The following is a 144,179-nucleotide window of genomic DNA, read 5'->3' as shown; positions in this document are numbered from 1 at the left end:
CGGAGATTTGTTTGAGCTTTGTTTCCTTTAGTCTAAAATTTAATGTCATAGAAAACTATTTCTAAAAAAACTATTTCTAAAATGTTTTCTTACTCCAGTGTCTACAGTGTCTATTTTCAAGTATTTCTTCTAAAGTCAATCTTACCCTTTCTGACAGTACCCAAACACCAGATTTCTAAAAGAGAATTAACAGTAATGAATGAACAATGAATTCCTCTCTTCTTCTCCAGCAAGTAGATGTAGTTGATTTGTTATGTTTTTTTTTTTTCTGGGGAGGTGGGGGGGTGGATGTTTTAGGGAGGGGTATTCAGCATGCCTGTGAAGGAATTACTGAGGAAAAGTGAAATCACATAAATAAAACACTAGCATTTAATTCTAAAGTGATGATCTCTAATAACGTTTCTCCCTCTTGTGGGAAGTGAATCCTATAGTCTAGGTCCAATTCCATGAAAGTCACTTTAACATAAAAATATTCCCCTTCTGGGAAATGTCCAGACCGAGTCCTCTAAAACAACTCAATTTTTTTATTGCAGAGCAGAGCACAGATGTGAGGTGTTTTTTGCGGTCTCTGTTTCTAAGCTGAAATATGCCATTGGTATTTCATACTGATGGAACCTTTTTTCAGGGTTTGTAACTTACTTTCTGCATGAAACAAGTTGCAATAATCAGATCTGGATGTCTTGAATGCATAGTATAGTTAGGTCTGAGTCAAATAGCAAGAGATGTTTTCTTTCACTCCACCATTAATGGAAATGGGATTTGACTTGTCCTACCTGAGTAGGTCACCCAAACCCTAGAATGACAGAGGAGAAAAGGTGACAAACATCACTACCATTAGTATTTTGTTTAGTAAAGTAGTTGAGCACTCTCTATTTCTCTATTCAAATTTCAAATTTTTGAAGGGCTGTCTCCTAAGCTTTGTCCATCTCTAGGTCAAAAATATTTCAGGTGATATTTTCACTCTGGACAATGCAGTTGATCAGAAAGAATGAATGCAACGGGATTTTCTGCAGCGAGCAATCCCTACAAATAAGCATTTCACTTTCTAGATTGGAAACTTTTCAAAGTGTCTTCAAAGTCAAAAATGTATTAAGTCATTATAAATAAATGTAAACTCCATTTCAAATAAGTTATTTCTGAGATGTATGGGACAGATTTCTGTTTTTTTTAAGCAAAGACATTTTTCCTCTCCTGTTACTACAAAAAATGATCATTTATGTCAAGTTTTGCCTGGAGGAATTTTTTTTGGCCAAGTAATAAAACAGTGGAAATGTGCACTTGTGCTGAAAATGCTGACATAGTTAGCTACTAGCAACCAATTCCAGAAGCAGCACTGAATTTCTTTTAAGAATAAAAATATGTTGGAAGCTTTATGCATATGCATTTACATGCATATTGCAGCATTTATAAAAGGCTAAATCTTTATTTAAATTGTTTGCTGAAAGTAAATTTCTGGCTCATAGCCAAGAATGGCTTAAGCATGATACAAAATTAATTTGAACTGTATCATTCATCAAGGTTCTAGCCTGCTGTAGAGTGATACTGTGGCAATAAATGACTTAATAGATGTTAACTTAAGTGTGTCTTAACCATCTACTAGATAGCTTTTATAGTGTTTGGAAAACTAAGATTTGTGCCGTATTATATATATACACATACATATATATGTATGTATGTATGTATGTGGAAAAGTATATCTGTATAAAATGTTGTTGATGAAATGAAATGTTGCCCTTTTCCAGCTTTGTAGAGACTCCAAAAAGTATAGTGTTCCCTGTAGAATTTTGTGCATCTAGAGTTGGCAAGAATAAGCTTTCCCCTCTCTTGGTTTGGTACAAACAAAATATTCAAGGCAACTTTTCTGTTTTTAGATGGGTTGATTGAGTTTCATCACATGGCTGAAGTTGCATAAGGTTTCCTGATTGACAGAGTCTGCTCATTGTCTCTTTCAAGTTTACATTGGCAGTTCTCTTCTCTTATTATAGGATGTAATTGGGCACTAAGGTGTGGAACCAAATATGATCCTTTCTGGGTGCTCTTAAGTTTGTATAATATTGCAAATCAGGAGTAACTTAGATTTACACCAGCATAATTTAAAGCTGGCCCTCTCTCCTTTTAACATTTGAAAAAAAAAAAAATCCTAATATTCCTTCTCTTCTCCTTCCCTTTCTGCTTGAAATTTTGCTGGTATTACATAGCACACAAAAATGTGTCTTTATGCACTTTTGTAAAATCTGATACAAAACATATTTGGCACATGACGTATCATTTCACATGTATGAAGTCACCTGTAATGGAACTAGAGATTATTTCAAGCTAAATTTTGCCAAAAAATAAAAATAAAAAGTTACTTTCACATGCCCCTAGACAATAATTTGGTGAAGAACTAAAGAAGTGACTGGGGCAGAGCTACTGAACAGTGATTTTCCCCCTAGAAAAATAAGAATGGAAAATGTAAGTATGCACAGCTGTGTTTATTTCAATGATTAGACATTCTATTTCTATATGACCTCTCTGCATTGAGATGGCAAAACACCTGGGTATACTTAAGAGTATCTTGATCATACATTTACATTTTCTTATCCTCTAGGACTTTTTCTTTTCTTTTCTTACAAAAAACACAGAAAGGCAATGGAATCCAATGAAATCCTTCCTCTCCTTCCTACATTAACAAAATAGTAAGGTCAAGAATGTAAGCACACACATTTAAAAATTAAAACATTTGCAGCCATCTTAACTTAGATGCTTCATATATTGAGCAAACATGCCATGTAATCATATAAATTCCTTTTAAAAAAATTTATACTACAGGACAGATGTTCCAAATAAGACTCGGGACCCATGACACTGTGTTGTGCCTACAAATAGTAAAAAAAAAAAATACCCCTGATACACACAGTTTATAATCTAACCCTTTAGTTCTCAATCAGTAGGCCATGGAAATGTCAAAAGGTAGGTTATATGAGGTGGGAAATCAACAAGTTATCCTCCCCTCCTCCCTCTCCATCCCTACCTAAATGTTCCTCCTGCTAGGTCTGAGCATAATGCTGCTTTATTCAGGAGGTAATGTGTCTGTTGCATCATGAGCAAGTAGGTTATGAGGGAGGTAGGCTATAAGACTGTGCATTGGTTTGTGGGGCAGGAAGGCCACAGAGCTGGGCATGGGGCAGAGAGGTAGGTATTCTGTGGCATGGCAGGTATAGATGGAAAAAGGTGGACAGGAGAAAGAGGTCTGTTGGCATGAGTCACCAGATAATTCTAGGGAAATGTCATGGAATATAGATTGTAGATCAAATTGTGCTTTTGGTAACATCAGTTTAAATTCTGAATAAATTCCTCTGATTTCCTTTGAGATCCTCCATAGTTCCATTGCAAAGATTCTGGGCCAGTATACATAGTAGTAGGGTAAACTGAATGGTGATGTGAAGCATCCATACATATGGCACTCATTTTCATTTCCTGCCAAGCTATCTCAACATGTTGTAGCTAATCTATATATAATGTAATACATTCAATAAAATGTTCCATATCTCCTCTGTTTGGTGAAATTACCTTTCTTTTTCTGCTGTGGTTTTTATGCTTTAAAACCACACAGTCCTTTTCTATCATGCTGTAACTGAGACTCGAAGATGATTTTTCCAATTATTCCCAGTTTGGTAGTCAGTACTGGTAGACTATTCACAAGGATTTATTTGGTTTTGATGAGGGAACATTTTTATAAGAATTATTTGGTAAAGGGGTAGGAGGGAATGTCTATGGAATAAGTATTTCTACTTTACTTCTGAGCAGAATTTTTGTCCTACCACAAAATCATCCTTTCTCTCTATAGTCTTAATACTGGAAAGTGCTAAGACTCTTCCTGTAGAAGTCAGCACAGTTGTTCACACTCAGCACCTCACAGAAATACATAGCTCTTTGCAGAAACAAGCTACATATGACCAGCAAACATTTTAAAATACAATATGAAATAAGGAATATTGTGCAAGGGAAAGAAGGAAAGATTCCTACTGAATCCCCACAGTACAGCAAGATCTAAAGTTATACCTACACATCTTGGACACAACAAACCAAAACAAGAGGCACAGTTTCTTAAAGTGGCGATGCGTAGGTGCACAGGGGTGCACATGCCCCCCCTGAGAGCACTGGTGCACCCCCTGTCAGGCCGTGCTCCCTGTTTAGGCGGGAGTGCCAGTGCCCACCCCCTGCAAGCGCAGGCCAGGGAGTGGGGCCACCAGCAAAAGTGGCCACACCGCTTCCGGAAGTGGCCGCAGGACTTCTGGAAGCGGTGCGGCCACTTTTTGGTGAGTGAGATCAGCCGCCAGAGGACCCCCTGCCCCAGTCAATGAAATCGGCTGCGTGTGCCCCCCTCCCCCCCCCCCCCAAGAGGCACCAGTCACCCATGGTTTCTTACAAGGCCCCTTTGAGATTACCTGTTGACACTAGAAAGGATAAAAAGCACATAGCACAAGAGTGGTTCAAGTATGCCAGTTTTGATAATCAACAACACACAAGGAAATACTGTGTCCAGCATCATGCCAAGCTTCATTGGGCTCCCCAGTCTGGATGGCCAGTTCCCATTTACAGAGGGACTCACACATGCCTTTGCAGCTGTAGCAAGCTGCCTTAACTGTTCTGCAACCACACCTTTGCTTGACTTGTAAGGAAATACGAACCATGAGACAATGTGACTACGTGTAGATTGATTTCCCCTGCCTCTTGAGAGTGAGCTAATTTATGTAACCTGGGTGTCCCCAAGTGAGTGCTCCCCTCTCACCAATAAAATGGGAAAGCCAGCAGGGCACCCATGCTGGGGGTGGAAACTGCAGTCTACTCGCAGTTCCCTCCCACCTTTCATGTCTCAGTAGAGGAGGAACAGAAAACAATGTCTTAACCAGGTACAAATTTAATATATATGAACTAAGCTGAGTTTTTACAGGTTACAAATATATATAACTAGAACTATATACATACCCACATGCAACCAGGTAAGCATAATGGTTCAACCCAATATGAACAGGTAAGTACAATAATAAATGATATTCTAAAATACAAGGTGTACAGTTAATAGTTAATAAACACTCCAAAGATACGCGATGCATCTCAAATAATCAATAAACCCTCCAAAATATGAGGTGCAAGAGTTCTCTCAGGGTCCCCCTCCTTTAGAGGGTCCCTTCCTCCTGCCTCTCTAATGAAGCTACCTCTCCACTGAGTGTCACTCCCTGGTGTGAGACCCCGTTGCCCCACTGACTCACGTGCCCCAAAGAGCCGGGTAGGGGGATCTCCATAAGCAGCCCTGACCTGGCTAATGTTTCTCCGGGGGAGGCTCAGTTCCAGGCCTCAGGGGAGTGGCATGACTTGCTCATGAGTCCCAATGGCTCCATCCTTCTCAGAGGGAGTTGTGGGCGTGGGCCATCTCATGCATGCCCAGGGCTGTGCCGCTCCGAATACTGCTCCCTGTGCTTGAGATCTGCTCTGCTCCCAGGGGCCTTGTGGACCCACCACAGGGGATAGGTCCCAGACCACCCAGCCTCTCCTTCCCCAGGGCCTTATGCCCTTCAATGACTCACCCTGCAGTAGCGTTGACTCCCGTGCCTGGCCTTATGCCGGGGTTGGAGACCTGAGCCACCTCACTGCAGCTCCCAGGGTCCCAGTCACTTGTGGACCCTCTGTGCAGTGATGCCTGCACTGAAGCCTGGTCTTGTGCTGGGGTGGAGACCTGAGCCGCCTCACTGTGGCTCCTAGGGTCCCAGTCCCTCGCGGACCCTTCACACAGCAATGCCTGCTACACTCACCACTTCCATCCAGTGGAGGAATCTTTCAGGCTCATCTGGGCAGCCAGATATGCCCGCTGGGCAGCTCTCCCAGCTCTTCTTAGCCCCAGGTCCTCTTCCTTCTTCGTCCCTCGCCGACCGCGCTGTGTGCTCGGCATGCAGCTGCTTATATCCCCTTCCGGTGCTATGCCCCCAAATTAAAAAAGAATCCATCAGGGGGCTGAACCTGCAGTTCACAATAAGGTCCACTTCTGCCCCACCTCCTTTGGAGTTCAGGTGGAGCAGACTCTCCTCCTGGCTCCTCTCTTGTCTGTCTCTAATTGGTGGGTTTTGCCCCACCAATCGCATTCGCAGCTTCCTAAGCCTGGAGAGCCAGGCAGGGCCCAGCAAGCTTGCTACATTTATAAAAATGAATATATAAAACAATAAAGGGACTTAAAAACAAGAACTAAATACATGTAGCTGAATTAAGGGAAACAGTATAATAAAATACAACAACCTGACTCTTGCACATACCAAGGTTGAGAGTTAGTTATAAGGGACATAATTGAATATAAGTCATAAAAAAGAAAATTTAGTTTGAATAAGATCATTAAAAGTATCCTGAGAGAGAAATAGATGAAACTGGAATTTTCTCTCAAGAGAAGGGTAAGAAGCCATTTCATCTGAGACACTTAAAGTTAAATTAGACAAAGCACTAGCAAATAAAGTGGTAGAAAAAAATCTCATGTTGGTATGAAATAGAGTAATGACTTCGTAGGCATTTCCAAACTTTACTATCTGCTTCCTCTGCAAGCTCCAAAATATCTAAGAAAGGGGTTTCAAACTCATTGTGAGAGCTGGATCTGCAGGGAGCACAGTGTAGCTGGCACTGGTGGTCACAGCAGTGTCAGTGGGGCAAGTTGTGGCGGGCCGGGCAGCTGCAGAATGAAAGGTAGGAGCAGCCCTTGTTCATGCTTCTGCAGTCAATGTCCATGTTCACCAGGGCCCTCAAGCCCCAGATGCTGCAGCAGGCCTCACCCCTACCTTAGCCATGCCCACAACTTCCAGAGCCTGCCAGTAGCCCGGTAGGCTGATAGAGCAGCTCTGTGGTCTGGATGCAGCCCATGTATATTTGACACCCTTGATCTAAGGCATTTAAGCACCAAGCTCCCATCAAAAGTCAATGGGAATTAGGAACATAAGCCTGTGTCATAACAGACACTGTGCTACAGGCAGAGAGAAAAAGAGGCAAGGACACTATTAATTCATTGCAGCAATAGGAAATTAACTGGGTTAAAACATACTCAAAAGTTCCTAGAAAAAAGACCCATGCCCTGTACTACAGAACAATGGGAGGCCAGAGTGTGTGTTTATGCTCATGTCATGATACAGGGTCAATGCACTCTGGAAAGGGTATGGAGGGCTGCTGTCACCTTTCCAGCTCTAACTCTAGAGTAGCAGGTTTGGAGGGAAGTGGGTGGGAACTGCACTGCAATCCTATGCCCTGGCCCCAGGCGGAAGGGTGGTGAATTTTACCTATTCACTCCTCCCACCTTTCACCCACATAAAGCCTGATTATTCACGCTTTAGGTCAGTAAAGTGGATTTCATGCTGTATATTGCTCACAGATCTGTTACCCTAGTGCTGATCCACCCCATCCCAAGGGCGATTGTGCCTCATATAATGATCTCTTAGTATACCAGTTTGTTTCATGCATAACTAGCCAGATGTACTGACTGATAGTGCAGAGCTGGGATGTAGGTCTTACTTTGGGGTGGTTTGTGTCCTATGCCAGAGTCATCAGGAGGCACTGGTGTAAATTAGGTTTATTTATACAAGGCCCAGGGATAATTTGGATTTCTACTCTTCACTAATTCCAGGTTGTTTTGGAGAGAATTTAGGTGTGTGGAATAATGGTTGCTAGGACCTTGTTTTTTCTGCAACTCATGATTGTATCAAGCACTTCTCAGTGCTTGATGTTTTCCTTAACACCTCAGATGCTGGGTTTGGGGATTGTATGATTAACACAGCTTTCATCCAAAAAAAAAAATATCTATCCTTCATGCTTGGACAGCAAAATCAGAAAACTTCCAAGTGGGAGAGTGTTTCCAAACCAGAAAACAAATGAGAGAATCCAAAATGTGTATGATAATCCAAAATATATTGTTTTCCAAAAACCTCATATTTTTTGCCTTCATTGGGCATGTAGCCTGAGTGAGGAATTCAGGACTGGCTCTCAATGCTTTTCCTCAATAAATTTGTTGGCCTGTGTTTATAAATAAGTACTTGATAATTATTTTAGGATTAAGTTATTAAAAGCACAATCAAAGCACACACTTCAAAAACAGAAAGTTGGAATGCTTCATCTGTGGATTAAAGTAACTATAATCAGATTTAACAGAGACATTAATCAATGCTTTGATAAATAAATGAGATGCATATTTAGATAATAATGAATCCCTCAGACCCACGTGCGAGGCCTTTGGTATGCTGGGCAAGAATTTGAGGATGGGGAGTCACAGTAAATAGTTTCATATGTAAACACTTTGTTGCCCCCGTATATTTGCTGCTTGTGTGGTTTGTGTGATAAACCCTACTGTAGACTGGCACTAAAAGACAGAAAAGGAGAAATCCAGAGGAAAGTGAGACTTGTATGAGAAAGGTGCTGTAGGAAGAAATCAGAGAGATGAAACAGTTCTGGCTATTAGTCAGAAACGATGACTCTTGCTTGACTGTTGGTCACTGTCTATCACATTGACCAGTAAATGCTCCTTGTTTCCTTGCACCCACTTCCCTACCCCCTCCCTTCCCTTCCCACCCCATCTGTTGTCTTCTCTCTCATGCTACAGGTGTAAGTGGATCTCTTTGGTACCTGAACAGCATCTAACACAACAGGGTCCTGTTCGACGACTGTGAATCCTAGAAGGTACCGCCATACAAATCATTCAGAAGAATCTGGTGACTCCAGCTGGCTCTACTGCCTCAGCCAGAACCAGCGCTGACATCAGGAAGAGCTGGAGAGAAACCACATTACCTGGCCTCCTTTTTTGTCTGGGAAATGCCTTTTCATCTAGGAAAATTAAGGACAAACTGAAAACAAGAGGGAGAGAGGTGAAGAGGGTCATTGATTATTTTTTCCTTTTCAAATGCTTATCGATTGTATCAGGGGGTTTACCTTCAGGGCTAGTGCCTCACTTGAGTTCCCAGCCAAAGCTTTTCTGCTGGACCCCTACTGGGACTTCAGCCACTCTCTAGTCCATCCCTCAGGCACTTTCCAAAGTCCTGCTTACAAATTTTTAGTCAAGTGCTGAGCACTCCTGCAAAATATTAAGGTGGAGATTGGGTGCCTTTTTTAGCGACTGCTTATCCATGCTATTTTAAGTCGGATTTTAACACCATTCAGTTTTGTGAGGCTTTGGACAAGCACACGAAGCTCAGAACATGCACACCTACAAAAGACATACGCACACGTACACAAATCTGTTTTTGGGCATTCAACTGCATAGTGTCATTATCTGATTTGTAGATGGAAGAAAAACTGTGTGGCATTTCTGTGTGTTTAACAGATCCAGTTTGCACTGAAAATGTGGCCCTGCTAGAGAAAAAGGTGACTGCAGGGATGTGTATGTGTACACATCATATTCCAGTATGGGATTTGCCCATAATCATCTGGGGAATGTGAGCTAATGAGACTTATACTGGCAATGCGAGACATACAGAAGACTTCCATGGGGTGTGAAATCACAGTGGATAATTCATTAGCTAAACTTCTTTACAGGTGACAGGCATGAGTACATTCCAGCCAGTTTTCATCCCACTCCCAAATCAGACGTAAATTAGCTCTGGCAGCACCCCGGCTAACAGAACAGGATTGCGGGAGTGTCACAAATTAAAATGCTGGGATTTAAGTTTTTCCCCCTTACAAATCATAAATAATACTCAGAGAACTGTGTTTCAAGCACAAGCAGAAGCTGTAAAGGATATTATGGCCCATTTTTTCTTTTTTTTTTCCTTTGGACACTAGTTCATTATTAATAGAAAATGCTCATTGTTTTCCCATCAGGCATTTCTTTGATTACTTAAAAAGAAATCCCAGAGGCTTATTTTCACAAAATAGTGATTGCATAATTGGTGTGATTATGATGTATTTCACTGTGTCACTGCAGTTCGACTGATTACTTTGAGAAGCCTTGGGTAGGCTAATGTTGCTTTTATGCATTGCATTCCATTACTCAGATTCCCATACTGCAAAGAGCATCTCACTCACTCAGCATGCACTCATGGAGTAAGGCACTTCAGCATGAGTGAAGATAGTGACACCCAGTAATATCAGTAGTGCAAAAGAAATGCAACGTGTCAGGGACTAGATGAGGGAACCTTTACTAACAGTAGTGAATCATTCTATAAAAGTCCTTGGGATTGCATGGGTGGGTATGCAAGTAAGAAGTCCCTTGTGTAGCCTCAGGTATATTCATGGAATATGGATGAAACAAATACATGGGCATTAGTTTTGTGTGCCTATGTGCGCAGGCAGGCATGCTCGCTTGTGTGCATACACATGCATGTGTGCATGCATGCACTGAATATACCATTTTACAAAGTGCAAGAGAAGTAATTAATTGTAATCTGTGAGGGAATGTAGGAAGCTGAAGTTCTGAAAAGGCTATTTAAGAATTCATGAGGCAGGCTTTCAATAAAGGTGCATTTTTTCCTTTTTTTATCTTAACTTGTTAGTTTTCTTGGCTTAAGGCTAGAGACCATAATAATAATTTATTTCTCTTGTTGGCATTTTTTTTATTCAGGCTGTGTTCTCCTTTCCTTTATTTTTAATGCAGAGATGAAACATTAGCCTTAGTAAATCTTCTCAGATTGATTGCTAGACTTCTGAGCCTTTTGTTTTTCTCAACATGTGTGCAATTTTCACTATTTTTGTCCAGCAGTGACCTTTGGAATTCCAGAATAATTTTCCCTCCCCTTCCTGGTGCCCTCACGTGACCCAGGAACACAAACATCTGAGAGACCTCTGGGCATCTTCACATCTGCTAGCATATAAGATGAAGGCCATTGTGTGATGTATTTTTAACAGCAGGTGTTGGGCTTGGAGAAGGGTGTGCTGGTTTCTGAGGGGATGGGCAGAATCTGCACTTAATTCTTAGTTCCCAGGCTATTTAGGAGCAGCTTAAAAACATGCTTAATCTGTTTGTACAAATTTAACATTGTAAAAGCCTCAGAAAGGAATGGGTAATCAAGGACCAGCCTGGATTTAGTTTCACATTTCTAGATTGTGCATCATTATTTCTTTAAAAAAAAACAACCCAAAATGAAACAAAACAAAAAGAAAACACTTTAATTCTTAGTCCAGAATTCCGTCTTCTAACTTATTTTCATAAAATACTATTGATTGATTAATTAAAGCCTGCTAATTATTATTTAGTCACGGTTTTCAACACAAACCCCTTACAGCACCAAAATAAGCAGAGTACATGTTTTATCTTTTGCCAACTTACACAGTTGGAACATGACTTAAAAATAGGTTGTTAGCACAGGGTCTGAATCACTACTGCATTACTCCGGTTTTATGTCATTGTAATTCTTATTGTAAACTTATTTCAGTGGCATTTCTGGTGCATTAGTGTAAAATCAAAATAACATATAGGAGTTAACTGAGCCCTCCCCTTCATGTGTAAAGGAGTGAATGGCTTGTAAAAGCCCAGCACATGGCTCTTTCGTTTATAATCCATTAGCAGTAAAACAGTACAAGCAAAGCATTTTACCCCAAAACCATCACTGAACTCCCAAATTATGAGAATCTTTCTATTACATTTCTGTTGAGATTTTTGTCACAAAAAATATAAAATGACACTTCGTATTCAGTTATTTAGAGTGTATAAATAGATGATGGTTTTAAATACATCATCTCTGAGAGGAGGATTATGGGACTTTGCAAAAACATCAAGTGAGACTATTTGCAGTGACCCACTTTAAATAAGTTGACATAAAGGTTGTTAGCAAGGCCCTGCCTTATTAGTCAAATAATTGTCAGTGTCTGAACCATGTGTGAGTGGTAAGTCTTTTTTGTTATAGCTAAAGGAAAGAATTGTCCACTATGTTGTGGCAATACTCTTTTCATTCTTAGTATCTACTATTATAATTATTGTAACATTCAGAGTAATATGAGTGCCCCATAAACTGAATCCTTCTCAGGAAGAATGCCAGAGTAGATGCTCCTGTAATCCAAATGAACTAAGTGTAGACAAGCACATAAAATCTGTGTACAGCTCCAGGAGCACAAATCATAGTTGAAATACTAGCTCAGGACAATGCCAGCAAAAATTTACTATACCCCTCATACATGCACAGTGGTGCTTTTCCCGCTTCTCACCTTGTTTACCCACATCCTATGCACCTTTGAAAAATGGAGAGTAGGAAGTCCTCAGGGCCTGCTTGTCCCCTCTTGAATCTTTTGCTTGGGGCCTAAGCAAGGTCACAATGGGACATCTTCCTACCACTTGGCCCTTTCCAGGCTCATACAGCCAAAGTTTCCAAAGGATGAAATGACTTTACCTGGTGGAATTTTCATGGTAAGCTGCTTTTCATGACTTCTTTTCCTTTTTTAAAAAAAAGTATCTTTATTGTACAGATAGGGAAACTGAGGCACAGAGTCTATTACTGTCCCAGTATCTTACCATAGGAATTAAGGCCCTGATCCTCGTTAGTAATGTCAGTGGGAGTTTTGCAATCGACTTCAGTGAGCTTATTTGGTAAAGGGACAGATGGCAACGTTCCATATTAGGATGCTTAGAATCAGGTATAATCATAATCAGAGCCATCCCCAGGGGTGTGCAGGGCCCAGGGCATATCAGCCTGTGTGGGGCCTGGGTGGTGGGTATGGCGAGCAGCTGGAGCCAGCAGCACTTGGCAGCAATGACGTGTGGTGGCTGTATTGAGGCATATACAACACTGACCATGGGGGGCCTGGGAAGATCACCCTGATTTGCCTCCCCTACCCCCCGGGATGGCCCTGATCATAATTGTAGTCCAGAGCACCATGGCTTTTCCCCTGCTCTCTCACTTAACCACTAAGTTGTTCTTGTCCACACTGGATATAATCAGAGGTGTCACAGTGTGTATGTTCTCCATTCATATCAGTGTCATGCTGCAAAAATGCCTTAGCTTATCAGGGGAGGGAATAACTTTCCTAATTATTCCACCCTATGAAATAGGTTGTATTTACTAGGTGTGATAAAGCCTGTAGTGTTCTGCAAATGCATTGCCTAGTAAAACTTCCATGATAACTGATCAAAGCTGATGTGAAGAAATGATGAAGAAATATTAATCCAACCATTTACCTGCCATGTGGATTTCAGTAGGTCTACTCATGTAAGGTGAATAGGATTGACCTTGCCATATGTTAATGCACAACAAATAAATGTTCTAAAGGCTCCACTGACACTGTACCAAGCTATTCTGACTTGATATAATATTGAAGGTTTTATGCCAATGTGGAGTTCCACTCTTGAATGATGCAGACTTGGCTGTGTTCTAACTAAAGACAGTGGTCCTTGGTCTTGGTTTCAATGGAAGAAGAATCAAAGGCTAGATCTTCAAAAAGACTTTGGTGTTGCAAACTCTAATGTTTCAGTGTCTTTGAGCTTAGTGGATTCCACAGTCCAGAGTTCAAGTGCTCAGATTCCCATAAACAATGCAAAAGGAGATTTAGCAAGCTAAGAATGGGTCCCACAAAGCGTACATACTGATTTGGCCAATGTGATGATGAGGAACAGGAAGGGACATAAGTCTAATCTCTCAAAGAGGAGCTTAAGTGCATGTCTAGGTGTTAAGCTTACTTTTCCCAGAAGTGGCACTGCTCTGACTCCTAAACCATAAACAATGTAGCTGTTTCCACACAGGACATAAGGTGGGCTAATTAGCAGGGGAGTTTACTTGTGCTACCACTTGGGAGTGCTAATTAGCCCAGAGGAAGCAGCAGTCTGTGGTAGTGCTTTTTCCAGTGTAGGAGGCCATCATATGGAACAGTGTAGTGTTCTGTGGGGGCACATAATACTGATACTTCTTGATCTGTACTGGTTTGTGGATAACTTTGGATAAAGCTATTTTGCTATACAGAACACTAAATGCCCTGACACCTTCCTACTTGCAGATTGCTGCAGCCTCAGGGGAGTCAGCAGCAGCACTTGAGCTGTAGCGCATGAGGCTGAGCTGTAGTCTGGTTTTCTCCTTCAGATTCCTTCAGTCTTCAGTCCAAAGCAGGAAACATCATTTCTAGGTTCTGTGTGACCAAAGTCTCACAGATCCTGTGTCTACATGCTACAGTAAGATCAGGATCAGGATCCAAGATTGATTACCTTTGTTCATTGGTAAATACTGGTGTGTATTTGTACTTTCTCCAAAGTTAGCCAAACACATTTTTCTTCCATTATTTGTTATATGATGTACCCACTTTGATCTGAAGAATGTTGATACACACACACACACACACACACACACACACACACACACACCCTATAGAAAATCTTTCTGCTTGACACAGTTTGTTTGCACAGAGCCAAAGTAGTGTTCTGGAACAACACAGAGTCTCTTCACAATACACTGATCACTTTTCCCTTATCTGGCAAAATAGGCGCTATTGTTGTTGCTTCTTTCCCAACAAACTGCAGAAGAGAAGATATAAAATAGATTTTTCAAATAAATTCCAAACAGAACAAAATAAGAAACAAGGCTCTTAGAAGTTTGTGTCATTGCATATAGCTGTTGACACCTTGAATACCATGATAGTTGTTACGTTAATTAGGGTTGCATGATGCCACAAACAGGTATTGTGAAAAGACTGTACCTAGCAGATGCTGCTAATTGTTTGATATCTGCATTTTTGCCATTCTTTATTATTATAATGAGAGTGTTAATGTGCAGAACAGAAATCATGTATGTCCTTAATAAAGAATGGAGGAGTGTGGGTGTTATCATCTTGAGTATCATATTCATTTAAAATCAAGTAGGAAACTCAAAGGTTAAGAGGTTTAATGTTCCTGAACTGTACAGTTGAAGCATGATAGTCCACTTTATTGTTAGCAATTATTCAAAGAGCTCAGGGGTTTTATTAGAAACTTCATTTTCTAGAAGAAATTCTCACATACCTTCAGCCTGCTATGCAATATGTGTTTTACATCCAATTCTACATGCAGCATGTTGTGCTGCTGTCGGGGCAAAACTTGCTTCCAGCTTTTTTCACACTATTAAATAACCAGTCTTAAGCAATGTTCAGTTTTCTCTTAAGTTTGCATGCTACAAATCTTTCCTATGGGATTTAGAAAGCTCAAGAACTTTTATATATTTACAGATTAATATGATATGCCTCCAGTGTGTTGCAGCTTCTTTCCTCTTTGAAATTATCTTGTTGCAATTCCGCAAGTACAATACAAAAGTATTGTATGCCAGATACTTTAATGGCAGCAGGCTATATCAGATCCCATTTAGCTGGGTTTCTTTCAAAGCTATAATATATGCCAAACTGAGGGCTGTATCATTCCTACTTAGTCTATCAACATACCACACAATATGGAGGAAATAAAACTCACAAAGCACAAGCCAAATGTTAGTGGTAAACACAGCACTGAGCTGTTCAGACATAACTTCCGTTCCCTCAACTCTACACATGTCACTCTAACTTTATTTTATTAGTTCAGATTTTTCAAGAGTGTTTCTCCTGTGCCCATGAGCACATACATTTATATTAAAAATAATAATTTAATAGTAATGTCCAGCAGGCTGAGTCCTCTCAGATCCTTTCAAATCCATCCAAAATAAATTCTTCCATCGCCAACATCCATTTGACATGTTGTACTCCTTAAAGAGAGCTTGGGAGAATAAACAGGCATTATGGAAAAGTCAACAAATTCAGGCTTTGCAGGACTGAAGCAGAAAGTTCATTCTATGTTATAGGGATTCATTGAAAATGCCCTGCCACCAGCTCACTCATGAGGTCTGATACATAATTCAAGCACTTCAGTTGACTGAACTGCGGCTGTATCACACTGGGAGAGTGATGCAGTCGGAGGCAACACACAAACAACCTGTTAAAAGTGAACAAAAAAAGTGCAGAAAAAGAATATTGTCTTAAAAAATTCAGAAGCATCTCCTGCAAAGTGATGTTTCATGTTCAGGTGCTCAGACACCCAACTGGTGAGACCAGATGAGAATTTAGATACAGGTTAAAACCCCTGTGCCTTAAAGTAAGGCTCAAATAAAATATTCTTCCTGGGAGAAATATCAAACAGATTTGCTCCTTAGCAAACAGGTTGCTCTATTATGCCCCAGCTGAAACTTGAATGGTTTTAAAGTGTTTAGCCTCAACTGTGTCATACTGCTGTAATCCAGTCCCAAGGTAAGGAGGAATGAATTGCTATGGCAAGGTCTACAATCCCATAAGAAATGTCACAGTCCTCTCAAACTGTAAACTTGCAAAATGAAGGCTAGAAGAGTCTCTGAGTGGGAGGAGTAGATCTCTCTCTCTCCCCTTTTCTAGGGGATGGCTTCTCATCTTGTGGCTTAATCCCCTTCTTGCCTGGATTGACTCACAACCAGGTCAGCTTCATCCAAACCACAGCTGCGTCAAGACACTGTGAGAGCCAATCAACTGCACCAGCCTGGTCTGTGTTTCATGAGAGTTTAATCACAGAATGTCTCTGTGTTGAAAAATTTCCTCACAGAGTTTGGTACCGAAGCATTATACTAGTGTAAAAGAAACTGGAAAATGAAAATGATTGTTGGCCTCTTCCAAAACAGCTGAGGCCAATAAAAAAACCCTCTCATTTTCTTTGTAGCAGGCCCTGTACCTTTGGTAGTCATTTGCAGAAATAGTGCAAAGTGACATCAAAACCAAGTGGCTGTATTTTGCCAGAAGTTTAACTAGGAAGTTTTGTGCCTTGGCTGGTGGTTGCTGGGCCAGTGGCAGCGGCAGTGGGTTTGGAAGTGCCAACAGATGCCATTCTGCATCCCACCCAACCCACAAAAACTGATGCCCAAGGCTGCTGCCATGTTCACCCACCCTTTGTAAAACTACTTCATTTTGCTTGCACTTGGTACTGGCTGAGGAATTATTGATCTCAACTGACATGTCCCACTGTCCAGGCTGACTGATGCATCGAAAGGGGGACAAATAGCTGGGCTGATGGTAAATAAAGGTTTGGGCCTGACTCATGCAGGTGACAGTCAAGAGTAAGTCTCAAAGTAAGTGAAGTAAAGTGGTGTCAAACTACTGTGAATCACAGTGGAATCAGGCCAGTAGTTTGCATCTTGTAAGTGCATTCTTGTAGTTCTGAATATTTTTGAGCATTTTATGCTTTACCACTTTTTTGATGGTGTGACTCAGATTGCTGCATTGAGATTCACTGTAAAAGATAAATGCAAAGATGCTATAATCAGGTGCTAAGCACTCCTTAAGCAGGTTCTGAGAGCTTTCAGAGTTCATTGGAACAAGCATCCTGTGAAGGACACTTATCTTATTTGATAACAATATGTAATCAAACAGATATTTAATATGTATGAAATAATACTCGGTACACAACGAACATAGATAGCACTGTAAGGAAACATCATTTTTTAACAGTGTTATAAAAATTGTAGTCTGCTACTCACACCAAAGTTATTTTAGCAGCTACATTGGTAGCACTTGAATTAAGCCACATTTTCATAGTTAAATGATAGCTTACGGCCATTTTTAAGGTTTTGCCCACCCAGTACAAAGCCCACTAAGTGCTTCTTTCAAATGGATAAATAGAACTCACATTTCTCAGGCACTCTTTTTATTATTAGCAGTATGACTATTCAAAAGGTAATTTTTAAAATTGTGGAAATACACTAGGCCAGTTTCTATGAGTAATCATACAATGTGTCACACTGAAAAGCTTGTGATTTGTGGCTTTCACTCTCAGTCTCTAAAATACCATACAATGGAATTAACGTTTGTTATTTGACTTTTCCCTTAATCAGATACTTCTGACTATAGTTTTACAGAAAGTTTTTTCCACTTAAAAATAGCAATCAAAATTTCATCTTCTTGTGCTTAGGTCTACTGAATAAGCATGTAATATTAGGGATTATGTAACTGGCATGGAGGCTTTAAGGAGATGACAGCAAAAATGTCAACACTTGTGTCTTAGAAGCAAGGCAGTAAAAGTCAAATGATTTATTTGTTATCTTAGAGTCTTGTGGTCTGAAATCAAACATCAAGATACCGGTGTCAGTTTTCAAGCCAAGAAATTTTGTTTGAAGATCATCTAGGCTAGGGACAGACATTTAAAAAGCTGGACCCTGAATTGATTCAACCTTTGCAGGTTGCAGGGGGGCGAGGTGGCCAGTAAGGACTGAACTGGCTGGGGAGGAGTTTAATTTCCCCCTGTCTGCCCCACCAACAGGGACCCAAGTTGGGTCTGCTAGTTGCTCCCCAGTCCTGCTGCAGCACTGGGCATCAGGGCCCTTGAGGCAGAGGGGACAGGGAGCGGGGTTAGTCCTCCCTCTACCCCTACTGGCAGCTGGGTCTGCCTTCCCCCCATCACTGCTGTGCTCGATCCTTGCGGCAGAATAGGCCCCAGCTGTCCCCTCCATGGGACAATGGAAGGAAGGGGAATAACACCATCCCTGCCCCCAACCAAGGGGCCCTATGGGCTGGCTGTGCCCCCGCTGGGTCACTGCAGCAGAAGGGGGTAGGGCCCTTGGTGGGGACAGCAACCTGTCATAATGTCCAGAAGCGTGAACCCCTTCCCAGCGGGGGATCCTGCTGCCGGGTGGGCAGAGCTGCAATGGGCTGCATGTGGCAGCACCGGGGCCAAGAGGGGGCCAGAGCCCCTACCAGCACCACCACTGCAGCCACTTTCCTTGCCCCGCAGCACACCCGCTCCCACTGGGAAGGGGCTCCTGCTCCATCAAGGTTGCTCCCCGCTCACTGCTCCAGTGGCTGGCCAGCTGGGAGCACAACCAGACACCGTGGGCTGGACGGATTTGGCCTGAGGAAGGGCATTATCTGGCCCCCGGCAGGTCCCTCATTCCCACTGGGCCGAGGCACCACTCCCTGGGCACACAGTGGGCTGGGGCTGCTCCATGGCGGGACTGCCTTTCTCAGCAGGATGATGCAACTGCTGCTGGCCCCCGTCCCATGATACAGGTGATACAGTGTGCACAGCTCTGACCCCATGCGCCCTGCACTGGCTCCAGGTTCACCCATCCAGGCTGAGCAGCGGCAGCAGGGGAGAAACAGCTGCTCAGCACACAGGGAAAAGCCCCTCCATGTCCCGCTGCCTGTGCTTCCAGGTGCAGCCACCCAGAGCTGGCCCAGTGCCAGCTCTGGGCAGCTGCATCTGAAAGCACTGGCAGTGCCACGGGGGGGGCTTTTCCCCCTCATGCTGAACAGCTGTTTCTCCTGTGGTACCGCTGCTCAGCCTGGACGGGCAAACCTGGAGCTGGCATGGGGTGTGTGGGGTCAGGGTTGCGCATGCTGGTACCTACCTGTATTGCGGGGTTGGGGCCAGTGGCAGCAGCAAAGGAGCTGCTGCAGCTGGGCTGCCAAGAAAGGCAGTCCCGTCACAGAGCAGCCCCAGCCCCATCCCCGCTGCGTGCCCATGGAGTGGCGCCTTGGCCTGGTGGGACTGCTCTGTGCAACCATGACATGACAGGAGCCCCTTCCCAGTGGGGGGGTGGGCATGCTGCAGGGCGAGGAAAGCAGCCATGGTGGCAGTGCTGGGTGGGGCTCTGACCCCCTCCAAGCCCCGATGCTTCCATGAGCAGCCCGTTGCAGCTCTGCCCACCCTGCAGCAGGGCTCCTGTCTGGGAAGGGGCTCGCGCTGCTGGACATTATGATGGGCTGCTGCCCCCACCAAAGGCCCTGCCCCCTTGTGCTGCAGTGGCCCAGTGGGGGCACAGCCAGCCTGTACGGCTCCTTGGTGGGGGCAGGGATGGAGTTATTCCCCTTTCCTCCATCATCTTGCAGAGAGGCAGCAGGAGCCACCACAGGGAGTTAGCATGGCAACAGTGGAGTGAGGGAAGACCCAGCTGCTAGTAGGGGTAGAGGGGTGACTAACCCCCCCCCCATCCCCTCTGCCTCAGGGACCATGGTGCCTGGTGCTGCAGCAGGAGAGTGGAGCAACTGGGAGACCTGGCTGGGTTTCTACCAGTGGGACAGGGAGGGGGGAACTAAACTCCTCCCTGGCCAGACCCCTGCCTCTGCCTGTCCCTGCTCCAGCAGAGAGCCCAGCCCAGAGACCATGCCGGGATACTGGGGGAGTCTGGTTTATCTTAAACCAGCAAGGGGTCTGGGACAGACAATGCATAAACTAGTTTGAGCCAGATCAGTTAAGTCTGATAATACATTCAACCAGGTTTATCTTAAACCGGTTTCAGCCATTTTGAAACTGGTTTATGTGCACTGAATGTCTGTTCTGTTACAGGTTTAAACCAGTTTCTGATCACTTAAATCAGTGTATGTGTAATGTCTGTCTCTAGCCCTAAAGCAGGGATGGGCAAAATACGGCCCGTGGGCCAAACCCGGCCCGTGAGGCCATTCTAAAATTTAGAAAATTAATATTTATTTGGCCTTTGTTCCTGTCAAAAATGGCAGGAACAAGGGGCAGTAGGACCCAGGGGAAGCCTGGTAGGCTCCCACAACAGCGGGGCCCCCTGGCCCCAACCCCGCAGCCGGAAGCCCCAGCAGGAGCTTCTGGCCTGGGACCATGTGACTGCACTGGCACCGGAAGCTGAGGTAAGGTGGGGGAAGGGCAGGGGAGGACCCCAGGCAGGGAAGGAGCCTGGGGAAGAGTGGCCCAGGGAAAAGCTGAGTGTAGGGAAAAGCAGCCCCTTTCCTGCCCCATGGCTGGAGCCCTGCACTGCAGACACTCGCAGCCTACCTGGGGCTGCCTGTGCCTGCTCAGGACAGCCCCGCACAGGCTGCGAGTGGCTGCAGCAGGGAGTGCCAGCCACGGGGTGGGGGAGGGGCTGCTTTTCCCCAGACTCCTTCCCTGCCCCTTCCCAGCCCAGAGGAAAGCAGCCCTTCCCCTGCCCAGGGTCCCCTGCCCCACTGCCAGCCTGGGCCCTGCACCAGCTCCAGGCTCACCCATTGGGGCTGCTCATAGCAACAGCAGCTGTGGCCCCCCTACTTGCCATGCTGGGCAGTGTTTGCCATTGCCACCTGTGGCTGCCGAGCGCGCGAGCTCCAGGCAGGCAGCAGCAGCAGCAAACACTGCCCAGCACGGCAAGCGGGGGTGCCGCAGCTGCTGCCACTGCGCACAGCCCAGACAGGCAAGCCTGGAGCTGGCGCAGGGCCCAGGCTGGCAGTGGGGCAGGTTACAAGCTGGTGCTGAGCATGGGGAAAAACAGCCCCTCACACTTTTCCCCATGCTCAGCACCAGCTTCTTCCCTGCTGGCGAGCAGGGGGTCGGGGCTGTGTGCTGCCCCCTGCCTGTGCCGCGGGGCTGGGGGGCACTGGGAGTGAGCAGGTGCGGGAGCCAGTTGCAGCATGGGGCTCACACTGGTGTCCCGGGGCCAGTGCCAGCAGGGCCCAGAGCAGGGTGGCAGGAGCGTGGGGTCCCAGCTGGCAGGGGCTCTATGGAGCTGGGCCAGCTCCTCACTCTCCCTGCTGGTGCAGCCCAGCCCGGCTCCACAGATCCCTGCCAGCCTGTGCCCCACTTTGGGCCCCACCAGTGCTGGCCCTAGGACACTGGTCCCAAGATGGTGACCAGGGCGTGGGGCACCTGTCAAGGGGCGGGGCTACCCACGCAGCCCTTGACAACCTGCCAAAACTGGGTAAGTGGCCCTCCGCCCAAAATAATTGCCCACCCCTGCCCTGGAGTTTGCTGATTGTTTTCTATAGCTGCTGATTTAGGTGGGGGTGGTTTAAAATCTGGTGATCAATGAGAGGTGAAGATTCACTTCCAGACATGGTCAGATTCTACCTTGAGAACTGGCAAGCAGGAGTAACATTGACAGGGCAGGAAACAGGAATACTACAAATACTTTGGTAGGAAAAAAAAAGTCTTTGACTGGATGGGATCCAGACTTCAGTCTTTGGCCTTAAAAGAACCACAGGATTTAAGTGAAAATTTTCAACCAGGCTTCAGCATGACCTATATTTGGGCATGAGCACAAATAACTTGCATTCCTGTGCTGTGCATTATTGTTTGAGCACACAAATGTTTTATGAGCTCAGAACCCATTTACTAAATCAATGGCAGAAAAGCAGTACTCACTAAATCCTAATTGAAAGGGTGATGTGTGTACATGCCAATCCCAGGACATTTGTATTCCAGGACAAACACAGACACAATTTGCCCTAAATTTACTTAATTAGTACAGATTAATGCCACTTAGTGATGAATATTCTGTCACTAACATGCACAAGAATTAGTGACCAAAAGTGTGTGAAAGTAATTGTATGTGCAGATTAGTTTATGTACAAATGTACACCATACACCCTTACTATTTTGTACAAAAATCATATTTTATGGACAATGAAAGTATGGCCTTTATCTAAGAAGCTTCCTAAGGTTATTACCAAAAAATGAAAACATAGGGACGTGTTAATTATTATTATCTATCAGGTAATGATAGTGTGCTTAGCATGACAAGACACAGAAGACATGGTATCACTTGCCACAAGAGCTAAAAGGCAACTTGCAATCCAAATAGGATTTTTCCTTCTAAATCTACTATCTTTGGCTCATGTTCATTCACTGAAGTGTCAGTAGTAACCACACACAAATCAAGAGCAATGCAAGGCACATAAAGTAGTTTTTAAAAACTTCACAAGTCTCCACTGCATTCAGAAGTGTTAAAGCCCATTGTCTTTTCCTTTGCCTCCTTTTATTTATTTATGAACACAGAGACTGATCTTTAGAAAAAGGAGCAAAGTTACTTTGAAGTTAATTTTCAATGTAGAAGCAAAGGCTGACCACAAAAATGCTTTCAGAGGGTCACAGTGCTATAGCAATTTCTGTCTGGAGATTGAGCTGTTCTGACATTCCCTAATACTGAGGATAAGGAAAATTCCTTTTGCCATTATGTGAGGTGTGGAATTTACTCAGACTGTATGTGTTAAAGAAATGGAATCATGGAATTGAACTTTTGAAGGATTTTGTTGTGGTGTTTCCAGGGCTTCTTGACCCCAACACTCTGAAGGTGGGTTTAAAAAGAAAAAAAAACAAACCTACTTTATCACGAATGCGGTTTTTCTAATGGTAGTAATCATGGAAGCTGTTGTACAGACAAGACTGAGGGATTTTTCCTACTGTATTGTCTAATTCCATCTTGAATAATGACTTACTAAATACCACACATGTATATTGCAGCCTGAACTATATTTTTCCACTGTCTTTGTCTTTACTACAGATAGTGCACGCTGGTTACTGCTATTAATATTTTTTTTGCATTGAAACAATGTGCTCATGGACATGTACTACCATTTTAGGGAATTCAGTTACAGCAAGGTTGTACCCTAAGCAAACTGCTAGGAAAGAAAAAGCTATAGTGTTGGACAGTGATGTGAAAATATACCTTGCCCATTCATTTCCACTCTGCAGTGACCGCAAGTTGAAAACTATGAAACTGCCATTACAACAGCAATCTCATGAACATGTCTGAAACTGAGAGTGGCACTGGGCATAACCTGCGCACATACCAAAAAGCAATGACATTGCAGTCTTTCAGCTTATGGCACATATGGAACAGCAGCAAGTATCCAGGATTTTTTTTTTTCACAGTGATGTTCCTTAGCACTATTTGGCGTAGTACAGCTATGCCCTAAATGAAAAGGGAAGGGCCTAGAGGACAAGTAATATATTTCATAATTTCTAGGGTTGGAAGAGACCTAGTAGGTCATCGAGTCCAACCCCCTGCCCCAGGCAGGAAAGGAACCCAAGCCAGGTGCTTGTCCAATCTCTTCTTGAACACCTCCAAGGTAGGGGAGAGCACCACCTCCCTTGGAAGCCCATTTCAGATTTTGGCAACCCTCACCATAAAGAATGTCTTCCTGATGTCCAATCTAAATCTGCTCTCTTTCAGTTCGTGGCCATTATTTCTAGTAACCCCAAGGGGCGCCCTGGTAAACAGAGTATCCTTTATACCCTGCTGACCTCCTCCCCGCCCCCCGATGAGTTTGTAGACAGCCACACGAACACCTCTCAGCCTTCTCGTGTGGAGGCTGAAGAGATTCAGTTCCCTCGGTCTGTCTTCATAGGATCTTACCCGCAGGTCCTCAACCATGCAAGTAGCCACCCTCTGAACCTTCTCAAGGTTGTCCACATCCCTCTTGAAGTGTGGCGCCCAAAACTGGACACACTACTTCAGCTGTGGTCTCACCAATGCCGCATAGAGGGGAAGTATCACTTCCCTAGACCTGCTCATGATGCATCTACTAATACAAGAAAGAGTGTGGTTAGCCTTACTTATTACCTTGTCACATTGGTGACTTATGTTCATTTTTGCGTTGACTATGGCTCTGAGATCCCTTTCCACTGCCGTGGTACTCAGAATGGTACTTCCCAGTCTATAGGTCTATTGGAGATTCTTTCTCCCCAGGTACAGCACCTTGCACTTATCCTTAAATTGTACCCTATTCTGATCCACCGCCTTCCCCAGTCTATCCACATCTGCTTGAATTCGCTCCCTGCCTTCCATTGTGTTTACTGAACCCCATAGTTTGGTGTTGTCTGTGAATTTGGACAGAGTGCTTTTAACACTCTCATCCAAATTACTGCTGAAGATATTGAGCAATACTGGTCCCAGGACAGAGCCTTGGGGGACTCCACTGCCCACATCTCTCCAGGGGGAAACTGACCCATCCACCACCACCCTCTGGGTGCATTCCATAAGTCAGTTTTTCACCCACCTTACTGTGAAAAAATACACATCACAGCTACTCAGTTTGCTTGTGAGAATTGGGTGTGACACTGTGTCGAAAGCCTTTTTAAAATCCAAGTAAATAACATCTATCTCCACTCCTGCATCTAAGCACTTTGTGACCTGGTCATAAAAAGAGACCAGGTTAGTCAGGCAGGATCTGCTTGCTATAAAACCATGTTGATTGCCCCTTAACATTATATTACCCGCTGGCCCCCCACAAATTTGATCCTTTATGATTTCTTCTAAGGTCTTGCCAAGAAAAGAGGTGAGGCTAACTGGCCTATAATTGCCCAGGCCCTACTTCTTCCCCTTCTTGAAAATAGGGACCACATTGGCCCTTTTCCACTCTTTTGGGACCTGTCAAGGTAAGGGCCAGAAGAAGAGACAGGATAATTAGAGGTAACCTGCCACATTCCAGAAGGCGACTTGCTGCTACTTGTCACAGGGTGTGCCACTGTATCTTGTCCCTGGGAAAACAAATGTCTGCACTCACGTGGATGTGGCCAGTGGGTCTGAATCAGGGCCATTTATGTCACTAAATGATGTCAGAATCACACCATAGGATATAGACAGAAATAGAACTTTAGAACAATGAAACAATAAGGGCCTCAGCCAGCCAAGGAGGGATGCAAATCTCATTTTAAACCATATCACTTTAGCTAGGAAAAGACACTGCATTTGTCCTGGGACAAATTGTGTCTGCGTTTGTCCTGGAATAGAAATGTCCTGGGATTGGAATGTACACACATCACCCTTCCAATTAGGATTTAGTGAGTACTGCTTTTCTGCCATGGATTCAGTGATTCAGTGATGCAAGACAACTGTTTAGGCACACTGCAAGGTGTCCCAAAACAAACAGTTATCTTCTTATCCTATGAATCTTTTCAGACTTTGTTTCTGGACAACAGACATGGGCATCTGAATGATTGCACTTTGTCTAGAGATAAAATGGTTTATCCTGGGACAGACTTGCACTCTGTTTGCAAGTGCATCGTGCTGGTTTATTATATACTAGTAGCAGAAGCTTCTAAATTACAGTTATAGTTTAACTTTCTAAAGGTGTCCAGGGTCCTTTGTCTATCAGCGGCCATACCTTGAAACCAATATTTGTACCAGTGTTTTAAAATGCAATATTGAAAAATGTAAACCAATCTTCTGAGCCAGAAAAACATGAGTTTGAGTCCTGAGCAAATCCCCAAAAAGCCAATTTTTAAATTTAAGCATTAGCTGTAGAATTTTTTTGAAATTTAGGATGAGTGAGAGATTAGAACTGTTTTAAAAGCCATCCATTCTCTGGAGGATATTTTGCTCTTTTGGAGACAAGAAGAAATGTTGTTTATTGGAATTTCTCTTGAATCTCTGAGTGCTTGTTTTGCAGTCTTCCAAACACAAAATACCATCAAATAATTCCAGACACAAACTACCATCAATTTACAATTTCATAAAGTAAAAAAGAAACTGCAAAAGCAACTAACATACATGCATGCATATATGTATATACATAAAAACACACCCTTCATAAATAAGAATTTCAAAAGTCATTAATCATTTTGGGTGTCTAATTTATGATATTTTAAATATTCATTTTTCCAAAAGTGTTAACCTCCTGCTCTTGCAACTCCAGGCCTTAATGTGTTTCAACCTGGCACACAAATATGAGGTTCCTAAAACATGTAGTCTTTTTTGTATCACTTGGCTGTTAATGCTATGCATTAAAGATTATCTCTGAAGTTTGGACTGGGGGAGAAGAAAGTTTTTCTTTTGTATGGATTATTTTTACATTAGAAATATCAAGTGCTTCTATCCCTTCTTTTCTAGAGACCCTCAACAAGTTAATTGAAGGACTCAGATTGGGTTGTTCCTGGAGAATGCAACAAGAACTGAAATTTTCTGAGCTAGAAGAAGGAATGCCAAGTTTTAACTGGTAGGTCTTTAATACTAAAGAAAGAACATCACAAAATGATTTATTTGCAAGTAGAAATTAAGTGGTTAGGTAAAAAAGATACCAACAAAACCAACAACAAACAGTTACTAATAGTCCCCTAATGCTTTCAGAATTTTACTGAGCACAGTGAAAATATCCTGAGTGCTTTCAGCCTTACAGGTTAGTGCACTATTTATAGTAAATATAAAAATAAGAACCTAAATCTATATATGGAGGCAGATGGATGTACTTTCCATGCCCCTCCCGTTTCTTTGCTGAAGATATTTTTCTTTATAGCTTTCTAGAATTCACTTTTCACTCCTTAAGTCACCTGCGTTGGCTTTCCTGACTCACTGAACATTTTAAAGGGTGGTTGGGGAGGGAGGTTTCTGTTCTCTTTTTTAATGATGATAAACTTCCAAAATCCCTTTAATATTTTCTTAACAAAGTGGTAGATGTTAAAGACAACAGTTATCGAGCACCTTGTTTTCTCCCCATGGTCCCTCTTGCTATGCTGGCAAATTTCCCATCAAAAGCCATGTAGCCACACCCATCTATAAGGCACTTCCTTTTGTTCAAAAATGTAGCCATACCACAATGTCTCCAGAAAGATTATTGCACATAATATTATCCCCCAAATGCATAATTTATATAAACCCTTTAAATATTCTGGTCAGGTTCCCACAAGGTTAAAAAGGATATTTGGCTTGGTATAAAGAATAAGAAAAAAACCACACAAGCAAAAAGACTGAGTTGGCTCCAATCTATAAAAAAAAGAAATTCTTTATAGGGGTTCTCAACATTAGTAGTATTTTACATGAATTTAGCAACTTTCATCCCAAAGGATCCTAAAGCACTTTATGGACTATAAAATATAAAGTTCCACCACTGAAATGTACCAGTCTCAGTCAGGAGAGGAGGGTGGCAAATCACTGAGAGGGAGGGACAGAGCAACAGGAGGGAGAAGGACATTTGGGGTGACCTTCTACTGTAGGAGGAAAAGTCCCATACGTTTTCTAATGTCTGTGCAAAGCAGAGGGGTTCCTTGATTTCTAAGGTCTTGGTCATCTACCACTTATTTTTCTGTAGCAAAGCTGCTGTGCCATTTAAGTCAGGCAAGTCTTTAACACAAGGCATCTCACTGTTGCATTTGATTACTGAGCAAGGTGCTGTCCATGTGTATGTGTGTAATTGTATGTGTGCACACACAGCGATTATCTCAAAATTCCAGGTCATGCTAAGGTTAACTTGACAATGTATATAACTAACCGTCAGTATCATAATTCACATAATTTTCTATGTTTTATTGTCCAACATATTCACTTCTTAAAATAGTAAAAAAAACAACATGATAAAGCAAGTATCTCGCACTGAACAGCCATAGAATGGAGATATGGATTGGGGAAAAAAATCCCTAACCTCTTTAACTAGGAAAATAGAGCCTGTGAAGTTAAGTACAGCAGGAGCAAACTCTCCCACAAATAAACAACTGGAGCAACAAAACTAGTGAAAGCTTTTACTATCACTTCAGTGCTGGTGGAATAGGACAAAAAGTGCCATAGAACTCCATGTGACAAAAAAGGCAAGGTCTATACAGAGTCAAGCCCCAAATACCTGTCATGGCACATCTCCTGTTGGTGGCAGTGGTAGTACCAAGGTAACCTAGCCTTCAGCATTGTAACCATTTGTGTCATCCAACCTGAGTCCTGTTATACAGCCAGTGGAGCCTAGCTATGCCAATATTCTCTCCATACCATGCTCCTATCATTGAAGTTAGACTGGTGGCAATCATGGTGGTAAGTTTTAGAGGAAACCGCATGATATTATCTTCACATATTTTTCCCAGAATAAGGCAGTGGTTTTACAATGCTCTGCAGTCTGTTTCCTGTCTATGCAACTACTGTGGTCAGAGTAGCTCTAAGCTGATCCTTTTGGGTAATGTCATATGCTGCAAGGAGATGCAAGGAGTGGAAACGTCCAGAAAAACAAGGCAGTCAGCAACAGCTGGAATGATGCTATTTATTAACGTTGCCTACAAAGCTGAAAACCGGTAGTACAAGAAATAATATGGTAATGTGTGGAAACTGCATTACTAATGCTGCTTGAAAAAATGGTGTTTATATTCTCATAAAGCTGTATTGTAAAGAAAAATAAGCACCAAAAAACTTACAAACAGCCATTCTTGGTGGTCCCAGCCTGAGCTGGTCTCAGCAGTCCAGAAGTGGCTTGGAGCCTGCATGAGCAAATGAATGGGAAGGTCCCCTAATTCTCAGGTTTTTCACCCTACAACCTGCATTCCATCTCCGCTTCCAAGGTTTGAGACTATTGTTCCGCAAACCCCTAGACAGATACTATAATAATAATAAACCATTACCTGTGGGGACACTGCTCAGACACACCCATCACTTGGGTGCTAGGGGCTCTGGATTCCAATTGAGAGGGAACAACAACCCATTAAGGACCCAAATCTTAGGCGTGTGTGAAGCAGCAAGTATTCGCTTTGGATTCGGATTCAGCCAAGTTAGAGGGATAGTGATTTAATTTGGTGATTTGAATCACTGTCCCAATTTGATTCAGCTGATTCAGACTCAGAGATTTGGCTCTGATTTGGAGATTCATCCATAGACTACAATGGGGAATCACTAAAATACCTATAACTTTGTCATTTTTTTGCAGATTGAGATGAAAACAGTAGGGGTGGTAGCCCCTTCTGAGGGCATGAATCCTGCCAAGTTTCAAGGAGATAGATGCAGGGGTTTCTAGGAAAGTGCACCTCAGACACAGCTTTATATGTTTCCATGTCCCTCCCCCAGAGCACTGTGATTGGAAGGGAACTCAGAGAAAGATCACAGTCAAGGGCCAGCTACAGATGTCAATATCAGAGCAGTCTTCCCCGCCCCCCCTCCCCCCGACCCCTCAGCCTTTTTCATATATGGAATATCACCCCATCCCCCTCCCTCATCTCAGTTTCTGTTTGCTGCAAGCCTTCTGAATCTCTGAATCTCTCTGAACCGATTCGGAGGTTTCTGATTCAATTTGGATCTTATAATGGGTCTCCCAATTTGATTTGGATTTGGAGATTTGGCCACCAAATCATGCCAAATCTCCTCCAAATCAAATCAGCTACTGGAGCTTCACACAGCCCTACCAAATCTCATTGCTCAAGAGCTACAGAAAGGAATAAGGCTGGCATAGCTTCTCTCTACTGTTAGGAAAGGATAAGGTAGTAGGGCAGGGGCAGGCAATTATTTTGGGTGGAGGCTGCTTACTGAGTTTTGGCAAGTCATCGAGGGCCGCATGGCAGGCAGCCAGGGGCAGATAAATATTAATTTTCTAATTTTTTTAGGGGACCTGCAGGCTGGATTTTGCCCACCCCTATAGTAGGGTATACAGTTCCTAGTGGTAGATTCCAGAATTGCAGCCTGGAAAAGGATTATGATGTACACACAAAACAACTCTGGATATCAATGCATTGATCATTAAAACGGGTTTGAGCCAGGATAAAAAATTGAGCTTCAGGAGCATTTTCACCTGTTGTTGCATTTCCCACAGTGTCAAGAGATTGGCACATAAGTCACTAAAAAAATAGCGGAGAGGAACTTACTACACATCAACTGTCTCAGGGTAACTGTCTATGTGCACGTTCCTCAGTGTTTCAGAATTGCTTTGACTCAGAGTGATTCAAGAGGAACATTACTGATGTTCGTTTGTACAACTTGTATCTACAGTCTATCCAGATAATTCTTCCCCGTTTTCTTGTCTATGAAAGAGTTCCAATTCTAATTTTTCAGCCCCGGACTCAAATGAATTTCAAATGACTTGTTTCTCAAAGATGCTTAATTAATACAAAAAAAAAAAAGTGAAAGACAAAAGACTTCATTTTCTCTTCTGTCTAGCTTTTTCTATGACGCATTGTCACTGAATCCACTGGATTTTTTTCTTGATTTACAACAGCAGGCATCAAGTCATATCACATATTTAAACCCAGATTCATTCATAGCCATCAGATCTGTGATTCTCAACACAGGTGTCTTAAGGGTGCCACAGGTTGCCATGCAATATTAGCACTGTTAGGCATGCAAACACAAACACATGATTCACAAAACAGAGATTTTGAATAGGAATCCACAGTGTCAAAACCATTCTGACCTGTTGTGATTTTCTGAGTGCTTCGCAACAGAGAAATTGCTCTATTATTTGTAGTAAAAAAAATTAGTGAAAGCATAAGAGCTAGGATGTTCTGAGGTGGGCCTTGAGTCTAACTAGGGGTACCTTAATTCTAAAAATCTTGAGAACCACTGCATTAGCTCATATGGCAAAATCTGCCTTCCCCTGAGCCTCACTCCATGTGGCATTCCACTGGCTGAATGGTATGCCAGAGCACTATGTGCCTTGGCATAAATGTACCGAAAAGATTTGCTTTTGGTCAAGTGGTTGGGGATATTCTGAGTAATAACATTCTGTAGTTAATTAGCACATACACATCTGTAAAGGGGCCTGGAAAAAACACCTCACACTAATGGGAAGCCTGTTGAACAAGTCTGTTTCTACCCAATTCCTAAAAAGCAGAAAACTCTGGCTCTTCACTGAGGGCAAATCCTTTGAAGTACAGCAGAAAAAACTAAACAACACCCAATTTATTTCAACATTGTAAGTGAAAACAAGAAGGATCTGCAACAAAGCAGATCTTCTGGGCTCTCTATGCCTCCCCTGAACCTAATTCTTGTCCTTTGAGAAGTTCCCAATCCCTAGCAGAGTAATGGAATATCCCATAACACTCTTCCACGTTGTTCCACCTCTGTCTTCAGTCAACCACCATGTTTCTTGAGTTGCAAAACGTTTTTTCTCACTACACAAAAGTGAGAATGAGGAAATGTGAGTTGTACTGTATTACCTAAACTTACCAAAAACACCCTGTGACCTTTAAAAGGCCTAACCTTCTGTTTAAAATAGCGGAGGTGAGAGAGCTAATATGACCATTAGTAAATGTAAAAGTAACTATAATGTAAAGAGTGGGCGATATCACAGACAAAAGATGCTCCTGGAGTGCAGAGCAGCATATGTCTGGCAGGGCCTACAAATGAATAAAAGTGCACTTGAAACTGCATTTATGTAAGTCTTTTCACCTCAGAAACAATCTGGGAAACTAAAGAAGGAATTTGGACTCTGCATAGTAATCTTGTCCAAAGCCTTTTCCTGCAGATGAGTCATGTGTAACATTTTTTGTTACCAGTGAGACAGGAAAGCATTTCCTTCTCTTGGTATGTTTTCTTTGAAATGCAGTGAAATCCTACAGCTTTTATTTTCTTGGTGAAACTGTGTAAGAACTCTCCTATCTTTGACCCCATATGGAGTCCTATAATCTAGCCTCTCTTGGGGCACCAGAGCCTTTTAGGCCATCACTGCTGAAATTGGTACTGAAGGGAAAAATAACATCTCTTGGAAGAGTCAGAGAGACGAAGAGGAAATTCTCAGAGGGGAATGTTATAGGGGAAACAGGGTGGCTTACTTTTCCATTCTGATTTCACATTTAACTCTTTATTGTTTACAATAATCTAATCAGTTTTGAGTTTTGAATGGACAGTTTTGCATGGATTGAATTGCTGTTTGTATATACAGCCAAGCGTGTCTTTAAAAATAAACTCTCAACCACATTAAATTGTCTCAGAGAGGAGGGTGCTTTTGTGTAAATGTCTGAAAGAACTGGAGGAGAAAGGGATTTGTTTGGATAAACTGTGAATTGGTGTCTTTTGTGATCACTGTTGAGCTGCTTGTTGGGTTTATTTGGTTTAATACAAGTGGCACTCACTACATAGGGTATAGGAAGAGGGGCTGTGCTGACTGATTTCTACATCGTGCTTCATTATCTGTTTGCTTCAGACTGAGTTTATGCAGTTGCAGAGATTCTAAAATCTCTGGAATCAAGGAAGTAATTTAAAGTTTACCTCTGTGACTTCAGAACAGTGAGGGTTGTAGATGCTTTCTGGATAAAGATACCAGTTTTCAGATGGCTTTAGATCCAGCCCACGGAGCCATATCATCCAACCCTCGCTGCTATGCATGGGTCTCAGACTGGATGCATGCAGGACTGGACCCGCTCTACATGTGGCATGTGGGGCAAGTCTGGTACATGCTGCATGTGGTACATGGAACTGGATCCAGCATGTGATGCATGAAGCACGTGTAGTTGGGGCCAGTATGGGTGCTGCATGCAACACTCATGCCAGACTGGCTCCACACACTGGATTTGGTTCACAGGACTTATCTATAGATATGACCTTGTCTGAAGACCAGGCCTATGCCAGTCATCTGGCTTGCCAGGCCTGATAAGTTAGACACCCCTGATATAGAGCATTCAGTCAAATGAATTCAGGCTATTTTTAATTCTTCATATTGCCTTGCAGTGAAAAGGCAGGTAGGAGAGGGGGCACTTACCCAAGATATGCATGGGTAAATGAGTTGAAGAGCTGGCAGTCCTGATGCTGCCAACAAATCCCATCCCCAAGTTAGACTGGCAAATAGGCCTTTTGGATGACTGGCTTTCAAAAGTCTCTTAGCCTACTTGGCTAAGGATTCATGGGATCTTTTCCTGAGACTGAACTTTGAATAAAGGTTTACACAATGTATTTATGCAGGGGCTATTCTGGCTGCTTTGCCCACTTGCCCCTCTGGCTTCCAGCTTCTAGAGGCTTAGGGAGTCCTAATTTAGAATCTGTGCATCTATCATGTTCAATGCCCACTGATAGACCAATTCTGCATGGATTTGTCTAATCCTTGTTTGAACCTGATGAAATTGTCAACCTCTACAACATCTTGTGATGATGAGTACCACAAGCTCAGCAAAAAATAACTTTCTTTAATTTGTTTTAAACCTGTTTCCTAATAATTTAACTGTAGTATTAATTCCTTCTGCTTTCTCCATGTCTTCATTATTTTAGGCTTCTATCATATCACTCTCAGCTGTATTTTCCTCAAAGGAGAAAACTCGTAGCCTACTTAGCCTCTCCTCATATGGGAATTTCTCTTTGTGCCTCTGTGTCCCTCATATGGAAATTTCTCTATGTCCCTCCATATCCTTATTGCACTTTTCTGTACCTTTTCTACATTAACTATATCCTTTTGAAGGTAGGCCGATGGCAACTGTACACAGTATTCAACATCCACGTGTACCAGTGATTTATATAGAGGCATAATAACATTTTCAGCTTTGTTTTCAATTCCCTTCTTAATAATCTCTAACACCCTATTTGCTCTTTTTATTGCTGCTACACACTGTACCAAAGTTTCCAAAGTACCAAAGCTACAATAATTCAAAGATCTCTTTCTTGAGTACTAACAGTTAATGTGGAGCCCATCAATATGTTTGTTAATCTCAGGTTACTCTTTCTGCATCTCTTTTTAGTTATCAACATTGGACTTGATCTGCCTTTTTTTTTTTGGCTATTCACTCAATTTTATAAAATCCTCCTGGAGTTCTTCACAGTTAGCTTTGTTTTTCATTATCCTGAATAATTCGGTGTACTCTGGAAACTTGACAACTTGACTATTAACTCTCCTTTCTAAATCATTTATAAATATATTAAACAATGAAGGACCTAGCACAGACTCATGGGGGACCCCATTGCTTACCTTACCTTCTTACGGTGAATGAAGACCAAGGTAAATATATAACTAGTAACACTTACAGCTAAGTCAGTGAGCACTTATTAAGTGTTTTTCTAGGCATTAGTTGGTAAGTGGAACAGTAACTGATTCTACTGGGAAGAAGTGCTGATTAAAAATGCAAGTTTTAGTAAAATGTTCTGCTCTTTTTATTTTTCCTTTTTTGGGGGGAGGCAGGGCGTGGGAAGGGAAGTGAGGGGGATGTAACAAGGGGCCAGGAGCTCCCAGTACTTTAAGGGAGAAGCAGCCATGGGGAGGTCCCCAGGTGGAAGACTGCTCATTATAAGCTGGCTGCAAGGGAATAGGCAGCGAGGGCCCTGGAGGCTGTGAACACCTACAGCCCGGCTAGCTTCTCAGCAGTACTAGGGCAGAGTCACGCTTGAGCAGCAAGGGCACTGCCTTGGCAGCCAGAGCAGCAGCTGTAAGCTGCCCATTAAAATGAAAGAGGGACAGCTGAGCTGGGGCTAGAGTCACCTGACCAAAGAGGAGCTGTGCTCCAAGGAGTTTAAAAGCCAGCTCCTGGAGAAAGGAAGGAAAAGGGCCCATGATCTACAGGAGACAGAGCTCTCAGCAGGAAGGAGCTTCCTGGGAGCCCTTGGCAGGCACTGAAGCCCTGGAGGCACTGAGGTGTGAGTCATATTCATGGGAGGATGGCTGGCCAAATGTTTGTTAGACCCCAAGTAGGAGGGAAGTTTTTGTTAAGTGGTTTCCTGCCTTTTTTGTTCAAGTTGTACTGGTGGACCAGGAGTAACTATAAGGAGTGATGAGTAGGCCATAAGGAAGCCTGAAAAGAACATGAGGTTTTGACCCCTGCCAAGGGCAGGAGCACAAGCAACAGAGGTACCTGAGGGGCACATTACTGAGCCCTGCCAGAGGCAGGGGCATGACCCACAGGGGTACCTAAGAGGCATGTGGGTGTTTTAAGCTATGCTGGGCTGGGCACAAAGCAGGCAGGTGTGGAATGAGAGGGACAAAACCTGAGACAGCGGAGATTTAAAGCCAGGAGGGCTAGGGCTGGAGCCTGAGAGGGGCAAAAACCAGGGCCAGGGGCCCAGAGCCTGAGAGGGATGAGACCGGGGCTGGAGCTTGTAAGCTGAGGCCCAGTGCAGTAGGCTTAAACTAAGGGGTCCAGCTAGAGAAGAGGCAGAAGCCAGGAAGGCTGAGGCCCCAACAAGGGTGTGGATGCCTGAAGAGGCCTGACATTGTCTTGGACACAAGGTGTCCCACTGGAGTGATAACCAGTAACATCTGCAAGGCATGGAGGCTGTGACTGTAGGGTTGGAAGGAGGCTACAATAGCCCTTAAGGCAGCTGGTGTCTCAGAGCATGAACAGAGCCAGGAGGGCCCCACCTAGTGCTTGAAGGGCAGCATGGGGACCAGCTGAGTCCGGGAGGGATCTGCTAGGCCAGGGGTGGGCAATTATTTTGGGCGGAGGGCCACTTAACCAGTTTTGGCAAGGTATGGAGGGCTGCATGGGTAGCCCTGCCCCTTGACAGGTGCCCCACCCCCTGGTCACCATCTTGGGACCAATATCCCAGTGTCTTGGGCCCAATGTCTCAGGGCCAGTGCTGGTGGGGCCCAGAGCAGAGTGCAGGCTGGCAGGGGTCTGTGGAGCTGGGCTGGGCTGCACCAGCAGGGAGAGTGGGACACTGGGCCGGCTCCATAGAGCCCCTGCCAGCTGGGACCCTGTACTCCTGCTGTCCTGCTCTGGGCCCTGGGACACCTGTGTGGGCCCCGTGCACCTGCTCATTCCCAGTGCCCCGCAGCCCTGTGGTACAGGCGAGGGGGCAGCACGCAGCCCCGACCCCCTGCTCTCTGGCAGGGAACTGTCCTGAACAGGCCCAGGCAGCCCCACACAGGCTGCGAGTGGCTGCAGCATGGGACACTGGCTACGGGGCAGGCGAAGAGCCTCTTTTCCCACCCCTGCACTCAGCACCAGCATGTACCCGCCCCCGCTGCCAGTCTGGGCCCCATGCCATCTCTGGGCTCACCCACTGGGGCTGCGTGCAGTGGCAGCAGCTGCAGCCCCGCAGCTTGCTGCGCTGGACACTATTTGCCACTGCTGCCTCTGGGCTACCCAGTGCATGAGCTCTAGGTGGGCGGCAGCAGTAAACTCTGCCCAGCGCAGCAAGTCGGGGGGGGGGGGGGGGCTGCTGCTGCTGCCGCCACTGCACAGCCCCGACGGGTGAGCCTGGAGCCGGCATGGAACCCAGGCTGGCGGCAGGGGTGTGTTACAGTGGGGGGAAAAGCGACCTCTCCTCTGCCCCGTGGCCGGTGCCCCATGCTGCAGCCATTCACAGCCCATGTGGGGCTGCCTGTGCCTGCTCAGGACATCCCTGCATGGGCTGCGAGCAGGTGCAGCAGGGAGTGCTAGCTATGGGGTGGAGGGGCCACTTTCCTCATGCTCAGCTTTTCCTTGGGCCACTTTTCCCTGGGCTCCTTCCCTGCCCGGGTACTTCCCTGCCCTTCCCCCCCGCCCCCCATACCTGAGTTTCTGGTGCCGGTGCAGTCACATGGTCCCAGGTCAGAAGCTCCTGCTGGGGCTTTTGGCTGGGGGGGGTGGGGCCGGGCAGGCCCTGCTGTTGTAGGACCCCGCTGGGCTTCCCCTGGGTCCTGCTGCCCCTGGTTTCTGTCATTTCTGACAGGACCCAAAGACAGATAAATATTAATTTTCTACATTTTTTAGGGGCCCCACAGGCTGGATAGAATGGCCTTGCAGGCCATATTTTGGCCACCCCTGCACTAGGTGCAAAATAGCAAAGGCTTACTCTGGGACCTTGGGGCAGCCTCCCTTTTCATAAAGAAAAAATTTCATCAAGTCATGGCAGCTAAGAACAAGGGGAGGGTACCAAAGGACCCGGAGCAGGACAGGAGCCACATGGCCACCAAGGGACATAACAGCCACCCCAAGGGGGCCTTTCCTATCATAGCAGGGATAAATATTTTCTAGTTTTGTTATGTACTTAGCATGGCTGAAAAACTGAATTTTTCAATTCCATTTTTTTGGCAAAAAATGGAAATGTTTCCATTATATTCCATTATATGTTTCGATGGAAGTGTTTCATTTTGAGTTTCATTTAGTTTCAAAAGCACTGTTCCATTTCATTTTGTCGAAACTTGCTGTTTCAATGCTGTTTTGCCGTTTTGCCCATAGGCTATAATGGGGAAGCAAAAAACTGCCTATAACTTTGTCATTTCTTGCCTGATTCAGATGAAACTTGCAGAGGTGGGGCATGAAGCCTGACAAGTTCCAAAGAGTTGGGTTCAGAGGTTTCTGGGAAATTGCACCTCAAGATGTTGACAAGCAAGAGCCAGGGAGCAGGAGCAGCCTCCTGTGATTCAGCAGGCAGATCGGGAGCCAACACCCCCAGGAGGAGTCCGGCACAGCCCCTGCAGCCCTGCTGCGGGTGAGGGCAGACCCTGATCTGCCCACCAGATGGCAGGAGGCTGCAGCCTGCACCCAGTGCTGGAAAGATTGCTGCTGCTGCTGGCCCCAGGCTCAGCTACCTCCACCAGGCTCAGCTCCCAGTGGCCTGCCTTCCTCCACTGGGCTCAGCTCCCAGTGGCTCGCAACTCTGTGGAGCTCTGTCTGGTGGTGGGAGGTGGAGTGCAGCACTGGCTCTGCCCACCTCCTGCCACCCAGCCGAGCTCCATGGGGCTGGTGGAGCCGATTGGAGCACAGCCCGGTGGCGGGAGGCAGGCAGATCCAGCACTTCATTCCAGTTGGCTCCACCAGCCTCACGGAGTGCAGCTCAGTGGCAGGAGGTGGGGAGAGCCAGGGCTGTGCTCCCCGCTGGGGTGAGCCACATTGGGCTGTGGAGCCGCTCGCAGCACAGCCCTGGCTCTCCCCTGCCTCCCATCACTTGGATGCTTCGAAATTCAAAATGTTTCAAAACTTTCAAGTGTTTTGACTGCCCTCGTTTCATTTCGAGGCTGTTTTGAAGCCCTTCATTTCATTTTGATTTCACTGCTTTGAGCTCGAAACAAATCAAAACAATGTTGACACAAAACAGCTGGCGAAGCTTCGCACAGCCCTATTATTCATGCTATTCTTCCATTTCTTAAGGATTTTTTTTTTTCAAAATATCAATTTTTCATCGTTTGCTTTTTTTCTCAAATTTTCATCTCTTCCTGCCACAAGACACAGTTCTTTATTTAGATATTTACAAATGTTTAAAAAGTCTGTTCATATACATGTATGCATTCTTGTCATAACTTAACAAAAAAGCCTGGCCAACACAATATGATCCAGTACCATTTGATATAGCGTATTACATACTCTCTATCCCCACCAATTCACTGCTTTCATACTTCCTTAAGCTGAACTTTGATTGTGGACTTGTGGCCTGAAATAACATATTTACAGAGTGTGGACACCAGCATTGTGTTTGCATTTACAGTCATGCAAGTTAAGTCTAAGTAACTAGCAATTAATTCACTTGAGTTACAATATGACCAAAAGCTCTAGTACAGGGTCAGTGGTTCTGGACAGTAGTCTGTTTCGGGTTCTTTTGCCTTCTTTTCTTAACAGCACAGTATCTGCTATCCTGTTGTTGAACACCTTGTACAGCCCAGTAGTTGAAGGTTCCAGCATAGATACTCTATTACTATGGACATTTTCTCTATCACAGATGGTTAGGCCTTGGACACATGAGCAGGCTAAGCCACAAAAGGTCAAAACATAAACCTGGACTAAATTGCATTGTGACAGCTGCACATGAATAAGCAGGTTATGTTCAACTGCCACCTGAGAATAGGGAGGAAATTGCCTTGGATTTGTTCAGGGATGAAACACCCCTGATTGTGGTGGGCTTCCAGAGATTCAGGGCTTGTGTCTTGTACTAGCATTTTAAAAAAATCAGGGAAGCCTGTATTTGCATGAGTTAACCCATTGATTATCCATGGCCCTAGGAATACTATTAGCTTTGATAGCCATAGTTTACTCAGGCAGCCTTGGAGCTCTTAGCATTTCAGTAATTGGCTATTTGTTATATTAGTTAAGATCTTTGATTATCATAATATGATTGTGAAGTCTGCTAATCTTTTTATGTGCTCTTGAGGACCAAAAGGCAATTACAATTAAGTCTACAGAAATTATAGATGCATTTGTTTAATTCATAAATATATATTTATTTTTGCATGCATAAATAAATTACTGGATATCAATTACCAGTCACCTGATAATCAAGTACTATTATCTTTCCTCTAGGGGCATGGAGAGATGATGATAAAAGTTTAAAATGTGGGGGGAACATATCATGATGCAGTTGAATCTGCTGTTATGTTTTACCTTCTCTGTCCCACTGTAAGCAGCAGCTAAACCTCAATAATCTACCCCCCTATTCATAAATCATTGCAGATCACTTTCACTAACCACAGGGTAAGAGTGGACAGACATAACAGTTGCATTGCATCAGCTGAAGCGCACTACAGAGCAGTGAGTTCCTTCCTGCCCCATTTAAAACAGACTACTTATAGGCCTGTTGTGTCCTGAAATTTGAGGTACCTGTCTCCCTCTGTTGATTACAAAAGGGTGACTGTTTTCAAATTACATCTTTTTACCCAGATAATACATATCCTGTTCATATTCTCATTAAAAGCTGTCCTCTAATTCCAAAATTAAGATTTGTCTATTTTTGTATCTCTGTTAACAAGGCTCATAAAAATAATGGATAGTTTCTGGTGGTATATGAGAGGGAACTGGACTCTTTTGTGCTCTCCCAGGAGAAGCTGAATGTCTGTACAAGCCCTGGGTTGCATTCTCCTTCCATGTGACCTTCTCTGGAGACCTGATGAACAGAGAACTACACAATATCATTTTCAGAGCTGATCTCTGTTTGCAGGAGGCATACATTTTAGGTGTGGCAAACTCTTGTGAGCTCACAAATGTAATCTGTATTAACCACTACTGTCTTTGACTGGAGAGCTTGACAATGGAAAGTGGCCATTCATAGAAAGCCCAGTGAAATAAACAGGGATACAAAAATGCACTTGTCCTTCAGTTCTAGAGATGCAGGCCAAAATCTAATTCTCCTTTAGGCACGTAAGTAATACTCTCAACCTCTCCTGTTGAAGCTGGTCTATGGGGAACCAAAAGGGACCAAAGGGATAGCAGTTCAGTGAGATGAATATTGGATGTGTCTACATGAGACACTTTACTGCGAAGTAGCATAGTTTACTGCTCAGTAAGTGTGTTCATCTACATGTGCACATGCATACCATGCAGTAAACTTCTCTACTCATGAGTAAATTTTGCTACCTGCAATTGCAAGTAGCAAATAGTTACCGCAAAGTAATGTACATGTAGATGCCAACGGGGATCTACACGTGCAGATGTGTTCCTGGTCAGCCCTGCCTGTAGGTAGCTAGCCTGAGCTCAGCTCCAGGGCCCTGGGGCTGGGAGCCTCTCCTGACTAAGGGCTGGCAGCCCCAGCTACAGGTCCTTTAAAAGTATGCAGGCATTTTGAGCCCTGGTGCACAACAGCAGGGAGCCCAGCGCGGGATGGGACTCATGGCCTTTGCTTCCCCTGCACAGGCTGTGGGCTACATGTGCTAGCCTGCCTGCATCCCTGGGCCCAGCTGCAGCCAGCTCCTGGCCACTGGGGCCAGCACCAGCTACCTGCAGCCAAATCCCAGAAGCCTGCCAAGACCCCACAGGTGCTGCGGGGCATAATTTTGCTGTGCAGCTCCTAGTCCTATGTCATGCTCCTGCACTGAGTGCTGCAGGCAGCTGCCCAGGCCCTACAGTACAGGGACAGCCATGCAGAGGCCCAGAGAACTGGTGCGGGAGGCCTGATGGCATTTTCACTGACACTATATGCCATCACCCGGGGGCCCCAACTGTTCACAGAAGGATACTGGCAACTTGAGGTGCTGTGGGATGAGGTGGGGGTGCAGCAGCAGTTAGTCTGGGCCGGTGCTCCAAAGTGCATGTCTATGAGGGGGTATCAGGCTGGATGCGGAAGCAAGGGGACAGCTGGTCGGTGTGGCAGTGCCACATAAAAGTCAAAGCCTTGTGGGTACAGTGGGTCACCATCACCAACTCAGCCAGTGGTTGGGGACTGCCTACAACTTCACACCCTTCATGCGGCACCTGGATGCCATCCTTGCACCCTGGTACCCAGCCACAGCTGTGCTGTGTACACCAGCATAGCTGGCCTACCTGAGCCCCTGACTCCAGCTGGCATCTGCAGTGATGTGTTGCTAGGGGAGGGCCCCTTGGGATGCCAGCAGACTGTCCTGCCAAACTCCCCACCCCCAGCTTCCACCAGCAGCTCAGGGAGCCTGGGCCAGTGCCTGCCCAGAGAGTTCCACAGCCTCAGCCCCAGCCACAAGGCACTAGTGGCCATGTTACCACCGGCCACGCAGCACCAGTTCCTTCCAGGGCAGGGTACCTGCCTGGGCACCTGCAGGTCATGTCCCACCACCTGATGAATCCACTGGGAGCTGCATGCCATCACCACCACCTGGAACTGACCGGAGCTGCCAGGAAAGCCAGCCCCACCTACATGGTAAACTCCATAGGGTCAGCCCCAGCCCCTGCTCCAGGAGGCAGGAGAAAATGCAAAACTTTATTGAGCAGCCTGTACCCCGACAGGTAGGCAGGCAAGGTCCTTTCACATGCTAAAGAATGTGTCAAGGCTGGTGGCAATGCCCTCCTTGGCTGAAGAGGGCAGGGTCATGTAGCACAGGTAGCCCTACAGGCAGTGGTGGAGGTTGCAGGGCAGCCCAGGCTTGCCCCTCCACACTGTCAAAGCTCAGGGTCCCATGCCAGGTGCACAGGTGCACCTGGGTCACCATGGCAACCAGCAGCAATAGGACATAGGGGGTTTGGGTACCTCTTAGTCCATGCAAACAGCTCAGGACATGTGCAGCAGAGGTACAGTTGGGGCGCAGCACAGGTGCAGAAAGGGGCTCGCCCCAGGGTACCTTCTCAGAGAGGTCCCCCAAGGGAGGGTAGGGATGCAGGCAGCTTTGTGTCCAGTCATCTGGGAGCCTCCCTGAGCTAAGGCACCATGGGGTTGGCAGCAGCACAGGAAACTAGCTGGTCTGCAGGAGGAGAAGATGGGGCAGTTGGGTCTGGAGTCAGGGCAGCAGGTGCTTCCAGGAGCCTGGTCTATCCTGGCCTGGGAAGGGGACAGGGGAGGCAGGCTGCCTGCAGCCAGCACCCAGTGGCCCACTGGCTCCTGGGGAGAAAATGGAGACAGAGGGCTCGGCTATCAGTTACCTTGGCCTGGGTCTGCCTGGCTGACTTACCATGGTCTGTGGGCACACGTGCATGCCTGACTTGAGACTAGGCAGCACATGGGCCCCTGGTACAGAGCATCTCATTTCAGAAATGTTTCAAGCTCTCACAAACATTTTCTTTCTCATGGCTCTGCAGGCCCTGCAGCTGTACACAGGGGAGAGGCCTCAGTTGGCAGCTGGGATGTGGCCTCAAGGTCACTGCCACCCACAGCTGGGGTCCTGCAGAGGCACCAGCTCTGCAGAAGGAGGACCCAGATTGGACCCTCCTACTGGACCGGCTGGTGATGGCCGCAGAGGACCAGCAGATGGATGCATGGATGATGCCCAGCAGGACAGGTGGCAGGCAGATATGGCCTGTCAGGATGTGCGGGACCACATGAGGAGGTGTGGAACCAGTGCAAGGAGGAATGGGACTTGGTGGACCAGGAGTGAAGGCCTTGCAGGAGCAGGGTGCAGTCATGGCCAGGGTACTGCAGGACATGGAGGATGACTGCTGGGTGCTGGACACCATCCTGGTCCTGGTGGTCACCTTCTTGCTGCCTGCTGCCCTGCCCATGCTGCCCAGCCCTAGCCCACCTGGCCCCTGGCAGCCAGCCACCACTCAGTAGCATGCCCCTGCTTAGGCCTTAGTGTAGGTCCAGTGCTGCTTCCACCCACCAGAAGCCCCTGCCCTAGGTCCCCTGCCACCCAGCCCCCTGCCTGGGCCCTGCCCTACCACTCACCCTGGCTCCACATGGGCATGGAGCCTGAGCTGCCTGCAGTGGGGCCAAGACCATGCACCAGCCCTGCTGGCCCTGGCTACCAGAGGGTGAGCTGCCCACACTGGGGGACCAGCAGCTGCCATCACCCCTGGGTGAGCCCCAAACCTGCTGGCCTTGCCATGGTGTGTGCACCCACAGGGGAACAGCCAGAGGCTGGGGTGCTGGCTAAGTGTCCCCAGGCTCCGCTCCCTAGGTGCCCCCACCCTTGGCCCTCCACCCCAGAAGGGAATACACACAAACCACATTGTAAATAGTTTGCATGGGGAAGAGGGTGTTTTATTGTTGGTGGGTGGTGTGGGAGGTGGATGGGCTCTGTTGTTGGGGAGGAAGGGCCGGGGTGGTCTGTTTGTTGTGGGGGCAATAAAGGGTTTTTCTGAGAACTGTTCACAGTGACCATGGTGATGGGAGTAGGTGGTGGGGCAGGGGTCTATGGGAATCTGTCCAGGCTGGCTACAGCAGGGGGTGCAGGAGGAGGTGGTCATCCAGTGCCTCTCACACCTGGTGTCCTGGCCCCCACTGGCAGGTGTGCAGCTCATTTGGGGCCTCAGCTGAGTGGGGGTGAGGGGCATGCCGCTGTCGCTGCTGCAGCAGCTGGTGCTCCTGCTGCCAGGTGTCTTCTACCTGCTGTGCCTCCTCAGCCAAGGCATTGCAAAACAGCTCTCCCCAAGCCTTGCAGAAGTTATGCAGCATGCAGGCTGCAATGGTGATCTGGGGGGTGTTGTCATCAAAGACCTCAAGGCAAGAAGTAAGAGTGCACCAGTATCCCTTGAGGCAGCTAAAGGCACACTCCATTGGGGCACAGGTCCAGCCTAGGCACCTGTTGAAGTGGGTCTGGTGGGGGTCCAGCTGGCTGTTGTAGGGCTGCATGAGCCAGGGTAGGAATGGGTAGGTGGGATCCCTGATGAGGAGGGGCAGGACCACCACAGTGTTCAGCTGGAGGTCCAGCACCCCTGGCATAGAGCACTCACTCTGTACCAGGACTGGCGGGGCAGAGTTCCAGAAGATGCAGGTGTCATGAGCACTGCCCCCCCAGCCGGCACTCACGTTGGTGAAGGCACCACAGTGGTCAACAACAGCCTGGAGCACAATAGAGTGAAAGCCCCTCTGGGTATAGAAGGGGCAGTCACCATGGGGTGGGCAGGTGACGGGGATGTGGGTCACGTCCAGGGCCCTGATGTACTGAGGGAATCCCAGGGCATGGAACCCTGCCACCACCTCGAGGGGATCATGCATGCAGAGCATGGTGTATCCTGGCACATCCTGGAGGGTGCTGCACACCTCCAGGATGGCCTCCCTGATGGTGGCCTTGCCCACACCAGAGAGATGGCCCTCATAGCAGAGGCTGGTGGCCGTGGCCAGCTCCAGCAGTATGATGGCCAGCCAGGTGTCCACAGGGAGGAGATGCTCCATGGCGGTGTCCTGCCACTTCAGCTGTGGGTGGAGCTACTCCAAGAGGTCCTGGAAGGTGTCCCAGGTCATGCAGAATACCTCCAACCACTGCTTGTCATCCCAGGTGGCCTGGACAATGTGCAACCCCCTGTCCTGGCTGGCCAGAAGGGCCCAGAGGTGGAGGGGCTGGAGGCTCAGGAGGATGTGAATGGCCCTCATGGTAGCATCCAGGAGCCCATTGTTGGTATCTCTGCTGGGGTTCAGCCAGCAGGATGGGGTCCAGGTGGCAGCTGCATGGGGGTGGCAACACTAGGACGATGCAGTGGGGTCAGGCAGCTGGTTGCTGCATGTGAGGGAACCGGCAGAGACCAGATGGCCATGGGCCAACACAGTGGCCAGCAGGAGCCCGGAGCACTGGGAACTGATGACAGGGGCAGAGGCAGACATAGTGCAGGGAGGCAGAGGCTGCACCAAGCCAGCTTCTGCATGATGCCCTCATGCTCTGCATGCTACTCCTGACCAGAAATGCAGCTAGCCAGGGAGCAGGGAGCAGGGCAGCCTTTTCAAGATGGTCTCTGGCCACAGGCAGCTGTGGCTAGAGCCTCCAGTTCCCCCTGCTGGCAGCAGGGTCCCATTGCAGGGCCCCAGGAAGTGGGAGCATTTTGCTGCCATTAGACTCTGCTGTTCAGTCTTTTTACCCAGTGCCTGCTAAATGCAGACACACTACTGAAGGCAGGAACACCAGCCAGAACCCAAGCACTCTTCCTTCCAAGGCGTTTCCCATCTCACTCAACTAAACTCCCTCTGATTTACTCTGCTTCTAGCCACACATATCTTCCCCTCTTGTATGCCCAGTGGGCAGCTTCAATAAGAAGGGTAGAGACTGCTTTTGGCTCTGTCTAGCCCCTGGCTGGTGGTCAGGCTCTGTGCTGAGAAGTAGGAGATATAGTTCCAAACCTGCTTTGGGTGATGGGAGCCTTAGAATCTTCCAGTGTCTGAGCAAGTGATCATCTTCTAGGCCATTTTCTGCAACTTACAAAGAGTTACACACTTTCCCAAGGGAAGTAGAATCTAAAATCCATGTAAGTGGCCAGAAATGCTACTCATGCTACTTACACACCTAAAAATTTAAAATGGTTAATTGTCATAAGTGGACATGAAGTCAGTGATCTCAAACAATGTAGCAGGAAGCAATTAAGTTTAGCTCAACATAACAAATGCTTGCACAAGTGAAACTGAGAACTGAACTAGCAAAAGTGATACTGATCCTAGTGTACGAGACGTGTTGGATTGCATAAGCATTTTTACAGGGTTTACCTAGTTGTAGTGAATAGTATTAGTCCATCACTATCCTAAGCACCAAATATGTTTGCAAATTTATATTTTAAGTCTAAGTATAGACAGTCAAAAAGTCCAAAGCTGAATCGATTCAATCTCCACAGATTAGTTGAAGCTGCATAGATTGAACAGATAAGCAAGTGAACAGATATTTATTTGTATTCCAGAAATGCAGCCACTTGCCTGCAGTAGCCTAGGCCAGAAGCCAGGGTGTGTTAGAACATGCCTCCCTGCTCATCTGGAGCAAACGTCTTGGGCCAAGGCTAGCCTGCTCTGACCTGTTGGGGAGGAGAGGGTTGCAAGGGAGATACAAAGCATCCTGGGATGCTGGGGGACTGTAAATTAACTTGACTCTGGAGGGCATCTGGGACAGAAGTTCAATAAACCAATTTAACCTAAATCAGTTAAGTCTGGTACTATATCCATCCAGGTTTATCTTAAATCAGTTTCAGCCATTTTGAAAGCTGTTTATGTGCACTGAACTTCTGTTGTGTTACAGATTTGAACCAGTTTCCCATCACTTATACTGATTTACATGTAATTTCTATCCTTAGCCTATGTGGTGTTTTTAAATTCATAACTATAATGGCATCCAAAGTGCCTGAATGAATGGAAAGCAAATAATAGACTTTCTATTAGGAAGAGTTCTGAAATGTTAGACATGGTTTAAATGTGACTTATAAGCTTTATATGTATCTGTCAGTGACTGGAAATTTTACAGAGAAATGCAATATGATCACAGAACAAGAGCATGAACTCCTGCTACTGGTACTCTCTGTAAAAGGGACAGGGAACTTCAGTCATTAATTATTAATTATCGTCAGTCATTAATTACCATGAGAAAATCAACATATCTGCATGCACACACAAACACACATACATATATGCATATGCATATATATCCACATATATGTGTGTACATTGGCAATGATAGATGGCAGATGCTTGCTTTGCATTGTAAAACATTCTGGCCCAACACACACACATGAGGAATTTCTCAAGAAAAATTAAGCAGTAAGAACTAGATACTGTTTTCAGTTAAACCAAGTCTAGAGTAATTCTGGAATTAACAGCATTTTTCTAGATCTGGATTTATTAGGTCAGAATTTTGACTGGTGCTCTTTGAGACAGGAAATGTAGGTTGATATAGACTGTTTTAGGTTGATATAATGTTTCCAGCCATTCTAGAAATGGTTTTTAATACAAATGATATCGTTTGCAAATACAACTGTTGGTGTCAGAGAATCCAATTTCCTGCTGAGAGTGAACAGGTTTTGCAGGCTGAACCTGCCTGAAGGGAGATTTGCTCTACACACCCAATTTTTACAAAACACAGATGGGCCAAATATGTCCCTTGTGTAATCCCACTGCATCCAGAGCATTTACTCACTGAATTAAATTGTTTCCAAAGAAAGCAATATATCCTAAAGCTCTATTTGGGGATGGTTATTCTTCCTTTCTCTCTCTATTCTCCTTAATCATGGCAGAACCTCTGTTCCTCATTCCAGGCTTGGCCATTATCTTAAGAGATAATCTAAACTTTCATGAGGAGGATGCCACCTTTGGGGAATTCTAGCAAGACAATGACACTGGCCCTCCCCTTGTTTGGAAATGGTATGAAAATATGAGATATGTGGTATATAAACCATCATAATAGAGATCTCATTAATGGGGTCTGTATGGAAGTGGTTTGGCCAGTATCTTGCAAAAATGCTGTTTAGTTGTGGCTTGGAGCACCTCAGCCTTTCCACTCACACAATTGATCTCCTGTGCCTTGTAGAATTGCACAAGCCAAATCTGGAGTTCTAGTAACTACTTACTGTGGTGGCTTCGGTTTCAGATTTGAGCATTAGTTACTATTTCCCTCACATAAAAATATGACCAAAATACTGCTCTGCTATATTGTGGTTGTGCTCATTTCCCACTTTACCTCTGCACCTCAATAGTTTCTGATATACCCAGTCAAACTGTATTTCAGGAGAGGAAACTGGCTAATCCAGTTATAACTCTCCATTCAGACTGTCAACACAGTAATGTGAACATACAAACTATTGCCTGCTTGTTGCTCAATAGGCAGGGAGTTTAAAAAAGCTGTTGGGTGAATGTGGAGCCAAAGTGTCTGGCCCCTCCTGCTCTTGTCTTGCCAGAAAGGCTGGACGGAAAAAGCACCCCACATCCTCTTGTTCCTTGATTTCAAGAGATCAGCTAATCCAACTGGAGGGTCTGAGGGAAAAGCTTTGAATTAATTTTAGAATGTTATATTGATGATATTTGTTTTACTCCAACTTTTGATGAGAATGATAGTTGTCAGAGAAATTTAATGTTTTTGTCTTGAATATTATTTTGAGTCACAGTGTGTCCATAAAATGATTGTAGTCAATAACACTTGATGTTTTACCTGGCCTGGGTTTAAATGACATGCCTCCTGTATTCTTTCTGAATATAGTAAATCTGACTTTCTTCTGTGAAACACATAAATCACTGGGGGCTGCCATATTTGAAAGACTACTAAAATGTGTACTGGCAATACTTTTTCAAGCAGGCAATACTGTACTTTTTAGCCAAAATTTTCACAGATTCACAAAGGTTTAGGGCTGGAACGGACCTCATGAGATCATTGGGTCCAGCCCCCCTACTCTGGGCAGGAAAGACTGCTAGGGTCAAATAACCCCAGCAAAGTGCGAGTCCAGTCTCCTTTTGAAGATCTTCAGATCTACAGCGAGCCTGTAAGTTTGCTGCGGATTTTTCCTCCCCAGATGGAGCACTTTACACTTCTCAGTGTTGAACATCATCTGGTTCTGATCTGCCATCTAACTAATCTGTCTAGGTCCGCCTGGATCGTCAGCCTACCTTGATGAGTGGCTGCACTTCCCCAGAGCTTAGTGTCATTGGTTAACTTTTCCAGCGTGCTTTTCACCCCAACATCCAGATCATTAATAAAGATGTTGAAAAGTACTGGTCCAAGTACTGAACCCTGAGGGATCCCACTGGCTACCTTCCTCCAGGTCAACACAGATCCATATATTAGTACACTCTGGGTCTGACCCCGCAGCCAGTTTCCCACCCATCTGATCATTGAATTGTTGAGGCCATAGTTCCCTAGTTTTACCTTGAGAGCCTCATGGGACACCAAGTGAAAGGCCCCCCTAAAGTCCAAGTAAATGACAGTGACCTAGTCTCCCTTATCCAGGTGGTGTGTAACCTGGTTATTTCTTTGGTGAAAAATGCAGTTTAGCCAACTCTAAAACATTTCTTAAATATCTGTCTAACTGCATGGTTAGTGTCAAAAAAGAAAAAAAAGTGAAATTTGACAAAGTTGGAACATTTCATTTTAATTTTTCCAAACAAAAGTTTCTATTTTTCAGTTTAGTTTATTTTGAAATTTCCTTCAAATTTATTTAAGAAATTAAAAACATAAAAGGGCTCCATTCAAAGTCAACATTTCATTTGGCTTGGAAAAAAAAATCTTTTGGGGTTTTGTATTTCCTGGAAAAACATTAAAATATCTGTTTTCCTTTGATCCAAAACCTTTTTCTTTTTTTTGGAACTGACAATGAACGAATATAACCATTATTCCCACAGTGCTAGATATATGTCACATTGGTACTACATAGAAATTTAGTTAGCATTAATTATGTTGACATAGTCTTGATAATATAATCTTAGTCTCTGACAGCCATAAATAGTAATCTTATGGAGAAAATATGGTGACAGCAGACCAAACAGAGAGGGGAGTATGATAGCAGAGGAAAATTGAACCCAAAAGCAATGGAGAGATCTTTGTCACATTTGGATTGGTTTTCAACTGGTTTTAAATCATCACTGCATACTGGAAACAGAAAAACAAGACATCTTGAAAATGATTGGAGCTCAATATATTTTTGTGTTATGTCAGAATGCGTCTGACTTTAGCTTTGCCTTTTCTAAATACTATCTATTAACATTTTTGTTTGTGGAAGTAGCCTTCAAATAGCCCCACATGTTGTGAGAGAGGGAAACTGCACTAAGCTTGTATTTTATGAGAAAATCCTGGTTTTTATGTGAAAGCTTAGAAAGAATGGTCTTTGGGTGGCTGGTTTTCAATACATTAAAGAAAAATACATTTTGGTTGGAAGAGAAAAGGAAACTTTTGCCACCAGAAACCTTAAATTATCACATTAGGACCACCCTGGTTGGCTCTTATATGGAGTTCTTGCTTCAAGAAAGCAGTGTGAATAAAGTGCTTAGTTTATTTTTAAATGTAAAAGTCTGTGTAGGTTTTTAGTCAAGTTTTTTTTTGGCTTTCATACAGTGATTATTACCATAGGATCTGGATGTCTTGCGAACGTTAATGGATGTCATTGCCCCCATTGGTTAGGAAAGTATCATTATCTCCATTTCACAAAAAGGGAACTGACCTACAGCAACAGTAACTGGTCCAAGGTCACACATGAGGAATATGGCACAGCTTTTCAGAGCCCCAGCCCGATGCCTTAACCACAGGCACATATTTCCTTTTGGATAGACTCACGTCACAAAATGTGGGTCTGAAATTTTGTCCCCTTTCCCTTGAATTTTTGGCAGTGGACAAGTCCAGAGTTTTGACTCAGCCCATTATAAGGATAGTGGGCAGCCATAAAATTCATATGCAGGTCTAGATTTGGACTCTGAATCCATCCTCCCTAAGCTTCGGGTTTGGATTCAGTCTAGGGGCTATCTATACTTAAATATTGAAACCTGAACACTCACTAACTGAGCCAGTGGCGTGCCTCCTTCCCCCTTAGTCGTCCAGTTCCCTTTCCATGGTAGGCATGTCATATGAAATATGATCACTAAAATAATAGGTTTAGTTAATACCCTGGTTAAAGCAATTAGGGAGCTCCTAAAGTCAAGATACTGGGATTCAATTGAGCAGTATCATGCATAAACTACAAGGGACACTTTTAGCAGTGGATGCAAATTCTGGGTGTCTAAACACTAAGGACCTGCTTTTTCAGAAGTATGGTGCACCTATAAGGACACATAAAATCAAGAGAATCAGGCCCCAAAGCCAACATTTCAAACATAGGTGCTCAAGTAACAAAATCCCTTTGTAGGCATCTTAATACATAGTTTTCAGTGGTAGGTAGTTAGCATCTAGCAGCTACAGTGACATGGGCATACAACAACTTTTCAGGGCATGGACATACAAACAACATTGGAATAGTACCCTCCCAATGAAACTTATTGAAGTTTAGCTTTCACTTACTGTAACCTAAGAGCAAGGATGTGAACAGTTTGAATTGTATTAGTAGCTGTTTAGAATTGTGAATCCAAAAAGATGGCAAAGCTAGTAGGGAAATACAAATCACCTGAGCAAGGGACTAACATTAGAGGGATGGGGGTGAGGAGGGGAACGCAACTAGGTTACAGAAAATACAATGTTAGCCAACTAAGCCCGGGGGCAGGGAAGTGGAGTGGGGAAAGGGCAGGGATGGGGTTTACAACGCTGAGAGAGAAAGAAGATAGATACACACAAACTCATACAATGGTCCGCAATGGTGGAGGAAGTAGGTCAAAGAAAGTGTCTCAGTCCATATAGAGTCTCATTGCGGGGGTCCTCTTCGGGTGGAGTGGGGTGGTCCATGGCTGAAGATTCCTCTTGAAGCGAGTCCATCAGGTGCAGAGTGGGGTTCAGTCAGTCCCCTCTGGGACTGGTCTCGCGGTGGTCTATCTGGTGGGGTCAGAGTACTGGCGGTGGCCTGTGATGTGCTCCATGTAGATGCCATGGGACCAGCGGATTGTGTTGGACACCACGAGGAAGTGCATCAGCTTGGCGTAGCGGCGGGATACTACATAGCAGCTGCTCCTATCCCAGGGTAAGTTGTTTCCATATCCCTACTAGGGATGTAAATATCATTTTAAAATTATCTGTTTAACCTCCTCTAATTATATTGGTTCAATGGTTAACTGATATAACACAGCAGCTACTGCTGGGGCCACTCCCCAGGCCCTTTGACAGGTGGGGGGCAGGAAGAGGCGGTGGCAAGCCCCATAAGACAGCACAACTCACCTGAAGTTGCGTGATTAAAGGGAGGGAATACCTGTGAAAGAGCAGCTAATAGCTTAATTGATGACTCATTAGGCTGTCAACTGTTTTCCTCTTTAACCTCATAGGTTGGGTACTCCTCCCCCCACACCCCTCCCCTTCCCTTCTTCCTCTCTCCTTCCCTCCTGTCTGCGGTTTCTGCTGGGCCACCGTTCAGCTTCTCTTCCTCCCCCACTTCCCTGACAGACTGTGCTCCGCCTCATGCTAAACAGTAACCAGTAAGCTAACTGGTTATCACTGGGCATATCAGCTAAATGATTAATCATTTAACTGTTCACATCCCTAGTTCCTATCCCCATAGTCTCAAAATGGCCATGGCAACCCTTTTCTCATCAGGAAATTGTCATTGCTCTTTCTGAAGTTCTACAATACCACTGCCGCGTTTTGCCAAAATATATTATTAAAGGCTGACACAAGGTGTCCTCTGCAGTCTCACTGGCCTACCATTGCACAGTCAACTCCAGCTGGCAAGAGGGACATACTTAGGGTCCATCCTGAGATTCCATTGTTTGGAGGGACATTGTTCCATACAAGCATGTGTGGGACATGTCAAATGTTGCTTCTGGCAGCCAGTGCTCTTGTCTCCTGGTACCAGTCCAGTTTGGTCAAGTCAGTGTTTCAGAATCATGGAAATTAGAGAAAAACAAGACTGACAGGTCACCCTGTCCACCACTGTTCATGTATAAGTCTTCCTAGTATAGTATATGCTTTCTAGTGCTTTGTCAAATAGAGGAGTAGCTCATTATCAAGCTCACTGGGAACAAGTTAAATACTCCATATTAAAGAGGATTGAGTTCTTCTAGAATTCCTTTCTCTTGCTCTGCATATTGTCTGTTTCAGGTTATCTGGTTAATACTTTTGTCATGATGACTAATAACCCTGTCAGAAGAAAGAAGAAAGGCTTATGAAATGATGCTGCATGGAAGGGTAGGTGGCCCTGCTCTGCCCCTCCAGTCCACTTTGCAAGCAGGTGGTGGTATCTAAGCTTTGTAAAGAAGCTCTTTGAAATTCAGAATTCAAAATTTGCCATTTTCCTTCCAGTCTTGTTTACACAGCGGTCATCTGGAAACATTCTAAAGCTTTGTTTGTGTCCAAAACATAATTTATGCTTTAAAAAAGAAAAGAAAAGAAAAGAAAAGAAAAGAAAAGAAAAGAAATGTGTCTTTTGATCAAGGCAAGTAGTGCCATTAGCAGTAAACCAATTTAGTTGATTGCTGTGTGAAAAAAGGTTATGGACTGAATTTCTTCACTTCTTGTCTAGTCAAAACTAAGACTTTCCAAAAATAATACTTACAGTTAACCTTGCTTTCTCAACCATAGTCCCCAAAGTACTTTACAGAGGAGATAAGTATTATTAGACCCACTTTAGCCCCATGGGAATATGGAGATACAAAGTGGGGAAGTGATTTGCCTAAGACTACTTAGCAGGCCAGCAGCAAAATAGACTCCTCATCTCCTGAAGCTTCTCAGGAGCTCCGTACAGCATTCAACTAACTAGACCTCCTGTGTTGTAGAGGGGATAGTGAGTGGTTGAACTTAATTCCTGCACTATGAATTGTGGGTTCATTTCTTCCGTAACACCATATTAGCCCCCAAACACCAGGCATAGCTTTATAATGCGTCTTTTTGCACTGTTGCATGGATTGCAATGGTCTCAGAAATGCCACGCTTACATTGTGATGGCATTCCTCTTTTGGTCTGTCCCTCCCTTTTTAATATTCACAACAGTTAATAAACCTCTTTGGGTTTGTCTATTTTCTTCAAATGCCTTTTAATGAAACTGAAGATATCACCCAAACAAATCCTTGACTGTCTCCTTTAATGAAACATGTATAGCTTGTGTTATGCCGTGGTCTGGAATATTTCAAAGTGTTAATATTCAGCAGTAAATGGAGAAAAGATTTAAAGGATTCAGTGAATTTGTGACAGACCTGACTTCTATCTATATGGATGCTGTGTACTTACTGCTGAACATGGTGTCTTGGTTGAACTTGCTGTGCATACTCAAATGCTCTATCACTAGCAGTTATTTATTGCTAAGACAACACAAAGAATCAGTGGTTTAGAGGCTGGAAGGGACCTCAATAGATCATCAAGTCCGACCCCCTGCATAAGCAGGAAAGAGTGCTGGGTCTAGATGACCCCAGCTAGATACTCGTCTAACCTCCTCTTGAAGACCCCCAGGGTAGGGGAGAGCACCACCTCCCTTGGGAGCCCGTTCCAGACCGTGGCCACTCAAACTGTGAAGAAGTTCTTCCTAATATCCAGTCTAAATCTGCTCTCTGCTAGCTTGTGGCCATTGTTTCTTGTAACCCCTGGGGGCGCCTTGGTGAATAAATCCTCACCAATTCCCTTCTGTGCCCCCGTGATGAACTTATAGGCAGCCACAAGGTCGCCTCTCAACCTTCTCTTGCGGAGGCTGAAAAGGTCCAGTTTCTCTAGTCTCTCCTCATAGGGCTTGGTCTGCAGGCCCTTGACCATACGAGTTGCCCTTCTCTGGACCCTCTCCAGGTTATCCGCATCCTTCCTGAAGTGTGGCGCCCAGAATTGCACGCAGTACTCCAACTGCGGTCTGACCAGCGCCCTATAGAGGGGAAGTATCACCTCCCTGGACCTATTCGTCATGCATCTGCTGATGCACGATAAAGTGCCATTGGCTTTTCTGATGGCTTCGTCACACTGCCGGCTCATGTTCATCTTGGAGTCCACTAGGACTCCAAGATCCCTTTCCACCTCTGTGCCACCCAGCAGGTCATTCCCTAGGCTGTAGGTGTGCTGGACATTTTTCCTCCCTAGGTGCAGCACTTTGCATTTCTCCTTGTTGAACTGCATTCTATTGTTTTCTGCCCACTTGTCCAACCTATCCAGGTCTGCCTGCAGCTGTTCCCTGCCCTCCGGCGTGTCCACTTCTCCCCATAGCTTTGTGTCATCTGCAAACTTGGACAGAGTACATTTGACTCCCTCGTCCAAGTCGCTGATGAAGACATTAAAGAGTATCGGTCCAAGGACCGAACCCTGCGGGACCCCACTGCCCACACCCTTCCAGGTCGAGACCGACCCATCTACCACGACTCTTTGGGTGCGACCCTCTAGCCAATTCGCCACCCACAGGACTGTGCAGTCATCCACATCACAGCCTCTTAGCTTGTTCACCAGTATGGGGTGGGATACCGTATCGAAGGCCTTCCTGAAGTCTAAGTATACGACATCCACCCCTCCTCCTGTGTCCAGGCGTTTCGTAACCTGGTCATAGAAAGAGACTAGGTTGGTCAGGCACGATCTGCCCGCCACAAGCCCATGCTGGTTTCCCCTCAGCATAATCTGCCCTGCCGGGCTCTCACAAATGTGAGCCTTGATAATTTTTTCAAAGACTTTACCAAGGATGGAGGTGAGACTGACTGGCCTATAGTTGCCCGGGTCCTCCTACCTCCCCTTTTTGAAAATGGGGACCACGTTAGCCCTTTTCCAGTCTTCTGGGACTTGGCCCGTGCACCACGAGCGTTCGAATATTCCCGCCAGTGGCTCTGCAATGATGTCGGCCAGTGCCTTCAGCACCCTCGGATGGAGCCCATCCGGGCCTGCCGATTTAAAGGCATCCAGTTCTTCCAAGTGACTCTGCACCACCTCAGGATCTACGTATGGAAGTCCGGCGCCTTGCTGCTGCCTCTCTACAACCCCAGTGAGAGACTTGTCGTCCCCCTCACTTAGGAACACTGAGGCAAAGAACTCGTTGAGGAGTTCAGCCTTGTCCCCCCTATCTGTCACCAATTGTTTCTGCCCATTTAGCAGCGGTCCTATTCCTCCCTGGGCCTTCCTTTTACTCCCAATATATCTAAAAAACAATTTCTTGTTGTCTTTTACTTGGGTTGCCATCCTCAGCTCCATGGTAGCTTTGGCCCGCCTAACTGCCTCCCTACAAGCACGAGTCACTTCACCTTTCAACTGCACCTCTGTTTTTCTTGCAGTCTTTTACTCATAGATTCATAGATGCTAGGGCCGGAAGGGACCTTAATAGATCACCGAGTCCGACCCCCTGCATAGGCAGGAAAGAGTGCTGGGTCTAGATGACCCCAGCTAGATGCCTATTTAACCTCCTCTTGAAGACCCCCAGGGTAGGGGAGAGCACCACCTCCCTTGGGAGCCCGTTCCAGACCTTGGCCACCCGAACTGTGAAGAAGTTCTTCCTAATGTCTAGTCTAAATCTGCTCTCTGCTAGCTTGTGGCCATTATTTCTTGTAGCCCCCGGGGGCGCCTTGGGGAATAAAACCTCACCAATTCCCTTCTGTGTCCCTGTGATTAACTTATAGGCAGCCACAAGGTCACTTATCAACCTTCTCTTGCGGAGGCGGAAGAGGTCCAGGTGCCCCAGTCTCTCCTCATAGGACTTGGCCTGCAAGCCCATAACCATATGAGTGGCCCTTCTCTGGACCCTCTCCAGGTTATCCACATCCTTCTTGAAGTGTGGCACCCAAAACTGCACGCAGTACTCCAGCTGCGGTCTGACCAGTGCCCAATAGAGGGGAAGTATCACCTCCTTGGTTCTGTTCATCATGCATCTGCTGATGAACGATAAAGTGCCATTAGCTTTTCTAATGGCTTCGTCACACTGACGACTCATGTTCATCTTGGAGTCCACTAAGACTCCAAGATCCCTTTCCGCTTCCGTTCCACCAAGCAGGTCATTTCCTAGGCTGTAGGTGTGCTGGACATTCTTCCTCCCTAGGTGCAGCACTTTGCATTTCTCCTTGTTGAATTGCATTCTGTTTTCTGCCCATTTGTCTAACCTGTCCAGGTCTGCTTGTAGTTGTTCCCTGCCCTCCGGCATGTCCACTTCTCCCCACAGTTTTGTGTCATCCGCAAACTTGGACAGAGTACGCTTCACTCCCTCGTCCAAGTTGCTGATGAAGATATTGAAGAGTATCGGTCCTAGGACCGAGCCCTGTGGGACTCCACTGCCCACACCCTTCCAGGTCGATGCCGACCCATCCACTACAACTTTCTGGGTGCGACCCTCTAGCCAATTCGCCACCCACCGGACTGTGTAGTCATCCAAGTCACAGCCTCTTAACTTGTTCACCAGTATGGTGTGGGATACTGTATCAAAGACCTTCCTGAAGTCTAAGTATATGACGTCAACCCCTACTCCTGCGTGCAGGCATTTTGTAACCTGGTCATAAAAAGAGACTAGATTAGTCAGGCATGATCTACTTGCTACGAACCCGTGCTGGTTTCCCCTCAGCATAATTTTTCCTGCCGGGCTCTCGCAAATGTGAGCCTTCATAATTTTTTCGAAGACTTTGCCAAGGTTGTAGGTGAGACTGACTGGCCTATAGTTGCCCGGGTCCTCCTTCCTCCCCTTCTTGAAAATGGGGACCACATTGGCCCTTTTCCAGTCCTCCGGGACCTGGCCCGTGTGCCATGAGTGTACAAATATTCCCGCCAGTGGCTGTCAATGACGTCAGCCAGTGCCTTCAGTACCCTTGGATGGAGCTCATCCGGGCCTGCCAACTTAAACGCATCCAGTTCCTCCAAGTGACTCTGCACCATCTCAGGGTCTATGCATGGCAGTCTGGTGCCCTGCTGCCGCCTCTCTACAATCCCAGTGAGAGACTTGTCTTGCCCCTCACTTAGGAACACTGAGGCAAAGAACTCATTGAGGAGTTCAGCCTTGTCCCCCCTGTCTGTCACCAATTGCATCTGCCCATTTAGTAGAGGTCCTATTCCACCCTGGGCCTTCCTTTTGTTCCCTATATATCTAAAAAACAATTTCTTGTTATCCTTAACTTGGGATGCCATCCTCAGCTCCATGGTAGCTGTATTTATTTAGATTTAAAAATAAACTATTTAATGCATTAGACATGAACACAAATAATGTGGAGGCTCCTATGGCTTTTACTTTCATATTGACAATTGTTTATCATACCCATATTGAAGGTAGCTTATCATATCCCAACCTCTTCATTTTTCAATATGCTGCAGATTTTTGCTCTGGCAAAACAGGACTGCATTATAGACATTATCTCTGAGGGGAAAATCAGGAGCAACCTGATCTGAAAATCTTCATATATGTATACTGAAGCTTTATTAAGGGAGGGGTCAATAGGAAAAGGAGGATTTGTGAGCACTTTACCATGTGCCACCTGTATCCAGAGCATGCAGTCAAAAGTTCCATGACCCAAGGCAATCTCTAATCTAAGCGGGTAGGTTGTACCCCTCAGGAAGATATTGAATTATTGAATTTCCTTGAGTCCTTCTACTGAAGGTAGGATCCGACTCTACCACTGTAATGGAAGCAGAGAGTTTGCTCTCCATTCCTACTAATGTATCACAGATCCTTTAGAGACTAGTGTCATCCATGAAATGGCCAATGCTGTTTCCTCCAGCTTATCTTTGGGTCATTACTTTTCTCCATGTACTTTGTTTAGGCAGAAAAGTATCAGTGCTTTTTTTTAAATGAAGAGAAATGGTGGCATTTGTATGATAGTGTTTTCCTAGCAAAGGAACTTTGTGGAAACAGCCACTAAAACTAGCATGCTATCAAGTCTATGGACAAAATGTCACCCTAGCAAATGGGCATAACTGTAGGTGGGTAGGAGATAATATTTGCATAACAGTTGTGAAGTAATTTCCTTTTCACCTGAGTAAAATAATCCCTCTTTTGTATAGCAGCCCCACATTTCTACTCACCTAAAGATACCCGCTGACCCTTCTAATAGTAGAGCAGGAATCTAAATAACAAACACTGCACTTCTTTGTTTCATGTTTATGTGCATACGGTTATGCCACTACTTTCCAGGTCAGAACTATAATATCTTCCTAAGTGGACTCAGTCTTCATCTTGTGGAACTTACAGTAGTTCCACTGAAGTCAATGGAACGACGTCAATTTACAACAGCTGAGTATAGGATGTTTGTGCCCACTTTGTCAAGATAAATGTCTTGTATATCCCTAGTGATCTCTGGGATATCGCAGAATATTTTAGCCCCAAAATGGTTTTGATGAGTGACAATTCTAGCAGAGGAATGAAAGGTATGAGAAAATTTGCAGACTTTCTGACTGAAAAAAATAAACATTTCTGCTTAATAGAGACATTGCAAACCCACCTGGCCAATCACATTGATACAGTGTGCTGAAAAAGAAAAGGAATTAGAAACAAAATCAGTGGGCTTGAAGGAAACAGGACAAAAAAAAAAAAAGAGAAAAAAAGAGAAAGGAGAGAAACAGGGAAAGTGGGAGCATAGGACTCAGGGATAAGGATCCTGAAATGGGGGGCTGGAGGGGGGGGGGGGGAGGGAGACAGAGAGATGTGATCCCACTGAAGACAATACTAGCTACTCATATTTTTTTGTGGGAGAATATAGTCCTTAGATGCAGGGCAAGAGTGGGAGATAAACATGTGGTCTTGGAAGCACAGAAGCACAGCAAGCTGGGGCCTAAGTAACCCAGCTCTACAATGTCCGTGAAAGGGAACAGGCTGCTGATCTGAGATGTTTATTTTTATATCAATATTTCTGAAGCCACAAAATGTAAATGTTTAAAACCATTTCATTGGGTTTTCAGAAAACACAAAGGCTACAATGTCTATCAAGCCAAGATATGAAACAAAAAGAAAAGACAACTTACTTCTGGTTTATAGCTGTTGCCCCAATAACAGTATATTTGCCAACAAAGTATTAAAATGGTCTAGAGAGTATGAATTACGAACCCATAATCATATCATGCTCCAGGAATAAAAAAGGGCCAAATAGAGAAAAGTCAGTCTGCTGGAATGCTGTTTAAAGAAGGTTCATTCACGTGGTTTGATCAAACATGGTATTGCCAATCTCACAATAGAGTAAATTCATAAAAAAAAAATCATGAAGGAAAAAAATGCTGAAATGATTTAGAAATGAAGAGTATTTAAGCAAGGATAATAAATACTGAATCTCTGGATTTGCTGTGAGCCTGCAGAGTCCATTTACTTGATATTTCCTCTATAACCAGGAGGGCGGAGAACAGTTTTTTTTAAACACAAGCTGATATTTTTCCTATAGTGAAATGACTCCAGCAGCTGGGCTTTGAGAAAAGCATCAGATATTACAAGACTTGGAAAAAATGCTGAACGATTGCAATGCTGTAAGTGTAAAGAGGACCAAGTTGAGCAAGAAAGGAACAGCAGAGGGGATATGAATGGGGTAAGGAGAATTAGTACAAGGGCTTTTGTAAAGGTGAATTATCTGGTCTATACTTTCATGGAAATATCCCATTCAGATTCTTGGTCAGGACTTTGAAACAGCCAAAGTGAAGACTTTCCTGACATTTTACAGTGAACAAGTGCATGTTAAGACAGGGCTTCAAAAGATTTTGCTATGGCAAATGAATACTGATACATAGGGTAAATACAATCTACTAAACTTAGAATGTATATCCTGTGCAATCAGATCTCAGTATCTTGCTTTTAATTTAACAAGATCTCATAGTAACCTGTGAGATTAATCCTGGCATGAATTTTTAGATGCTGTTCTTTTACTCTGTAACCATAACCTGTAGTGGCTCCTACAGGAGTGAGTAGCATCTGTTGCTATATCTCAGAAGAGGCATTCATCTTTTCAGCTTGATAAATACATTTCTAGTGTATTCTGAGTAAATTCCAATTAGAAAATTATGTTTTTCAGAAATAATCTGAAATATCTTACAAGAAAAATGTCAAGATATTTTTCAGACTTATTCCAGTGCTTTTTTTCCTGCTTCCATTGTATCTTTGATATTAAGAAACTAGCAATTAGGCTAATATTTTCATATCTGTCTTATGGATCTGGATGACCAAACTGAATATATAGAAATTGGCCATTCAGATCCTCTTGGTACCTTTCAAAACCTTAGCTATATTTATTCCCAATTATTGCATGCCTGTGTAAGATTTAAGGTGGAGAGAGATCATAGGCTTGTTTTGAAGGGAAGAAGATCATGTGAATTCAAAGCACTTAAATGTTTAAGCCCATTTTCAAAGACCCCAATTTAACAAGATACTTAAACACGTGTCTGATTTTGAAGTCAGTGATACTATTGGAGGCAATGAAAGTCCTCACATGCTTAGAATTGGGAACTTTTCTGAATGAAGTCCTTTCTGAATTACAGCCTGAAACCTTTCTTTTGTGGAGAAAAAAGCTCCATACATGACAAACATTTATGGAATTTCCAAACAAGTTTTCCCATTTGCTTCTCTAGGATGTCAAATGCAGGTTTTAGTCCAAGGCACAGAAGAAAAGGTAGGTTTATGTGCCTACCAACTTCACTAATATCTGTCTTTATATCAGATGTGAAATATTAACAAAAATTAAGTAAAATAATTATGTTTTAATAAACTGAATCCTAATCAGAATGTGCTAAATTGTGCTGAGGGGTGAGTGCAAGATGTGCTTAGAACTGAGTGTGCACCTATGAGCTGAGGGAAAAAAAAGTAAATGAATACCAAATCCTAGCTCAGTTGACACTGCTACCCTTATCCACAAATATTGACACAACTAAGGTGAGCTGCCTATGGCCTTTAATCTACCAATCCAGATTAATTCTCAACAATGTTATTAAAAAATGGCTAAACACAACTCAACAAGGCTGTAGACTGAAAATTCCTGTCTGCATAATTTATGTGAATATGTGTTTACCTGATTTTGCTGTTTCCAATTCTGATGATTTTATCACAAGTCTTGGGATACTTGACATTTCTTTAAAGCCTCATGTCCTGGATTTTTGTTAAAGAAACTAAACTTCAATGTAAATAAGTTTCTGAACCTCCTATTGGGAGGAAAACTCAACAAAGTGATCCCCAGAAACTCAAGACCACGAATAAAAAGAATCTCTTGTAATTAAGCAAGTGTCATGATTTGAGAAGGTCCCTTAATGTATGAATGCTTACAGTTGGCATTATTGGGACTGTCTTCTGTTGAAACACATGCCAAAACTCTCCTTGGCTTCAAAAGGAGAAGTGGGCCAAAATTCTTTGAACCCATCAAAGACATTTTTTCCGCTGCAGATGTTAGCAATAGCTGCAGGCTATTATTTTTTTCATAGAAAGTACTATGTCTATTTACTTTTTAATCTTATCTTTTACTTTATTGGTTTCAAATTACACATAAAGCTGTTGCAAATCCATTCAGTAAACAGCAAGATGAACTAGCAATAGAGCAATAGCATTCAGTCAAGTGTCAGCTGGTATCACTATATCTATTTCTAACTAGAGGTTGCTGCCATATATAGATCCTTTCTTGTGGTTTTTGGAAGCTGTTGTAATGTCAGAAAACCGCTATCACACTGGTAAATTAATAAGAGGAAAATGTAAAAAGTAAAGACCCTGTTTACATTCCTCAGTCAGCATTTCATTTCTTCATCTTGTAATAAAAGTGAAAAATGCTTCCGGCAGTGCTCTGTATTCCTAAACCTCAAGGTTTCTTTCCCTTGCGCTGCTTGCTCATGTTTTCTTTCATTAGCTTTGCTGAGGATTTAAAGTTTGAAAAAAATTCCCTTGGGGTGTGACTCTCTTCAATCTTAGCACTTCAACCTAAAGCTGAATTCCTTGTTCTGTGTAATACCTGGTTACATTTAGCACAAATAAACAGCAGCCAAGAACTCATGACCATTCATTTACACCGAAAGACTAAAACCGGACCTCAGCTACCAACCACTGCAGATTTGAAGCAGTAGGACTTCCTAAGTGATAAAACCCATGAATAAATAGTCATTTGCACAGTTCTTAGTAAGTGGGTGAATCTCCCACTTTGGTTCTCTACTGACTTTTGACTTTCTAGAAGGAAAAATCCTGTTACATTTTCATGAAATTATCTTTTTTCCCCCCTCCTACAGCAAATACTGCACCTTTGGCCAGTGTTTTATTCTCCCAAATTCTTATTAACTTCAAAGAGCTATTTAGAATAAGAGCACAAGGCCTGAGCCTGTAGACTCTTACTAGTCCTTGCTTACCTGCGTAGTTTGACTTCAACAATGCTATTTGACTTTTCTGTGGCTGCTTGCTTAAATAAGCAAATATGTAGGATACACTTATTAAAAGGACTGCAAGATCTTGTCTTGTCATTTTTCCAAAAAAAATACATATAGAGAAACCTGGAATTATATATAAATAAAGTTGCTTTTTGATATTACCACATAATTTCCACTTCTGGCAAAGAGACTTTGCCAAGGCTAATTTGGACACATTTTCATTTAGTACTGGTATATTGGCACTTTTATGTAATTTTGATAGAGGTCGCATTCAGTGGAAGAGTAACAGCTACCCAGCCTCCCCTTGCTTCTTCAAACAGGACTGTTTGTTGAGTCTCTTGAACTGCTGTGTGAATAGATAAACACGGTGCACATGAAGTACATTAGATGGAGGTGAAAAACAGATGATTATATTTAAGGGCTTACAATAGTCATTAAGAGCTTCTAACCACAGGCCCTGACAGGGCAGTCCTAGGCCCACAGTGCATGTCTTGGCTACATCCTCAACTGGTTTTCTGTTTCTCCCCATTGAAACATGGCCAATCTTGTCAGCCCTGTGGCAATGAAAAAAAAAAAAAGAAACTCTGTTAATAGGATTATAAGATTTGGAGAATATAATGTTGTTGCAGATCATTTATTTTGAAAGCTGATTTCGTTTTAGTGAAAACAAGTTCAGCCCAGCACACTAGGGGTTTCCAGCCATTATGCCAAACACAATCATGGCTGGTTTGAAAGATGTGATTGCTTTTTAATGTGGAAATTTCACAAGGTTACAAAGAGGAAAAAAATTAAACTCCTTTCTTATAACAAAGTCACTTTGGGATATGTGTTACAATGCCCTGACAGTGTCCAGATACCCTGACCACATTACACATCAGAAAGGTGGATCAGTTTGACTTGCGCCATTTCGCAATTGTGTCTGTTATGCCTCGGAAAAAGCTTAACAGTTTTTAGCAAAAATAAATATGGTGATTTGTAAAATGGATTAAGAATTGCAAAAACACAGCCCAAAGGTCAACCAAGAATAGGATGGATGGGCTTTCAGAGATGAGGAACTAGACAGTATGAGGACAAAATGATCTCTCTCTTCTTGATTGATAGCTCCAAGCCCAGGATGACAGGCCACAATTTAGCATATTCAAAACTAGTTTGGTTCTCTAGGAGGCTGCTTTAAAATAGTTAACAAAATAAACAAAAAAAAATTAAATATCCATTTTCAAAAGCAATCTCCCTGAGGATGTAAGTACATCCTAGAAATGATAGCTAAGCCCCATTTCTCCACAGGTTACAGCAAAGATTCTGTCACTGGCTTTGAAAAAGCTTTGTTGTGACAAGATACTAATGGCACATACTGGATGGGGTTTCACAGGGAAACACCCAGGGAGCAGGGATAAACCAGGCACAGGAATTAAGCAGCGGGGCTAGAGAAGAATTAATTCACTCACATCTTCCGTATATGCCCTGCAATAATAAAGTATGTAAATAGGGTTGCCACACTCCAGGAGGAGAGGGTAGTAGAGATTAATTGTTCCCCCTTACAGCAAAGACCCTCCTATTGATCTGTAATGCAGGGACTGCTCTTTCAGGAGGGAAGAGAAACTGGGTGGGGGAAACACAAATGATGAAGCTGAAACGTTGCCTTGTAACCATGGATTGAAATGACATGCGTGCCATGGAACCTTTTTCTTCTCAAAGTAATTTGCTATCATTATATTGCCTGTGCATTTCCAATACATGTCAGCTTGTTCTCTTTTAACTGGGGGGGGAGGGGAAGGTGGTGTTATTGCAGGTCTCCTTGCAAAAGCTCACTAGGCATTGTTATTATTACATCTGCTGGGTGCATCACAGAGAGCTCAAAATGATGCATGTTTCTTAAAGGGATACGGTTAGAGTGAAAGAAATGCATCCTAGGTGGAGGAGCTGGGAGGGTTCAGAATAAAGGAATAAAAGAATATTTTACAGGAAAAATGTAGAATGGCTTCTCACTCTGTAACTTAAGTCCAGCTTCTGGCCAATGCCATTTAAATTATTTAACATCATTTGCCTGGTGGGAGTCAGTTAGGAAAACCCACAGAACAGTAAGAACAAAACTTTCAAGAGTTCAGTCAGGTCACTGCAAACTACAGGATCCCTATTGATTCAAGCTGGCTTAAGACTCCCTTTCAACCTTGATGGTACTGGAAGATGTGTGGGTGTGTGGGCATGCATAAGACAGAGAAGTTAGGAAATGTGTATGGGGGAGAGGGAGGGAAGAAAAATTATTTCCTCTTAAATCAGATCCCAAAACATGGAACTGGTGGTAGGACTGTAAAATAATCTTCCTAAAGCTAATATTATAGATGCTTTAAGACCTGAACTCTCTCTCTCTCCATCTCATATATGAGATATACTATACTATTGCTGCTACTACTCTCTGTCTCTCTCTCTCTATATATATATACACACATACACACACACACATATGATATAGAGTATTACATCATAATTTAATATACAGAGAGTTTTTATCCCAGAGATTTTAGCTTTCATTCATGTGCTTCTAGCTATCAATAAAAGAAGAACAAACAGGAGGAAAGTTAATTTTGACTTACTATTCTATTTTCCCCTGTTGATCTGAGCCCAACTGCCTGAGAATGGTTGGGCTATTCCAAAAAAATTATTTTGTTTTTGTAGTATGAAGTTAATAACAGTTATAATGGTTGAAAGTAACCTTTTTTGGTGAGAGAAGGGCTGGCTAATTGTAACCATCTCTGCCCATTTTGCTTTTGACACTGGGTTCCTAATGATATATAAAGAAGAAAAAAATCTGTTAGGTTCTCCTGTACAATTATATATATAGTTTGAGTTGCCTCTTTCAGGATTTCAGTGGTTGCTGAGACAATCAGATACAAGAATAGAAATCCCATTCAAGCAAGCCCCAAATTCAGAAGGCAACACCAAACCCCAGAAACTGGACTGGTACTTTTCAATAGAGATGCATTAAATCTTTCTGCAATGTGCGGTGAAGAAGTTGACCTCTTTAAAAATTAATAATAATAAAGTGGTAGTGATTTATGTCTATCCTCTTCTGTCTCTGAGCCTCTGAGAGGAATCTGAAAAGGAAGGTGGCAGTGATGCATGGTGATGATGCCGTTAATACATCTCTCTGTAATGATAGCCTCATAAAGTGCTTTAGAAGGACTTGGGCAGTCAGGGCCAGGATTTGGGTTTGGAAGGCAAGGGGAACAGAATTGACTCTGTGGTTTGTCATGATATCCTGAAGGAGTGTTGAGCTGTGAGGAGCTCTTTTTTTTTTTTTTTTTGCACAGAAGCCTGACTAACATAATGAAAAGCGCAGCTTGAAAGGAGACCATTGCACACAGGTTTCTTCTGGCATGACAGGCTATTGCAGCCCTAATGGTAGGCTGCCGGACTAGAAGCAGTCTTTCATTGAGTTTGTCTTACTGAGAGGAAAAACTGCTTTGTGTAATAACTTTATGGTAAATGTTGGCAGAAGATTTGCACTGCATACTGAAAGAGAGACATTTCTGACCGCAGCTCATGAACCACATTTATTTACTCTGGCACTTGTCCATTATTTGTTCATAGGCTTTCTGTCTCTGCTAAATGTGTTCCAATTTTGGGGGCTAAATCATTGCCAGTAGTTTCCAGGACATTCCGCTAGGCTAAGCAAAATTGCCCTAAGCAGTTGTCAGAAACCACTGGAGTAGTATTTTAAATATAGAGTATTTGAAGAAAATAAAAGATCCTGAGCGTCCTATCTGTCTGGCTCATGGATCTCATGTGTTCTAAGAAGTTATGTAGGACAGAAGAGGAGGGATTCAAGCTATAAATTGTTCTTTATCTGTTTCTCATTGTTTAAGCTGATTCGCAACCTAGATAAAAGAGAATGTTTTAAAAATTGATATCAGTTGTTCCTTAGGTATACTACATGTGAGGTATATGTGTATAATATATGCGATACACTCACAAAAAAAACTGTAGCCTGAATAATTCCAGTTTTTACTTTTGACTATGGCTTTACTAGCTAAAACATAAAGAAGCCCTGACTATTACTACATAAGTCCTTCTAAAACACTTTATGTGGCTATCGTTATAGAGAGCACATTACAACAGAGAATATTACAACAAACAGAAAGCCACGTCTGTTTGTTGACAGCTGTGTGACCCTACAAAAACATCTGTTTGTAGCTTAGGGTACGTACAAGCTTAGGGCTTTCCATACTGGATCCGACCCCTGATCTGTCTAATCCAGTAGCTTGTCTCTAGTAATAGCTAACACTATACACTTCAGAGTAATAGCCCATCGGTAACCAGATGTGACTATCTGCTCCCTCCCTTCCTATGGAAGTCCCAGCCAGATCTGCAACAGAGAATGACTTGAACTGTGAAGCCTGAGGTTTTAGTCTCTTGTTTTTTGTGTGTTGTCATTAATGATTAGAACTCTAGATGCTGTTCTGAATCACCTGACTAATCCTTTGTTGAACCTTGCTTCAGTGACATCCTGTGGCAAGGAGTTCCATAGTCTAATGAAATATCATGTGATTTCCTGTAATTAATATGGAATGTGTTGCCTTTCCTTTTCATTGAAGGTCTTCTTTTTTGGGGTCATGAAACACAGAGAAGAAAAGCCCCTTACCCATTCCATATAAGCCATGGATTGTTTTACATACTTTTACCATGTCCCTTGTTTTCCTCCCACTCCTCCTCTGTTAGGCAAATGGGCTTATTTACCTATCTCTTCTTATAAGAGAGTGTCTTCATGCTCTGGACCATTCTTAGTGATCATTTCTGAACTCTATTCTGAGTCAGCCTTATGAGATAGGGTGACCATGCTGCACAAAACACTTCACATCAGGCCACATTGATTGGCCTGGAGCATCTACACATGCACTTGAATGCACATTAGCTTATTTTAATGGGTATTAAAGCATCACTGTGCTATTTAGTTAAACCATGGTAAAATAGTTGACACTTAATGAGCATTAAGTACAACTTAAAAATCATGCCCTTTAGTTAATGTGCATTAAGACGGGCTAATGCACATTTTTTTAGTATGTCACAATGGAGGTACTAGATTTAATGTACAATAACTAAAGCATGTTAATACATGTGTAGACATGCCCTCATGAATTTTTGTCTAAACCATTCCTGATGCATCCTAATATTTTGGGTTTGTTTTGACTGCAAGTGTATTTTGCACCAGGGTCTTCAATGAGTTCTTGACAGCGATGATCAGACCCCTTCCTAGAATGAATACTGTTAATTAAAAACTCTATAAAGGAGTATTTTTCCTCCAGTACTATGAAGTACTTTGCAATAGTGGCTTTCATCTGCCATTGTATTACCCACTAACTTGGTTAAATCCTTCTTGGGACATACCTAAGAAAAATAATTTTCTGTTCTTTGCATATTTTCCAGATTCCCCTTTTCTAGACCTGAAGCAGATATATTAAATGGCAGTGGTCCTAGCATAGAACTGAGAGGTACTTCACTATTAACCTTTCACTAGAATGAAAACTGGCCATTTTACCCTACTCTTTTTTTCCTCTCTTATAGTCATTTTTTTTGTCCACAGCAATATTTTGCCTCTCCTCTGTACTTATTTAGTTTCTTCAGTAGCCATTTGCATGGGTGTTATAAAAAGGACTAGTGGAAAGCTAAATAGTCAGCTGCTTCTCCTGTATCCACAATATTATACCTTCAAACAATCCTAAAAGACAGCTGAGACAATTTTCCTTAGCAGAATCTGTGATGATTTGACCCTACCAATTCATGCTTTTCTGGTGTTTTATTCTTCTATGTTTACACATTCTTTTAGTGAATTTAATAGCTACAGGTGGAAAGCTCACTGATCTGTAATTCCGAGGATCCTTATGAAAATATTTTTACATATAGGTATAGAATTTGCTACCTTCCAATCCTGTGCAATGGAAAGTGTTTTTAATAAGAATTTGCCATTTTTGTTAAGCAGCTCTATCATTTCAGATTTACACTTTTCTATGAATGCATATACCATGTGGGTCTAATGGCATTACTTTTCATTACCAATTCACTTCAGTATCCCTTCAATAGCTATGTCTCTGCTTATACCTCATCTTTACTACTAGGGAAGAACAGCAAATATTGAGCCAAAAAAACAATTTCACTTCTAAGCAAATGTCCTTATATCCCTTTAACCTGTAGTGATTGCACTAACACTGTTGCATGCCTCGTGTTTCTGACAGGCTAAGACAATGCATTCTTGTTTGTTTGCATGCATTTAGCAATATGCTCTTCAAATGCCGCATTAACCCTCTTGCCTTTCCTCCTTTGTATTGCCCATTGTAATACAGCAGCACTGACATGTGCTGGTGTGTTCCAGTCTGACTCTCAATAAGAAAAAGGAAATAGAGTGGGAAAGCAAAGGAATCTAAAAGAATCAAACAATATGAATTAATAAATTCTTTGTGGGCTAAAGGAATCAATGGAGTATGTGCAAGCCCTTGGATGTTATCTTTTGCAATGCCTCTTGAGTCTTGAGACCCACTGAAACCTGTTTTCTTCCATCTTTTGAATGAACCAAAGTTAACCGGTAATAACCCACAATTAAAAGTGTGTGTGTGTGTGTGTGTGTGTGTGTGTGTGTGTGTGTGTGTGTGTGTGAGAGAACACCCATGTCTTCTTGCTGTAATTTCATTCATTTTAGCTTTCAAAATCAGACAGCAGTGAAGAGGCGATAGACAGGTATACAGAGCAGCCACATCTAAATCTTTGTGGGGCAAAGGGAACATTTGACACCTCCTTGTTTCAGTGCCCCCTGTCTGCTTTTAATTTTACTAAATCACTCCCGTCTGGGGATTGTATATTTTCAGTGGCCTCTCCCAGCAATGCAGAGGTAGAGGATCAGTGTGCCAAATCACAGCTAAGCTCAAGTGAGGTGCTGCAACTCTATAGGATATCAGGCACACAAGGAAAGAAGGGACTCCGCTCCAGGGACCAGTCATTAACTGAACTTAATGTGGATCTAAAAAATGAAGCCAAGAAATCTCACTTTCTCTTATTCCTTTGAAGTTATTTTAACAGGGGAGGTAGACAGCCTGAGTAACAAATTGGTTAGTAGACATTTTACATCATTTCTTTGAAAGCATAATTGTGGTGCTTTGTGTCTGAAGGTCCCTCGTTAAAGGGCCTGGTTAGTGCAGAAGCTTTTATTCAGGCAAACAAAGCCTCCGTTGACTTCTAGGAGTTAATGCCTAAAGAAGGATCAGGCAAGATCGGGCTCCTTTGTATCCTACAGCAAAACAGAAGTTGTAAATAAGGTAAATTCAGAAGGACTTCACATTGTAGATACAGGCCCAAACTAGCTCTCAATGTCCTTCAATGAAAAGAAGATTGGGATTCAATGTTATAGTTACATAGACCATTCAACTTGTTGATTCAGATCACTGTGCCTGATTCGATTTGGCTGAATCCGAATCTGAAGATTCGATGATGATTTTGAGAATCAGTGATTCGGACACAGACACAGCTTGAAATATTTTTTCTCCATACCTCAAGTTACAGCATGGCTTGTGAATGCTGCGATGCTGGGGTAGATGGAGCATCCCACAGGAGTGGGGGGAGGGGGGGGGGAGGGAAGCGTGTGCTTGGCAGCCACCTGGAAGTGGACCAGAAGTACTTGGCTCAGCAATCGGCACGGCGATTGGCCATGGGGAGACCCCGGATAACCCCCCCCAGACCCAGGAGGCACCAGTCGCTGAGCTGGGGAGGTGTGGTGGGGACGCCCCACACTCTCCCCAACAGATCCAGAAGCGGATTGGAAGTACTTCCGGTCCACTTCTGGGTCTGCTGCCAAGCACACTGGGGAGCCCCCCGCGCTTCTGTGGGACACTCCACGTGTCCCAGCATCACAGCATTCACAAGCCACCTGCTACCTAGAGGTATGTATAAAAACATTTCAAGCCGTGTCTGAATCACTGAATCTTTCCAAATCTCTCCAAATTGATTCAAGTTGTTCCGATTTGATTTGGAGAGATTAAAGGGTCCTCTCATTCAATTAGGATTTGGAGATTTGGCCACTGAATCAGGTCAAATCTCCACCGAATCAAATCAGGGACTGAAGTTTGGCACAGCTCTAATTAGTGAACAAAGAGATACAAACAGGAAAACCACTAAAACCTAAGGGTGCTTATACATGTGCTCTGACGCATTCTAATTAGAATGTGTTGGAGTAGACTTGATTAATCAACTCTGCTCTGTGTTCTAATGAGAACACTGTAGCATTGCTGCAGTGTCATGTATATAAGACCCCATGAGTTTAAAAATGGCCCACCCCCAAGCACATGTATAGGCACCCTATGTGATCTGCTCTTAAGAAATTGTGTATAGATCTAGTGTTGATTCTTGTTCCTTCTAAGCCTGAGCTTGCAAACGCTGTTTGAGAAAAGCAGTCCTTGTTCCGAGGATGAGTGATTCTGAACTGACTCTACTAACAAACGGCTAATAAGGAACAGTGATTAAAAACACACTTCTCTGTGTTTTTAAGCCTAGAGACCCACCAGGCTAGTGTGGTTAAGCTACTTCAGTTTCTGTAGTCAGCAGTACAAAGGAAGAGATGTTGTTAGCACCAGATCTGTCCACTTGTGACCCACAGAGCACATCATCTGGTACTCATTTACAAATCACAAGTTGGTACGAGTCTGGAGGAGGGCTGAAACACACACTTGTAGAACGATAGCAAGATGCAGTTCTGGATCTTCTTCATATGCCAGCAGCTGTAATTATATGATGAAAAGCCATTGTTTTTAACAAGCATCTGGATGTTTATGAACAAAAAGAGGGTGAGAACATGGTCAAACTGAATAATCATTCAGAATTCAAATGACTAGTCACGAACAGTTTCTGTAATATTCGAGCAGCTCTACTGTTGACAGGTAAAGGACAAAAACTAATCCTCCTTGATACAATTGAAGCTAATATTGTGACACCAAGGATTAACCTGGTGCATTGGTTCATGTGAGCAAGCAGGATTTGGCCCTAAATAGTGACAAAGAATCTAAGGCTAGATACATATGGTCAAAAAGCCCAAGGCAGATTTGAACTAATTTGCACAGGTTTTTCTAAGCGAACTAGGTTAGTTCAGGAGTGAACAGAACACAGGTTCACCCTTTGGTGTAGGGGGCATACAGGCTGTCTCCACTGACTGAGGCCAGCAGGTTGAGGGCTCTCCTGTATACCTCCCAGGGCTGAGCATAGCTAAGCATAGCTGAGCATAGCTGAGCGGGTGGACCACCTCTGATTGGTTTCTGGGCATGGGAGCGCAGCCTCCCATCCTCCTCATGATCCCCTCCAACCCCGTCATGAAGCACCCCAATGTCACTGAGCCCTCTCCCCAGCTGTGAATGACAGTTGGCCAGAGGCAGGAGGTAGGGCTGGGGACGGAGGTTTCTCTACGAGAGCCTGGGGGCAGGGCCAGCTGGGCATGGGCCAAGTTCCAGTGTGCCTCCCTGTGAGGGGAGGTTAGTGGGGACCTACAAAGGAGGCTGGGATGCTGGTAGACAGCAACCTAACTGGATTCAATAGGGATCTGGTACAGAAGTTCAATGCACTGGACTAACCTAATTCGAAAAGTTTGAGTGTACATTGATCTGGGACTGTCTTAGGCTGGGTTCTTCCATTTTTAGTCCTGGCTATGTGCCCCAAACTTCTGTACGGTTACGGTTGCTTGGTGAGGATTACGTGTAATGTCTGTATCTAACCTAAAGCTGTATTGAGGTGACTTAGGAGATTCAAGTCCATGCTGCAGCACAGCACTTGTACCTATGTACTTAGAATGAAATGAAGGACATACTTAAATAAAGTAGTTTTATATATGAAAAAAAAAAAAAGATCCCTGAGCCTGAATTGGTAAAAGTATATTTATTAGAGTTCTAAACTATTTTTTCTTCCCTGAACTCATTGAGATTCTCTGTGAATTTTGCATTACAGTGGCTTTGACTGTAACCATTATAATAATTTTCCAGTGCTAATGTTGTGGTTTTAATAAAAGGAAACAGCAAATGGGGTATAGACTCTTATATACAAATCTGCACTTCATTTGTACAAAATAGCTTCTGGATGGCTTTCCTCCATGTTTTTGGTCAACATCACTCTTTTTGAGAAATGATAAATGTCTATAGCTGTTTGCTGTTCCACAGATAAAGCAGATGCTATTCATTACTGTTTTTGCCGTGTATGTATTGCTACTTTCCAAGATGCAGCCATTGTGTGTCATGTTTTTTCTTAATGCCCTCATTCTTAAATTATTATGCTTTTCTTCATTATGATATATTAATATTGTAGTCATCAGTCTAACAAAGTTACTGAAAGTTTTGGAAATCATTGAGACAACCAATAAATAAATACAAGTGACATTTCTTGAAAGGTGTGTGTATAGATAGGAGATGTATTGTGAGACTGTGTCAGGTTGTGGTAATGTTGATTTGATTATAATAACTCTTTAAGACAGGCACTGAAATGTAACTGAAATGTAAACTGTAGAAATACTGATAACAAGAGATGTTTTGAAAAATTTTGCACTTATGTAGTATAAATGAAATAAAAATAATGTCAAGGAAACAGAACTGATGTGGGCATTTGGAAGGAATTATTTTCTTTAAGTAGTTATATGATCATAAAGAAAGAGTTATTACTGGCTTTAAGGTTCTGGTTTGTTTGAAAAGTAACAATTTAGAGTTGGATGCTGAAAGGTATATGTTCAGCACCTCCCATGGATCAGGGCCAAAGCATGAGCAACCACCGGCAATGAAAAGAGAGATTACATCTGCCTGCAGTAACCCTTCACAGTCACGACAGGAACAGTTGCTTTGGGAATGGAATTGTCTTGGTTACATTATAAGACTGTATAACCAGAAATTTTACTAAGGAAAATTTCAGTCAAAATAACTGAAAGTTTGCATGAAGAAGAATTTTGCATGAGGTCAGCCAGTTTTCCTACATGAATCTAGAAAGAGAAAGGTTGCTTTAAAGTCTTCCTCTGAACTAAACATCACTTTCTGTGCACCTGTGCATCTTACAGAATTCTCTGCACTTCAATAGATGGCGAGTGTAACATGGGATTCAGCTGGCAGCATCTACACATTCATTTAAGCGCGACTAAGTTTAATGTGCATTAAGCTAATGCGCACCAAGTGATTTTTGGCAGATGTCTACACCTGCAGAGACTTGGCACTAAAGTTAGTGCCAAGTCCCATGCGCCCCTAGTGGCTGGGCAGACCCAGTACTAAAGTAGTGTCTACACGTGCACTAATGCACTTTAACTCATCATGCCTAAATTTGATAGCTGCATTTGCAGTTATCAGACTTAGGCACAATTAGCCTAATTATGCCATTTTTATGAAGGGCATGCACATGTAGATGCGTGCCTGTAATGCACATTAAATTAGGCTAATGTGCATTAACACATCTCGTGTAAATGCGCCCATTCATTACCAGTCTAACCTACAGCACTTTGCTGTGTAATTCATCTACCAGCCAGGGATTTCCAGGTTGCCGTAACATTTTAGCTGTGTCTCCTTCCCTTGAGACACAAAATGGTATGTTCCCTAAACTGGGAATTAGGAAAGGAAGTGGCAAAACAGTGCTTCTAAGTAACTCCTAAATTTTCCACTCCCCAGTCTGAGAAATTCACAATTGGGAACTCTACCTATAAAACAAAGGATCATAACATGGCCAGAGCAGCTGATTCTCTGCTGTCTTTTGCAATCATTTACATCCATGCAAAACAAGCATAAAATGATACCCAATCAAAATGTTCCAAATCATTTATACCAATGGTAGTTTTAAAGCCACTTTACACATATAGAAATGGCCATTCATGGTGCCAGGCAGTGAAGACTCAAGCTCCTCAAGTTTAAGATCTCAGGGGGAAAGCCTGGATATAACAGTCTATGGTTTAACTGAGATGATAATCATAATGTTCTGAACAGGGATCACTCTTGAGCATGCTATAGAACTTCCCCCTCCAGTTATTCTTTCCTTATGGCTCTGTTTAGCAAATCTATAGATGCCAAGAGACTCGCAGTAGCTACTTATATGCACTTTTTAAAATAAAGGGCCCCATTATCAAGTGTTATAAATTTTCATGGCCTTTAAATCTTTATTATTTCCCTTCAGTTCCTTCTGGCAGCTGGGTGGGAAGCAGTTTTCCCAGCTCATGAAGGTCTCTCAACCTCAAAAAGCCTTCTGTTCCACATCTGGGTGAACCCAGACCTTCCAAATGAAAGTCACTCATCCATCTGGAGCAATCAACAGCCCAACCAGTATGTGGGAGACCTAGGTTCAAGCCCCAGCTCTATCAGAGTCTGATCAGCAAACCTCACCCAAGCTGTGTGCCCTACTCCCTCCCCATCAACTCTCCCACCTAATGAATATTTAATTTAGTAAGAAGTGAAATGGCTCCAACAAGCAAGGTTCTCAATCCAGAAATAGTTAATAGCCTTACAGTCAGGACAGTTGTCATGTGGAACGCTGAGGTTCAAACCCCTGGTCTGACTTAGGAAAAGCATATACTTAAACCTTAAATCTCCTACATTGCAAGTGAATGCTTCACAGGCTACTCTGGAGTGGGTGACTGGCTCTCTCATCCTGACCAGAAATTCCATTTGTGTTGAAACTGATACATGCACTCCCATAGATGGTATAAGTTTTAACAAACTGTATTTCCCACCACAAAAAAAAATTTAGTCAGAAAATTCTCTATTGCAATGATTGTTAGAGTTTCTAAGGGACACATTTTTGGTCCTGTCTTCCTTTGCTCTTTGAGGAAGTTTTTGCCATGTTTTTGCCATGCAAGCTGCCAAGAAAAATATGCAAGAGAGACAGGCCTGCCCCTAAAAAAGGTTATATTTCATCATAAATAAAGCTTGCCCTAGGCTTAGGCTGAACCATTAGCAGGACTCGCACACAGCCGTGATAACCCAGCAACAGCTCCAAAGAGAAATTATCCCTGTTCTCCCTCCCCCTGCTTCTAGGAGAAAATAAATTCCTCCAGCCTCTTACCTCGTGTAGTATATTCCTCATCTTGCATCAGCTGAGCAGCCATGGCTGATGAATTGCAGAGGAAAAATGAAGGTGTCCACCAGCCCCCCTCCATTAAAGTGATTGAGAAGCAGCCTTTCAGGATCAACTCACCCTGTTGTACCTAATTTGTAATCGAGGTGGGCCAGGCTTTGGGAGGGGGTTAGGGAATATTTTACTCCTCCTCAGACCCCTGAGGAGTCAGGGTCAGCTGAAATCTGGCCTTGTATCAGATCAGTCAGTCAGTCAGTCTTTAGTACATTTGCTTCCTTATCATGGCAAATCTGGTGTTTGAAAATCTTTGTTCCTCTTGTAGATCCTGTCAGAAAGAAGGAGGGCAGGGACTGTGAGTGCAAGCAGAGTTCAGCTCCATTTTTCTTCTCTTTCAGGCTCACTGCTGTTTTGATGCTCCAGCTAAGGAAAATCTCTGAAGATTTTTTTTCCCTCAGAATGAAGCTCCCCACTGCTACACTGGGTAGATACAGAACATCCTGACCTAGCAAGAGCTCTTTATGGATATTTCTGGTGCTCTGGGGGGGAAAAAATCCAACAAACTAAGTTTATAGTAATTGCTTTAATGAGGCAAAGCCCTTTAGAATGCAAACGCATTTGACAATGCATGAGAAAACAATCAAAAAGAAAGTGTCTTATACAGGCTGGTTTATAAGAAGGTAATAAAAACAATTGTACCACACACCCGGTTGCATAAACAGGCTCACCATGGAAGGTGTTTGTAAGAGAGCAGGCTTATGAACACTTAATTGCTTTCATTATTCTCACTTTCAGTATAAAACATTGCAATCAAAATCTAATCTGCAGCTGAATTTTTAAATATAAAGGTTACACTCCGGTCATGTTGGAGCAAACATAAGAAAATATTTTTCTTTAAATCATATTTTTTTGGTTAACTCTTCTAAAAGAGTTCTAATAATAAATGCTTGGCTCTTATATACAGGTTTGCTTTCAGACATATCAAAGCACTTTAAAAAGGAAGTGTCATGATTCCATTTTACAGAGAGAAGATAAAAAATGCTAGAGTAAAACTCAAATGATGGACAGTTTTTCTTTTGCAGCTTCAAGCCTGATCCAAAGCCACTGCAGCCTTTTCGTGGACTCAAGAGGTCTTTGAACCAGGATGGATAAATAATGTGGAATTTAAGGGGGTGCAGGGTTATTTATGAATCTGTTTCAAGACCAGTGAGCACTAAGAAACAATACAAGAAAATATCAAAAAGGCGTGGTAATTTACAGAGTCCAAGGGTACAAAATGCTACCACATTTCCAATGCTTAAAAAGTATTAATCAGTCTAATCAAGCATTCATGTCTGTTCTTTTGAGTATTTGGAAAGTTGGGTAATAAATTTAGTGAATTTGTATATATTTTCTTATGCTTTAGCCTATCAGTAACATTCAGACAACAGTAGTTTTTCAAGTTGTCAGAGATAGAAACTCATTTCCCTCTTTCTGCTCTTGACTTCCCTTCTAAGAAAGGAGTTGCAGAATTGTCAAAGCCCTGCTGTGCACATAAGCCAAATGACAGGTATGAAAAGTTTCAGGGAACATGGTTGTCTCATGCAAGAATATGAATGAGCAAGGTTAACTTGATTGACAACCCTGTTCATTATTTGTATATATTTTTTACTGGTTGGGTATGTTAGCGAAGAATTAATGCACCATGAGCCTTATTGTGCCATGTGTTTGGAAGCATAGTTCTCCACAATGAAATCAGTGATGATAAGGTCTGACTCCAAATGCTGCAGGCTGTCTTATAAAGTAGATATCAAAATGGTCAGTGAGCCACTTTTCTAAAGTGAATTCTGATTTGAATATTTAATTAAAAAAACACTTTCTCTATAATACATAGCAAGAAGGGTTTTCTAGTCTATAAGCTTATGCTACTCTAACCTAGAATAAGGGACAGTTTGGCCTTTGGACTCTGCTTCAAGGTTGAATTCAGCCTGACAAATTAGAGCTGTCATTTCTATTTTAATTATCATTATTATAACAAACAACAGAACAAATTATATGGGTAATATTAAATGCCTACTGTTCTTGACAACTTTATCTCATTATTGCTTAAATGCCCAAGTGAAAGATGCATCCTAAGTTAAAGAATTTGATAAGAAATTCCACACTCAGAAAATTTACAACTTCCCATAGGTTCCTTCCATCTGAGTACTGTTTACACTGGTGTATCCAGTAGGAGAGCAAGCAGGTTTGTTATGTAAATCTGTTAAAGGATAGCCCATCATCTAGGCTGTGAGTGACTGTACCCTCCTGCAGTCAAAATTCTGTCCATGTATCATTACAGGTTTATCTATAATCCATGTCAAGGGTGCATTCCCAGGTCATCTAGTTCCCTTATGATTTGGTGGCCATGAATTCCCACCCGTCAGTTGGTTATATTTCTTGATGGTTCCTGACCCTCTACTAAGAACTACTAGCCATTAATAAATTTCCATTAGTAAATTGTTTACCAGGCATCTCTCAGCCTGTCACTGAAAATAATTTGAACAAAGAATGCACATCAGGAAAAGTATGGATGGATGAGCAAATAATCATTGAGCACCCAAAACATTTATCTGTCTACTTAATGGAAAAGTATGTTTGCTAATCCCCCAATGTATGATCTTCTGAAACCAATTTGGAAAAGAACCAGTTCCGAAAGTTCCTTAATTCCAGCTGTCCTACTTGGCCTTAACCAGCCATTGGTTGATGGTTTCTGAGGCCAGTTATTTTGTTTGCACAGTAGATGATGGTAGGTGCCTATGTTTGGCATGCACATCACAGATAAAAACCAGAAGCTGGATCCAACCTACAGACCTGGACTTTTAGTGGACAATCTGGTCCATAGCTTCATATAATTCCAAAGGAAAGCCCCCTCTTGGTAGTCATAAATTTCAGGGCTCAGAAAAAAATTCTGTGGTCAGAAATCCAAACCAAGGGATCACATCTAGAATCCCTCTACAATACGCTAGAAAAAGACAATTAGAAATTTATGTCCACAATTTACTACCATCCTTTAGGTTGGGTGTACCCCTGGCAACATGCTGAATGTCATCTGCCAGTGACCTAGGACATCACCATATGGGAATCTAACCATGGCAGAATTAATTATGAATATAAAACTTGCCTGTGGGCTGACCCTTGAGAACAAAAGAGGTGTGTGGGATGTTCGGGAACTAGTATTAAGAAATATCCACATGAAGAAAAAGGGAGTCCTCAACAGTTATGTAGGATGTTCATCAACCACTGCAAGACGCCATTCAGTACTGATGGGCAATACCACAGATCACTGACTGAGCCCAACCACTTTGATCTGTCTCCAGAAACTAAAGATGGCACTCCACCCACATGTACATCTGTGGTCTGTAGTGCACTTGCATGGCCCTTTCTTCTGCTTCCCTAGATGACTTAGAAATGTCAGATGACAGAAAGAATGTAATGGTAAAAGCTGCCCATAATAAGTTACAGACAGTTGCTTTGGCTTATGTTGTTTCCTTTTTCTCTAAGAGGAATCTTCCCTTATATTCCAGCAAAAAAATTATTCTATTGCCAGCCCCCATATTTGTGTAAGAAGCATGTGCCCTGCTGAAACACCCAACAAAGCTGTATTTTCATCCTTGGAAAGGCTCCCACATTTGTAGGGCAACTGACAGACAGCGAGTGAACGGGAGTGATCTAGTTAAGCTGAAATTCTTAAGTATGCTTCACAGGTTTTTTTTGGAGATTATGGGCTTCCCTGAGATACAAACTTCCAAACCAAGTCCAAGTACAGATGCTGTGTACATTGACTTAACAGATATAGATAATATGCAAAGTTCCCCAGAATGAGAGCCTGTAGACAATAACAGTAGTGGCCACTTTTCTGCTTCCTGCCATCACCAAGCTTAGACGCATTCCAGGAAAGGACAACCTAGACCAGGGGCGGGCAATTATTTTGGACGGAGGGCCACTTACTGAGTTTTGGCAAGCCATTGAGGGCCGCATGACAGGCAGCCAGGGGCAGATAAATATTAATTTTCTAAATTTTTTAGGGGCCCCCCAAGCCAGATAGAATTGCCTGGGAGGCTGCATCTGGCCCGTGGGCCACATTTTGCCCACCTCCAACCTAGGCACTGGTTGGGGTGCCTCTGTACTTAATACACCTACACTGGTACATTCACTAGGAAGCTGCAGAGAGGCAGCCCTAACCAGATCTCTGATGCTGTATGATACATTTCCTGGACTCCTAGGTAACAGTGAGGGGAAACAAGATTTCCATCAGGATAAAGGCCAATGTTGTGGGAAGGCATATGCTTTTTTGCCCTATCCTTGTTGCATAGGTGGGTTTCCTAACCAAAAAGTTGTTTTTAAATTTGTCACTGTCTTCCACAAACTTTGCCCAATTCACCTTCAGGGTATGGTTCCACTCAACTACTTGTGCTTGTTCCATTTATCCTGTAAACACTGGTTATATGGAGCCCTGAGCTCCACAAGGTTCCTTCCATCCTCTGGTACACAGGGACAATGAAGAGGGTTCCTGACTGAGGCTGAGGAAGAAGCATATAGATAGAAAACTGGATATGCTTTACATGGTTTCTATTCTCCACTGTACTGTGCCACAGTGAGGGCAGACAGGTGAGATGAAGCTTTGACCACAATAAGCATGAAACTCTATGGAGCAGAATGACTGCTGAAGGCACAGCTAAGGAGCATGGAGAACAACTTGCAGTGGCCAGGCCCAGCAGCCCTGGCCACTGCAAGTTATAAGAGTTGCCACCAAAGATTGTCACAAACAGTGGAAGACTGGAATGGGAGCAGAAGCCAGTGGGAAGACCTCTTTCTATGATGGAAACCAAGCCGAGGCAAAATGACCACTTCTTCAATCCAAAATTCTGTGTGTACACAGCAGGAGCAAAAAAGTCTAACACACTCAAACCTAATGGCTTTGACAGTACCCCACTGTGTTATAACAATGAGAAATTAGCTTTATCAAGGGCCTTGAAATGACAAGAAATAAAATGGGAACTTTAAAAATAAAATAAAGCAGGGAGGTACGTTTGTTTGTGTTGATGATCATGTATTTTAAATATTAGCTAAATTATTGTTTTCTAGAAAATCCCTGAAATTAAAGCCGAATACCAGATTCTGCTCTACATGATACACTGTAAGAAATAAAAATTTATATCTTATAACTCTTCCCTGGTTAAAAGAAAATACATAAAGCTTACACATGAAAGAAACACATGGGTTAACAGGTGATTTGCAAACATTGTAGGTCAAATCCTTGGCTGATATAAACTAGCATAGCTCCCATGACGTCCATGGAACATTATAAATTTACAACAGCTCAAGAGTTGTACCTTTATTAGTAACAGAGATGTTTGATAATACTGCTTACAGAACAGAAGGGAAAGACAACCTCATCAGAAGAAATGCTGCCCGAATACAATTTATTTTTCTCAGTATCTGGATGCTATTGCATGAAACATTGTAATAATTGGGTTTTCTGGACTGAGACACTCATTAGTAACAGCTACAGTTAACGGATTGGAAGAATGCCTGAAGATGATGGATGCGCTTTCCGAGAAAGTAGGTTTCTGGTCATTTTCCATGGCAGCTGTAAATTTAAAAATAATATAAAGTTAACCAATGGTTGAAGCACAGAATTCACAAATACTACACAACTGCTGACTTGTTCATTAATCATCTTAAATTAATTTTAAAGTGTTATACATAATGAGCCAAAATCTGCCCTTGTGCCTGTCATTGATTAAATAGGGAAAACTGAACACACATACAAATTGGGAATTTAGTGCAGCATTTTCTGTTATATATATGTCCTTTCATATTAGTCTTCTGATGGAAAATGGTCAAATTTCATTATCAAATTTGTCCAGACTATCCTTAGTTATCGTGGCAAATAGGGCTGAGAGCATCTTCTCCACTTATTCCCTAGAATCTGCAGAATCTCAATGCCCTCCAGAGTAAATGGATCTTTTGATCTGCCTAATGTCCACATATGATGCTGCACATAGCAAAAGGAGATGTGTTTTGGCACAAAATAAAGACATTTATCAAGTGCTGAAAATCCTCCCACGCTACAGTACTATATTTCCCAAGCAGATTCCGACCTAATTGAAAGCACTACCCTTTGATGAAATAATTTATCTAGGCCTTTTTTCCAATGAGACTCCAATAAGGAGCTGTCTTTGATGATGTTAATAAACAAAACCAAAAGAAACAATTGTAAATCAAAGCAGATTCAAATGTCCCCCAAAAATAAAATGGTGATTTCTGACTTTCTCCGCAGAATTTGGAAGTAGCAGGCCAGAGCTCCAGCTGGTATAAATTAACTTGTCTCTATATCAGTGTTTCTCATCCTTTTTAGATTCAAGGCACCCCTTACTAGAGTCAAAACACCCTCCTTAGACTTAAGGCACCCCTCAGAAAATGCCAGCTTTTAGCTTTTGCTTTTTTTTTTACTATGGAAAAATAATAAAGCAATTCTTCTGTTTGAAAAACTCAGCCCACAACAGAGCAGATTTTTTTTATACTGTGGATTCCTATTTGTAATCTCTGAATTTATCTTATAAATCATGTGGAGGTGTTTACACACGTAACAGTGTTTGTATTAAGCAGCCCGCCACGACACCCTGAAAAGGATCTCATAGCATCCCAGGATGTTGCAGCACGCTGGTTGAGAATCACTGCTCTATCTATTCATTTGAACTACACTGATTTAAACCATTTGCCTACATATCCCACTAAATAAATACTTCCCCCTTCATGTGTTATTTCAGTCTTTGATATCAATGTAAATAGGTATCGTCTATGTAATAGATTATGCCTGTAATTAGATACTGCACCTGTTTCCACCTGTTTCTACCCCTTTATTTTCAGATGACAGTGAATGATACAACACTTTTTAGAACTTTTTATAGAAATTTTACTGGAAATTTTTATCACACATTTTACATGCCTGAAATATATACTTGGGGTTTAAAAAATAGGCCATAGTTTATTAGAAACAATTTTCCCTGTCTTGCATTTCTTGGTTATATAGTTCTGGCTCCTTTTTCAGAAAAAAAGTCCATGTATGTACTTCCTAATGCTAAAACCGCAATTATGTAGTAGTTACACTGCATTTACACTGTAATTACACAATGTTTATTTTTATACGATATTACTATTAATTTGTATACCCAGATTACAGGACCGAATTTTGCAACACTTCCTCTTCAGTGTCATATTTTATGCATTTTTAGAATCAAGCTATGTATACTACTATGAAATCCTGTTTTCAGCTGGTTTACTGTTTGGCTGGATTTCTTTTGTTTACCCCCAGAGGCTTTTTTCTTCCTTTATCTATTCGCACTAAACACCTAATATTCAATGCTCAGAGAAGTTAATTTCCCTGTTATTCCATTATAGTAATGCATATTTCATTTTCTTAGTTACTTTGCAGCATACTGACAAAATAGTCATCTTGATGTCAACTGTATTTGGTTTTTAGCATGTACAATACATCAACTTTCAGCATGAGCTATTAAAATCCCTTAGCTTTGATGTCATTGTGGCTTTACTTTTTTTTGCATTTTTTAGATTATATTAATATAAGTTTCTTCCTCAAATATCTGAGACTAGAAGTTAATTTCTATTTATGATTATGCAATTACTTGTTTAGCTGCATAAGTGCCCCTGTTCATCATAACTCTATGCTCTGGACCATATCATGAGTTAGTATGCAACATAGTTTAATATATTGTTTATTATTTTAATTCTGATTGATTGCCAGATATACCATGAGGTTCACTTGCAGCATCACTATAGCTATTTATTTTATGTGGAAAGCATTTGGACACTGCAGTGATGAGCAGAGATATAAAACGTAGAGAGAAAGGAAGTTAAATTGCCATTGGGGGAAAAAAAGGCTTCTCCGCTGAATTAGAGTAGCTTCATGTTGCTTTCACACAAAGGGTCTCTAAACCCAAAGTGCATGGCCACAGGAGAATCATACCAACACAGCAGGACCTTGGATGGCATAGAGCCACAAAAGTGATTCTTATGCTACCCCAATCCCTGGCTGGGGTAGGGCCCATGGCCACATGAAAGGAAGCGTGGCAGCCAAAATAGTGGTTTGGAGTGGTTGACAGCTTGTGCAAATAGAGGCTGCTCTAATTTGTGCTGGGGCACAAGCCCAGTGCAGAGCAATGTCAGTATTAAAGAAATACAAAAGTGATTGAAGGAGTGTTGGCACCATAAACACACCAGTCACCCTATCTGTGCCAAGTGCTCCTCAGGCTGAGCTGTTGACTAGCGCCTCTTTAAATATTTTTCCACCCAGATATTTTTAAGATTGGTATAAAAATGATATTGCACCTTTTCCATTAATTATTGTGATAATAATTAAAAGTAACTATTCTGTATGTTACACGAATATAACTCCAATTAAAAAGAAAGGACAGGATATCCCAAATGAAGAAAATAAACATTTCTGTATTGGTTTGGACTGACAGATCCTTCTCCTAATCTCTGGAACATTTCAAAGTGTTTGATTAATATAATCTACAAGAACTGGCATACATACTATTACAATTAAAATATATGCAATATCAGTGACATACTAACTGGATTAAGAATAGGCTAACTGACATATCTCAGCAAATAATTATCAATAAAAAATCATCTTCAAATGGAGGTCTTTGTAAAGGGGTCCCCTAAGCATCAGTTTCAGGCCCACTGTTGTTCAGCATTTTCATCAAAGAGCCAAAATACTTCCAAGTATATATAAAATGCATTGCTATTAAAATGTGTGGATAACACAGACAATGGTAAAATGGTAAATAGTGTTGAGGATTGCACAGTCTGGATTGCACTGTTAGCTGGGCCAGCAAAAGAAAAGACATTTTAATACAGCTGGATACAAAATTAGGAACTAGGAATTCAGGCCATATGTTTATAATGTATATGGAAAGCAACAACTCTGAAAAGGATCAAGGGATGACAGTAAGCAATCCTAACAACCTGAGCTCCCAGTGCAATGCTATGGCGAAAAGGACTGAGAAAACCTTGGATGTATAAACTGGAGAATATGAAATAACCAGAGATCTATGCCCCAGAATGCAGCAGGGTAAATACCATACTAGAATATTGCCTATAGCTTTGGAGTCCACATTTTAGAAGGGGTATTAGAAGACTGGAGAGGGAGCAGAAAAGAGCCACAAAACTTATTCAAAGGATGAGAAAAATGCTTTACAGTGACAGATTTAAAGAGCTCAACCTATTTAGTTTATCAAAAAGAAGATTAAGAGGTGACTTGATTACAGCATATAGTTAAACAGTTTTTTTACTACAGCAGAAAAAGGTGTAACAGGAACCAGTGTCTGGAAGCCAGAGCTAGAAAAATTCCAATTAGAAAGAAAGTATACATTTTAAACAGTGAGGGCGATTAAGCATTGGAACAAACAGGGAAGTAGTGGATTTGCCATGTCTTGATGTTTTCAAATCAAGACCAGATGCTTTTCTGGAAGATATGCTTTAGCCAAAGACAAGGTACTGGGCTCAGCATAGGGATATCTGGGTGAAATCTAAGGACTGGGATATATGGGAAGTGAGGCTAGACGATCTATTTTTCCCTTTTAGCCTTAAACTCTATGAATGTGAATCTCTGAAAGTTACCAGGTTAGGCTAAATTTATTCATCCCCTCTGTAGCTGATTAATTATCTTGAAAAAAATCATCAATACTTTATTCTTGTCAAAAACTTTATTTGCCTGGAGCAAGTGAACAAGCTGGATTTTTCAGCTCTGGACTGAGAATAGACTCTATGGTTTACTTAGTTTAACACAATTGCTTATAAAGATCTATCTTCCAAGGATGTAGATTATCAGTGTCTGATCCTACCTCCAGGGATGTTATGAAGTAAAAAGTTCATCAGCATTTTTAAAGAGTGCAACAAAGCATACATTTGCATCAATTTGCAAAAGCATACATTTGTCTTGCTACACTCTACAATGTAAGCTAGATATCAAGCACTATGTTTTTGTTCTATACCATCCTGAGGTAAGATTCAGTCAAGGAAGGGGACTAACCTTAAGTTAGAAACTATTAACAAAGGACAATCTCAAAAGTGTTAGCAGTATATATTTATTGAATTACACAGTGTTATAAAGAGTGTGCCTCTGTGCTAAATTTAGAAAAGATTTTACACCAAAGTAATATCTTCAGACATGTCCTGCTTCTGTCAAACCTGACAAAACTGACAACTAAGTAATTAAATAGGAGCACTCATCACTCCCCCTTCCTGGAAAAATATTATATTTCATGTCTTAGAAACCTGATGGGACAGATTCTTATTTCAGTTACACTAGCATCATTCTGGAGTAACTCCATTCACTTCAGACTTCCAGCAGCATCACCAAAAGAAAATTCTGTCTCTGCTTTTCCACAGTTAGAAGAAATAATTCTGTTGCTGCTTGTAGAACTAATAATATTGAGCAGTCACTTCTGAAACTTTTGGTAAAGTCAGATTACAAAGTTGTTTTTCCTTCAGACATACTGTAGCTTAGATCTGAACCACTGTCATGTCCAACCAGTGAGAAATGTAATGTTTGTGTAGATATTTAGTAGCTCTTTACTGTATACTACAAGAAACTCAGGAGGAAAGCAAAAACAGACACTACAGAGATTGGCCAGGCCATGTTATGTGGTTGACAGTTACTTAGCATAGCAATTAGGATGATATAATTCAAACCACAGAACATTTTAATACATCAGATCCCCAACCAAACCACGTGTCACACAGTCAACCTTGATTAATGGTATCAGCAGCCTTTTGAATTTTATAGCTATACATCCACCCTACCCACCTAGGAAATCAGTGAGGACTAAGATACCAATCCAGCAACCAAATCTAGTGGCACAAATGTGGTTGTAGGTTCAAGGCCTAAAAGTTGTCTCTGTTTTCTAACTGTGTTCAGCAGGCTAATTATAAATACTTACAATGTCATTTGATCACATACCAGTCCTCCCCTCCCCCCGCCCATATATACACAAATACTCCTGTTGTTTCTGCCTAGACAGGTCTAGCTGCAAATATCTTAGTAAGCTTTTAATTCAGTGTTTTTTAGTGAAGACCTAAAGTTATTTTCTGAGAAGCATTTTGGTTGTCAGCGGGCACATCTACATATGCACCTCACTGTGCAGTTGGTACTGCACAGCCCTAGAGGCACTCGGGTCATTTCCGACTCTGCTGCGCAGTAGCAATGAGCTACTGTGCAGTAGCTTGTTGATACTGCACAGTAGCGGGGGCATCCTGAGTAGTGCCCACCGATCCTACATTGCCATGGCAAGAAACTGTGTAGCCATAGCTTCTCACTATGGTGACATAGCATCTCATGTAGATGTGGCCAGTCAGTACAATTCACCACAAGTCCATATCCTTGAAATACAGACCCTGACCATACCACCGTTCTTATAAGATGTTGAGCCCCCTCAACAATTGCTAAAGCCCATGTGTTTGTGGGAAGAGAGGACACAACTAGAGAGTATAAGCAAGAAACCAAATAGCAGCTACTCTAAGCAGCATGACCCTACTTCACTGCCAATTTTAATTTGTTTTAAAAATGGAGATGAGTTAATGATTGCTAAATCAGCACTACCATCCTCCCATTGGAGGAATCCCAAAGAACAGCCTGTATCCAAAGATTAGGCAGCCAGGAGGCAATTACACTGCCACTGCTGCCAATAAAGAGCCTCCAAGGAGTGTAGAGGAAGAAATCATCAACAAATCTGGCCAGATTTTGCATGGGTTTTCAGCCTCCCCTCATTTTCTTGGCGCTGCTTTTTGCTATCTCTGCATCCCCACCTGTCCCCTGGACCAACCTAAAAGTGTGGCCAGAACAATGCATTTTAAAAGCTGTGTAAGTGTTTGATTGCTTCCTTCTGCACATTTTTTATTCAGGAAGGGAAGTAAAGAGGTCTGTGTTACGAAATAATGTTATACATTTGCTAGAAGGGTAATTTCTGCTACTGTAGTTGTTTTAAAAAATATTTTTTCTGCTTTGGCATCTAAACCATGATTGCAATATCTGAGCTGGAAAGCAGCTGTTGTTTCTGAACATGGCTGTAGTGAACACAGTTCTCTCCCATTGTAACCAGCCAAGTTGTAGGAATGTAGTGAAAATGTGGATACAATTAAGACAGTGCAAATGTTTGGTTGATGTTGTTGCCACAGTCGGCAACAGTCCAATCTTTTAATTTTTTTGCTATGTAAATTGACTTCATTGGTCCAACAGAATACATTATTCTATGACAACTTGGAATTTTCTGCCTGTGTTTATGCATTTTGTAACCAATACACTTCACATTTAAGTTGTCTTCACTTTCTTTTTGAGGTGACTAATGCATGAAAAGGCTTTTTCCATTAAACAATAGAAATTGTACTACAAAGAAGTGAACAAAGTAGTATTTACACTTTAATAGTTAATGCAGTTCAGCAGCTAGTCATGGCATCTCTGCTACTAAGATTCCCCCTGAGTTGTTAACACTTCTGTGATGTGTTCTCATACAAACAGCTTTTTGCTTGCAGAGTGGATGTCATGTTATTATGAAGGAAATACCCTTCATATTTTGGTTTCTAGACAAAATCCTTCAGTCTTGTTGGAAATTATTTATGGGTTTCATGTATAATGAGAACCATATATTGCCTTACTTCAAGAAAAGGTTAATAGAGTATGTTAATACACAGAAACTTACCCAGCAATAGACATCTCTCCTTAGCATACCACGTTCTTCAGCAGAACACCCACGTATCAAAGCCAAGTGTTATAACTAACTATACAAAATTAAAATTACCCCACATACACCTTCCCTATACTTCAGCATTGGTGGACTAAATTCTTCCATTGATCTGGGTGAACAATGATTATTCTCTCAACCATGTAAGAGCAAAAAATAAAACCTTGCCCACATCAGCCAATTGGCACAGGTACCTGAATCTTAAATTAAGCAACAAGAAAAAACCCCAAGTGTGTGCAAGAATGTATTGGACAAAGTGTCCAAGTGATAAGAGAGCCATCCAGTGGACCATAGAGAAACACATCAACCATCACATCTAAAATAGAAAATATCCCTAAATAAGTCATCACATTCTATATTGACTGTTGTGAGCTTCCCCTCATACTCCTACCATACTCTGTGTCCCGCAGGTTAATACAGCACTGGTTTATGGAAAACTGGTGTCGTCATGTGAGCAAAACCCTAGTCCCTGGCCCTATGGTGGCACTATTACCTGTTCTCAAGAGCACACATACCAAACGAGAGCACCATGGCTGCAAATTCTAGAAGACAAATTGCACCACTCCTCCTATGTCAAGAGATAACAATAGGCTCAGCTAAGCTGGGAGCTTGCAGGAGTGTTTGTGAGAGTTGCTGTAGTGTAAGAAATAGAGTGCAGTTTAGTGCTGCCTCAGGCATGTGAGAACCTGTAACATCTCTACTGGTTCCAGGCACCATGTTACCACCATCATATGGGCAAACTGGAGGGGGTGCAGAGATAAGCAACCAAAATCAACAGTAGGATGGGCTTAGAGGAAACAGTAGTGGTTAAATAAATATAGTACCACTTATGATGGCTGCCTAACAGTATCACAATTTTTTCAGGGGAAGAATTATTTAGTGAGGTTATTGGCAATAAATCCAGAAATAATGGAATAAGGAGAAGGAGAATGCTGGCTGAATGTAAGAGGAAACTTCCTGACAGGGAGGTACATTAGGTTGTGGAATAGTTTCCAAAGGGAAGTGATGGCAGCAAGATCACTAGAGCAGTTTACATTTAAAAAAGGCAAAGACAGATTAAGAAAATATACTGCAGGAAAAAAAATAGCAGGGGTGAGCTGACTCAACTAATAGATCTCTTTCACCTGTAACATCTATGCAGTTGGGTGGTATTTAGCAAGAACAATGTAGGTTCTTATCCAGGCCTCTGTTGTACCTTTACAACTGGGCTCCATACTGAAGTTAGCATTAAGGCCTCATCACCCCAGCAGTAGCTCTGAATGCTGTTCTGCTCAACACCTAAGAAGAATAAACCCATTGATACATCCACCTATGGCTGCAACATATATAGAGTCAGTTGGATATTGCACAGCAGCTCAAGGCCACTGATTTGCCTCCTCTCATCTCCTCCCTATTCATTTGTGGTGTCTTGTGTCCTAAAGACTTCAGAAAGGGAGCAGTCCTTGTCTTCTGGAGAGAAAGGAATATAATTATTTCCCAGCCATGTACACTGGAGCAAACCAAATGCCTGTTGGGTTCTCCTGACCTGGCATACCCAGGCAGCAACAGGAAACTCTCTGCTCCGTAGCAGCAAAGCAAACATACATTCTGATCAACATGAAAGTTGATGGACCATGGACCATCCTTTTCTCTGCATAAAGTGTATTACAAAGGGACCTTGATCCTGCCTGGGATCTCTACCACACAGTAGTAGTAGTAACAGCAGCAGCAGAAGTAGTCTTGTTATTAACAATAATGATAATAATAACAGTTGGGCCCTGTACATATCCCTTAATGTGTATCCATTATAAACATGGTCCCTGTATGTGTATCTATTATAAACACATCAATACACAGTTATTTTGTGTAAGTGCACAGGTCAGGGCTCTTTAGTCATATTACCCACCCACACAACCCAAAGAAGGCAGGAAAATTATAGAAATATATTTCCTAGTCATTTAACAGTACCTTTTCAAATTACCATGACAAGGATTTAGGAGTCTGGCTCCTAATGTATATTTATGTATTTATCTAATTTATGAGAATAACTTCAGTCAAATTATTTGAGATATTTAGAAATTCGCCCTTTATTCTATGAAAATATACTAAGTGCCTGAGATTTTCTAAGCTGGGCAGGCGGGTTAACTCCTTTGCATGCTTTAGAGTCTGAAACAGCATTCTTACAGCATGGATACCAAAAATATTTTCTGATTTCATTCATTTTATTTATTTGTACACCCTGGTTTGGCACAAAATAAATGGGTCTGCAGTCACTGCTTGTTATTAAGATTTATTTGCAATAGTGCCCTACATTCAGTAGCTGGTTTCCAAACATGTAGGAAGGTATGGTCCCTGCATGTTTCATATGCAATCTATGGACTGGGAGACAGATATGGGTCAGGGAAATGAAACAACAAAAGGGGTTTACTTTGCAAATCAGTGAAGTTCATTATAGGAAGCACAGGAAAGGAATAAAAAGGGAATTACAACTGGAGAGGGCATGGGCCTTAGGGACAAATTTGGAGAAGTTAAGTTATACATGTTGGGATGTTGGGTTGCACAGAATAAATCATAAAGGAATCAGACAGCTTTGTTAACTTCTAATTGGAAGGAATCCTCCCTGTTTCCAGGATGCATGGATGGCTGTGGTCTAGCTCCTGTTCATATTCATTAAGCCAGAGTTCCAGAAAGGACTGAATTTTTTTTTTTTTTTGGCAAAACTTAGGACCATTTCAACATTCTGAAACTCTTCATAGCCTACCCTCTTTTCCCTGTTGGATTTTTCATCCATTTTGATTGTGTAAAGTACAAGTCACCTCTGGTGGAGTCCCTATGTTTAGACTTTAAATGTGTAACCAGTAGGGAACTGTCCCACTACTTGTGTTATGAAAGTCTCTTGAGCTGAAATATGCACTAATGCTGGCATCTTGAAATGACATTTGAAACCTCCCCATGCCTCTTGCATTTTTTCCCTTGTTGTCAAACTCACCATGCTGACTCATATCTGCAGCAAGAACATAATGATTATTCTAAAATGTCAGCTGCTGCTCTTTTCACCCCCTCACAGAGCCAGATTTAGGATGAGGTTTCCCTAATGCATAAACAATTATTGTAATTGTGTTTTTTGACAATCAAGGTATTGCAGAGATGCTATTCTGTTGTAAAAACCTACATTTCCATGGCTGTGATGAACGGGTGGATCATATTGATCTGTGTGTCTCTTGGTAGTTCACCCAAAAGGAAGTCAGTGACATACATATCTCTGCCAATGTGTGTTTTGGCCATCAGAGGGTATTTGACAGGAGAAATAGCTAGCAGCATTATCATTTAATAACTTACTAACAGTAAAGAGCATTTTTTAAAGAACATGATTTGAATAATCCTAAAGATGCCTGCTTGATCAGGAGCCTGGCTGTACTTTTGGGTATTTTATATTGTTAATTTGTAATATAGTTTCCTTGCAATCCTTGTATAGAACTTGTCTCTTTGGTGATTTCCTCTAACATTTACTGAGGTTTCAGCAAATTAAGGACCATTTCTCTGAGAATGCAGTTATTAAACAGGTCTGTGCTATTCAGGGTCAGAGGTCCACTTGAGTTTAGCAACCAATTAGATTAGCATGATTTAAGCACACCAGTTTCTATAACCAACAGCACTCAAGGGGGTGATGTAGCTAATATCGCATCCAGTGTTGACTCCCCAGTACCTATTAACAACTGAGTAGACTGGAAGGATCTTTATCATGACTCCTGACTGAATCACAAACTTGCACATTTCTAGCTGTAGCAAGACAACAGATCTGCTCTGCCCCCATCCCCCAGCAGGCTGTGTTATCACAGGTAATGAAATGCCTAGTTAATGGATTCTCTCCTCAGGTATTTCGATGTGTGAATCAGGAATAACTTCACTGAAATCACTGCAATTAGACAAGTGTGCACCAGTGCAAGGGAGAAAAGAAGCAGACCTGATGAACCTTATTCTGTATCTTAAAACCAGGCAAAATGTAACACAGGAACAAAGAAAAATGGGTAGAATACTCTGTAAAGACAAATGTAAAGGATAAATATAACTATATTATTGCTGCAGCCTGGGTGAAACTGTGGAAGGTAACTGCCTCCCTTCATTTAAGATGGAAGACACAGTTAAGGTCCATTACCGTGACAGTGTTCTCCAAAGCAAAATACAGACACATCCAAAAACACTCAGGAATTTGAACCATGAAAATGTAGGACTTTGCTTGTATGTTGAGTGGGGAGAATGTGGTGTGGACACACACAAGAAAAGAAGCAAGATAAGATAGAGAAATAAGCTCCAGACACAGCCAGAACAAGCAGCAAGCTGGTAAGTAGGCAGGCTCAAAAGCCTAGAGAGAGCTTTCTCAGGGGATCTGCCTCTAAGCAAGGAAATTGCCTCTGATTATTCAATTTCTACTATGTTGAGGGAAACTGGACTGTATACATTCTTTGTAAATAAATAGGACTGTATTAAAGAGACCTGACTCCATCATCCATTTCCCTTCTTAAATAGAACAAGGTGTAAAATCCTGAATTTTAGCTAACCACTTGGGTCTGAAGAGGGAATATTATTATAAGTGGGGAAATACACTAAAATAGTGATCCCACACAGAGCATAATCTCTCAGGATGGATCCAGAGAAAATGAGAGATTGAATACCATATTTTATCTAATTCTGAGGAATCAAATGTGCCTCTTACATTTTCTCACCACACATACATAGTTATTGCAACCACACAATAAATTAAAATATAGCAAATCTGGCAGCACATCTGCTAACCAACCCTCCAGAATAAGATCTCTAGTAAAATAAATTCAGTCTCTCTCTCCCAAGACTTAAGCCAGGTCTCAGGTATAAACCTGAATAAATAGGTAGGCTTTCCAGGGCATCCCTTTGAGGAAGTGAGTACTGGAGCTGAACGTCCTCCAGTGAGAATACTCCACCTCCAGATCCGACCCCAAGGGACTATCTCTATCAGCATCTCTGGTTCTCTCAGATGGTGGATAATAAACATCGAGAGAGAGGAGTATGAGAATAACCATAATGATAAGCCAAAATCTGAACATTCTGCTGCATTTGTAGCTTACGGCTGTAAAACTGCTGTCATCCTGGTCATCGTGAGGAAGTGAACTTGAACTTCTATTGCTAAGCACATTTTAGCTTCTGCCCTAGAACTGAAGGGCCACATTGTCCTAGCTGGCAGTGATTGAAGATCCAGATTGTCTGTGGATCGAGCAGAGAGGAAAACACAGTACACTGACAATGGCATCATGCAGCCATAAATGGACATTTCATGAAAGAGTAATCTCTTTGCCACAGAATCATTTTCTCATCTTTATTTGTCCCATTGCATATGTGAAGTATCCCTCCTAATACAACCTTTCTCCTCCCCTTTTTTGGCTTTGTATTTGCCTCTCTCATACGTTCCCGCTGATGTGAAGAGCTTGGCATACCATCCCTTTGAGTATTGTTTTTGTTCAGGTCATAACTTGGAATATGTTTCTTAAAAAGGAAACAACATTTGGGATGTAAGAGGCTTCAAGGAAGACTTCCATAGCAGAGACTTATTAGACATGTTGCTTGGAAAGGAATCTAGTGAACAGAGTTGAATTGACTTGGTTGTATGATCAAGTGCCACTTGTCACTCACTGGCAGATCCTAAGTATGAGAAGCCATGTGTGGTTCAAAAAATGTCTCCTAGGATGCATCCCCATGAGCAGGAATATGTGTTTCCCTGGGGACAAGTAGCAACAGCATACCCTGTACCACTGCTATTTGCCCCCAGGAAATGCCCATGCCAGGAGCATTCTGGTGCATGGCACATTGCCCCAGATGGGTTAGGGGAGGCTGGGACCAGTAACTGTTCTGGCCCAGCAGCCTTATCTCTGGATCTGGGGGGCCCTAGGAGCTGCAGCTGTGGCACTCCTGCAGGAGGGAGCCTAGTACTGGAGCTTGGTTCCGGCTGGCCAGGCTCCGGGTTTAGGTGGCATGCGCTGCCACCACATGCACCACCCCAGTTTTTTTAGGCATGGGGAGGGGGGTTTGACCACGGGATCTTCTGGAGTAAAAAAAAAAAATCCTGCTCTGCAAAGTAGCAAAGCAGCAAATGTCCACATGTGTGGCATGTACAGTATGTGGTGCCGCAGACCTGTCTGGACCCACATACTGCACACCCACGCTTGTCTGGACATGCCCCTATGAGCTTTGTTAGGGTGTTAGGGAGGTAGATTTAAATATAGAATCATTGACTGGATGTGATGTATTTAGGAATCAGTGTTTTGATAATTTATAAGTTAGGTTAAAAGAAATTGTTTCACTACCAACCCTGAATTATGCAAAGAGAGAATTTGAAAAGAACAGACACTATGTACAGCTTTTCATATTCTACTTTGCCTTTTAAGGGATACCAAGTGGCTGATCTGGGTTTAGGTATGAAGTGAGAATGTCTGCTATAAATCAGAGGACATGCCCTCGCTTTTGGAAGTAGAAGTCGTTCCTGTTAAATTCAAGGGTGTGTGCAGGTGTATTTCAAGCATGGTATTGGAAAGAAGTAATTTTATGTGTGTGGACAATGCTCTTCAAGGACCAAGTTCTCAAAGGTCCCTGCATACAACCTCTTGCTCATGTACATGCATGAGGACTGTGTGCAAATTAGACCTCTGAAGTTGTGGCAGGATAGAAGAGGGAACCTAGGACCTGGAGGAGTAGTTCCCTCAGGTGCTCAAGGGAGAGGAAGCAGAGCCAGCTGGACTCACTTACAACAAACAGGTATTAAAAGGCAAACTAATGGCTGCTTCTCTAGAGAGAAGTAGTTTTCTGTTCTCAGACTGAGAGAGTTTCAAAATGTACCTACTTTGATTTCTGTTGGGAACTTCTCAGACAGAGAAGACTTGTTTCTCCAGAGCAGTTCCTAGCTTCATGTATTGATTCAATTGACTTAGAATTAAGTATGTAATTAAATGTTGCAGCCTCATGGTCCTAAGATGGAAAAGTAATATTTCTTGGAATCACTGGAGCCTCCTGTTGTGACCTCTGGGTTATTTCTCCCATCTAAATATTAGCTAGCCTCAATCACACCTATCTTCTGAGATACAAATGTGTGACCCAAAACAGCCTGACCTCTTCCTAAAATAGCAGATGTATTAATTAACTCTTACTACATGATTTTTTTGAGTTTGTTCTCCCTAATTGCTAGCAATTATGTTACACAGGAATGATGTTATGCGTAATGCACACACATAAATCTTATGCATGTGTGTGATGTTTTGTCTGTTTAACTGATAAGTAAGGATGGGAAAATGGATTAAAACACTACCTTAAGAATAGAAAATTCTATCTTTGGTTTGAAATGTATTTACATTTTGGTGGTTATTATATTATTTTGTTCACAATAACTTTGCTATATCAAAGTCATTCTTTATAAAACCACAGTAAAAATGTGGAGATTAGATAACTCATGGGAGTTAGGTGTAGAAGAAATTTGCTACAGGACTATTTAATCACTGAAATAGCAGTCTGAACTTAGAGTAAGTTGGTTGTGAGCAAAAATGTTGATCCCATAGTTGCTTCATGCTCTGTATGAAATGACTTGGTATGCTTGTTCCCATGAAAGAAGATCAAATATCCCTGCCACAGAAACCACTACCACCACAGTTTATTAGTAGCAGTACTCTGGCCCCAGCTAAGATCCGGGCATTCTTGTGCTTGGACTTCCACACCATCACAGACTGAGAATCTGCACAAGAGAACTTATAGTTTATGTAGATGGGACAATAAAAGGGTGGGAGAAAGGAAGTATTATGGCTCCATTTTATAGATGGGGAGTTAAGGCCCAGATCCTCAGAGGGATTTAGCTGTCCATTGAGAGTGAAGCGCATAAACCCCTCTGAGATCTGGACCTAAGTAATTTGTCCAAGGTCCGAAAATCTGGGGAGAACCTGAAACAAAATCTGTATCTTCTGAACCTCATCACAGGTCCAACCAGATCTTTTTTCTTAACTGGACACAATTTGTTGGTAGTCGGAGCCAGTGGAAAAGGAGGATGGAGATTAAACGGGGACTTCATTCTACTCTCTCCAGTTTAAGGCTTAGGCACTGTGGGGAAATCTGCATGGCTGCTGCACCCATTCTGTCCATATTACTGGACAAACAGTCAATTACTCTGACACCAGACAACTTAACTACTTTTCTAATGAGAATGAGAAAAGGTAGTACATAGTACGATGTTTCAGGGGGAGAATCTTCAATACCATATTTGCCCCTGTGTAGCGGGCCTCAGTTACAGAGGGCAAAAGCACTTTCCCAAGAGAATGATACAAAATGCAATATGTTTCTACTGCATCGGCTGAACTGAAATGAAACTGCTAAGCAGTACATAGTTTACCAACATTATACTAGTCTGAAAAGGAGGCAGGAATTAGTGTGGGAAATGTAAAAATGAAATAGTAGAGCAGAGGGATCTAACACTGGAGGAAAACTGCTTTCCACAAGCTGTGTAAACTCTAATTAAAAGACAAAGGACTCTATTCTCCACTCCCCTTGCTTGACTCCTACCCTTGTTTATGGGAATTATATATAAAGCCTGAACCAAAGCCCAGACAAGTCAACGAAAATACCTCCATTGACTTCAATAGATTTTGGAGCAGGCTCATACCAAAGAAGGGGAGAATTGCTGATTATTTTCCATTTCAACAACATACTTACCATATTAACACTGTTTACAGTATACCATCTGTGAGTGTTCTTACTGTGAATGGCCAGCAGTAAAATAGTTTGTCTGCTATGCTGGAGAAATTATTTGGTAGATAAGGAGCATGTTTAAAATATATTTCAGCAGTGCAAATACTTAGGGCCAGGACCACAGCTGTTGTAAACCAGGTCAGTGCCATTGACTTCAATGGAGCAATGTTGGCTGACGGCAGCTTAGGATATGGGCCAACCCATTTAGTCATTGCACAGTCATATTGTCTCTTTATTTTAGTGGACAATTTATCTGAGTAATAAAACTAGGATCAGGTGAAAGGGTCTCCCAAAGCTAGCATCCCACTTGGTTAGTTTGGTTATAGCATTCCAATTTGTGTAGCATGTAAGGGAATGATAACATCACATCCAGCCCTTTTGACTCCATAAGTGACTCCATAAGTGGCCAGATAGTGAGTGAGTCTCTGGGGCTGGAGGCAGGCCTTAGCATGAGACCAGATCTGGGCTTGAATGCGTGCCCATGGAGCTATAGCAAGAACCCATGACCATCCTGCCAACACAGCTCTTAAGCAGGAAGCATACCATCAAAAGAAATAAAACAGGGATTATTTTGATTAATCACTAATTTGAATTGTCCTGCCTTTGAATTCAGTCCCACAAGACCACCCTTCTTCTAATCACCTTTCCATTTATATCCTGTACTGTACAATACAGCATGAATAGGATCTTTTTCTCTTTCTCTTGATTAGCTAGCCTACTTGGTAGATCTATGAAAGATGTGTCAAACCTGTGGCATGCATGTCACAAATGGAACAGGCAGCCCCTGTGTGTGGCATGTGGTAGATTGGCAAGGGAGCAGGGAGCAGAAATAGACCAGCAGATTGGGCGAGTGGCACCTGGGGAGGATGCAGGGCTTAGTTGCTGCATACCTGCAAAAATGGTTGACTCCCATTGATCTATGACCCAGGTCATGGTCATGATGTCTCAACACAATACTCCCAAACAGAATCACAATGACAGTTGCTTTCCATGTCATTGGCTAAGTAGGAAGTTGGTCTTTTTCTGTTATAGATGTTGGGACGTGGTGTGGAAACATTTTGAGAATCACCAATCTAGTAAGATTTCACATTTTTTATCTTGGTCATTATATGAAATTATTTTGAAGGGCTAAGTATGGTTTTTTTTCAACATTTGGAGAATGTTTTAGGGATTTTTGAATTTCAGTCATTGCAAAATTGCTCTGATTTGAAATATGAATATGTGTCTGATATTTCTGGGCATCCCTCTGGCTGAAAAAATGATTCATGTTTACTCTGCTAGAAGTTCCTTGAAAACATGTATATATATTCAAGGTAAATAGGTTGTAATTAAATATAGCAATTAATAATTCCATCTATTTATAGCAATTCTGATGCACATATAAGTAGTTTGCCCTCTGGTGGTTGGCAGTGTGCTAGATAGAATATCAGGGTACTTCTATAGCCTAAAGCAAGTGATAAAGGCCTCTGATTTCAGAACTGAAGGATCCTCTTTATCTTTAGTGTATGTGCACAGTTTATCCAATAATTGTGTTACATACGGCTATAGTTTCATTGCAGAATGGATCCCAAATGTGTCTTTAAAAAAAATGAAGCAAATTTGTTGGGCTGGGTTTTTTTTTTTTCTTTTCTCTTTCATTAACAGGCTATTAAAATTACCCAGTATATTGAACTACTTCGGAGCTTACCATTAAAAGTTTCCATCATAAAGTCTATATTCATTTCCTTCATAATTTCATATTGAAACCTGCTTTTTTAGATTACTTTCATGGTACACAAGCCTAAACTTAGAATGTCTGAAGGTCGTTGATCTAACTAGTTTGTTCTGGTTGCTGAAGAACTGAACTTTTTTGAAAACATAAAGCCTGACTTTCTGTTCCCTCTAATTAAAACACAGCTTAATCAGACAACTTCTAGTTTTATATATAGTTAATTGCCGTTGCATCGTACTCAGATACTAGAGCTGTGGGTGGGAAAATATAGCCCTAATACAGTGAATGTAGAAAAACAAAAATAAAAAGATATATTTATAACATATCAGCCTTATCCTTTGTTATAGCAATGCAACCTTTATAAAGGATGCCTATGCTGAAAGCAGCTCGGTAAAATCTGTTCAGGCCAAAGAAAGGTAAAGGAGTAATAGAAACTCCATGGTTATTCTCAAACTCCACATAACGCTACAAAATAAATGGGACATACCTAACTTTGGAGTTCTTCTGGGGAAAAAGAGGCAAGAGACCCAGATCAGGAGTAAAGTCCTGGCCACACAGCACTCAGTGTCATGGTACACTGTAGAGTCCAGAACTTGCAGAGCACTGGTAAATGGTAGTGACCAGAAGCCATGCACATTTTATGGGGTCTGTAACCTAGATGCTCTGTGAACCTCAATTTTTTGTATTAATCTTACATAGTTGTTAAAAAAAGAAAAATACATTAGAGATAAAGAAAAAAACATGACTCTAAGTTAAGGTGACTGCTACTGTATTTATCTTAAGGAACTGTGTGTACTTTAATAAAACACCTAAGCTTTTAAAGATAATTAACAGCTAAGAAACTATAGCTAAATAATCAACTACACTCATCTTTTAAATATTCAAATATATAATCTCTTTAATAATATCAACTGAAGAGGCAATCATCAGAGTCAGTGTGGAATCCTTTTAGACCAGGCTTCAGGGGTCAAGCAATGTAACACTGAGACTTTAGCTACATTTGAAGAATCATGAAATAGGCTTTAGATCAAATCCAGGACAATGCAAACAGTGCTGTCCTTAAGGATCAAATCCTAAACATTAACAACCTCAGATGCAAAGGGTTTTAGAGAAAAGGTTCCGGACATGATCATCTTGGTTGAACATGTATAAAGATTCTGCACACACATACACCTACACCTAGGGTAAAAGAACACTAAGGTTAAAAATTTAGTCCAGTGCTGAAAAGTTAGGAAATGTTAGAATTAAGTTTATATGTTCATCTTTAATTTAGCCCCCTTGTGTGAACTCATTCTGATATAGTCTTTAATTATATGGCCACATACTGGTCTTTCCACAGGACCTGGATAATTTCAGCCTGAATGGTTAAAGTGTAGTATAGCTATAAGAAACTGAAAACAGGATCTTATAATCGGAAGCATCGGGCAACCTTAATTATAGGCAGCACTAACAACTCCACCTAATTAGACAGAAAAAATATATCTATATGTAGCTGTCTGAGGAGAAGCAGGGAGATGGTGGTTGGGATATGCAGATATGCAAGATGTTAGATGCCATGGTGGAAATGTATAAGACAAAAAGTGCTTTTCCGCATAGATGTTGTTCTTTAGTTTTTTGGGGGAAGGAGGGGGGGGGGGTTGTAGCCATCTGTTTGAAAGGATAAATGAAGTACTGTCAATTTTATTTTTTGTTCCAGTAGACTGTATTTGTTGGCACTTTTCATGGCTTTTATCACCTCTTCTCTAAATACAGTTTTGCAAAAAGTTCAGCTTGGTCCTTTGAAGCTTCATATCCAGGTCTTGTCATCTTTGGTTTTTTTTCAGTTCTCATAACAGAACCAGCTGCAATAGTAGCCACACATTGCTCTGTCTTGCCTTGTCTAGACTAGAGAGAATGGTGCTTTTGGAAACAAGGTGTTACTTAATAGTGTGTTCTAATTAACTGCTCTCTAAAATATGCACCTAGGTAGATGTGTTTTAATCCCTTTGAAAAAAGAACAACCCCTCCCCCACCCCAGAAACAAAACAACCATGCACTGGTCCTATTCTAGGCTTTCCCTCACACTAAAGCAAGGTTTAAACATGCACACGTTTACTTCTGCAGACAATTAAGTGAACACATATCACTTTATGTTTCCTAGGGTCCAGTAAAGTTAATATGTTGAGGTGGCTGGGGTTGGGAAATACAGACACAAGGCTCTGAATCTACCGGATAATAGCAAGAGATTGGATTGGAGAAGCTTTAATCTCTACTCTCAAATCACCATTTATTCCTTTATATTGACACATCTTCAGTTTGCCACCTGGCAATGGAAGCCCTGAAACCAAGGGAGATATCCTGCAAAAAGCTTATTTCCACAGCAGTGCCTGTCTGTGTGATGACCTGATTTCTGCTGTGATCACCCTTTAGAGATCAAAGCAGGATTAATGTAATGCTCTGCTGTTTGCATTGCACATCACAGAACTCTGGAGATGGGATGGCAAATAAGTACATAAGCAGGCTCGAAATGCAGGGAAAATGGAACCCAGTGAGATTTTAATTAAAGGAGACCAATAAATGCTGACTAGCATTTTCCCATCAACTGAGCCACTTCAAATAGTTTGGGTTGTTTTTTTTTAAACACATACACACATTTAGTTGCTTTCTTTTCTTATGTATAATACTGATCCCATCCAGAAAAGGGGCTGATCCAAACCCTACTGAAATCAATTAGAGTTTCTCTGTAGCCCTCAGTGGAATTTGTCAGGCCCCATATGCATCTACATTCAAATCCACTGGCAGCTCATATAGTCTCCTCAGTAATGTGAACACACTGTGCTCGAAGGCACATGCACAATGAAAGATCTTGCAAAGTACAATAAACGAGCACAAGCATGTGTAACCAGATGGTCAAATGTGGGGTAGACATGAGAAGAAGTAGTAATGTGAAGGAATGGTGCTCTGATGCGGTTCAGACTCCAAGCAGCGCTCAATTTGTGTATACCAATGTGGGTGTGGATAGGACGAGAAATAATGGTCTGAAACTGCAACCGGGGAAATTGAGATTAGGCTTTAGGGGAAAGTAAACTCTTTCCAGTTGTAAAAGGAGTTAAGCACGGGAGCAGATTGCCTAAAGAGGCTGTGGGATCTCCCTTACTGGAGGTGCTGAAGAGCAAGTTAGAAAATTATCTGTCCGGAATGGTCTAGTTTTGGTTTGATCCTGCCCTGAGCCAGGGACTAAACTAGATGACCCGATCCTTCTAGTCCTATTTTCTATGGTTCTGCCAATGCATGTACACTAATATGGCTGTGTGTGAGAGGGACAGAGAGGGGCAGTGTACTGAAACAGTACTGGATATGACCCTTTCCGTAATTGCCTCATACCTTTTCCCTCTCGCTTCTGCTGTTGCTGCTATTAAGTGATGAAAGGGAAGGAGAACTAACGGCGTGTTTTCGCCCTGGAGGACTCCCCAGTCGCATTATAGTGGAGACCTGGTTCCCCCCCACCCCCCAAATCCTTGTCATTATTCCCGATGTTTCACTCGATTACATTTCCCCTAGATCTAACCCTCCTGGGGGCTCCGGACCCCGAAGGACCCTTTCCAGGCTGGCCTGTCCTGTGAGCTGAGGAAAGTAGAGGTCATTTGCAGACTGTAGGTACAAATCTCCGAGTGGGGATTACGTTAAGAGAGCCCTTCCCAGCTCAGGGACCAGGCAGCTTTGTATGGGCACAGTATGACGATGCAAAGGGCCGTGCTAGAGCTGATACACAGTGCCATGACCCCTGCACACACAGGCAATCGGATAGTCAAACTGGAAGCACACCGAGATCAGCCTGCAGTAGGCTCAGCTGACTGATCTTTGGCAAAGTTTCTGAGAAGCCCGGTTCCGTTCGTGCCCAAGCCATTCCTTTCCGTCTCCCTCAGGGTTTCAGTCGCTTCTCTGGCTCCCACCGCCATGACGTGCCTACCATCAGCCTAACCCAGCAGCAGTGCGAAGGTGTGCATGCAGCGGGCGGGTGGTGAGCTGCGGGCGGCCCGGCACAAGGGGGCTGTGTCAATTTCAGCCGTGTCAATTTCAGCCCGGCCTCAGAGGCAAGTGGGCTGCACTGGGGTCCTTCTCGCCCCATCCATCAGAGCTGCGAGATCGGGTCCTGCCCTTATGCTGCGTCCCGACTTTTGCCAAGAAAAGCTTTGCATCCCTGCGGCCCTCCTCTCTCCTCTCCCCTCCCGGCACCTGCCAAGGAAACTCTCCACACAGATGCCCTTCAATGGTAGACCAAAACAGGACAAGCCTACGCCAGACACTGGCACCGGGGGGACACGGATCCAGGCATGCTCCATCTTCCAAACCGACCTGAGAAACGTGTCCCAGGATACATATCCCCTGAATACAGGTAGACTGGCAGCCGGGTAAATTCGCGCTGAGGTGTCCCATTTGGAAGTATTGAAAGACTTGGATCAAAAGGAGCGCTGTATAGATTGCAAAGAAGGAATTGTTCCTGATGAGCCAGGCAGAGTATAGCACACGGCTGTCACATGTAGAATCGCCTGTCACGCGTGTGTGGTGCCTATGCCCAGGCGGGCACACGGACCTCTCCAAGGGGCAGTTCTGCCCCTCGATAGTTTAGGAAACTGAACACCCCTGAGCCCCCAGATGTGTGTGTTTAGTATAATCTAATAGCAGCAGTGATTATACTTTATTATTATTTGCAGTGTGGTATTTTCAACTGAAGAGAGATTTAAAAATCAATAATAGAGCCTCATGCTTGGCTGGGTTGGACACTCCTGGAAAAACTATTGAAGAAGGCCAATAAATCAATCTTTCTCTTTCTCTCCCTGTTATATTTGTTTCTTCTTCTTCACATTCTCCCCATTGCGGAGAGGAACCACATCTAACAAGGTACCACTTTGAAATACCTCAGACTTAAAGCCAACATGCTAATTATAGATTAATAGGAGGTAAAACTCGGTTGAAATGACATAGTGAAAAAAATCCAAGCTGATCAAATTTAGTATGTCATCAAATACATTATGGTCATTTAAAATTCTATGTTTAAGAGGACGCTGCATAATCTTGAAAACCCCATGACTCACTGGCACCAGGCTTTTGCACAGACCAGTGAAGTTAGAATTCATTAAAAGTTATTTTGTGGTAATAGGGCGCTCAGAGAGTTTTTACAGCTTCAGTCGAGGTTTGTCCAATATTCCTAGCCTGACACAGCAGTAGTCTGTAGATGAAACAAGTCAATGTAATGAAAGCGTTTAACAAACTTCACACATTTCATTTATTTGTTTTTAAACTATTGAGTAGATCTGAACGTTGTATAAGTAGCAAGGAAGAGCATAATTACTTATTATTTTTATACATCTGGCTTTTAAATAGTGTGTCCGATTTTATTTTTCAACTTTCAATTTAAAATGCTAATGAAAAAACAGCAAAATCTCTTTGGGCTAAATGTTGAACATTATCCAGACGCATTATTTATTACACTGATGTTTGCAACTCAGAAGAGAATCGAACACGTAATCAGTGTGGAGTGAAAACGAAGGACCAAAATAAACAAGTCTTAAAGGCAACTCTGATTTACGTTTCAATACTCCGGTTTAAGCATTTTGTGGGTTTAATTGTTTTAGAATGACAAGGAATTTCCTAATAGTCAACACTTTACAAACGCTGGCTGATTATACTTATTGAAAGAATGTTTAACGATAATTTTTGTATTTGTGTGTGTGTCTTTACCTGTGTACATACGCACAGGCACAAGAAAATGGTAGGTGGATGAATACACACACACACACATATACATAAGTTTCTCTAATATGTTTACATGCTCTGTAGCTTTAGCAGCACCAAATACATGTCCCTTGATTTTAGCACTTCCTAGGTATTCCAAACACTAAAGAACAAAAATCCTTATCTAGGAAATGAAGAACGTCCCCCCACTCTATTCCTCCCCTCGCCAAAAAAGAGAGAACAAGAAAAAAGGAAAAGGGGATTTCGATTTATTCTCATTTGTTTATCTCTAGATTTTTCCCCCTTTCTGCAAATTCATTTGAATAGCTTTCAAGCTGCAAAATGGAAATGTGGCTCCTGCCCTCTATTTCAGCAGCAGCGTCCTGGCAACAGAGCAATTTTCTATCATCAAGGATAAATGGCATCGAACAGAACATTCTGATAAAAAAGAAAAAAAGCTTTAGCCCAAGAAGCCCATGATTGCTGCCCTTCCTGTCTGTCATCCCTTTGCAAAATCCTCTCCTCCCAACCTGAGCTGCATGCTGTCAGAGCTAATAATGTCTTCTAAAGAAAAGGGGAAGAAACAGCATTCATGCACAATGTTCCCATTTATTACAGAGAGTGCTTATTTAAAAATTGCAAATATCTTTGTTTGGTTCACTGCAAATTAAAACCAAGATGTAGGAAGTTACATGATGCAACAATTATTAATGTCATATCAGAGCATCAAAACCCCATATCTCACTTTTCTACTGGTTAATACTATTTCTTAAAAAAATAAAAAGGTAGGAAAAGTCCCCTGTTAGGAAAATAAAATCCACAGCAGCCCTGCAGGAAAGTTCCTGTTATTTAACTAAAAATAATAATAATAAATGATTGTGGAAATACTGCATTTCAAGTCTCAGCCAGCATATCTATTACAGCTATCTCCAGGTTAATGTCCTCGAGCTGATAACAGCCCTTTAAGGTGGTAAAAGGGACTTTTAATGTTTGGGCTGAACCAGCAGTGGGATTTGATAGTAAAACAGCCATCGTGTCAGAAACTTCGGACCCGATCCTGCGGGTAAAGCCGCCCATAACTGGGGTCCTGGGTAGAGCTAAGCACTGTCTAAATGTCCGCAGTTCGGGAGTGATGTTTCTCAAGGGGGGGCGGGGGGGGGGGAGCTATGGCTGCGGACAGGCCTTCTCTCTGAAACAAATGCAGGTGAGTGGCTCTACAGTGCTACGAAAAGTGTGTGTGTGTGTGTGTGGACGGGGCTGCTGTCTGAAACACATGCAGCTGTGACTGTGCCTGTGTATGCGAGTGACTTCGGTTTGTAGAAAACGTGTGTGTGATTATAATATATGATAACCAGTTGTCTTCCAAAGCAGTTCTGTAATGTTCAGACACCACAAGTGACCCTGTATCAGCTGAAAGACGGGTCTTCATTTGACAAAAGCCAGGAAACTGGAGGGGGGCGGGGGGTGCAATCCCTTGGTCAGCTCAACCTGATGACTGGGTACTGCGGTGGAGAGGGTGATTGTATCCGCTGCAGCTAAGGTGGCCTTTAAGCATGGAGCTCCTGCTGTGGCCCTGTGGGAGGGGGGGCATCCAGATCCTCTTGGAGGACGAAGGAGAGCGCGCGAGCCCGCAGGGCCTTCCTGAGACGCCGCCAGGGAGGGGCTGGGAAGAGCTGCGCCCCCGCAAGTGAGGGCCTGGCTCCCTGCAGGCCGCGCTGCCGGGGAGGGGGATGTTACACGGGAGAGACGGCGGGCGTCTCTCCCCGCCGGGCGGGCTCCGGCGCCTGCAGCCTGTCGCCGGTGCGGGGGGGAGGGGTCGTCCTGGCCGCGGCTGCGCGCGCAAGCCTGGGGCGGGCGCTCACGTGAGGCCTTCACCTAGTGTAGACGCGGCTTCGGCAGCGGCTGCTGGCTCAGGCGGCGCGGGGGCTCCCCCTGCCTGCGGAGGGACCCAGCCGGGCTCGGGGGCTGGATGGGTCGTGAGACCCGGCAGAGACCCTCTCCCCCTCAATGCCAGATGGACTGCGGGAAGGACGCCGCCGCTGTGCCGGGCCCGGGCGGAGGATCTCCCCCAGCGCTGGGACATGTCCTAGACGGCTGTTTTAGAAGAGAAAAAAAACAAGTCTCTCTTTCTCTCTTCCGTCTTTCCTTCCCTCCTCCCTGCCGCAGCCCCAGCGCTGCTGCTCCCGCACCACCTGCCTGGCGAAGCCACTTCACACTTTTAATTACCCGCTAAACGGAGGCTGCCCAGAGCATCTCCCAGCTCATTTAGCCGCTGTTTTATCTCCCGTAGGAGGCAGCGCGCGCAGCCGGCCCGAGCTACAGCTGCTGCCCTCTTCCCTCTTGCGGGAGGTGCGAGACGAGACGGGCCGGGCCGGGCTGGGGCTTGGGGCACAGGGCGCTGCGGGGTTTGGGAGACGAGGAGGCGCGCTCGGGACCGGGCTCAGCAGGGGCTAAGCCAAAGGCGCTACAGGCTGCATCTGAGAACCTGATCTGGCTCCCTGTGCAAAATGGCTGGAGGCTTTTTTCCTTGGATGGAAGATCATTTCTGCTCCGTGCCAGGGAAATCCCGGCGGTAACTGAGGAGCGGGCTCCGCAGCCCCTTCCCGCTGCGACCACTGGCATGAGGGAGATGAGCTACACCCTGGCTCTGAAAAATGCAGGGCATGGGGAATCCCCCCTCCCCTCGCTGGCCCTGGCTCTGGTGCGAGGTCATGGCCAAAGGGGTAGGTCTGGGACTGAGTTTTCCTCCCCGCTTTCCGGGGCTCGACCACCTTTGCTTAGTCAAAATGCCGAGGGGAGGGGACTCCAGCTAACTCTTCTCCTCCACACTGCAGCAGCCGGCTGTGCTCTCCGAGGGCTGAGGATGATACCAGCCAAGGGGCTTTGGGGAGTTTTGTGCTTGCTTGTGTGAGATCTCCTGCCCTTGCCTCTTAGAGGCACAAGTGCAGAAAGGGCATCTGACTCGTGTCCGGTACTGGTTAAAAAGAAAAAAAAAGCAAATATATTCTTGTCCTTGTAGGGGATGTTAAAAACGACCAAACATCAACCCACTTGGCGAGAGGATAGGCAATGTCAAGAAGGCATCAGCATCTCCGAGCGCAGAGATGATACCCTCCAGGTCCGCGGTAAATCTCAACGGACCTCCTCCCAAACCCGGTCTGGGTTGAGCTCGGTGTGCTTTTATGCCTGCAAACGATTTCGATCGAAAACTCCGAATCGCGAAGCGCCAAGCAATGGCATTTCGGCTCAACAAATTAATGCCCGTTTCTCTGAGCTGCCCGCACTGTTATTTTCCCGCTAGCCTCAGTGTTGTTTCTTATCTTCCCCAGGCCTCGGAGAGGTATGTCATTAAGGCGATACACTACATTAACACAATGTGAATTCAAGGATGGAGCCTGAATATGAATTAGGGAATGTGGTGGCATGACTGTACTTCTCGGAGTATGGCTTTAATTAAGTGTCTTCCGGCTCGGAAAGATTACATGTTGTACAAAATATATCCTAGCATGAAATTTACTTCCACGATGCGAAATTGGGTTACTTGGAAATGTTTTCATTGAAAAAAAAGAGAAAAAAAAAGAAAGCGATTCTCCTTGTTCTAGTTTCTGCTGTAGTGGGCAGGGAGCGCCTCTCTTCCACCGGTGTGGAAGGGAACCTGAACTGGGCTGCAAGGCGGGAGGGGTCGGATAATACATTTATAAAGGCACGTGTAACTAAACCTGCCAGAGGCATAATGGAAGGGGGCTGCTTTCTCAAATGCAGACAATTCACAAAACAGGCAAGTTAATCCAGATCTGATTTGTCTCAGATCCATCTGTCAGAACCCTGGGCTACCTCCCTCGTTCAATGCTATAGATACCTGATGTGTCCTCCCCACCCCCTCTGTCCCTTTCTTTCTTGCCTATGTGCAGTGCAAAATAATCATACATCCGGGGGTGGCGAGTCAGTGGGCTCCACTCTGTGGGCTGGGAAAGGGGGTCCACCCGCAGGAAATTAAGTCTTCGGTGGAAAAAAGTAATTTAAAAAATCCCTGCGTTGAGATCAGTTAATCAGGTCTCGCCTCTCTCCACAGTGACATTGAGAGCTTGACTCCTTTTTGATAGTGGGTCCATACCGAATTGCTAGAGGGAAGTTGCTATAAAGGAGGTTACTTAAAAAAAATGAAATGCATTCCTAGGCATGTTTTTTTCTGCTTAGATTTTCCTCTGCATAGATATTAAGTAATGAATCCCTCTGGATCCCCCGGCCCAAATTAATTTTTAGTTTTGTTTTTAACAGTCTACTGAGATCGTTTCAAGGGGGGAAAAAAGCAGCAAACATACACACGCAGATGGAAAAGGTAAATAAATACAGAAAGCTCCTTGCAATCTATCGCAGATAATGAGGATTGTCTGGAGAAAATGTAAAGCCCGGCTATTTTCTTCCCTTGTATATTAAATAAACCTCGAGAACTGCGTTTTCCTTTTCGCTGTGTTTACTACATCCCCATTCAATGGTGGCTAAATGCATCCCTAAAGGTAGAATAAATAATTGCTTGGATCTCAACAAGGGAAATGTGTAGGCATTTGAAGCGTACTAAAAATAAACGGAGGCGAAGCCGATTGAGAAGAGGACATCGCAATAATTTGCTGCAATTAAAGCGTCTGCTTTCACTCGCCAAGGAAGAGGAGATTTTTTCAAACGCGGCTGAGGTGACATCCTAATTGTGATTTTTAATAGAAGTCTGATTCTCTCTCCCTCTCTCTTTTCAAGAGAAAAGTTAATTTAAGCAGCTCAAATATTGATGAACTAGCTGCAACTCGAGCAGAGGAAGGTAGTCGACTGCGGAGCCGCTTTTGGTTTGAGGGCAGACTGGCTGGGACCGCAGGAGAAATTGCCTTGAAAAGAGCCTCGAGTTTGCGAGGGGCTTCCAAGCCGGGCGCTCCGGATCGGGGAGCTAGAGCGCGGCTCCTCCGGGGGGGCGAGCGAGGCGGCGCGTGAGACAGCGCGGAGGAGGAAGACGAGCGGGAGGAGAGCTCAGCAGGAGCTTTGACAGAGGGCTTGAAAAATTGCCCTGGATTTTTTTTTCCCTTCCACTTCTTTCTCTTTTGGAGGATTGCCTCCGCCACCCCCACCGCAGAAATACTTCTAAAAAGAGGAGGAGGGGCTGGGTAGGGACAGACACCCACATTGTCTCGTGTGTCACCCAAGTGGCGCTGCAGAGGGGGCACACGTGGGATACCGCGCCTGGGGGGCTTGGGGAGGAGCACTCTGCCTCTGGCATCTCGGGGACAGGCTTTGTGCGCGGGATAAGTGTGGCTGGGGGGTGGGTTATTTTTTGGGGGGGAGTGGGGTAAAGAGGCATCTCGCTGCCCTTGGCCAAGCCAACAGGGCCAATCCCCTACACAGAGCCTCCCGCTGCTCCCAGGGCACCGTGAGCCAGGTAGCTGTCTGTGTGCATCCAGCACCCCCTGCCCCCCTTGCAGAATTTAGCCCTTGTCCTAGTGCAATGGCAAAGCGGATTTTTACCATTAAACAAAACACACCGAAGCCTGCTGCAGAGCAACACACTGAATTAATCTGCCGGTAAGGTTTTAATTACAGCCAAGGCTTCGCTACAAATCTGTACAAGAGACAGTGGCTGGCTCTCTGTGGATCTTTCCCTTCTGCCTTCGATTAGCTTGACCCGCGCTGCAGCGCAGGGAGCTGCGTGTGTGATCCATCTGCAGGCTCGGGGGGTTGAGGTTTTTTTCTCTCTCCCCTCCTCGCCACTTCCTTCACACTAGCGGGATGGAAAGCCATCGACGCCTGCCTGTCTGTTATAATGCTAGTGGGTTGAAATCCAGAGGAGGCTCGGCTCCGCTCCGCTGGACTGGGAGCACTGAACTCCGCAGCGTCTCCTTAAAATAGCTTGCGGAGGTGACCTCTTCTGCGGGATCCTCTGCTTCCCACTCGGTTGCTATTAAGGAGATGGCAAGATGACATCCTGGCAGAAGAGACCAGGCAGTGGGTCTTGGGGTAAACAGGCTCGGGAGACCGGGGGGAGGAAGGGGAGGAGGGAAAATGTGATCAGCACATGCAGGGCAAGAGATCCTGTTTTAGCCTCTCTCTGCTCCCTGGAAATCAGGCAGCTGACGAGGGGTGAATCCGTCAGATGGTTTTTGGCTTGTTTGTCGCCGAGCCGTCACCTCCGGGCAGGGAAAGGCTGGAGAACAGTGTCCCAGCCCAGGCAGAGATGCGGGCAGACAGAGCGGGCTCCGGGCGGGGGAAGCCCACGGGCGCGCCCGGCAGCCGCCTGCGGTGCCTCCGGCTAAGGCAAGGTTTGCCCTAAGCGAGGGCATCACCCGGCCCGGCAGGTAGAGCGGTGGGCTGCCAGTCCGCACGGGCTGTGTCATATGCCTCCCTCCCAGGTTAGCCCCGCGAGTTAGATGCTTTCTGGGGAGGGGGAGGTCTTTTGGTCATCGTTTTTTTCTACCTTATAAAAAAATCCCTCCACTTTTCTAAGCATTTTGTTCCTGTCACCAGCCCGATCCGTAAAGGGTTCCTCTTCTTGATGTCATAAAGGGATCTGCCTGCTTTCCCCCCACCCCTCCCACACTAAATACGTGACAGTGTTGTGCTCATTGTACGTGTATACGTAGAAACACAGAGGCGCGCACACATTGCCCTTAGTGGGAAAAGTGTACGAGAGAAAATACTTTCCAAAATAAGTTCCTGCCTGTCCTGATGCTTCGGATGGTTCTTGGGGAGAATTATGCCTCAGCTAGCGTGTCTCCCTGTTTTGGATGTGTGGGGGAGTGTGTGTTTATTACGGGTGCGTGCCTGCGTGGGTGCGCGCGTGTGTGTGTACACTCAGGTCCAAAATGCGTGGAGAGCTGCTCAGAGCCCTTACGCAAAATACGATCTGAAATGAGAATTTAATACAAAACTAGTGCTTACTTTCATCTAATTAAGGACTGGATTTCAACACCCCGAAACAAACATGCACACACACATACACACGCGCCTACACACACACATACACACACACCTTCTCGATTTTTGGTGCCTGCTAAAAACAAAGAACATTTTTTTAACTCATCAGTATATTATCAGCATAGGGCTGACTGCAAAGGAGAGACAGAGAAATAAAAAGAGCCTTTTGGTTTTCTCTGCTCTGCTCTTGTGGAATGGATGAATGAAACAGAAGGCAGATAGGAGCCTCTGGCCACTTGTATTAACTCCGTATTATATCCTAAAAATAGATCCCCGTTTCCTGTTGTTGCTAGTCCCTTCAGACTGGTGTTTGTTGACTTACACATATCTTTTATGGCCAAAGAAACTTGAGTTTAAACCACATGGTCAAATATCTTTGACCGTTTAATACTATGTATACCAATGAGAGTGCATATACGGTATAGATTATATATTCTGGAGAATGTAATATATACACATTTATAGGCAGTCACTCACAGTGCGCACAAGCACGTACAGAGAGAGGGTTGTAGTTAGTATTTTAGCATCGCAAGCTTTCGTTTAAAGAAATATCAGTAGAGGTCCACGTGGTGTGTAAGTGTACTTCTATGCGCGCGTGTGTGTATAGGGGTAGGGAGGACTGAGTCTCGCCCGTTTCTCTTGGATTAATTGTTGTCTGGTTTTAGAGGATGAAATGCCATCCAGAGGGGCTCTTTGAAAACATGAGCTTGCAAGGCTCGGCCTCGGATCCGCCTGATGCAGTCTATTTTTCTAGTCATTGTGTATACAGAAGATGCAAGGAAAGCACCTTCGGCCTGAGATTGACTTCGGGTCTGGCTCAGCCTCGAGATGGCCAGGTCGGGATTTGTGGCCGTGAAACGATATGTTCACGCCCTGGCCCTTCTAACATCTCTGTTCGGGAGCCCGAATTTGGCTATCAAAGACATATAGAAAAAGCAAACAGTTGATAAAGAGAATATTAATGAGTAACTGCTGCTTTTCATCGTGGGGAAGATTTGCTGTCAGATGACTATAGCTCATGCTGGTTTTATAGCTTCAGCCCAAAGCCTGGACAACCAGTTGGCTGGCATATACTGGGTAATGTGGAAGTCTCGAGCGCTTTGCTTTCCCTGGCCACACGGACCCCGCTCCTAGCCCGTACTGCCAACGCCAGACCCTCTACAAAGGAATCCACAGTTGCCTTTGCCTTCTTTCCTCCGGCGGATTCATCATTTGCTTCCTGATGTGTATATCTTTTTAATAATTTAGATTCTGAGTGGAAAGAAACGTGCTCCTGCCCACACTATGAGTTTTTAGTGACCATGGAAATGAACACAGGGTTATTTCTCTGAACTCAAAGACTATTTATACAGGTCTAATTTCTTTAGAAATAACCTGGTAACTGAAACCAACTTGGCAACCAACCCGTGCCCTGCTTAACTAATGCTTAATAAAACACGCTGGAGGGAAAATACGTACACAAGAACAGACAGATAGATAGATAGATAGATAGATAGATAGATAGATAGATAGATAGATAGATATTCTTAACAGCTCTCTGCCACTAATCTCTGTCTCTGAGCAGTTCTTAGACTCCAAGATTGTCTGTCTTTTTTCAAATTCTGCCTTTCAGACAATAAATATTTCTCTACACCTGCCACCCCTTTCGGTGAAGGCTTCGGCTTCCAATCTCCTCAAAACTGGCTCCCCCCCCCCCCTTGTTTGGAATAATCAAAGCCTAGTAGAGGTCCCCTCCTGGGCCAGTCTCACCCTCCTTTCTCGGCGGGGGAGAGGACACCCTGGAGCATCTGGGGCCGCAGGGACAATAGGCCCAGCTCGGCATAGCCCTGCTCCCGGCTATGAAACCAGAGTTCAGCAGAGGAGACACGCAACAACCCCCTCCACCACCTCCTTTGTGTGATATCAACACAGCCCCCTCAGCCTTTTCCACTCCCCAAAGGTGTGGTCCCTTCGACCTGGAGGACAAAATGAAAACAATAAATATTTACAACCAACCTCGCTTCTTTTAGTCAAGAGTCATTAACATCAGCCAATCAACACAAGAAAGCGCCAGCTCCACACTGATAGATTTGCCTAATTAAATTGGGAAAATTACTAGTATAAGACTTGAGGTAGTTAACTGTCCTATAGAAAATGGCAATCCATCGCTTGAAAACTGCTCCAGGGCGCATTAGGCATATACATGCAGGTGTGCGTGAACACACACACATACACACACATAATAAGTACGTGTCATAATTAACAAATAAATAAAAGAGGAGGCATGTGTAGAGAATTGTTCAAGAGATGTGTAGTTGTTCAAGGGATATATACATATCATTGATCAAAGGATAGATAGATAGATAGATAGATAGATAGATAGATAGATAGATAGATAGATAGGCATACATATATATCGACATATATAGAGAGAAATATATTTATTTATATATATGTGTAGATAAATATTTCTGCCTCTCTCTGTAGATAACTATTTATGTCTATATGTGTGTATGTGTGCGTATCTCCTTGAATAGTTAGTTACACACATAACATGTCTCGATATATAGCAAGAGATATATTACATGCCAAAGGATACATGATATGTATGTGTATCTATACCTATATATCTACATATAGATAGAGATATCTAGAAGTGTATGTATGCATGTATGTATCCCTTGAACAACTGTTTATACAGGGACGCTTTGTTAATTCTATATACTTACGTATACAGACTTCCTTATTCTGAAGGTGGTCATGCTGGATTGTGCCCATACGTAGGTGCGTGTATGTGTAGATAGATAGATAGATAGATAGATAGATAGATAGATAGATAGATAGATAGATAGATAGATAGATAAAATGAATTCTAAAAGGCACTTTGGGTGTTCATAGAGGCACATACCGCCCAGGCCAGCCTGTTTCTATCCCTCTAGCTGCAGTGACCTGCCGCGCGGACACACACCGCGCTCTTGAATGCAGCCGCCACGCGGGAGCCCGCGCTGTGTCCAGCCGGACAGCTGTCCCTGTCCCCTCTCCCTGTCCTCTCCCCTCCCCGCTCCCTGAACCGGTGTCTCTCGCTCTCTCCAGCGCGGCCTCCAGCTTCTCCTTGAAACCCGCGGGCGCTGCCGCCGGGCGCTGCGGGCACCTTCCCGGGCCGGCCCCGCAGAGGGGAGCACACATGTGCACCTGCCCCGGAGCGCCAGCGCCCAGCTCGGTGCGGGGGGGAGCTGCCAAGGGCGCCTGCCCCCGTGCAGGACGTCCCCTGCGCCCGGCAGAGCGGGCTCCGTGCCTTCCCCCCTCTTCGGTGTTACCAGGAGCGGGTTTGTTCAGGGCCGGTGTGTAAACGCCTGGCTCGGGTTACCCTTTGGCGTGTTCTCGGCAGTTGCATACAGAGTCACTGAACTGACTCCAGCGCCTCGAGAAGTTAACCAGTTAACCGGGGAGGGAATGGATCCCTGCTCCCCCGGAAAACAAAAAAGACACCCCCTGTCCAGATGCCCCCATGCAGGGGACAGCAAGTGCCCAGGGGCTGCGGAGTGCTGTGCAAACGGGCACAGCCTGGCCTAGCCCCGCCGCCTCTGCCGGGCCGGGACCCCCCCCAGTCCACCAGCCGCGGCGTCTCCGAGCGCCCCGCAAAGGCTGCGACCCCGTCCTGTGCGGGGGCCGCTTCCCCAGCCCGCGGCAGGACACCGACGGGCCCCGACAGAGCCCGAAGGCTTGCGGCTTCCTCCGGGGATGGCTCTCGCCTTGCTCCTACCTGCATCCTCCCGGCCGGGCTCTGGAGCTGCGGCTTCCCCCCACCACCTTAGTCGGACGCAAGGAGCTTTAAACAAGGGGACGGGGAAGGAAAGGATAGATCCACAACGGTGCTGGTTCAAACCGAAATGTCTTTCCTCTAGTCCATCTTTGAACGAGAAGTGGTAATACCACCTGGATGCTCAGATATAAATCCCCTTGCAAATAATAAATGGATTAATAATAACAAGGTATGAAGTTCTTTTTATAGAAAAAAGGAGAGAATTGAAACTAAATGCGGCAGTTAGACAACCATTTTGATAAGAGGATAATTGAGGCGACACTGGTGTATAATTAGAGGATAATTTATGCTATATCCACTTTTATTCCACCTCCCAAAATAAACCCAGTCCATAATCATTACAGGCAAATTGTTCTGAATTTTATAGCAGCAATTTGAACAAAGTACTGCAGTTAATCATGGGAGATTTTTGTGTATTCCTGATTAGAAGTCTAATTGCCTCCTTCCAGAAAGTAAAAATAACTGTAAAACGACTCTATTTTTATCATTAACAATGTTGACAATAAAATAAAATCAACTGGAATTGTAATCTAAAGACAAATTTAGGACGAAGGCACTTTTACTTGGGTAGTTTATATTGTAATCAAGATTTGCCAAACCACTAACCGCATGTGTCATTTGCATATATTTGAAAGCATTACAGTAGCTTCTGTTTTCAATAGGAAAAAATGCATTACTGTCAGATCTCCAAGGATTCGCTCTCTGAAGAGGCTCCTGCCCTTTCTAAAATATAGAAAATATTGTCTTTTTTTTTCAGCAAGGAGACAGGCTGGCACCGTTTTCTGGGTTTTTTTCGCTTTCAGAATCCTTTTCAACCTACGTGTATTTACTGCGTGCTTGGAAATGTAGTAAAGGGGAAACTCTGGGGTGTGAGGCACACGGATCCACTACAGCACACCTTCAGTAGATGGGCTGCTGCACTTGGGTGGATTGGATGCATTGGCTTCAAATGCACATGACACAGGCACAAATGCCCCAGCCCTCCAGAAAGTGACAACGTGCAAAAAATAAAAATGCATGTTGGTTTTTTGTTTTTTTTTTGCTTCATCTATGGTTGGGAAGAGGCTCATTGTGAGGATGTGTTGTGTTTGCAAGAGGGTGCTGCTGTCTGGTGAGGAGGCTTCCGAGAGCAGAGCTGTGCTGCAGCACCAGGCGCGCGCGCACAAGACACACACACATACACACGCACACGCACACGCACACACGCACACGCACACACACACACACGCGGGCAGGGCGCGCGCGGCTCTCGCTGGGATTCGAGTTGCCGAAGGTGGGCTAAGCCCGAGCTCGCACAGACGCCAGTAGAAGCTCCGGGGTGGTGACGTCAGGGGTTGACTGACCAATGGGGAGGCGCTGCCCTTTGGAGACAAACCATTCGACTTGTGGCGTCTCTGCCTCAAGTCTAAAAGCAGAAGCTCAACTTTACCAGAATCCACCTTAAAATCTCTGCCTTAAACTCCGCCAGCCAAAAAAACAAGTTGGGAATGAAGGGGAAGAGGAGAGAAAACCCCCCTCAGGAATAGTCCCCCCCCACACACCCCTCCCTTTCTCCCCTCCCTCAGTGAACAAGGCCCCTCTCACTAGTGCTCTGGAAAAAAAAAAGAGAGAGAGAGAAAGAAAGAAAGAAAGGGGAGAAAAAAAAAAGGAGCCACCTCACTAATTCCCCGTGCAGGATAATAGGCTCTAAGGTGGCTGGTGAGAGAGGGAGCGAGAGGGGGGTGAGCCTGAGGGAGCCGCTCTCTCACTCCCAAACTTTGATGATGACCATGACTACGATGGCTGACGGGTTGGAAGCGCAGGACTCCTCCAAATCTGCCTTCATGGAGTTTGGGCAGCAGCAGCAGCAGCCACCGCCGCCGCCGCCGCCGCCGCCGCCCCACTCCCAGCAGAGCTCGCCGGCCATGGCAGGCGCGCACTACCCGCTGCACTGCCTGCACTCGGCGGCCGGCTCGCACCCGCACCACCAGCACCACCACCACGGCTCGCCCTACTCCGGCGGCGCCAACTCCTACAACCACCGCTCGCTGGCCGCCTACCCCTACATGAGCCACTCGCAGCACAGCCCTTACCTCCAGTCCTACCACAACAGCAGCGCGGCCAGCCAGACGCGGGCGGACGACGCAGGTGAGAGCGGCCGCTTTCTTATCGCTTTCAGCTTCTCCCTCCTGCAGCCCGCGCCGGCTCCAGGGGCCCGGCTCGCCGCCGCCCGCCCGCACCAGCCCGCCGGGACGGATCCAGTGCTCCGGGCTCCCCGCCGCCCTGCATGCCTGCGTGTGTGTGTGTTTGCAGGGGCACGCATGTGTTTGCGGGGCGATCCAGACATGCCCGTGCTCGCGCGCCGCATTTCCCCTCGCCTCCCAGCCGCGATCTCTGCCCGCGGAGCCCGGGGCCCCGGAGGAGGGAAGCAAGGAGGGAGGGGGGTTGTTTGCTTGCGGTGCCCGTGACCGCGGGCCTGCAGCCCGAACACACCGCGCCGGGCCGGGCCGGGCCGGCTCTGGCGCGGGCCGGGGACCATGTCGGGGGCGCTTCAAGGCAGCTTAAGGACTGTGGCCGGGGCTCCTTTGTTTCCCGGCGCAGGGCGAGAATTACTATTAACACCTGCGGAGTGAAAGTTGCAAGATGAGTTTGCTGTGCCATTCCCCCCCCCCCCTCTTTCCCTCCAGCTAGCAGCTCGTTCTTTAATATATTCGCCTGAGATTAAAAACTAACTAACTAAATAAATAAATACACCAATAAATAAAGCACTGTTAAAAGTATCTACCTGGGAATTCACTGACCACCAAACTGGCGACGTGAAGTCAATTAGCCGTGTAAAAAACAAAACAACCCCCCCCCTTCCTCGATGGCCAAAGAAGCCCTGCATTAAAGCAAATGATAGATAGATAGATAGATAGATAGATAGATAGATAGATAGATAGATAGATAGATAGATAGATAGATAGATAGATAGATATTTCAATGGCCATGGAATGAGCAAGCCCTCCGTGAAAGCAAATGCTATATAGATAGATATGTATTTTGCAAGCAAAATAAATCATCCAGAATCTAGGGACAGTTTCTTCTTTTTTTTTTCCGTGGGGAAATGGGTACGGTTCTACTCGGAGTCAGCCTTGTCTGATGCCTTGTAGCCTTGCGGATGTGTGTGCCAACACTGGAGTACTGGGATCGAGCCGGCATTGTTGCATGCTGCAGTTCAGAGAGAGTGCGGAGGGTGCCTGGCAAACAAAATGCCCACGTTCAGAAGCTGCCGAGTGCGTGCGGCGTTCCCTACCCTGGTGCTATTTCAAGTGTGTTGTTTGCTTGCAGATCAGCAAAAAACAACAGTGATCGAGAATGGGGAAATCAGATTCAATGGAAAAGGGAAAAAGATTCGGAAGCCACGAACCATTTATTCGAGCCTACAACTTCAAGCTTTAAATCACCGCTTTCAGCAGACCCAGTACCTGGCACTTCCAGAGAGAGCTGAACTGGCAGCTTCATTAGGACTTACTCAAACACAGGTAAATTACTGGGAACCCCGAATCACTGAGATCCTGGCCGCACGGTACCAGGCCAGCCCGGGCCAGAGCTTCACTAGACATCTCGGCCTGTGTACTTGGCCGTAGAGAAGGGAATACATGCCATGCCGTACGGTACTTAATGCCATCCGATATCTAAGCGAGACAGATCTTACGGTCTGCCACTGCAATAACTGCATCTGCGGTTCCTCAGCCCAGTAGCGAACAAACGCTCCCCTCTGGATGACACCACTAAAAAAAAATCAAAATAATTACTTCACCAACCTGCTCAATCGTGAAGGGAAAAAAAATAAGGAAACCTTAGGCCTTCAGCTCTCAGGGAAGAGCTGAAATAAAAATCCAGCTGGTAGCAACCTAGAGATACAGAGAAAGCAAGATCTCATTAGGAAATACCTGTAAAATCAATAGTTAATTCATCCTGGATGACTAACTCAAATGCAGTGTTTACCCTTGGGCAAAATGTACCAAAGGTGATAATAGATCTGAAGATCAAAGCCAACCGTGTACAAAATTATAGCAGGTTAAGCCATAGTTAAGTGTGGTTGGTGTAGTGGTGCTAGCCTGCTAATTTAAGCTTGAAAGACACCAGGTATTACAGGCTTCCCGAGCAGAGGTTTGCAGAGGGAGAAACGGTGTCGACTCCTGTGAAATGTAAGAGTGTGCAATGCTGACTCCCCCAAAGCCTTGCAGTGTTTCAGCCTGCCAATGGATAGCATTAGCTGATGGGGACGATTTTAAAATCCGGAGCAGACCCGAAACACGTAAACGTATCTGGTTATTATCCCAATGGCATTGGAAAAGATTGCGGGTGCTCACACACACGGAGCTATGGGCCCGATCCTGAACACCCCCGACGACGGACGAGTCCCGGGGGTGTAGTGTCCTTACTTACCTAAAGACTAACCTGCGAGCTGCAGCCCGTGGTTTGAATCTTTAAGTAAGACCCTTCTCTGTCACCTTACAGTAATTCGGGACGGGCCCGATCCTGCAGCCCCAGTGCAGGGGAAAACTCCTTATCGGAGATTTTGACCCGATTCAAAAGGTACCAGGCTGAAGCCCAGTGCGCTTCCTGCGGCCAGGAGGTGACCCTCTCTGCAGAGGTCGTGCTTTTCAAATAAAAGCTCAATCCTCGTCCTAGCCAGCCTCTTCCCCTGCTTGCTGGTGCCTGTTTTCTGATTTACGTTTTTCCTTTCGAGATGCCCTTTGTCTATTGGTTACTGTCTCCTAGTAGAGGATCATATGATTCCCTCTGTTTGACAACAGTTTGCCCAACTGATCAAATGACCTCCAAAATCCCGAATGAAGGAGAGGATCCGTGGATAAGTGTAAAGACACGCTTATACACATACGCGCTCGCACGCACGTGTGTGAGCCAGGAGCCTAAACTGCCTGGAGCGCCGAGTCATTGTTTTGGCCTGGGCTCCCTGTGCAAAGCTGTGCCCGCCCTGCCCGTTATTACTAATAACCCGTTAGTCCGCACGGTCCCAGCTGCGGGGCAACGCCAGCCCTTCCTTCGCTGCAGGGACACCCCTGCTCTACATGTCGATGCCCGGGGGTCCCTGGGCAGTGGGTCCAGCCCGCGCGGCCTAATCTCTCCTGCCTTTTGCTTCCAGGTGAAGATCTGGTTTCAGAACAAACGCTCCAAGTTCAAGAAGCTCCTAAAGCAGGGAAGCAACCCCCACGAGAGCGACCCTCTGCCGGGCTCCGCCGCCCTGTCCCCGCGCTCGCCAGCCCTCCCTCCAGTCTGGGACGTTTCAGCTTCCACCAAGGGAGTCAATATGCCTCCCAACAGCTACATGCCTGGGTATTCTCACTGGTATTCCTCTCCACATCAAGACACAATGCAGAGACCACAAATGATGTGAATTGTCCAAGAGAAATACTCTGTCCAGAAATAAAGGAAGTAAGAGAGAGAGAAAAAAAGCCCAGTCTCGCCATGGCAAGAGGCTCCCTGCCTTGCCAGCGATGCCAGCTAACAGGCTCTGCATGGACTTTTACGTGTGGCAAGGAGACAGGGTGGCTTTTTTTTAAGTAACCTCAGCGATTGATCTTGAACAGAAAGACACAATTTTCCCTCTGGCGCACATAAGACACTTCTCTTTAGGATATTTTCATTTGGACTTGAAGGCACCAGCCTCTTTCTCTTTGGAGTATACGTCAAAGCAAAACTTTTTACAGACTTTTTTTTCTCCTCCTCTCTTCCCCAGTCCAAGAAGAACCCAAATATACATGGCGACGTTTTTACTTGTTTAATGAACTAAAGACATTACACGAGGAAAGGGAGGCTATTCGCACGCCTGCATTTGTATTCACCAAATCCAGATTGAAAATAAAGGAAGAAAAAGGCAAAGAAAAAATAATAGGAAAAAAAGAGAACTGTTTGAAAAAGAAAAAAAAAGCAAACAAACCCTGTAAGATTAGAGCATTAGAACGACGAAGCAAAACCTGCATGCTTTATCAAAATGAAATGGGCAACAACGCAGAAGAAACCACTGTCTCTCTTTGGACCCCCCACCCCACCTCACCTCACCTCACCTCCAGACCCCCGGAAATGCACAGGGAAAGACCGAGGGAGGACCCACCAAAGCAGCCCACCCTGGCTCTGCAAGGTCTAGTACTTGAGTGGTGGCATTCTCATTCACTAAGCTATAGGGACGTTTATATGGAGCACCCTTTCTGTATATATTGTTGAATTTTAGTTGTATATATACTTTGTATGTTTTTGTCTCCTTTCATATATAGAGTAAAAGCCACAAAAAGCCCGTGTGTCTTGTATTTCTCTGCAGATGGAACAGCACATCCTCTCTGTCTCTAGATACAGCTATGGCTACAGACACCGGCAGGCACGCACAGTGATTCCCGCAACATTTTTGACGTGAAAAGCAATAAATGTACCAGCAAGGACTTTTCTTTCTTCTTTTTTTTTTTTTTTGAAAGTATAAACCTGAGCCCCCGTACCTGTCTATACTGCACAGGCAATTGGGGATGTTTCTAATCACCCGGTCGCTTCTTAGCCTGTTTTCAGCATTATACTGCTATCATTTTGACGTTTAAAAAACATGACTCTGTCATTTAACCTGAGGGTTCCCTCAAGGTAAAACTCGGTGCTTTGCATTATTTCCTACACGAGTAGGTTTGGAGAGGAAGGGGGAAAAAGGAGGAGGAGGAGGAGGAGGAGGAGGCGCCCTCCTTTGTTTTTAAATAACAGACAGACAATTAAAGCTGTGTAATGTTTTGCAAAGCCCTGAAAGGTGCCTAGGTATACAATGCACTGTCCAGGGAGAATTATATCCTTACTATATTGTGGAAAGCAGAGAAATAATGAAAATGAAAAGTCCTTTCGTCACACAAGCTGCATGCCCCATACTGCGAGAATTAATGGCTAGAGACCTGGGCATCCTTCAAATTATGAACCTTGAAACCACTGAGCCATTTATCAGAAGTCAATAGAGATACTCAGAGTGCTCCATATAATGACAGCTACATACAGTCGTGCAAAAGGACAGTCACTATAATTAGACACAAAGCAAAGACTACTTACCAATATACCAGCTCCTTTTTTTTTTGAGCAACTTCCACACTCAGTCAGTCTTCAGAATGGTTTAAAACCGATCAGTCTTGTCATTTTCTACCATTCGTATTGTTACATTAGGAAAAATGTTTTCTTTTCTTTTTTTTCCCTTTCCCACTGTGAAACTTTGGGTTCAGAGCTCCCCAGGATCAATTCTGAACAAAGCCTCCAGCTGCAGTGCCATCCAATTTGAAGCAGACATTGGGGACAATTTAAGGTTTTTATCCACAAGAAGGTTTTTTTCCATTCTCTTAAATGCAGCCATAATTAGAGTAATTTTTCATGTAGCCCGCTGATTACAGCGTTTTTACCGTCAAAGATAATTACCTGTAATTTTCTTCCACTTTTAATACTAAAAAGCCATCTTTATTTAGATTCAGGAACAGGAAAGGCGAAACAAAAGAGGAAAATTATTCTGTTATTCATACACAAATTGCAGAGACGTAGGACCTAAAATTGAAAATTAACCAAAATTATAATGCTGAAAAGAATGGAAGAGGCTTTAGAAGTACAGCTGGTAGTGGGGCTCACTGAATTATTCAAATTACGTTAGAGAGAAAGCTACCATACACTTAAACCAACAGTATTTTTTTCTCTCTTTTTTTGGAAAATCTAGTTTACACATCCCAAGCCTCCGTGTATGCAGGTGAATCGGAAACCCAGGTGAAGCACAGCAAGCAGCCGCGTTGGTAGGGCCACTCACCCCCAACCCCCCGGGGACCTTCCCCTGCAGATTCCAAAGCTACAGCCGCAATGGCTTAATTGCGCGGGGTAATACTTAACCCTTTCATAGCCGCTGACTGCATCTCCAAGCCTGATCTATAAATACGAGGGACCTGAAGGGCTGGATTCGTGTGTTTGGGATGAGGTATTTTCTTGCAGGAAGCAGCGGAGGGGGCGACTGCACTGAAAAGCTGCCCCCTCCACACACTATTTTTTTTTGGTTTTGCTTTCCTTGCAATTTCCGAATATTTCAAAGATACATTTTTAATGCCAATTAACCTGATCCAGAGAAGTGAGGTGTCACAAGCAGGCCCTTCTAGGAGGAATATGGTGAGCAAATGAGAGCAAAAACGGTGTCATCTGACATTAAGCAGCTGCCACCAAAGGAGACTCTCATGAAACAGCGTCATCTATAGATAGATCAGGAACATGCCTCCCCTCCGCCTAAACCCGGGGCTTCGTGGCATTGTTGTTCTGCAGCCCGTTGGGTTCAGATCCTGTATATTGGGGGGGGGGGGGGAGGGTATTGGTCTTAAAACCTCTGGGCGCGTTTAACCCTGGTCCCGCAGTTAGACCGCGGGGGTGCCCCCCTGCCCTGCTGCCCCAAACCAGCTTTGGAAAGTAAGCTGGGGAGACTGGTGGCAGCTGATGTGCCTGTTCCCAAAAGAAGTAAGGATCCCCTAATCCCAGGTTCTTCCAGTCGCGCGGTAGTAATAAGCAACGCACTGGGCTCGGGTGGAAAGGTCCTCAGTCCCTCCTGCCTCTGGTGGCACCTTCCTGCCCGAGGCACACACGCCAGCAGAGCCCCTCGCTGCACGGAAAGCCCCCGTGAGCTCTCCTCTTCCCCTCAAAGGGACTCGCCTTTCCCAAGCCTGGTTCTGCCAGCCCAGCCAACAGCCTCCCTCCGGCACAGCTAACCAGAAACCAAGTCCCCCGGATCGCCTTTGCGAGCCGAGGTGCACAGATACCTGCAGCAAAAGAGACTTCCCTGTAGCTCCCGTTACAGATTCCAGAACAACAAGCCCGAATCTTATTGCTTACGTAGAAATAACCCCACTAAACAGGACAGAGGTCGGACTCTCTAAAACAGTGCTCTAGAAATGACAAAAGTAACCCCGAACGTGTGAACAGACAAAGCTGAGCGGTGCGTTGAAGTAGGCAAGAAATAAAAAAAACTTACCCCCAGTGCAAATCTGTTAAGCAATGATCAGGGTCTAGAAATCTATACTGAACAGAAGCAGTGGAGAATATTTTTCTGAGTCTCAGGGCAGAAGCTCTTTCGCTATATTCTTGGTTGAGTGAGCACATCCAGGTGTGAAATTGTTTGCACACCCCAGCACCTCTTATATTGCCAGCAAAATTAGCTGTTATTACTGTCACTGTTTAGTGATGGTTAGCTTGATAAAAAAAAAAACTGCTGTAATCAAGACCTGGCGCATCTTTGCAAATTACAGATAATTGTAAACGTCCAGATTATGATAATAGCATCCTAATCCAGCCTGCAATATAATTATTACAGAGTGTTACATCTGAAACTGTCCAGTAGGGCTAATTCAGCCATTATTTAGACCCTATTTTTGCACTGCAAATGGGCTGCTGAGTTGAAAATGTACGATTGTAATTTCACGGGGCACTCAATGAGTAATGGTATAGGAAGAGAAAAATACAAAAGTGAAATGTGAACAGTAGCGATCAAATCAAACTCTGAAGGACAAAAGACTGTTTGATTCATAGGGGATAAGAAGAGCGGGAATTAAGAAAATAGCAAATCAGTGGTCTGCAGCGTTACGTGTCCAAATCTCAGATCGTGCGAGCGCGTTGTGTATTCAGAGGCTGATGCTTCTGCTGGCTGATGTCTCAGATCACCCCTCTCGCGGCTCATCCCTTCCCAGGCACTATTTCCCTCGTTACCAAAAAAGGAGGCCTCGCGCTCCCTCCCACACCCTCAAGAACGCAAATTTGTCAGCCAAGTGCTTGCTTTTCTCGCAAGCGCCCGGGCCCTCCGCGCACCGCTGGCGCAGTGGCAGCAGCAATGTTTGCTTCCTCACAATAAATAATCACAGCCACACAAACACCCGGGCGCAGCCGGCCAGTCCGCAGGTGAGTCTAGGGCCCCTAGGCCTCCGCTCAGTTCCCACGCGCTCCGCGGATCAGTCCTCGGGAGCCCTCTAGGAAATGAGTGCAGAGCTTTTTAATTGCAATTAATTAAACGAAGGGAGCCTGCCTAAGCCGACTGCCTGCAGCTTAGGCAAGGGGACCTCTCGGGCCACTCGCCGGAGGCCCCCCCCCCAACCCAACCCAACCCCCCATTAGCCTTTATTGACCTCGAGTGTGAAACTCGTGAGCCTGCTCCAGCTTTAATGGGCCAGATCATCAGTGGCGCGTGTTCCGTGCCCGGGGCCGGCCCCTGGGAGGACAGCGGTGCCCGCCACCTCCGGCCGGGGGGAGAGGGGAGCCGGGTGGGTGAGTGCGGCCCCCGCCGAGCCCCGCGCCCAGGGCTGGCACGGAGCGCAGCGGGGAGCACCCGCCAGGCCCGGCCGCAGCACGTGGGCGCGCGGCAATGCGCATCCTTTCATGTGCATCTTTGTTCGCGGAAATCGATGAGGAGAGCGCGGGGAAAGAAGCGGATCAATGGCGACTGCCAGCCGAAAGCCTCCCAAGTGCGTTATTATGGCGCACATCACAGAGGAGAGGTTCTGACTCCGCGGGTCAGAAGGCAAACGAAGGCAGATGGATTGATCCCAGCTCGGGATCTGGCCCTTCTTTGTTTCTATTGCACCAGGGTGGAACTGCAGGTTTTTTGGGGTTTTTTTTTACATCGCACATCTGAGGGGGTTTTGGAGGGCAGAAATCAGAAAAATGTTCCCCCCCCGCCCCCCTTTCCGTTCCCGACTTGCTGAGCTGGGCCTGGTGCCCGGCTACATCTCTCCCAGCATCAGAGTGATCTGGAACTTCCCGGCGACCCCGAGGGGTTTGCTGCGGTGAAAGGTCCCCCCGCGTTTTTTTTTGTGTGTGTGTTTGTTTGAATAGACATCTCGGTGCAAGACGTGGACCAGGCTCAACCAGGCATCTCTTCCTGGCAGATAGACTCCTGCGCTGATCCTCATAAATCACTTGTAAACAGAGGCCCTGCAGAACAAAGAACAGAAACATTTCATTGCCCTAACGCAGAATCTCCCTTTAAAAAAAAAAAGAGAGAGAGAGGAGGCTTAATGCGAAGTCCCGGGTTCCTATCTTCACGGGTCTTGCTTGACCTATAAAACAGGTTATTACATTACTGCAGGCACCGCTCAGATGGCTGGCAGCAAAGAGGGTGTCCCCCCCTTCACTTTCCCGAAGCAATAGATATACTTTCTGTAATCCACAACCCAGCAACCTAAAGTCTGTCAGACGCGAAATTGCGTGGTAGAAATATTTAATCAATACCACATGTGCGATGCACGTTTATGATATATTCCTGCCTCGGCGCTGCCAGATCTGAAATGTGCAACGTCTGGAGGCCTGAAATGTCTATACAAAGGACTGGGGCAACTCGGGGTAATTTATTGGGAAGCTGGAGAGAAGTGAAAGCGAGGAGAAAAAAAAAAGTCTGTCTGGGCTTTCTGTGCTGACAGGTTGGGGTGCGTGCGTGCGTGTGGAAGGAAAGTCGGGTACCTCTTGCAGGAGAAGCCACCCCCATCTGGAGAAAGTGTGGAGGGGGAGGGGGGAGGTACCTAGTGGGTACCCAGGACAGGCGAGGACTCTTTGTCTGTCCCAGGGGAGCCCAGCAGAAGCACAACCCGCTTGGTGGCTACCTATGGTCGGTGCGTGTCGGGGTGGGGGCAGCTGAGCAAGCTTTTCTTCCTGTCGGTGCTGGGCAGAGAGATCTGGTGTCCAGCTGGCCCGGCTGGGGCTGTGTGTGTGCTGCGCTCAGTCCCCGAGGGCGAGCCCGGCAGCAGGGTGGATCTGTGGGTGGGAGAGCTCCGGGGTGGATGCGCCGCCAGATCAAGGGCAGCAGGGGCTGTGGCTTGCTCTCTGTGCGTGTGTGTGTGTCTAAGGCCCTGCGGCTCAGCCCTGGAGCCGCTCGGCACCCGCAGGAATGCAGCTCCTCTCGGCTCCCCGGGCTGCCCCAGCTCCACATGGAAGAGGCCGCCAGGAAGGAGGGCGGGGGGGGAGGCAGGAATCCGCCGAGCAGGAACTGAGCGTCAGACAAAGGACAGTTCATGCGATCGCTCCCGGGAGAGGCCGGGATGGAGTGGCACCAGGGCGCGGGGCTGGCTCCGGGCGCGGACAGACGGCCCGGGCGGCGGCGGGGCGGGGCGGGGGACAGGGGCGCCTTCCAGGCCGGGGGACGCACGTGTGTGCGCGCACAACCGCAACCACTGCGCGCTTACTCCAGCACCCTGACCTGGACTGGGGCTTGGGCTGGCCGCATCTCTGGGGTGGTCATGTGAAACAGGGCAGCCTGGGGCACGGGGTTGGCGCCTTCTGCAGCGGCAGCTGCGCGCGTCGCTGCTTCGCGGGCTGGATCCCTGCCCCGTTCCCTGCAGTGGATCTCCCGTGACACCTTCTTGAGGGGCTAGGGCTGGGCTGAGCAGCTATCGCCACCATCATCATCATCGCCATTCGAAGCAGGAGCGAAATCCGAACTAGCCCAGAAGCCAAACATCTCGGCGCAGCTGGCTCCGTCCGCTCCGGAAAGGGAGCCGCTGCCTTTAATGACAGGCTATGCAATGCCAGTCGCAAGCTTCAAGGTTGACCGTACGGAGCCCTGTCTCTCCCCTCTATATCGAGGAGCCTGAGATGAGGCATCCTCCCTCGGAGGGGTCCACCTCCCCTTGGCAGGGTGTCACCAACCCATCGGCCCCGACGCAGGCAGGCCCAGCCAACCCTGGAAAACGCACTTCCACGCCTGTGTCCAACCCGGGGGGTCTGCAAAGGCGAGGGGGTCCCGGGGAAGGGCAGCTTGCAGCGGCTTCCCAAACGCTCCCCCAAGCCCCGCTCCCACAGCGGGAAGCAGCAGCCAGGGGGCTCTGGGCGTGGGTGGGGGGAGTTGGAGCCTGAGCTTCGCCAACCGTGTCAGAGTTAGGGAGATCCCGGGGACCTGGAAACAATGCAGGAAAACCACCGGGCGTCACAGGGGCAGTGACACTGACAGTGATCCTGGTAGTAAGAAGTCATAGTGTTAGGAATAAGCCTAATAGTCCTCGTCCTCTCCTGTCTCTGCACCACGTTTGACCATTTCGTTACACGTGCTTGGGGTCCTTTATTGTGCTTACCAAGGTCTTTCATTGTACATGTGCTTTCAAGCAGCAGAGTAACAGTAATAATGCTAGTAATAGTACTAGTGATAGTAATGTGTCATAGTAATAGTGATAGCGACAGGAGTAATAGTGATAGGAGTAATCAGTAATAGTAATGAGAAACAGTGATAATAGTAATAATGGTGGTGATGGTGATGATAATGAGGTTGAGAATACTAGTAATACTAATACTACTACTACCAATAGCAAGTGTTTGGTGCCAGAAGCGGAGCAAGTGGCCCGCAGACCCCTGAGAGGGATATTTCAGGCAGGGCAGGGGGGTGCCCCAAGCCCGTGTGTCACACACCCCCCTAGACAGGGTCCCGTGCGCCAACCTGTCCCCCCCGGCGGGCCGGGCTCCCGCCTTGCCAAACAGAAGTGGCAAAGGAGGGTTGAGGAAGAAGAGCAAAGAGAGGGCGGCAGAAGCGGGAAGCCCGCAGGCAGGCGGTGCTGCCGTCGCCTCCCGCGCGGGGCCCTCGGGGCAAAGCCTCTGGGCCGTTTCTGGGCGCCGCCGGAATGAAGCTCGGAGCCGGGCCCGGCCGGGCAGTGCCCCTGGCCCCCCGCCCGGCCGAGCACTGCTCTTCCTGCCCCGGGGCGGCGGGCCGGTGTTTGATCGGAGAGGTGGGCTCTCGGGGGCAGGTCCGCGAGGCCGACGCTTCGGTCGCCGGGTTTCCCAGTCCCCTTCTTGCCCCTGCCGCCCCCAGGGCTCAGTCCAATGCTCCCAGCCGCCTGCACGGAGGCGCTAACGATCAGCGGGGGTGTCCTTCCAAAACCCTGGCAACGGCGCGCCGGAGAGGGCTCGGGCCCTGCTGGATTTCCAGCTCAGCTTTGTGCGATCTCCTGCTTGGTTCAGCTCCAGGGACAGGGGAAATTGCCTTTGAAAACCAAGCGGATCCACAGGGCAGGATCCCCTCGGCCCCCCCCCCTTCCCCCCAGCATCAGGGACCCCCCCCCCCCCGCCCCAGTCTCCCAGGCGCCGGCAAGAAGTGGCTGTGGGGGGCAAGGGCTGTGGTGGTGGAAATAATTTTATTTCTTCAGAATATACAGTTTAATTCCTCTATCTACACGTATTTACAGGGTTAAAATAACGTTGGAAAAAAGTCTCTGGCAAAGTTGAGGTCATAGATTTCAAGGCACCATTGATAGTGTCCACAGCTGAGCAACAACAAAAATAATAAAAATAATAATAAAATAAAATAAAAGAGGGGCGGGGGGGGAGGGGGAGAGAAACTCCCCTAGGTCCGTCTGTATAAAAGAGGGAGGGGGGGTTGCCTTTGAAATGCAATAAGTTACATGCACAAGCGTTACACATGGACCCCTTTGTCTGGTCTCCCTCTCCAACCCCCCCGGCCGCTGCTTCCAGCCCTTCCGACGGCAAAACCCCGGCGTCCGAGGAGGGGCAAAGGCCCAAAGGAAAAGCAAGGGCGAGGCCCCCCCGAGCGGCCCCTAGTAAATCGTCCCCGAGGCGAGGGCGAGCGGGTGCTGCAGGGCGCCGTGGGGCTGCAGGTGGGAGCCGAGCGCGCTGGCGCCCGGGTACCAGGGCGCGGAGTTGTCCAGGTAGCCGGCGGCGGGCGAGGGGTTGGAGGCGGCCGGGTGGCCGTGGCCATGGCCGTGGGGGTGGTGGCTAAGCGATCTGGACGAGCCCTGAGATTCCCACACGGCGGGGGACTGCGGGGAGTTGCAGGCCATGGGGTCGCTGGAGCTGGGGCTGTGCTCCGGGGGCATCTCGCCGTTTTTCATGATCTTCTTGATCTTGGAGCGCTTGTTCTGAAACCAGATTTTCACCTGGAAGGGGAGTGGGGGGGGAGGAATCAGCAGGATCAATGTGGAAGTTATCGGGGTGCCCTGTCCTGGAGGGCCCCGCCACTGCCCTCCTCCAGGTGAGGCCCGCGGCCCTGCAGGAGCAGCTTGTAAGACCCATCTGAGACCCGGCGCGTGCCCTCGGCCTGCCGCGGGCCTCCCGGGAAGCCGGGCCGCCTCTGCATCTCCGGAGGGAGCGGGGAGTCGCAAGAGGCTGCCCCCGCGGAGCAGCCAGGCCGCCCGGGCCTGCAGGGGCTGGCTGCAACCCAGATCCAGCCGGCAGGAAGCCACGTCGCCCACGCAGCCAGGCCGGCTCCGGGGTCTGGCAGTGCAGAGACCAGCGCAATTCATCCCGGCCGGGGGGGGCGGATCCGCAGTTCCTCCCGAGCAAACAGAGCGGGGAGCGGCGACCCTACGCCGGGCAAATGCCGGGCGGGCAATCGCGACCGGGCCGGGAGCCCGGGGCAGGGATCGGGCCGGGGGGCGAGGGGCCGGGGCTCCCTCTTACCTGCGTCTGGGTTAGTCCCAAGGAGGCGGCCAGCTCGGCTCTCTCGGGCAGGGCGAGGTACTGCGTTTTCTGAAACCTCCGCTGTAAGGCAGCCAGCTGGAAGCTGGAATAAATAGTCCGGGGCTTGCGAACTTTCTTTGGTTTGCCGTTCACCATCCTCACCTCCGGCTCGGCCACCTCCTTCTCTGCGCGGGAACGGGAGAGAGCGGGTCAGCGGGGCGCGGGGAGCGGAGCGGGCCCGGTGCGGTGCGGCCCAGCCCAGCTCTGCCCCCCCGAGCGGGCGGCGCCGGGCGATCCCCCCCCGGGCCCCCGGCACTGGCGGCGCCTCGCATCGTCCGGCCCGGGAGGACGCGCCTCAGGCTGGGGGCAGTTCAAGGGGCCCGAGCAGGCAGCGGCCGGGCCTGGCCGGGCTGGGCGGACAGAGAGCCCATTATCCCGGGGATCTGGCTCCGCTCTGCCGCGGGGAGGCTCGGCCGCGCCTGGGTGCTCTTCCCGCCAGTCTCAGCCGCCGAGGCTGAAGCGAGGGCAAGCAACCACGTACGGGGGCCAGGGGGGCTGTGCCCGCTTGCCTCGGGATCTAGTGGATCCCAGCGGGGGAAGCCCGGGGGATCTGACGAGCAAGGCGCCTGTGCGCGGGGTGGAACGGGGCGGCGACGCGGGGCCCTTGGAGGCTGGAAAGACCGCTCCGCGCCGGGGGTGCCCGGGCCCCACCGCACCCTGGCTGCGGGGCGGGGCCGCGCCGTGCCGAGCCCGGGGCCGCGGGGCGCTCACCTGGCTGGCTGGCCGAGCCCTGCACCCGGTTGTAGGCGCCGCCGTACTGGTGGTAGGGGCTGGCGTAGCCGTAGTCCGCGTAGGCTTTGGCGGGGTAGGAGCCGGCGGCGCCGCTCATGCCGTGGTACTGGTACTGGTAGGGGTTGAGCGCCTTGCCGTAGGAAGCCGAGGTGGGCGAGCAGTAGCCGTGCGCGGCTCCCCCCGCGGGGCTGTAGTAGTCGGGGTCCGTGGCCGAGGACTCGGGCAGCGTGGGCGACTCCTGCGACGGGTGGTGCATGGCGGGCGCCGTCTGGAAGGGAGCCGCGAACTCGGCGGCGCGGACCGGGGGCGCCCGCCTGTCGAAGACGCCGGTCATTGCGGGCCGCGCCGGGCCGGGCCGGGCCGGGCGGGCGGGCGGGCGGCGGCGCTCAGCGCCGAGCAGACATGCCTGGGGGAGGCGGTGGAGTCTCCGCGTCTGGCGGCGGCGCGGGCAGACTGCTGGCTGCGGCGCAGCACAGGCTTGGTTAAATCCTTAATTGCGCTCTTACGCACAGCGGGGAGGCGCGGGTGCCATTGGCCAGAGCAGGCGGGAGCAGCCGCACGCTACCTCGCCCAGCCAGTTCCGCACGACAAAGCTCTGATCGCGGACCGGCCCCTTCCCCCCACCCCTCCTGGGTTGGGTTTTTTTTTTCCCTTTTTTTTTTTTTTTTTGAGCAGCGCCGGGAGCCGGGACCTGCTGGCTGGGCCGGGGGCAGGGCCACCCCCCGCCCGGGGCTCTGCCGGCCCCCGCCCCTAGCGAGACCCCGCTTGTCCGCCCAGGGCAGGGGAAGGCGGCATGGAGCTACCACGCGGGATCAGCTGTGCCCGGGGGGGGGGGGGGGGGGCTCGGCACACAATAAAGCCCGTGGCGATCGCGGTCCCCGGCCGTGGGGGACTGCGGGAAAAGCCGTGGCCCGGTGGGGCCTAACAGCAGCCCGGCTCCGCAGCCTCCGGCACGGACCAGCCCCGGCCGGGCCCCTCTACGGCGCCCGGGCCCGGTCCTCCCTGCCTGGCTCAGCCCCGCGGCCCGATGGGCCCGTACAAGGACGCGAGCGCGCTGGGTCCCGCGGGAGCTGCATCTGCACTGGGGCCACGTCCAGCCCGGCGGGAGGGGACCTCCGCTCCCCGGCAGCGCTCGTGTCCCGTCCAAGCCTCGGCGGTGCCACGCGAGCGCCCTGCCCGCTGCTGCCGCCCCTTGTCTCTCGTTACACTGGGCGCCCCGCCGGACCATCCCGAGCACAGCGCGGCCCGGGCGGGCTGAGCCGGGTCCTTCTCCCTGCGCTCACCGCCCGCTTGCCTTTATTCTCAACGAGAGCCCGCGCCATCCCGCTGCTGTCACCGCCCTCGGGGCAGGGGCTCCTCTCCCCCCGCCGCCCGTCCGCACCCGGCAGGCAAGAGCCCCCGGACCGTAGCCCCCCGTGTCCCCTCACACAGGCACGGAGCCCGCTCCGCTGATGCCCCGAGGCATTTCATGGCAGCCCGGCAAAAACGTATCGGGGTTTACTAGACATCAAGGCAAACCAGCTCGCGGCTGTTTCCAGCGATCTCAACTCCCCGATCCCCCCGTTGTGGATGCTGTTTGCTCGGGCCGGTCTCCGGGCCGGGCTACCCCGTGTGCGCTGCGCCCGGACGCATTGTTTGCTTTAGGAAAAAACGTCCCCGGCTCCTGCAAAGTCACATGGAGCAAATCCAGACCCGGCCGATTACGAATCGCTTCGATCCATTGTAAAGACTGTTTTTGAAGGGGCGGGAAGGGGGGATTTACGACGGAGGGGGGATGAAAAGGTCCCGGTTGCAGCCAGAAGGTAGGGACTGGGGGAAGGGAGGGAGTGCAGAGCGGGCAGCTCCTTTGTGCCATAAATTCCAGGCGCTGCAACTTCCAACACGCCCGGGCAGGACGGCAGCGCCGGGCCGGGCCGGGCCGGGCCGGGCCGGGCCAGGAGGGTCCCCGCCCCGCGGCGCGCCGAGACGAGGCAAGGCGAGGCGGGCAGAGCCGGGTCCTGGCCCCGCGGGCGCTGCAACAGCGGGTCCCGCTGCCCTGCCGGGCGTCCCGCTCGCTGGGCGCTCGCACACCTCCCGGTGCGCAAGCAAGAGCTGCCTAGAAAGCGGCGCCCCCTCTGCCCGCAACTGGCAGCCGGCGCCCGGGCTCCGGCGGGAAGGAGCCGGCTCCGCGGTGCCAGGGCGCGGGGCTCCCGGGCCGCCGCCCATGCCCGGGCTCGCAGCACCACCCGGCGGCGGAGAGGCGCTGCTGCGCTCCGCCCCCCGCGGCCCTACCTGCCCGGCTGCCAGGGCCGCCCCGCTCCCCCCCCGCCCCCCCCTGGCGGGTTGGCTCGGCACCTCCTCTGGGGAGACGGGCTCGCCCTCCCCTGCGGGGCCAGACTGAGAGGCGGCAGCAGCGGCTGAGCGGGGCGGGCAGGAATCCGCTGCCCTGGCTCCCCGGAGCCCGCCCCACCCGCAGCCCTCCCGGGAACCCCCCAGCTGGGCTGGAGAAGGAGCCGAGCCCCGGCTTCCTGCTGTGGCCGCGGCTCTCCGGGAGGCGGGTCAGTGGCCGAGGGCACTTGGGTGCTCTCCCCTGCCGCCCACTGCCCATCGCCGCTGGGCCAGGCTCGCTGCTCTGTGCGGGCTGCCCGGAGAGGGGGCAGGTGACAGGGGCGATGTGCTGCCGGTCGCAAGGGTTACCCGTGAGAGACGAGAGCCCCCCTGTAAGATTTGAAACTCAGAACCTGGGGGGGCTCCAATTTTATTAGGGCATCGTGATGGGCAGCCCTATTTTTTTGCAGACCCCCCCACCCCAAGAGTCAGTGTAATTTGAACCCTGGTGCTGCCTCTTCTGGAAGCTCTGCAGCAGGCTGAACATTTCTGCTCAAATCTGTCTTTTAATGGAAACCTGAGTTGTCACCCCCCCCCGCCCCCCTCCCAACTCACCCCTGCTTTTAATAGAAAAGAATGGATTTTTTTTTTGGCCAAACTATTTCAAGGAAACTTTTTTGGTTTGGGGTGGAAACCAAAAGCTTTCCACAGAAGCTGTTCCATTTGGGGCTGAAACCTTTCCATTTTAAGACAAAAAGCTTTAGCTTTTCAGACAAAACCTTTTGGGTTTTGACTTGATAGCAGAAAATCCCTGGTGTTTGAGCTTTTTTTGCCAGAGACTTTAAAAAGTCCAGGGAAAATGTTGATGGAAATGCAAGTTTGTCATGTTTAGAAACAGCTTTTGTCAGGGAAATTATGAGACCAGCTTTTGTTCTGTGCTCTTAGTGTACCGATAGGTGTACAGAAAACCCAGGCTCCCCTAGAAGCAACACTATTGCATCAGCTTGAACTTAGGACAAGTTTTTCAGCACAAACTTACTTGTGCCCACACACAAAAGTTCTTTTTTATTTTTCATTTAGCTGGTATTTTACCCCACTTAAATCAATCAGCTTTGGAAATGACATCACTGTTTCAGACATCACTATCCTGTGGATGCATCCTTATATTTCCCATTAATTGTACAGCTTCAGGTAATACTCCCACTGCTATCCCATGTTGCATTGCTTCACAGCCAGAGGAGCCTTTCTCATTACTTGAATTTTCCTTCCACTGCACCAGAGTCATCTTGACAGATGATCTCTCTAATAAAATTACAGTGCACAGCCAAGCACCCACCGTTGCAATTGCAGCTCATGGCAAGGGCTGTGGTCTATGTTCTTTATCAGCATTTACCTCTGCATGGCCCTTTCTTGAAGGCACACGTGTTCTTTGCTTTCTGGCATTTCCTGTCCCACCATAAGTAGAATCAATAGGATGTGAGCCTGGTCCCTCTCCCTTTAGCCACTAGAGAAATTTGATAAGCTAACTACCAAATTACATGCCTGTAACATCATCCGATCCACACATAACATGCTTTCAATGATACACAGGTCAGCTAATAATCATTTGAATTAGCCTTGTTCCTGAGGCTACCCTGTTACCATCACCACAAGCAAAGTACCACTGTGAATGGAGATCAATATTATAATATCCCCAGTGATGCAAACAGTCTTCTTTTGCAATCCCACAGTACACTATGTGGGCCCAGTGTATTACATCCTGCACTCCACTGCACAGGAGGACAAGCTGGACAAAACCATTTAGTTCCAACGATAGCACTGCACACAATGTGGAACAATTGCATGGTGTTTTCACAGAGAATACCTTCCCTTTTCATGGTTTCCTCTGATGATATCAACAGTATTGGCTCTCAAAGACCAAGTCACAAGCGTGCTGCCAGCAGGCATGTGGCTGGTGGTAGTATTTGTATGTCAGTGATCTCCAACCTTTTTAAGGTGCAGATCACTTTTTGAAGTAAAGTGCAATCCAGGATCTACTGTGCCCCCCCCCCCTCGCCACCCCCACTCCTTGCCCCCCTGCCCAGCAGGTCAATCTGCTGGGGGGCAGGGAGGGCAGATTGAGGCCCCCGTGGTGAGGGAGGGAGTGAGGCAAGGGTGAGTGGGGCACAGGTGGCTCATCCAGGCATGTGTGCGTGGTGGGGGGGGTTTCTGCCACTGCATGCATCCTGGCAAAGGCCCAGGGGCACATGCCCCCTCGATCTGTGTGTGGGGCAAGGAGGCTGCTGCTGCTGCTGCATGCTGGGCTTTGCACCCTGGGCTTTGTGCCCCAAGCCCCAAGCTGTAGTGGGGCTTGGAGCACAAAGCCCAGCACTCAGTGGTAGCTACCATGCCCTGCGCACAGATTAGGGGGGCACATCTGGGGTGCATGCAGTGGTGGGAGCCCCTTCATGCACCTGGACAAGCCACCCATGCTCCAACCATCCCTTGGCTCAACCCAGCCTGGCCCCCATTCACTCAGTGGCAGGGGATATGGAGGGGTTTGTCTCACTCACCTGGCCTGGCCCCGGTGGCAGGGGGCATGACTTAGCCCAGCCATGTGCATCCCACCACTCATATGTCCTGCCGCTCCCCACATGCATCACACTGCTGCTGCTCGCGCAGCCTCTGGCAGGCGATCTCAGTCTGGGGGGATAGCCCCCCCCAGACTGAGATCAGCTGTCAGGGGCTCCCCTATCAATCGGTCAATTGCGATAGAGTGGTTGGTGACTATTGGTGTAGGTGGAGGAGGAGATGCAGAGCCATCTGATTTGATCATAAGCAACTTTTTAATGCATGACTGTATGTTTGAGTGAATGGATGCAATGGGCAACCATCAGAAAAGCAAGCAGTGCCATGAGACATTTAAAAGGCTGAAAATCCTATAGAGTACAACCAGGGCAATAAAAATGGATCTGATCCCAGGGGTAAATCTTTCAGTGATGAGCTAAGCAGAATTCTCCTATGTTATAGAGGAGGTGCCACAGTACATGGTGACAAAGGGGACCAACCAGAAGACATTGGCAATTTGGCTAGAATTACATAATCTTTCTGTGGAGTTTCAGGATCTAGAGGTAGCAGCTGGCTGTTTCAGCAAGACAAAGAATTTTTTTGTTTTTCCCTCTACACATAAAATGTTCTACTACAGTCTGATTTTTCAAACTGAGTGGCTAGTGGAGAAGCTTTTGAATTCTTATGAACATTACTATTGTTTTTGTGAGACAGCACACATGCTCTCACAGATTGTGGCTGGCCATTCATGAATACCAAAGGTTAGGCCTGCTCATTCTATCACCAACGTGGCTACGGGCTGGAGCTAGTGTTCCACATTAGCACCAAGTGTGACCAGGGACATAGAGAGGAGTCCTGGAGCTGTAACCAGCACTTTCAGAATCCCCTGGTGGAATTTTGACTGAGCTTGTCAGAATTTTTCACTTGGTGCCCACTGCAGTACTGCTGTTTCATGTACCAGTGGAGATCAAAGGGCATGGATACAAATACTACCTTCATAATGCACTAGTAAGTAGATGGACTTCTCTATTATATGCTCCCTGAACTACAGAATAGCTCAGGAATCTAGTCAAGAAGTAACAAAGGCATGGTGAGATCAGCATGAGAGAGAATCGGTTACTCAACCTTCTTACTAAGCATAGGCAGAAAGGTGTCTTCAGCTACAAGCAATTATGGATCCAACCATGGGGGTCTTCATGAAATACTGCAGCCTGTATTGTGTAGGCAATTAAAACAGATAACAATCAATTACAATTTATTAATCTAGGTTTGAAACCTGAATAACAAACCAATAGGTTTTAAGATATCAGTTAAGTTTCTGCCTACCCCAAAGTCATGACTGAGGTTTGTGACAAGCTCCTCATTTATCCCTCCTGATTTCTCATGCCAATATTAATGGACAACTGACCTGAGGTTTGGAAATGCAGTCTTTTCAAGTTCATGAGACCCTTTCCCTTGTGGGAAGAAAACCTGACATCACTGATAACTGACTCCTGCTGCTCAAGGAGTTGTATAACAACTGTGATATTCTCAAATGTAGAAGGAAGACATTTTTTTTCTTGTCTTCCTTTTTTAAATTGATTTTAGCCTTCTTGGTTGAAAAATAAACCTACTCTACTCTAATATTCCACTGGCCTGCTCCAAATAAACCATATATACAGCTATCCTTATATTCATGTATTATTAATATGTTTTGCAAATGGTGTCCTTTTCTTATCATTTGTGAAGACCTTAAGTTATTTAAACACTGGGGGGGGGAGGGGGGGAGGGTTCTTCTTTAACTTAGAATTCTTAATGTGGTGTTTCTCTTGTTATAGAGTTAAAATAGTCCTCCTGGTTGAATTAGATCTCCTATACAGGTCCTGCCATCTGTTGATGACTACAGCAACACCAGTATGCTGGTTTGGAGGATGTCAAACTTTTCAAAATTTGTTGAGAAATAGAGTACCTTCTTTATCAGTCACTCACTTCTTCTGCATCAAGATCCATCCATATAAGTGCCTACATGAAGAAAAGATTTCTGATAACAGTAGAAAAAAATCAGGCTATAAATAAGACACATGTTTTCAACAATTTACCTTGGGATAGTATAACTTCTTTATCCCTTGTAGTCTTCAAATCACAATCAGGTCTCTTCCTAAAAGATATGCTCTAGTTCAAACATATTATGAGTTTGCTGCAGAAATTACTGGGTGAGTAATAGCCTGTGTTATTCAAGAGGTCAGGTTTTATGATCATAGTGGCAACTGGTCCTTGAAATAAATGTATCTTCTTCTGTCACTCTTTTGCAGCTTTCCTGAGAAATTAGTTATTTTTTCCTGTGTGCTGCAAGTATACTCCATATGGCTAATTCTGCATTATCTCCAGTCCTAGAGATCTTCAATATTCCAAATCAAGGCCACACAGTTATGTTTCTATTTTGCTTTATGATTACATTTTCTTTCTGTACTCAGGAGGATAACAGGGGCAGTCCTTCTGGAAGGCACAATTAATCCTTGCTTCTATCCCCGGAAGGGCAGAAGATCTCTTATATTTGTTGTACCAGAGTCTTAATCCACATTCTAGTAGATGCTTGAGGAATATTTGCCTTTATTTGCCACTGTTCTGCACCAACCCTACATATGACATTTGTGTCATGGTAAAATAGGGACAGCAGCCAGAAACTGTTTTTCTAATATAAGATTTGACTTAAATATGACTCCATTTATTTGCTTCACCCTTACTTATAGACTAGGCTTGGTGTCTGGGAGCAAAATCTGGCTGCAATAAAAGAAGCATAATGAAGATACATTTTGTTAGCTTTAAATAAAAAATAACATTCTTTATGATGTGAAAAGATAGACCTAAACAGAAATGTTATGAAAATGTTGTAGTTATAACTAGAAATATTCCTTCCTCATGGTCACATGTTAATGAAACAGAATTTCATTTACTTGTTACACCTTGAAGTGCTAAATATATTACAGACCAATTTTGTGAATGTAAGTGGCTTCTTAACTTAGCACAGTCTAATAACACATTTCTGTTTTGAATAACATTGCTTTGCCATCACAACTAAGTGTTTGGACATGACAAGGATTTTGTATTTTTTTTAATGATTCTTTTGAATTAAACCCAAACAGATCAATTCTTTAAAAAGATATCCAGAAACACACAGTGATCACATTGAGTGCTCTTCATCAATTTAATTATCAATTTCTGATACAAAAAGCTCACAAAAATCAACATAGAGAAAATCAGACGAAGAAGGAAAAGGGAATATCTCAGTGATTTCTTTTTATCAAATGGTAATTTTATTGGAGACTTCTGACATAGTGTCAATATGAAGGAAAATGTTCAAAACCCACTAGGACACACAGTTTTAACATTTCAAGAAGTAAAGAAGCTTCACCAACAATTGACTCTGAATCTTGGCCTTTGGTCTCAGAAAATTGTTTTTTGACATTTAATGAATAAAATGAAAAGATTTGGCCTCATTGCAGTAAAAAATAGATACCTCCTGTTAGTTCATGGGTAGGGTCCTATTCAATTCATGATTTTGCAATTTTTGTGGAAACCACAAAAAAGGCAGTTTCCATGATCACTGAGAAAACTGGCTTTCCCCATGATTTTGCACAGAATTGCCAGAAAAAAAAAAACTTACTAAAAATAAAATGCTGGCTCCCCAGTAGAAGGCAGCAGCTGCTGTGGCCCAGGGCTGCACAGCCTTCCCAGGTGGTGGGGAACCGCTGGCATGAGGGGAGTAGCCAAGATAGATGCCAACCCCTCTTCCCTCTGCTGCTGATTAGGCAAGAGGACTGCCTTTCGGTGGGCTTACATATCTCCTCCAGTCAGTAGCAATGGGGTGGGGCCACATGAAGGGCAGCCCTCTCCACCAATCAGCACCGAGTGGTAGGACTGCTGGGGCCCCTCAGCCAATCAGCAGTGGAGGTAGGGTTTGCTGTGAAAAGATTGCAAAAATGGCACTAGGCACCACACGCAGTCTACGATTTTTACTTCCCCTCCATGTGCTTTAAGCAGATCCCTATTTATGGGTCTAATCTTGCATTGAGGTTTAGAAATCCAAGGGGCAAATTCCTTAGGCTGAATCATACTAAGGCTTGGTCCACTGGTGGATTTTTTGGGACAGATTAAACCATCTCAGTGCAGAGAGGCCTCCTGGTTTGTGCTATACAGGAGGTGAGACCAGATAAGATCTGCAGCTTTGTAGTTTCGGACTCTCCTCCATCTTCTCTGTAATGCTATTGCAGTCTAATTACAACATGGGCAAGACAATAGCCTCTATCCTGGAATGGAGAGAGACAATACGGCTTAATGCAAACCTCACTGAAGTTTCAGTGAATTTTTTCAGTAACTTCAATGGACACTGGACAGGGCTCCTTTGTGCTTAAATATATATATATAGGTATAACAGGTGAAAACTTGAATTGACTGATGGGGCCAGGAGTCCATCGAACTAGTACTATATTAGTTGCCATTGCTGCTCTTAAAAACGCAAACACCAAATGAAATTTAACTCCATTCAAAACACAAACAGTGAAACTGAAAGGAAATATTTCATATGGGCAGGGTTTGAACCTAGGAAACATTGGAGACCAGATTAGTTCATTTAGTAAAATAATGGTTAATCTTGAGGGGTTCAGGACTGAGATAAGGAGAGCTCTTCTTTAATCCTTGCCCAACTTTATTTCACCAACTAATGAAGAGTTTAAAAAGAGGCTGAAGATCATAGATTTGTATGCACTTTGTTTTCATAATTATGACAACAGAGTGGCATTTATTCACCCAGTGCAAGAGCAAGTGCCTGGGCAAATGCTTACAGCATGTGCTTAAATTCATTCTTTGTAAAGCAGACTTTACACATCACAGAGGAAAACATCTCTGCATCATTTGAATAGAAAAAGAGGCAGCATGACTCACTCCTTTGCAAACTGAAAAAGGTATATCCTCCCTCCAAAGTTCAGATTTCATTTTCTTCAGATGAAGTTTTGGCAGTTAGATTTACAACACTTCTATTCTTTTTACAGATCTTTAAATATTACAATTTGAAACTATCCTTGTACTAAGTTAAAAGGAAAACAACAAGTAGAAAGGAATTAAAAAAAGGTTCCAATTTGGCAGAAAAATGGAAAGGGTAAAACTTAAGCAGTTTCTAATAACTATAACCTGTAAATCACTTTAACGTTTAAGTTCATATTCCCTAAGGCATTATATGTTGTAATATAACAAAGATGAAGAAGAAGAAAAAATAAAATTGCCTAAGTTCACTGGGATTGTTGGAAAATTCTGAGCCATATACCAAGACATGTAACCTATTATATAAGTACAGTACATATGCAGAATTATTATCGTGGTTTACATTTTGGCATTTTTGCAAACTTCCATAATTATGTCATTTTAGTACATTAAAACAAACAGCAAGGAAATACAAAATACTTCTTCTACAGCTGTGTTTACTATCCTAAATGTGTTTTTCTCAACTAGGCTACCAGTCTGAGATAAGAGGTTTCCCCGCTGTGTTACACAGCATAATCAGTGGCACACATAGTACCCACCTGTCGTATTCCAATGCACAGAAGTAGAAGAAAATTAAAGCAGTAGAATGGAAAAGTCAATAGCTTTTCCGGAGAGACACATTTGACACAGCAATAGACTCACTCACTTTAAAAAATAAATCTTACAAAAGACCCAGGAGTGTTTGTTTAATGAAAATTGTGGTTACTTCGGAAATAAACAATTGGATAACTTTCAACTTTTTAAACCAATCCAAATTTTAATTTAATGTTTAAATATATTTATGAATTATCTGAACTTTTTTTACAGATTAGCATGACTTGCATAATTAGTCTATACCTATATTATTTTTTGGTGTAGAGTTGGCCTCTGCAAAGTGGAAACCTGAAGAACTGATCTGTGGTGATGAGAACTATTTTGAATTTTTGGTAAATGTTGACCAGTCAAAACCAGTAATAATAGTCAACTTAAAAGAATCAATATATTTTTTAAAACTTTCATAAATGGTTTTGACTAGTTCTAATGTCCTCATTTGAAACTGTGTATATTTATATAGCATCATTTCCATAGCAGGAAAAATGGTAGAACAGCTGTTGAAAAAATCCTAATTCTAACCTCAGCAATGCTGCTTTCTACTATGCATATGTTTGTGGGATAACAAACATATCAATAAAATATAACAAGCATATTTTAAAAGCACCTAGACTAAGTACCAAGAATTTAAGTCTCATCCTCAAGTGTTTTAGGCACTTGTAAGTAGAATTTTTGAATAACTGATCATTCTTGTTCTTTACAAATAACCATCTTGTGTCAACTCAGAGAAAAAACTTTAACTCCCAAGGAACTCAAAAGTAAAAAAAAAATTGTTTTGGGTCAAATAAAATTGATTATTTTATTGGTGTAAAGCAAGTGTTGAATTTGAACTTAACTATTTTCTGTATGTTTGTTTTCATTTTTATTTAAAAACTAGAATGAAAATATTGACATTGAATGTAATTTCAAATTGAAAATCAAAATATTTTATTTAAAAACACTGAAATGAAATGTTTATACTATTTCAATTCTTTGGGAGGATTCAACATGAATACTTGGAAAATCTGAGATGAATTCATGAAACATTTTGGTGCCAACAAATTTGAATTGCTTGCTGAAAAAATGTTTCAGATGAACAATGTCAATCAACTAAATTTAGAACAAGTCCCACTGATTTTGCATGAGATTTAGGTTGCCAAATATCTACATCCTTTTTCGAAAATGAGATTTAAATTCCTAAGTCAAATATATACTTTTGAAAAAATGTCTAATGTTTTTAGATTTTAATCAAATGTTGATACTTAACTTCCTTGGATTCCTTTGAAAATCTTGATCATAATCTCAACTTTCTATTTTATTTAAAATTTTTCCTTTTTGATGAAAAGTTACACATCACACTGTAAGCAGGTATTGTTCTCTTTCATGTTCAGAAGATATTGCAATTTTGAAAAGTAAGTAATATACCTGTTGTGAGAAAGATGCTTCATAAAGTTGCTATAGTTATTAGAAAATGGAAGAAATACTCAATAATGGTTTTGAATGATAATGGTTAAAGGAAGGTGGTTAATGTATCACTTTTTTATCTCCTGTATCACTCTCAGTAAAAGTCTTCCCTGGCTATCTTGTGGAAACTAAGTGCAGTTCCTCAAAGTATAGTAAATATTTGAAAGTAGAAGCCCAGAAAAGTCTGAGGGAAGGAACTAAGGAAGTATTATAACTACTGGTACATCACTATCCAGATTGTTGTTTATACTAAGGATACAGGCTGAATCAACTAAAGCATTTATAATGGTACTAGATAACC

The 144,179-nt window shown here is 44.9% G+C and overlaps 2 protein-coding genes and 2 long non-coding RNA genes across 4 annotated transcripts; 1 reads left to right on the top strand and 3 right to left on the bottom strand.

Moving 5' to 3' along the window:
- Positions 1-67,906: 67,906 nt before the first annotated feature.
- LOC109285844 (uncharacterized) lies at positions 67,907-76,394 on the bottom strand. The gene is made up of 3 exons (XR_002093733.2): positions 76,063-76,394; positions 71,562-71,777; positions 67,907-70,294 (listed from the first exon to the last, which is right to left on the bottom strand). It is a non-coding gene; the product is annotated as an uncharacterized LOC109285844 (long non-coding RNA).
- A 245-nt stretch (positions 76,395-76,639) lies between these two features.
- LOC109285843 (uncharacterized) lies at positions 76,640-125,869 on the bottom strand. Its single transcript, XR_002093731.2, has 3 exons — positions 124,773-125,869; positions 122,840-123,319; positions 76,640-81,682 (listed from the first exon to the last, which is right to left on the bottom strand). It is a non-coding gene; the product is annotated as an uncharacterized LOC109285843 (long non-coding RNA).
- DLX6 (distal-less homeobox 6) lies at positions 116,996-122,060 on the top strand. The gene is made up of 3 exons (XM_006271883.3): positions 116,996-117,904; positions 119,087-119,280; positions 120,912-122,060. Exons 1-3 carry the CDS (start codon positions 117,538-117,540, stop codon positions 121,161-121,163), a joined length of 813 nt encoding a protein of 270 aa, XP_006271945.1. The 5' UTR covers positions 116,996-117,537; the 3' UTR covers positions 121,164-122,060.
- A 4,012-nt stretch (positions 125,870-129,881) lies between the features above and the next one.
- On the bottom strand, positions 129,882-132,609 carry DLX5 (distal-less homeobox 5). The gene is made up of 3 exons (XM_019497751.2): positions 131,954-132,609; positions 131,183-131,367; positions 129,882-130,659 (listed from the first exon to the last, which is right to left on the bottom strand). The coding sequence occupies exons 1-3, from the start codon at positions 132,306-132,308 to the stop codon at positions 130,321-130,323; spliced, it is 879 nt and encodes a 292-aa protein (XP_019353296.2). The 5' UTR covers positions 132,309-132,609; the 3' UTR covers positions 129,882-130,320.
- Positions 132,610-144,179: the final 11,570 nt, after the last annotated feature.

Source organism: Alligator mississippiensis, chromosome 5 (genome assembly GCF_030867095.1).
Source record: "Alligator mississippiensis isolate rAllMis1 chromosome 5, rAllMis1, whole genome shotgun sequence".
Classification (NCBI taxonomy): domain Eukaryota; kingdom Metazoa; phylum Chordata; order Crocodylia; family Alligatoridae; genus Alligator; species Alligator mississippiensis.
This window is presented reverse-complemented; position numbering and strand designations above follow the sequence as displayed.

Bases quoted from the DNA above. Each gene is read 5' to 3' on its own strand.
- DLX5 (XM_019497751.2), bottom strand. From the start codon at position 132,308: ATGACCGGCGTCTTCGACAGGCGGGCGCCCCCGGTCCGCGCCGCCGAG. The intron at 131,368-131,953 runs GTGAGCGCCCCG...GTTCCCGCGCAG, and splicing joins GGGCTCGGCCAGCCAGCCAG to AGAAGGAGGTGGCCGAGCCG. The intron at 130,660-131,182 runs GTAAGAGGGAGC...CTCCCCTTCCAG, and splicing joins TGGGACTAACCCAGACGCAG to GTGAAAATCTGGTTTCAGAA.
- DLX6 (XM_006271883.3), top strand. From the start codon at position 117,538: ATGATGACCATGACTACGATGGCTGACGGGTTGGAAGCGCAGGACTCC. The intron at 117,905-119,086 runs GTGAGAGCGGCC...GTTTGCTTGCAG, and splicing joins GACGCGGGCGGACGACGCAG to ATCAGCAAAAAACAACAGTG. The intron at 119,281-120,911 runs GTAAATTACTGG...TTTTGCTTCCAG, and splicing joins TAGGACTTACTCAAACACAG to GTGAAGATCTGGTTTCAGAA.